Below are 128613 nucleotides of genomic sequence, written 5' to 3'. Positions count from 1 at the left end.
CCTCTTGTTTCAGTCAAAATTGAAAAACTACCCAAAACTTTTTCATATTGAAGAATTTGCTACCATACAACTATCTGGACACAAGAAAGACCATACCTTTCTCTTGTTTGACTATACTGGTCTTTATACATGCCTACTATATCATGGTTTTTAGACTGTACTTGACCCATCAATGCATATAAAATTTAAAATAAAATTCAAGAAAAAGCAAAATGAATACTCAAGTTAGTGTTTTTGGTAAGAATATTGATTACTTGTCACACCTAATCACAAAAACCCATGTCATGATGGATAGTTTTAGAAAAAATCTACTTTTTAAACAAATTTTTAACCCAAATATGGAAATTTCAATTAACCATGCAGTGCCGCAGACAGTAAAAGAAGTATAGACTCATGAAAAATGAACATTTTGTGAAAATCTTTTCACCAAAAGTTCATTTTATACATATTCTACCTAAATGTCAACAATTGAGCCATGAAAATAATAACCCTAAAGAAAAAACAGTACTTTTGTATATAGCTGTCTCTTCAACTTTGCTCTTATTTTCAATAAAACTGTGCAACTAAAAATTGCATCATAAGAAGAAGATTTCATTGAGAAAAAAATCTTTCTATGTTCCTTTCAATTAAAAATCATGTATATAATACCATCAAAATCTCAATTTGCCTCAAGCTGTTGTGCTTTATATCTATTAATACTTTTGAATCCATGGTGTCTAGTATGAAAATGCATAATTATTACATAATTTAAGTTTTTTCAGTGTAACTTGATACCCCATATTTTTTTTCTCTTAAAAAGTTCTTAAATCATGATTTTTTATCATTCTGGGCACACATAAGTCCACATGAGCTACTTTCTTGCAGTGAACATATGAAAAAATTACCCTATGCAGGTTGCAGTCTTGTAAATTTTTGACTGCTCCATAGGCTTACATGTTAAACTGCTGATCTTTGAAAATAAAAAAATAAAAAATGCTACATAGAAAAAAAATTTCATGTTCATATCATGTATGTACTAATGTGAAATTGTGATTTAATCGAAAAAAAAGGGGGTGTTGCCACGAAGAATAAAAAGTTAAGGAATCCTGAAGTCAAAACATTTTTTTTCTACTTTCTGTTTGCTATTTTTACTAGGCCGCACCACTTCCAGTAAACATGATATCCTTCCACTTTCCTGGATTGATATCCTCAAAAGATGCAAGATTTTTTTTGAAGTCTATATATATGTTTCAATTCAGCATAAACCTATAATCAAACAGAAAATATTGAGTTCAGAAAAAAATTCAGAAAAAAATGCACTATTTTGTTACCCTCCATGTTTTGACATGCACCGGAAATTGGAGTTGTAATACAAGACTGGTACCTATAACATTTATGAAATGTCTTAAAAAAATAATTCATTTACTTAGTTTCATTAAGTAGCCATATTTGAACATAAAAAATGCCATTATTAGAACTGTTTGCCTATATTAATAAAAATAACCCCACTATTAAAGCAGTACCCCTTTCTGAAAACAGGCAAAATTTGGAAATCAGTCATGTCTACTAAATGATCTGTAAATCTCATTCTAGTCTACCTTCATGAATGTTTTTCTATTATTTGGATACTGTGGAGCTAGAAGAGTGTTCTGATCTATTATTTCTATTTTTTCCCTCCTGTTTAAATGAACCACATTCAATAGTTTACCCCTCCCCCTTTTTTCAATGAAATATACACAAGTGGGCCTCTTGTTTCAGTCAAAATTGAAAAACTACCCAAAACTTTTTCATATTGAAGAATTTGCTACCATACAACTATCTGGACACAAGAAAGACCATACCTTTCTCTTGTTTGACTATACTGGTCTTTATACATGCCTACTATATCATGGTTTTTAGACTGTACTTGACCCATCAATGCATATAAAATTTAAAATAAAATTCAAGAAAAAGCAAAATGAATACTCAAGTTAGTGTTTTTGGTAAGAATATTGATTACTTGTCACACCTAATCACAAAAACCCATGTCATGATGGATAGTTTTAGAAAAAATCTACTTTTTAAACAAATTTTTAACCCAAATATGGAAATTTCAATTAACCATGCAGTGCCGCAGACAGTAAAAGAAGTATAGACTCATGAAAAATGAACATTTTGTGAAAATCTTTTCACCAAAAGTTCATTTTATACATATTCTACCTAAATGTCAACAATTGAGCCATGAAAATAATAACCCTAAAGAAAAAACAGTACTTTTGTATATAGCTGTCTCTTCAACTTTGCTCTTATTTTCAATAAAACTGTGCAACTAAAAATTGCATCATAAGAAGAAGATTTCATTGAGAAAAAAATCTTTCTATGTTCCTTTCAATTAAAAATCATGTATATAATACCATCAAAATCTCAATTTGCCTCAAGCTGTTGTGCTTTATATCTATTAATACTTTTGAATCCATGGTGTCTAGTATGAAAATGCATAATTATTACATAATTTAAGTTTTTTCAGTGTAACTTGATACCCCATATTTTTTTTCTCTTAAAAAGTTCTTAAATCATGATTTTTTATCATTCTGGGCACACATAAGTCCACATGAGCTACTTTCTTGCAGTGAACATATGAAAAAATTACCCTATGCAGGTTGCAGTCTTGTAAATTTTTGACTGCTCCATAGGCTTACATGTTAAACTGCTGATCTTTGAAAATAAAAAAATAAAAAATGCTACATAGAAAAAAAATTTCATGTTCATATCATGTATGTACTAATGTGAAATTGTGATTTAATCGAAAAAAAAGGGGGTGTTGCCACGAAGAATAAAAAGTTAAGGAATCCTGAAGTCAAAACATTTTTTTTCTACTTTCTGTTTGCTATTTTTACTAGGCCGCACCACTTCCAGTAAACATGATATCCTTCCACTTTCCTGGATTGATATCCTCAAAAGATGCAAGATTTTTTTTGAAGTCTATATATATGTTTCAATTCAGCATAAACCTATAATCAAACAGAAAATATTGAGTTCAGAAAAAAATTCAGAAAAAAATGCACTATTTTGTTACCCTCCATGTTTTGACATGCACCGGAAATTGGAGTTGTAATACAAGACTGGTACCTATAACATTTATGAAATGTCTTAAAAAAATAATTCATTTACTTAGTTTCATTAAGTAGCCATATTTGAACATAAAAAATGCCATTATTAGAACTGTTTGCCTATATTAATAAAAATAACCCCACTATTAAAGCAGTACCCCTTTCTGAAAACAGGCAAAATTTGGAAATCAGTCATGTCTACTAAATGATCTGTAAATCTCATTCTAGTCTACCTTCATGAATGTTTTTCTATTATTTGGATACTGTGGAGCTAGAAGAGTGTTCTGATCTATTATTTCTATTTTTTCCCTCCTGTTTAAATGAACCACATTCAATAGTTTACCCCTCCCCCTTTTTTCAATGAAATATACACAAGTGGGCCTCTTGTTTCAGTCAAAATTGAAAAACTACCCAAAACTTTTTCATATTGAAGAATTTGCTACCATACAACTATCTGGACACAAGAAAGACCATACCTTTCTCTTGTTTGACTATACTGGTCTTTATACATGCCTACTATATCATGGTTTTTAGACTGTACTTGACCCATCAATGCATATAAAATTTAAAATAAAATTCAAGAAAAAGCAAAATGAATACTCAAGTTAGTGTTTTTGGTAAGAATATTGATTACTTGTCACACCTAATCACAAAAACCCATGTCATGATGGATAGTTTTAGAAAAAATCTACTTTTTAAACAAATTTTTAACCCAAATATGGAAATTTCAATTAACCATGCAGTGCCGCAGACAGTAAAAGAAGTATAGACTCATGAAAAATGAACATTTTGTGAAAATCTTTTCACCAAAAGTTCATTTTATACATATTCTACCTAAATGTCAACAATTGAGCCATGAAAATAATAACCCTAAAGAAAAAACAGTACTTTTGTATATAGCTGTCTCTTCAACTTTGCTCTTATTTTCAATAAAACTGTGCAACTAAAAATTGCATCATAAGAAGAAGATTTCATTGAGAAAAAAATCTTTCTATGTTCCTTTCAATTAAAAATCATGTATATAATACCATCAAAATCTCAATTTGCCTCAAGCTGTTGTGCTTTATATCTATTAATACTTTTGAATCCATGGTGTCTAGTATGAAAATGCATAATTATTACATAATTTAAGTTTTTTCAGTGTAACTTGATACCCCATATTTTTTTTCTCTTAAAAAGTTCTTAAATCATGATTTTTTATCATTCTGGGCACACATAAGTCCACATGAGCTACTTTCTTGCAGTGAACATATGAAAAAATTACCCTATGCAGGTTGCAGTCTTGTAAATTTTTGACTGCTCCATAGGCTTACATGTTAAACTGCTGATCTTTGAAAATAAAAAAATAAAAAATGCTACATAGAAAAAAAATTTCATGTTCATATCATGTATGTACTAATGTGAAATTGTGATTTAATCGAAAAAAAAGGGGGTGTTGCCACGAAGAATAAAAAGTTAAGGAATCCTGAAGTCAAAACATTTTTTTTCTACTTTCTGTTTGCTATTTTTACTAGGCCGCACCACTTCCAGTAAACATGATATCCTTCCACTTTCCTGGATTGATATCCTCAAAAGATGCAAGATTTTTTTTGAAGTCTATATATATGTTTCAATTCAGCATAAACCTATAATCAAACAGAAAATATTGAGTTCAGAAAAAAATTCAGAAAAAAATGCACTATTTTGTTACCCTCCATGTTTTGACATGCACCGGAAATTGGAGTTGTAATACAAGACTGGTACCTATAACATTTATGAAATGTCTTAAAAAAATAATTCATTTACTTAGTTTCATTAAGTAGCCATATTTGAACATAAAAAATGCCATTATTAGAACTGTTTGCCTATATTAATAAAAATAACCCCACTATTAAAGCAGTACCCCTTTCTGAAAACAGGCAAAATTTGGAAATCAGTCATGTCTACTAAATGATCTGTAAATCTCATTCTAGTCTACCTTCATGAATGTTTTTCTATTATTTGGATACTGTGGAGCTAGAAGAGTGTTCTGATCTATTATTTCTATTTTTTCCCTCCTGTTTAAATGAACCACATTCAATAGTTTACCCCTCCCCCTTTTTTCAATGAAATATACACAAGTGGGCCTCTTGTTTCAGTCAAAATTGAAAAACTACCCAAAACTTTTTCATATTGAAGAATTTGCTACCATACAACTATCTGGACACAAGAAAGACCATACCTTTCTCTTGTTTGACTATACTGGTCTTTATACATGCCTACTATATCATGGTTTTTAGACTGTACTTGACCCATCAATGCATATAAAATTTAAAATAAAATTCAAGAAAAAGCAAAATGAATACTCAAGTTAGTGTTTTTGGTAAGAATATTGATTACTTGTCACACCTAATCACAAAAACCCATGTCATGATGGATAGTTTTAGAAAAAATCTACTTTTTAAACAAATTTTTAACCCAAATATGGAAATTTCAATTAACCATGCAGTGCCGCAGACAGTAAAAGAAGTATAGACTCATGAAAAATGAACATTTTGTGAAAATCTTTTCACCAAAAGTTCATTTTATACATATTCTACCTAAATGTCAACAATTGAGCCATGAAAATAATAACCCTAAAGAAAAAACAGTACTTTTGTATATAGCTGTCTCTTCAACTTTGCTCTTATTTTCAATAAAACTGTGCAACTAAAAATTGCATCATAAGAAGAAGATTTCATTGAGAAAAAAATCTTTCTATGTTCCTTTCAATTAAAAATCATGTATATAATACCATCAAAATCTCAATTTGCCTCAAGCTGTTGTGCTTTATATCTATTAATACTTTTGAATCCATGGTGTCTAGTATGAAAATGCATAATTATTACATAATTTAAGTTTTTTCAGTGTAACTTGATACCCCATATTTTTTTTCTCTTAAAAAGTTCTTAAATCATGATTTTTTATCATTCTGGGCACACATAAGTCCACATGAGCTACTTTCTTGCAGTGAACATATGAAAAAATTACCCTATGCAGGTTGCAGTCTTGTAAATTTTTGACTGCTCCATAGGCTTACATGTTAAACTGCTGATCTTTGAAAATAAAAAAATAAAAAATGCTACATAGAAAAAAAATTTCATGTTCATATCATGTATGTACTAATGTGAAATTGTGATTTAATCGAAAAAAAAGGGGGTGTTGCCACGAAGAATAAAAAGTTAAGGAATCCTGAAGTCAAAACATTTTTTTTCTACTTTCTGTTTGCTATTTTTACTAGGCCGCACCACTTCCAGTAAACATGATATCCTTCCACTTTCCTGGATTGATATCCTCAAAAGATGCAAGATTTTTTTTGAAGTCTATATATATGTTTCAATTCAGCATAAACCTATAATCAAACAGAAAATATTGAGTTCAGAAAAAAATTCAGAAAAAAATGCACTATTTTGTTACCCTCCATGTTTTGACATGCACCGGAAATTGGAGTTGTAATACAAGACTGGTACCTATAACATTTATGAAATGTCTTAAAAAAATAATTCATTTACTTAGTTTCATTAAGTAGCCATATTTGAACATAAAAAATGCCATTATTAGAACTGTTTGCCTATATTAATAAAAATAACCCCACTATTAAAGCAGTACCCCTTTCTGAAAACAGGCAAAATTTGGAAATCAGTCATGTCTACTAAATGATCTGTAAATCTCATTCTAGTCTACCTTCATGAATGTTTTTCTATTATTTGGATACTGTGGAGCTAGAAGAGTGTTCTGATCTATTATTTCTATTTTTTCCCTCCTGTTTAAATGAACCACATTCAATAGTTTACCCCTCCCCCTTTTTTCAATGAAATATACACAAGTGGGCCTCTTGTTTCAGTCAAAATTGAAAAACTACCCAAAACTTTTTCATATTGAAGAATTTGCTACCATACAACTATCTGGACACAAGAAAGACCATACCTTTCTCTTGTTTGACTATACTGGTCTTTATACATGCCTACTATATCATGGTTTTTAGACTGTACTTGACCCATCAATGCATATAAAATTTAAAATAAAATTCAAGAAAAAGCAAAATGAATACTCAAGTTAGTGTTTTTGGTAAGAATATTGATTACTTGTCACACCTAATCACAAAAACCCATGTCATGATGGATAGTTTTAGAAAAAATCTACTTTTTAAACAAATTTTTAACCCAAATATGGAAATTTCAATTAACCATGCAGTGCCGCAGACAGTAAAAGAAGTATAGACTCATGAAAAATGAACATTTTGTGAAAATCTTTTCACCAAAAGTTCATTTTATACATATTCTACCTAAATGTCAACAATTGAGCCATGAAAATAATAACCCTAAAGAAAAAACAGTACTTTTGTATATAGCTGTCTCTTCAACTTTGCTCTTATTTTCAATAAAACTGTGCAACTAAAAATTGCATCATAAGAAGAAGATTTCATTGAGAAAAAAATCTTTCTATGTTCCTTTCAATTAAAAATCATGTATATAATACCATCAAAATCTCAATTTGCCTCAAGCTGTTGTGCTTTATATCTATTAATACTTTTGAATCCATGGTGTCTAGTATGAAAATGCATAATTATTACATAATTTAAGTTTTTTCAGTGTAACTTGATACCCCATATTTTTTTTCTCTTAAAAAGTTCTTAAATCATGATTTTTTATCATTCTGGGCACACATAAGTCCACATGAGCTACTTTCTTGCAGTGAACATATGAAAAAATTACCCTATGCAGGTTGCAGTCTTGTAAATTTTTGACTGCTCCATAGGCTTACATGTTAAACTGCTGATCTTTGAAAATAAAAAAATAAAAAATGCTACATAGAAAAAAAATTTCATGTTCATATCATGTATGTACTAATGTGAAATTGTGATTTAATCGAAAAAAAAGGGGGTGTTGCCACGAAGAATAAAAAGTTAAGGAATCCTGAAGTCAAAACATTTTTTTTCTACTTTCTGTTTGCTATTTTTACTAGGCCGCACCACTTCCAGTAAACATGATATCCTTCCACTTTCCTGGATTGATATCCTCAAAAGATGCAAGATTTTTTTTGAAGTCTATATATATGTTTCAATTCAGCATAAACCTATAATCAAACAGAAAATATTGAGTTCAGAAAAAAATTCAGAAAAAAATGCACTATTTTGTTACCCTCCATGTTTTGACATGCACCGGAAATTGGAGTTGTAATACAAGACTGGTACCTATAACATTTATGAAATGTCTTAAAAAAATAATTCATTTACTTAGTTTCATTAAGTAGCCATATTTGAACATAAAAAATGCCATTATTAGAACTGTTTGCCTATATTAATAAAAATAACCCCACTATTAAAGCAGTACCCCTTTCTGAAAACAGGCAAAATTTGGAAATCAGTCATGTCTACTAAATGATCTGTAAATCTCATTCTAGTCTACCTTCATGAATGTTTTTCTATTATTTGGATACTGTGGAGCTAGAAGAGTGTTCTGATCTATTATTTCTATTTTTTCCCTCCTGTTTAAATGAACCACATTCAATAGTTTACCCCTCCCCCTTTTTTCAATGAAATATACACAAGTGGGCCTCTTGTTTCAGTCAAAATTGAAAAACTACCCAAAACTTTTTCATATTGAAGAATTTGCTACCATACAACTATCTGGACACAAGAAAGACCATACCTTTCTCTTGTTTGACTATACTGGTCTTTATACATGCCTACTATATCATGGTTTTTAGACTGTACTTGACCCATCAATGCATATAAAATTTAAAATAAAATTCAAGAAAAAGCAAAATGAATACTCAAGTTAGTGTTTTTGGTAAGAATATTGATTACTTGTCACACCTAATCACAAAAACCCATGTCATGATGGATAGTTTTAGAAAAAATCTACTTTTTAAACAAATTTTTAACCCAAATATGGAAATTTCAATTAACCATGCAGTGCCGCAGACAGTAAAAGAAGTATAGACTCATGAAAAATGAACATTTTGTGAAAATCTTTTCACCAAAAGTTCATTTTATACATATTCTACCTAAATGTCAACAATTGAGCCATGAAAATAATAACCCTAAAGAAAAAACAGTACTTTTGTATATAGCTGTCTCTTCAACTTTGCTCTTATTTTCAATAAAACTGTGCAACTAAAAATTGCATCATAAGAAGAAGATTTCATTGAGAAAAAAATCTTTCTATGTTCCTTTCAATTAAAAATCATGTATATAATACCATCAAAATCTCAATTTGCCTCAAGCTGTTGTGCTTTATATCTATTAATACTTTTGAATCCATGGTGTCTAGTATGAAAATGCATAATTATTACATAATTTAAGTTTTTTCAGTGTAACTTGATACCCCATATTTTTTTTCTCTTAAAAAGTTCTTAAATCATGATTTTTTATCATTCTGGGCACACATAAGTCCACATGAGCTACTTTCTTGCAGTGAACATATGAAAAAATTACCCTATGCAGGTTGCAGTCTTGTAAATTTTTGACTGCTCCATAGGCTTACATGTTAAACTGCTGATCTTTGAAAATAAAAAAATAAAAAATGCTACATAGAAAAAAAATTTCATGTTCATATCATGTATGTACTAATGTGAAATTGTGATTTAATCGAAAAAAAAGGGGGTGTTGCCACGAAGAATAAAAAGTTAAGGAATCCTGAAGTCAAAACATTTTTTTTCTACTTTCTGTTTGCTATTTTTACTAGGCCGCACCACTTCCAGTAAACATGATATCCTTCCACTTTCCTGGATTGATATCCTCAAAAGATGCAAGATTTTTTTTGAAGTCTATATATATGTTTCAATTCAGCATAAACCTATAATCAAACAGAAAATATTGAGTTCAGAAAAAAATTCAGAAAAAAATGCACTATTTTGTTACCCTCCATGTTTTGACATGCACCGGAAATTGGAGTTGTAATACAAGACTGGTACCAAAACGATGTTGTTAAAGGTGTTAACTCTGAACTGTTGGTTAGTACACATAATTATACATATGAAATGACTGCAATTACATATTTCAATAACAATAGTACGTATGACTGTTCATAAAATGGAGCAAATTAAAAAATATCGACCGATTTAAAAAAGGGGGAGGGGTAAATCTTGAAACATTTTAAAAGTACATGTTTGTACTACATAGTATACTCTGAGATTGTGTGGATGTATCACTACACAATAACGGATGATTGCCATTAAGGTTCATCATAAATATTTAACAAAAATGGTTGTGTTGGGTCTTTTTATAAAACCAAGGATTTGTATAGTGAAGAGAGCGAAAGTGGATCGTAAACCTTGGCTAGCGAAGATGAGTAATTTTAAAAGTATAAAAATCCTTGATAACACTTTAAAAATAATCCCTTTTTGCAGTACATGTCTTCACCTCCACATACTTCAGAAAACCACACAAATCAACATTTTCACAATGATTTTTACCCCCAAAATACAGATCTCAAGTTTGAAATTAAGTGGTGTCACTTTTACGTTTATGAGTTATGCCCCTTTATAAACATAAAGATAAAGATTTGAGTTTAACTGAATCTAATATCATGTTTGATCCAGAAATTTTCATAAGAGGTGGCCCACTGACTGCCATGACTGCCTAAGAATATGAAGAATAGGAATGCTCCAGTCACACTTCAGTGATTCCCTATATAATCAACCAAATATTTCCAACAAAAAGGGGGGGCTCAGGTCCCCCAGAATAACCCTCTTAATTTCCTCTGAATATTATGAAAACTTATACATGCCTACATCACAAAACTCAGATCAAGTTTGAATTGAGGTGGCAAAATATTATGAAACATCAACACAAAGCTTATAATCACAAGAAATGTCTTAACTTTACATGAATCTGTATGCTTATTTACAATCTGTGGCCCTTTGACACATTATTCATTTATTTACTCTATGATGGTCTATCTATTACAACTTTCAACATAATGTAAAAGTAAAATCACAAGAAGATTACATATTAAAACATTTTGATTTGTTGAAAAATGATATGTTGTAAAATGAGTCTGTTTTATGTTTCAGGGGAGTCCCATTACCAATTGCCAGTAAACTGAGAAATGAAAGAATGAATGCCATTGGGGATGAGTTGTCCAAAGGAGAATATGATATCATTTTATGTCAGGAGGTATTAAATTTTCCATCTTCTAGTCCTGAACATGCTGAAACTAAATATAAAACTTGTTTCTGTATGAATTTATAAAATTTTGAAAATTTTCACTAGTCCGAATAAATATTTACAAATCTGGGCCATCACTAGTAGATAATGGTGCAGACTGATAAATTTTAGAAAGTTTGTTTCTCGTCATGCTTTGAAATTCATTGCCATCGAATCTGCGAATCTTGGTTATTTTTTAAGCAAAGGAAATTTTGAAATTTTGAAATTTGAATTTCAATTCATACCTTTTTCTTCAATTTGTGTAAAATTTACATGAATTATTCATATGATACATCCTTTTCTTTTCCAGATCAATGATAGAAAAGCAAGGGGTCTCAATTTGGGATTTTGGGTACAATTGTGCAGCTATATATAGCTAGGATTTAAAAATTACCCCCATTTATATATATAATAATTGTAAAATCCCTACCTATACATATATTTCACAGTGAAATAATAACCCATTCATATATTTATCAGCTCAAATAGTACCTATCAAATAGTACCTTTATACATATATATATACAATTTTATTATATATTAAAAACACTTTTCTATTATAAAATATACTCTAACTTGAGTGACTAAAATGAAGATCATTGCACAACAAACTGCAAAATTATGACACATTGATATTTCACAATTGGTCAATTACTACCTATTGCTATATTTCATCGGTAAAATTGCACTCCATTGATTTATTTTATCAAATTTATAAAAGGACCCATTCCAGTGGCACATATGTATATATACCTTCATTTAGAAAGAGACAAAGAAATACATTGGATTTTTTTTATATTTCAGATTTGGGCCAAAGCAGATTATGAATTGTTGAAAACGAAGATATCTCAATCACTTAAATATTCTCATTATTTCTACAGGTTTGTTTAAACAATATTTAGTTATATTTAATGTAGAATAATTTGTTTTTTCATTTTCAGGACTATATATTTTGGTGGATTGAGGAATTTTTGTTTTCTTTAGATATTCAATTTTGAGGTTGTAAATGCATATAGACCTACAAAAAAAATTTACTACTTTATATTTGTGATAGACCTGTACTATGAAATCTTCAACAATTGGTATCCTACAACTTGTTGAAATGCACTAGAAATTAGCAATTAAGGGGAGATAACTCAGCAATTTGCTACCATTCTAACCAAAAGTTATCTACAGATTTCTTGAATTACCAGACAAGCGGAAATGAAAGACCTATCTCTGGATGTAATAAGCTAAAAAAAGTATGGTTAAGTCAGTGTTTTTTTCTGCCACGTTTTGAACTTTTTTTTACAAAGACTGGCACTTTTAAAGTAAAAATAATTATTTATTTATTTCAGTGGTGCAATAGGAAGTGGTTTATGTCTATTTTCCAAGCTACCTATCCTGGAATCCTTTTACCATAGTTTTACATTGAATGGTTATGCACATAAAATACATCATGGTGATTGGTTTGGTGGGAAAGGCCTTGGTATGTGCAGACTGAAGTATAATGATATCAGAATTAACCTCTTTTGTACGCATGTAAGTTCATTTTGTATTACTTTTTTATAGGCCATGTTCTAAATATTTTGAGAGAGAGCTTTAATGTTAAAATACTATAATCAACCAGAATTATTTTTTTAAGACCAATATAATAAAGCTTATTTTCTCAATTCACTCTGTTCAACCGAAAATAAATTATTTATATACTCTAGGCTCCTTATTTTCCAACGACAACCTAATACCAACTACGAAAAAATGATACGTATGTATCAATTATTTGCAGTGAAATTGTTTCTGTATTAATAAAGAAAACACCATTATAGAGACTGTCAGGTGCGGTGACCATCTTCATAATTTATTAAACAAATAAAACACAAGACAAATGTCCTCAAATAGTTTTCACCATTATGGTATCAGTTCATTCAAATAATACACAATGACATCAGTTCATTCAATTAACATACGATCTACAAAAGAAAAGCGCATAATTAAAATATGACCTCTACATATATATAAGGCATGAACTGTTATACTGAAGATTAATCTTCCTATACACAAATACACTACTCGTCAGATGGTCTCCACCCTTGTCGATAACTTTTCTCGTGCACGCACAACTTTAAATACTAACGGAACTTCTTACTCTATTGTTATTACAATTAGCCCGCTACCTGAACTGGAAAATTCATACGCCTGACGTAAATAAATATATTTATTTTCTCAATTCACTCTGTTCAACCGAAAATAAATTATTTATATACTCTAGGCTCCTTATTTTCCAACGACAACCTAATACCAACTACGAAAAAATAATACGTATGTATCAATTATTTGCAGTGAAATTGTTTCTGTATTAATAAAGAAAACACCATTATAGAGACTGTCAGGTGCGGTGACCATCTTCGAGTGTACAAAGAAAGCATGTCAGATGCCGAGTTTTCTAGAAACAGACAAACGTTTATCAAGATTATCAGCAATGTATCCATCTTTTGCGTTTTCGGTTTTCCAACGACCGTGCGCTTTAAAGAGTCTATCTGAAATTCCATTATTTGCGGCTGCAGAAGCACCGCCTGATCTAAAACTATGAAGGCCAAATAATTTGGCATCTAAACCAATGAAAGAAAGTGCTGCTTTAACAATTTCTCTTGCACGTGTATATGAAAGTTTTGCATTATTTTTTCTTAAAACAAATTTGTTATATTTCTTAACATAAACAATTGATCTGAAAATATACATATCAGAAGTCAAAACAATGTCACCTGCTTTTATGTAATCTAACAAAATTGCTACAGGACAAAATGGTGTATTGGTTTTAGCTACTGTGAAAGTACTTTAATTCGTGGGTATCAATTTTCGTGGTTTGAGCAATATTTACATGTTCGTGGGTTTTTAAATTCGTGGATTTTAGTTTAAAAAATTAAAAAAATTAAAGCCTTTAGACACGAAGTTTGCAAATAGTCTTGATTGAAGGAAATTGCAAAGTAAACATTGACCTGTGTAAATCGGAGTGACAACACTAATTAACCCAAGATAAAGTGATCAACAGATTAAAGTCCATCAAAGGTGTTAATTAGGTAATAAACATGTCACCTAAAGGAAACAGTAACATAAACAAATGTATCTTGAATTGTCAAATAATTCTTATCAAAATCAAGCCCAGCATGACATTATTATTTCACATGTGTATGAGAACTATGGGGATATAAAATGAACACTTTATCATACTAGCATATCAATACCGGAAATCTGACTTTCATCGGTCAAAAATATTTTTTATGAGAATTAAAAGATCAAAAGTTGTACAGTTTATGTTATTAAAGATAAAATGGGTATAATCTTGCATGCAGGTGTAGTTCTGTGACTGCTATTGAAGTATTCTCAGATTTGGCAATATTCAAAACATGCTCTTGATCATACATGTATCAGTAGTCAAACATAAATGGGGGATCTTTCCAAGTCTTGATTTGGACAATGGTTGCTTTATTTCGTTGGACACTTAAATTCGTGGATAAAGTCATCCACGAAAACCACGAAAATTGGTACCCCACGAATAAAAGTACTTTCACAGTATAACAACGCTTTTTCCTTTCCTGTAACAGTCTGTTTTGCTGCTAGAGATAAAAATTTCTAAATGTTCTGGTTTGAAAGTCAGATTATTGGCCTTAATTGAACAAAGTTCGCTATATCTCAAGAATCCTGCGTATGAAACCGTACAAATAGATAATAATCGCAAATCTCTAAGTGTCCTGGGATTACTAAATCTATTAAACAAAGTTTTTATAATAGTAGCATCTATTGGTTCTTTCTTCTGTACAGGCCTATTCAAAGTCCGTTTCGAAGATTCCACTATACTACGAACTAAATCAGATTCGCAAGGATCAACTAAATTTGCTAACTTGTGTGCCCACTTAATACTGTAGAAAGCCGCTTCAACTGAACTATAATGCTTTACTGTCTGCATTAGATGTTGTAAATAAAGGCTTACGTACAATTCACTTGCCGGTAGGATTGAATCTATTTCTGGATATTTGTGTGCCCATGCTAAAAATCTTTTAAAACCGTTAGCATACTTGGAAACGGTAGTCTTTGCTCTCGAATCAATTACCGTGGAACGTAAATGAAATAGAAGTCTTTTCAATTCTGAACTTTGTACACGGTCACTGTCATTCCAAAATCCGGATGAAAAAATTTTCTACAAACAAAACCTTCTTTTAACATTTTTTAAAAAGGAAAACATTGAATCAACTTAAATATATAAATATAATTACCTCTAATGGCCAGATGTGGCCCAGTGACCAACTATCACCCAGTGGTGAACACAAAAAAGGTCCAATGACCAAATACAATACTTCTCAGGTGTCCAGTGTAGGTCCGGTGACAAAGTACATCTGTACGAACATAGTCCGATGACCAAATAATACCATGTCCAGTGACGAACGTTTTCTACAAAAAAGTTTTTAAAAATTAGCATTTAGTTTTACTGCTAGAACTGTACCAGCAAATTTCCCGTTTGCAAATATTGAATTCAAGTTATGTCCAGGTACAAAAATTCTCTCGTTCTCATGAAATTCTAATACGTCTTCCACGTATTCCTTGTAACATAAATTCTCGTTAAACAGTAAAGGCCAAAATGGTGCCGAAGGCCATCTAGGGACAACCAAAGTGCCTTTCGCTCTGCACTTAACTAAATGGTTGATTGTCTTAGATGCTAGCGAAACTGGAGGTACTAACCAATTGTTTTCACAAGACCAATTACTTGTGAAAGCATCTACAGCTGATGTACCAGGGTTCCAATAAATCGAACTAAATCTTTTAGTTTTTGCGTTTTCAGTATTCGCAAATCTATCAAAACTGTGTGGGCCCCACATCAAATCCACATATCTAAAAAATTCAGGGGAAACACCCCAATCATCTACATCTACTATTCTACTTAATAAATCAGCTTTTTCGTTTTGCTCCCGAGGGACCCAAGGGATGTGTAAAGAAATTTTATGTAAAACACAAATATTAAAAATGTCTAAAGCTAAGTTCTGTAACTCGGGCACCTTACTGCCTTTCCGCACTATACTCACAGCATTCTGATTATCTGTGTGTACAGTAACCGTACTATTTCTAAGTACTTTATTAAAAGATTTTAAGCATACTTGTATCGCTTTTATCTCTCTCCATGTGGAGCTTCTAAATTTCTCATGATTTAACCACATCTTGTGAAAAACATAAGCTGTATCTGAGACAAAGCCACCAGCGCCTGTGCCACTCGCGTCCGTAAATACATGAAAATCTGAATAAATATTAAACAAATCAGAAGGTTTTAGCGATAAAATATTCTCTTGCCAAAATCTCAACTCTTCAATACAATCTGGGAAGGTAAAAATATTTACAAATTGATCCCAATGCTTACGTTGATTGATCACCGAGAAAATATTTCTAGTCATAATCTGTGTGACATTACCAATAGCAGGCTTCAATGAGATAATCTTACCGCAAAATCCGGCTAAATCTCTGATTTTAACTCGTGAACCTGTTTGTAATAAATTGCATAACTGAACAATATCACTCAATTTTTTGTCTGGAACTGAAAGTTTTCCCAATTTCAAATCCCAGTGAAAACCTAACCAGTCTAAATCTTGCGATGGGTTCCATTTGCACTTATCTTTGTTAGGTACAAATCCTGAATTAATTAGATCTGTTTTCACTTTTTGAGAATGTAAAGTACATATATCAGACGTTTCAGCTACACCGAACCCGTCGTCTAAATAAACAACTACTTTAATCCCGTCTTTCCGCCAATTCTTAACTAACGGTCTTATAACTTTAGTAAATATATAACCGCTTGTTTTCAGACCAAATGGAAGTACTGTAAAAACATAAAACTTGTTTTTCCATTGAAAACCTAAATATTGTCTGTGTGCATGGAAGACGTCTACGTGATGATAGCCCGACTTTAAATCAAAAATAAACCCAAAACTCTCAGACTTAATATATTGACTGACTGTTTTCAAATCTTCAAATTTAATTCTACTCAAAACTACATGTTCATTAACATGACGTATTAATCCAATATTAACCTTTCTTTACCTTTCGAACTGACAGATACCGTTAGCGGGTTTATTACATGTGGTCTAACGGTAACAACCTCAGCTGACCCTGAAATAACAAGATCTTCAATTGCCGAATCAACAAATTTTTCATGCATGAAAGCAGATTTATTATTTTGTAAAATTACACTATCTGGTTCATTTCTCATTGGGATTTTATACCCGTTTTCAATTACATCAAGAATAAAATTAGATGCTCCGATATTTTGCCAAAAAGTAAGAGATTTTTGTAATCTACCTTTTACATGAATATTTTTGAAACCCTCTTCATAATCAAAATAAGAGCTTAAACATGTTTAAATTATCATGTACCTGAAAAATGTCACTGTGTGGTCCATACTCTTTAAACGGCACCTCCTCTGTATCCAGATTTTTGTCCTTAGCTCGGCAATCTCTAGCCCAGTGCCCAAAGTTGGCACATGAATAGCACATGTCTCCGGCCTTGGCTTGTCTACTCGGGCCAGCTTGGCCCTGGCTGCCACGAAAGGGCTGTTGTGTAGAAATAGTAGGAATAAAGCTGCCGCCATTATGTGTACCTTGACTGGGTGCTCCTGCTGCTTCAGCGGGTCTTTTACGGCCTTGTTTTTTCTCTGTTTTTGTTGTCTTAATTTTCCTAACTGCTCTAGTTTCCGCCGCTCTAATACGTTGTTCATCCTCAGAGTTACTGGCAACGTTATCTGATAAATACTCTTGCACTGTGTTCCAGCCACCCTCCGACTTATCGGCTCTCCGGATCAGCTTGTTACGCTTTTTAAGTACTTTACTGGACTCTTCAAGAAGCTTTGTAGCTCTAGCGGGCCTCTTACTGTCAATGTATTCTACGGCTCTGTCAATACTGTCTATAATGTCAGAATTTAACTCAAACTGTATTTGGTTCCCTTTAAAACGGAACGTGGTCTCGACTTTCTTCACCTTCTTAGCAAGGCTGTGGGTTTTGTCGTCCAAGTTTCTCTCAATCCCTGCCAACTTGGTGTTCATGTAGGTCGTGAACAATGAAAACAAATCGGCATTACTAACGTCTTCGTCGGAATTTTTATCTGGTTCAAGGGACTCCTTACTTGGTATGGATACTTCAGTGTCGGACATTACAAATCTTCCTATACACAAATACACTACTCGTCAGATGGTCTCCACCCTTGTCGATAACTTTTCTCGTGCACGCACGACTTTAAATACTAACGGAACTTCTTACTCTATTGTTATTACAATTAGCCCGCTACCTGAACTGGAAAATTCATACGCCTGACGTAAATAAATATATATATTTTAACACAAAATATTGTATAAAGCAGAAACAGTATACAAATAGATGTGTTAAACAGTTTTATCATATATACTTAGCATTGATATGATAGCTTTTGCATATGTGTAATGAGCGGTAGAACACAAGCCATAACTTCCCACCCGGGGTGATAACCCATATCAGGTGCATTGTGTGCACAAAACCCATAATAGTGCCTCTCGTGCAAGGTACTTCCAGTGTTTCTGGTATTGGTTGTTGACTTTTCCATTGTGATGTCAGATATTTTTTATGGCGAATTTACGGGAACTTTTGTGGGGATAGTATAGTTCTTGCTAACAAATGCCATTGACAATTATGAATAGTTTTATAGTACAACAAACACGGCGTAATAATGATTATAAAACTCTTCCAAATTTTCAATGTTTTAAAATGCCCCTATAGGAAATAATGCCATACATATATATATGGAGGTAGTGATGCTGTTGTTGGACAATTATAGTATATTTGATTCATGACTTAACTTCTTTATAAAGTTTTTGACTGTTTTATTTACTGCATTTGTTTATTTGCCTTACATTAAACTATTGTCGGAAGTATATGATAAAGACTCGGTTTCAGGCTGATATGGGGGTCTCAGGATGATACCCAGGCTGATATGGAAAAGGCCACATGTATTAATCTCTATGTAATAAGTACTAATTGAAGAAGTTATGATATTTCAGCTGCATGCAGAATATGATTGTGATGATGATGAGTATGCTGCCCACAGAGTGTCGCAGGCATTTGAGATGAGTCAATTCATCAAGTTAACATCTAGCCCAGATAACTGTGATCTAGTCATAGTAGGTGGAGACTTCAATGTCAAACCAGAATCTCTGGGATTTCAGATTATACAAAATAATGGACAGCTCTTGGATAGCTGGATAACAAAGGTAGTTTAAATCTGTTAGTTTTCAAATACATTGTTAAACATTATCACATGTTATTTTAAGAAGACCAAATAAATAGGTTTATGAAGTGTTTGCGACTTTTGTTGCAAAAACGAGACATAGTGATCCTTTATTCCATCGGTGGTGGCATCCACAAATATTCACTCAGTGGTTAAAGTTTTTGAAATTTTATTAACTTTCTTAAACTATCCTGGATTTTGACCAAACTTAGACAGAAGCTTGTTCATGATCAAAGATAGTATCCAGAAGTAAATTTTGTGAGAGAAAAATCTCTTTCAACTGCATTTTACTTATAAATGGACTTACCTTTTCTGTCAGTTTACATTACATTCACTCTGTGTTTAAAGTTTTTAAAATTTTATTATCTTTCTTCAACTACCTTTGATTTGAACCAAACTTGTTTATATTCAAAAGTGTGTATCTAGAAGGAATTTAGGTAACCATTTATTTCCTGTTTTTTAGTATACTACTTAGTAGTTTCTCTTCCAGTTAAAATTACATACATAATTTTTACCAAACTTGTGTGACAATATGATAGGCTAAAAATATATATATAAATATATATAAAATATATTTATATTTATATTGATGATTATATATTATTAAAATGTTTATTAAATTGAATAAAATAAATACAGGGGAATATCTATTAAGAAAATCATGACCTTGTAAAAAGGTTGTTCAATTGACCGCTACTGCATATGAAATATTTACATGCAGATCATGAGGTGACATGTAACAATTAGTAAAACACTGGACATGCGTGTATTCTTTGACCATTAATTTCCAGGTTGGCCAAAACATGTCAATTAGAGTCAACTTAATAGATATTCATCCCTGTATCTTTTAATTTAAGACTATAATGGTCAAATTAATAGAAACCTTGATACTGTTTATATTCTGTATATATACTTGTGTATTTTACTGTATAGAGGAGACCGTCCGTTATGGACACTGGTCCAGACGGGCTTGAATAAACTACTATTCAAAAATAACCATGTGTTGTGTTACATGTGGTTATTTTTGGTGCCGTGACCAGGATATTAAGGTAAAGTGACTCTTTATTTGATACTCTTTACTTAATTTCTCAAAATGGCTAGACAAGAATTTAATGCAGGATCTGTTTTTCAAAATTTAGAAACACAAGTTCAAAGTTTCACTCAAAAGGTATTTAAAAAAGGCATTAATTCGATTGAAAGCTTTGATGGTTCAAAATCAGACAAATTAGGAATAGGTGTATCAGATGTGAGCACAATTGTTCATGATCAAGATGCTGATTAACTCATTAAAAAAATGTTTATTAGATAATGGGGTTTTTTTAAGCGAAAATGTAGATATTTTGTACTTTTCTTATAAATCAATGGTGAAGGTTTTATTTTTTTATTGATATTTTTTTTATGTAATCATTATGACAAGGGTGAAGGTACTTATGATAGGTATTTGATTGTTTTAGTCAATATAAAAGACTGGCAACTTTGTAGGTATTTGATAGTATAAGTCAATATATAAGTTTTGCGTACATATTGTAATGATATAATGTGAAGTTTTTATATGCTGTTTTTTAAAAGACAGAATAGATATTTAAATAAGAAAAAAAACAAAAAAAACACTTGAATATTAATATTTAAGAATTAAATAACAATAGGTAAATTTTTTTTAAAGATGTTGGTTATATTTTAAAGTATTTAAATGCACGAATAATGATAATATCAAAACATTTAATATATCTTGATTTTGAATATAATAATTTAATTTTTGATTCATAATTTGATCTGTTTTCTGAAGAGACAATCAGTAATTCTAAAATATACGCGCCTATATACATTGGTATAAGAAAGTTTCATAAGAACACTTTTGGCGACGGATTTAAGGGTATTTCTGCCATGTTATAATCATATGGTTGTTCAAATATGGTTGACGCAGTTTGGTAAGTGCGTAAGCACATTTGTTTAGAGAAACAAAATATTCTATGGTATTTAGAATCCAAACCTTTATTTTCGCACAGTTATTGTGGTATTTTTAAAGAACAACGGACCTATCTTCAGAAAACAGCGCTTAAATGATAAAAATTGATACACTAATAATTGTTAATTCCACTCTTAGTGAAATGTAGGGTTTTATAAGTTTTAAAAGTATTTAGCATAGATGAGACAAAGGATTATTTATAGAGAACATAAATATATAGTGAGGGTTAAAAATGAAAATGTTTTCATAAGAAACAATTTAGGATTTAAAATATGGAAATAAGTATCATATGATTAATCGTTATAAACAATGACGCGATACATCTTCCGCAAATATTTTAATGTGATGCTGATTGAATAAAAAGAAAATTAGCAGACCAAGAAAAAATTAGAAACATAAAGGAACATAAGGTCATCTATAAATTCCAGTTTAAGGTATATGACAAATGATAATAGTTCTGATAGACATAATTTAGAAAGTAGTCAAAATATATATGTTGATGAAATTATAACACCAAAGAAATGTTAAGTCTAAAAGAAAGACGAAGTAATTTTAGGTTTTCTCTCAAAACTTTCTAGTTATCTTAATAAAATGAACGACTAACATGTCGTAGACGTAGGCTTCGTGATGATTGTTTTTAAATAAATATATGTGTATATAAAATAATTTTGTTTTGATTAATCATTCTAATTCTCGCTTCAGATTGAAAAATTTTGATTGTTTAGAAATCCTATAAATATCAGTAATCTCTGAATCACAGCTTTGTTTATGAAAAAGGAAGGAAAGTGTTGGTTGAATGTCAAACCTTTATTAAACAATTTTTCAGTACTAATACTAGAGAAAAGTTTATCTTATTAGTTTATTGTTTTTGTATTTGAGTTTAATTTTTTTATTCTTATTTTAAATAGATAACATATCGATACTTTATTTTTTCAAAACTGAAGCAGTTAGAACTTGAGAACGACTTTGAACTATCAAATTAAGTAAATGCATTAATTCATTAATTTATTTTTGTTGCTATATTTATAGGTATTTGTTATCAAAATATTCTTAAGTTTAATAATAGGTGTTTAGCCAAGAGAATTTAGTAATAGAGAGATTCAAATAGTCACACGATACCTTGGTGGCAATCAAATGGTGTCAACTGATGTTGAGGGCGATGGTACTGCCTACAGAGATGTTGAAATAGCTTCTGCACCATTACTAGAACCAGCCACTAAGAACCATTATCCTGTAGTGGATATTGGCTTTGATCATTGGACACAACGCAGACGTTTAGATGTACATAAAACTATACGATCACATAACTATATTGGTAGAGGGAATTGTTCTACAGCATCACAGGTAGATTTGCCTGTAATGTTTCAGCCGGTGATAACTGAGCAACCTAGTCAGGGACTCTGAATTAACAGAGTAGGTAAGCTAGGTCAGTTAGGAGTAAATCAACAACGGATGGTGGATCACATGAAGGACGGATGGTGGATCACATGAAGGACGGATGGTGGATCACATGAAGGACGGATGGTGGATCACATGAAGTACGGATGGTGGATATCACATGAAGGACGGACGGTGGATCACATGAAGGACGGATCGTGGATCACATGAAGGACGGATGGTGGATCACATGAAGTACGGATGGTGGATCACATGAAGGACGGATGGTGGATCACATGCACGTCGAAGTTATAAACGACGGATGGTGGATTACATGCAGGATGGAGTTTCAACAATGGATGGTGGATCACATGCACGTCGAAGTTATAAACGACGGATGGTGGATCACATGCAAGTCGGAATGATTGCAGAACTTCTAAATGACGGGAATTGGTGTCGCAGATAAACAAATGGATTGTTGGAGTTGACAACGACGATCAGAGGAGCAGTTCACTGGAGTCGGGGTTATGAAGACGGTCAGCAGTTGATGGTTGCGCCTTTTTCTAAGAATAAGAAGTTCCAATAGTTGATGTTACGAACTTAGTTATTCACACAAGAATTGTATGAACTATACATTGCTGAACATTTAGATGTTGTTGAACTTTTGAAATGATTTTATTTATGAATATTTTTGTTGTTTTTAATAATTTGCAAGCATTCATATTGTCACCGATTTTAAATAAAATATAAATTATATTTCTTAAGAAAGGGAGGAATGTGACAATATGATAGGCTAAAAATATATATATAAATATATATAAAATATATTTATATTTATATTGATGATTATATATTATTAAAATGTTTATTAAATTGAATAAAATAAATACAGGGGAATATCTATTAAGAAAATCATGACCTTGTAAAAAGGTTGTTCAATTGACCGCTACTGCATATGAAATATTTACATGCAGATCATGAGGTGACATGTAACAATTAGTAAAACACTGGACATGCGTGTATTCTTTGACCATTAATTTCCAGGTTGGCCAAAACATGTCAATTAGAGTCAACTTAATAGATATTCATCCCTGTATCTTTTAATTTAAGACTATAATGGTCAAATTAATAGAAACCTTGATACTGTTAATATTCTGTATATATACTTGTGTATTTTACTGTATAGAGGAGACCGTCCGTTATGGACACTGGTCCAGACGGGCTTGAATAAACTACTATTCAAAAATAACCATGTGTTGTGTTACACTTGGACAGAAACTTCTGACAATAAAAAGATAGTAATCTAGAGTTAAAAAATTTAATATCTTTTTCCATTTTTGTTTAGCTTACAACTTACAGCAACATTAGGCAAGACAATTGGTTCTGTGGAACCCTTACACATTTTTAATTTGAACTTTCTCACTTTTGTTATAATAATGTTTTGATCTGATTTTTATAAATACTTATTTAGCACCAAAAAAGTATTTAACAGTTTCAGGTACAAAACTTTTCAAATTTCCAGTTCTTTATCTCTACGAGACAAATTTTTCACCACAAAAAAAATATGTACACCAGCATTCAATTATATACTGGGGTATATGCCTCAGTCTCAGCAAACTTCAAAATGAGGTACTTAAACCAAATCTCAATTTTCAAACAAGCAACAGACTAAAAGAGATGAAATCAGTGTTTTTTGTCTTGTGCATTTCATTGATATGAACACATATTGGGGACCTAGATACATACTGGTCTACAGATGAGGTTTTTCACATAACTTTTTTCATGAAAATTATGTCAAAAGACACTCACTCAGGTGAATGGCAATTCCCAAAATTTTACATTTGAATGACAATAATTAGTGTTCTCAAAAAGCCCATTAAGCACCATAGACCTTCTGTGCTATAATTTCATAAGATTAGAACTAAGACATGGGAATGTGTTGTTTGATTCTGATCAATGGAATCCTGATGGTTGGATTATTGGATATTATTCACTTGATTTTTTTTTCAGAAATCCACAAAAAGTCCAGGAATTGGAAACACATGTGATCTACCATCTAACCCCTTTACTGGCAAGAAAGCACTAAAATTTGACCCAGAAGGAAAGAGAATCGATTATGTTTTGTATAGGTGCAATAAAGGTAACTCAGTTTTAACAATTTTTTGAGATGAACAAGAGTGTGCAACCTGCCAAAAAGGGGCCCAAATTAGCATTTTTCTAGTTCCCAAACAATAACTTGTGTTTAAGTAGATGGATCTCTCTGAAATTATACCATTTTACCAAGTTTCTATACCACAAAGGGATGGTTAGGATTGGCTTTGGGTGTTGTGGCTCAAACTGATTAGGAATTAGGGGGGAAAAGGGGGGAAAACAAGGGTTTCCTGGTTAATGGACAATTACTTAAGACAAATTAAAAGCAGTGTAAGGGAGGTTATCCAAACATAATGTTGTTGTTTTTTTGTTGTTTTTTAGATGTATAGTTTATTTTCAAATGTAATTGTCCACAATGGTTAAACAGGTAGTAGCTACAATTTTCATTAAAATTATATTTTTAATCTACATGCCAAATTTTGTGCAAAAAGATGAATAAGTATGATTAAGACATTAACTGGTTACTTTCCATTTAGCATTAAGAAGCTGTTTAACTTTAAACATGTGAATTTATATTTTATCTATAGATAATAATTCGATGTAAAGCCAACCCTTATTCATTTTTTTTTTAACAACATAATAATATTTATTCATCTAATCTTGCTTAATATAATGTTTTGATTACCTACCTTACACTGCTTTTAAATCATGTATAAAGAAATGGTGTATAGTCTTGATGATTAGCTATCAATTATATGAATTTATTTTTAGAAGTTACTATTAAATGCTGATTAAGGAATAATGATTTCAGCCATGATGTCATTTTCTATTTTAAGACTTTTATGATGTATTTAAATGGGTCATTATGGTTTCAAACTCTAGTGGAAATTTGAATTAAGATAATGACTATATCTTGAGGGAAAGATAATTTTTTTAGGGGGGGGGGGCAATTTTATCTCATTTCAGATCTTTAAATAAAAAAAAAATGGTCCAAAGGAAAGAATAAATGTCTAAAGAGAAATCAAAATTTTTAGTAAATGTCTTCAATTTTGACCCCTTTTATCTCTTAAATTAGTCACATTTACATGAAAGTTTATTTTTTTGTGACATATATATTTAAATTCACATGGTGAAAATAACTTTTACACACATTTTGGTAAAAAAAATCACTCTGGGATTTAAACTATCATCTCCCCTTATTGACCTTTAGCAAATTTATCCATCATTTAGTCTACCAAATTCAGTTATTGAATGTTAGTCAGTCTTAATATCACTCCCTTTCCACTATCTTTAGTTCATCTATCAGTCTGTCATTGCTTACAGAATTACTCATTTTGATTTATTTTGAGATCAAATTTAATTTGAAAATTGGATTTTATAATAACTTTGGGTGGAATGTATATATGAGCAACAATAAGCTCAAGGCTCATTTTAGTCTGAACTTACAAATTATACGTATATTATATAACATTTGGCTTAGAGAGTAGCTGTTTTGATATTACGTGTTATTATCTTAATTGTCATGTCTGTACAAGTTAATGTTAATAACTGGATACTTCCTGTTTCTGGAGTTAAATTACAGAAGTACACTTGGTTTACATTTAATTATGTTTGTAGGAGATTTGTATAATCTGTCAAACGAACGAACTGGGTGTAATTTGAGGAAATGATTATTTGTACTGAAAATAAATATTATTTTAAATAAAAGTTGCATTGTCAGCTTAAATTTAGGAATTGAATCTTTATCTTGCCTGAGACAAAATTTAGTCCAGACAAAGCGATCCTGTATTCTTTTTTCTGTCTCATCTACTTTTATAAACATATTTTGTGGGTTGTTATTTCAGACATCAATAGCTTTGTCAGATCATTATAAAATTAGTAAAACTTGAACAAAAGCTTCTTCATGATTATGAAATGATATATTGAGAAAAATTTTGGAATATTTTTTGTTGTTGTTGCCTTATTCTATTGATAGGTGGACATTGGAGTCTGAAAGTTTTAATCCTGAACTCCCTTAAAAAAAAACTCAATCCTGATATGTCCAGAAAAGGGTTCTTCAGTACCCTTTAAAATAATTTAAATATTATGGCAGGCAATGCATGTAAATGTAATAACTCTTGTCTAAATTTAAAGTCCTGTCTGTCTGTCAGTCTGTCGGTCAGTTTGTCAGTGCTGCTCTTATCATTGCAACTCCTTTGAAATCACACCACAGAATTTCATGAAAGATTGTAGATAGTAAGGATGTATGTAGATGTGTATAGAGAGGAAATTATTACTGCGGATTCATTATTATTTGTTCGATACCAATTTTCTTGGATTCCATGGATTCAGGTAAACCATAAAATTAAATGTTCAACGGAAGACAATTTGTATATAAATTTCTACAAAACTACAAAATTAAATATCCATGTGACAAAAATGTAGTTTTCATTAATCCATGAAAATCTTGTACCAACGAAAATAAATGAATCCTCAATATTTGAACATAGATTATGGCCTATACTGCTTCAACAGTTTGTTATTGCAACTCCTCTCGGCTCTGAAACTGCAAAACAGTACTTTATAAAACTTTGAAGTTTATGAGGACAACATATGTAGATGTGCATATCCACAAGAATTTTTTATCAGTTCATTTTATTAGAGGAGTTATATATGGATCTGTTATTTTAGGAATCTGGTGAGATTTTGCTTGCCAAGTGACAATGTGGTGGTGTGGGATATGTGAGCAGCTTGCTCACAAAGGTTCTTTTATAGTAAATCTGTGAAAACTTGTTTTAAAGGTTGATCTGTTTTTGTAGGTACTTCTGTTACAGTAGAAGAATGCAATGTTACTATGGGAACGATACCAGACAGGAAGTATCCTTATACTGATCATGAAGGGGTAGCTGCAATATTTAATGTTGAAAAGACTGAAAGCTGTAAGTTTGTAGTACTTAAGGATGTACACAGGTCAGGTTTATGAATGTTTGTCAGATGTTATGGCTCCTTGGGTTTTCCTACAATACAGGGGTAAAATATTTTGCTCCATATCACCCATTTTTCTTTTCTTCAAGAATTCATTAGCATGTAAAACATCATTTCCCAAAATTTAAGTAGATTTAAGATTTCTTTTCTTTCGGTATGAGACCTGAATTATTAAATGCAAAAAATAAGGTAAAATTAAAGTCTGAGTCAGCCATTTCCTGCCATTTTAAAAAAAAATATATGAAAAAGGAGCTGCATAATCTATCAATTTTAATTTTTGGCTTATTTTGTTCCTTTACTAATGCTTTTTTAAATGAAATAGTATAAATCTATTTAAATCATAGATTTTTATACGACCGCAAATTTTGAAAAAATTTTCGTCATATATTGCTATCACGTTGGCGTCGTCGTCTGCGTCGTCGTCGTCGTCCGAATACTTTTAGTTTTCGCACTCTAACTTTAGTAAAAGTGAATAGAAATCTATGAAATTTTAACACAAGGTTTATGACCATAAAAGGAAGGCTGGTATTGATTTTGGGAGTTTTGGTCCCAACATTTTAGGAATTAGGGGCCAAAAAGGGCCCAAATAAGCATTTTCTTGGTTTTCGCACTATAACTTTAGTTTAAGTTAATAGAAATCTATGAAATTTTGACACAAGATTTATGACCACAAAAGAAAGGTTGGGATTGATTTTGGGAGTTTGGGTTTCAACAGTTTAGGAATTAGAGGCCAAAAAAGGGCCCAAATAAGCATTATTCTTGGTTTTCGCACAATAACTTTAGTTAAAGTAAATAGAAATCAATGAAATTTAAACACAATGTTTATGACCACAAAAGGAAGGTTGGTATTGATTTTGGGAGTTTCGGTCCCAACAGTTTAGGAATTAGGGGCCAAAAAGGGACCCAAATAAGCATTTTTCTTGGTTTTCGCACCATAGCGTTAGTATAAGTAAATAGAAATCTATGAAATTTAAACACAAGGTTTATGACTATAAAAGGAAGGTTGGTATTGATTTTGGGAGTTTTGGTCCCAACAGTTAAGGAAAAAGGGGCCCAAAGGGTCCAAAATTAAACTTTGTTTGATTTCATCAAAATTGAATAATTGGGGTTATTTAATATGCCGAATCTAACTGTGTATGTAGATTCTTAATTTTTGGTTCCGTTTTCAAATTGGTCTACATTAAGGTCCAAAGGGTCCAAAATTAAACTTAGTTTGATTTTAACAAAAATTGAAACCTTGGGGTTCTTTGATATGCTGAATCTAAAAATGTACTTAGATTTTTGATTATTGGCCCAGTTTTCAAGTTGGCCCAAATCGAGGTCCAAAATTAAACATTGTTTGATTTCATCAAAAATTGAATAATTGGGGTTCTTTGATATGCCAAATCTAACTGTGTATGTAGATTCTTAATTTTTGGTCCAGTTTTAAAATTGGTCTAAATTAAAGTGCAAAGGGTCCAAAATTAAACTAAGTTTGATTTTAACAAAAATTAAATTCTTGGGCCTCTTTGGTATGCTGAATCTAAACATGTACTTAGATTTTTGATTATGGGCCCAGTTTTCAAGTTGGTCCAAATCAGGATCTAAAATTATTATATTAAGTATTGTGCAATAGCAAGTCTTTTCAATTGCACAGTATTGTGCAATGGCAAGAAATATCTAATTTCACAATATTGTGAAATAGCAATTTTTTTTTAAATTAAGAGTTATCTTTCTTTGTCCAGTATAGTAAGCAAGAAATATCTGCAAGATTTTTTTTTAATTGGAGTTATCTTTCTTTGTCCAGAATCAACTTAAATCTTTGTTATATACAATATACAATGTATATTCACTTTTTACTACCAACTGATAAATTTAAATAATCTTTACCATTCAGTGATAACAAGCAGTTTTTTTACATCTTAATATTTTATGATGTATTTAAATGAGTAGTAATTGTTGCAAACTCCATTAGAATATTTTAATTGAAATTAGTTTTGGAATAAGGGAAAGGGGGATGTGATTAAAAAAATGGGTTCAATTTTTCTCATTTGAAATTTCATAAATAAAAAGAAAATTTCTTCAAACATTTTTTTGAGAGGATTAATATTCAACAGCATAGTGAATTGCTGTAAGAGAGAACAAAAATTTTAAGTTCATTTGAATACATTCATTCTGTGTCAGAAACCTATGCTGTGTCAACTATTTAATCACAATCCAAATTTAGAGCAGAATCCAGCTTGAATGTTGTGTCCATACTTGCCCCAACCGTTCAGGGTTCAACCTCTGCGGTCGTATAAAGCTACGCCCTGCGGAGCATCTGGTTTTAATTTCACCCACAAACTTCCTTAAAGCCAAAAAATGCCAAAAGTTATTGAAATAAAATTTTATCATGTCACTGTATTGATAATTACTACTAATTCTTACAAGCTCAAATATTTCCTAAATATACTCATCAAAGATACCAGGAATGAAATTTCATATTTACGCCAGACGCGCGTTTCGTCTACAAAAGACTCATCAGTGACGCTCGAATAGAAAAATGTTAAAATGTCCAAATAAAGTCAGAAGTTGAAGAGCATTGAGGATAAAAAAAAAGATTGTTAAACTGACTTGAATCACAATCCTCAGACATTTTTGATGCGAAAATAGTCAACATGTCTTGCTTTTTTGAACATTTGATGCAGGGAGCCAAAAATATAACTGACATTTTTCTGCCTATTTCATGTGTTTATGTCCTCTGATTTGACATTTCTATGCCAATACCATGACTCATGAGAAAAAGTATTGATGAGGACAACCTGAATCAGTGTTGGAACTTTGAATAAATGATGCAGAGTGTAAAGCTATGAGACAGAAACCCAGGACATCTAAAGGACAACAGTCTACAACAATACATGTGCCTAGGGGGCTCTGTCATAAAACTTTACTCAATACCTGAAGTACTCAAAACACCAAATCCAGTATTTTGATAGGTTGAATTCTGAGTCTGAATTTTTATGACCGCCAGGCTATATGTACACACAAAAATGTTCTTACATAGATATAAGATGTGGTATTAGTGCTAATTAGACAACTCTCCATCCAAGTCACAATTTGTAAAAGTAAACTATTATATGTCAAGGTAAAGCCTTCAACACAGAGCCTTGGCTCATACTGAACAGCAATCTATAGTCTATAAAAGTCTATATGTATTATAGACAGTATTTTACATAATAATATACTTCGCCTTTAAAAATTTTGAATAAATTAATGAAAAAATAAAATATATGTCATCTTTCCTATTTTTCAGCTAACGGTACAGAAGCAATCAGGGCAAATACAATTGAGGGAAACGTAAACACATGTCTTACTGCAATAGAAAAAGGACTGAAGAAAGCATCTAGTGATTGTACTTTCTATACTATCCTGGCTGTCATGTCAGTCTTTCTGTTATACATCATATCATCCGTAGAAGTCCCATACGGTCTAGGACTAGTAAGAGGTTTTGTACTTGTTATACTTACCTTGACTTTTGGGTATGCTATATGGAGCCGTCTGATTCTAAATAAAATGGAGGAAAATGGACTTATAAATTCTCAGAAAGATATGGAAAATTATTTATTGCTTCTACAAACTGAGTTGAAAACATCTTAATACATTAAATTCATTTTCTCTTTACTTTATCTGCTTCTGAGGTATTTATTTTTTGTATGCCTTTTATCCTAATGTGCAAATGTATGTCTTTCATTTATAACTTTTTATCTCTTTATGATCAGGTAGTTAGGGACCAAATCTAGGGGAAATATTTTAATATGCAAATGTAAAAGAAAATTTATTATTCAGATTAATAATTTGTTGAAATAATTGTATATTTATGTGATAAACTATTTCATATGATCACTATTGTTGTCCATTTGCCCTCCTGGAATCTTTGCTGAAAAAATAGAAATTATGGTGCCTGTGTGGTCTTGTAAATACTCTCACATGTACAGTTCTTGTCAGATTTTATAAAAATTTTCTCAAAATTCATATCAACAACATCTGGGATAAGTTAGAAAATCAGTGCTGGTCAATTATTTTCATAGGAGCTGTCCTTTAGAAATAAAATTCATCTGAAAAGGAGGTTATGGACAACAGACATATGGAAAACTTCAGAACCTAAGGCAGATGTACCAAGATATGAACTTTTTGCATTATCAAGGGTTATTTTTTTTTTTTAAATATAAAGCTTTTTTATAAGAAATAAAGTATGCACATTTTATTGCAGAAACTACTTTTAGATTAATACCTACCTTTGTTTTGTCCTTGTGGTTGCAGGCAGTCAAATATTTCGAATTGTATCTGGCAGTTACTGTTCTTTACTTACTTAGTAATAAAATTTCCATAATTGGACCTCCTTACAGGATCTATTTCATGTTGTAATTTAGATGTACAAGACAGGTTGAGTGCTCCCTTATTTTCCCTTACTTTATGTAGACTCTAATTGCTGTCCCTTTTCCTATAAAATTCTCCCTTCTAATACTGCCATTTTTGCTTATCTCAATAGTTTCATTTGGTCTATAGGTTTAGAACAAAATCAAGGTTTAGTAAGCTATAATTACCTATATATTTATGTCATTTAAACTCTTTAAATGAAATCAGTCTCATAAGCAATCATACAACCTGATCTTATTTGTATACACTTATTCGATTCTGGGAAGAAAATGAAATGTTGATTTCCTCTTGATATCAATTCAACTGTGGGTGCTAGGTTAGTTTAAAATTTTCTACTTGGAGAAAGTGTTCTGATTAAGTTTGTATGCAGTACAAATCAAAGCGCGAAAGCGCTGTAAAGGCAGTTAATTACAGGTTGTGTGTATTTCTAGTCCAGTTATATCATTATCTTCCATAGAACAGAGGTGGTTTGTAGAATTTAAGATTTAGAGTTCTTTTGTACCTAGTTCACCTATATCTAGTCTACTGTTTACAGTATATTTTCTGTGCCTCCCATGAAATGCATTTTTAGCCATGGCCTTGTCAGTTTGCTTTAAATTTATGAGTTTGACTGTCCCTTTGGTGTCTTTCGTCCCTCTTCTTTAGACATATAAGAACTTTTCCTTTTCAATATAAATAGACTATTTTTAATTATTGATTGTATACACATATTCTATGACTCCCATAAAAAATAGTTCACAAAGATTGACTAGTCTCTGTACTGTGTGTATAGCAAGGACATCAAGTAACATAATGGTAAATGTATATAGTAACATGTCAACTTTTTTGATGACCATACCTGTCAACTGTCAGTATTTGCAGAGTATTTCCCCCATCGAGCTCGAGGCTCCCAAATGGAAATTTTGTAAGAGCAATTTTGTCGACTATTTTAAAGAAAACAATTAATTCAACAATGGCTATGAGCTTGTTAATGCACGAAGAAGCCAAAAACCACATTAGAATATATTTGAAGGGAATCCATGACAAATCGCCCCACTTTTTTACTAAATCGCCCCACTTTAAAAACAAGAGTGCACACACTGAAATGTCTCGCCTTCTTTACTAATCATTGATATTATGTTGATAGTCCTAAATAATAAAGCGTTATTACAACTGTCACATAATCTTAACATAAACCAAGAAAACTAAACATTGACCTTTGAACCATGAAAATGAGGTCAAGGTCAGATAAACCATGCCAGGTAGGCATGTACAGCTTACAATTCTTCCATACAACAAATAAAATTGACTTATTGCTTATAGTTTAAGAGAAACAGACCAAAACACAAAAGCTTAACACTGAGCAATGAACCGTAAAAAATGAGATCAAGGTCAAATAAAACCTGTGCGACTGACATGTAGATCATGAAATATTTCCATACACCAAATATAGTTGACCTATTGCATATAGTATTAGAAAAAAAGGCCAAAACTCAAAAACTTAACTTTAACCACGAAAATGAGGTCAAGGTCATATGACACCTACCAGGTAGACCTATACACCTTACAACCATGCCATACACAAAATATAGAAGACCTATTGCAAACAGTATACGAAAAACAGACCAAACACACAAAACTTAACTATAACCACTAAACCATGAAAATGAGGTCAAGGTCAGATGACACCTGCCAGTTGGACATGTACACCTTACAGTGCTTCCATACACCAAATATACTAGACCTATTGCTTATAGTATCTCAGATATGGACTTGATCACCAAAACTTAACCTTGTTCGCTGATCCATGAAATGAGGTCGAGGTCAAGTGAAAACTGTCTGACGGGCAAGAGGACCTTGCAAGGTACACACATACCAAATATAGTTATCCAATTACTTACATGTATAATAAGAGAGAATTTAACATTACACAAAATTTTAACTTTTTTTTCAAGTAGTCACTGAACAATGAAAATGAGGTCAAGGACATTGGACTGACGGAATCTTCGTAACATGAGGCAACCATATACAAAGTATGAAGCATCCAGGTCTCCCACCTTCTAAAATATAAAGCTTTTAAGAACTGAGCTAACATAGCCGCCGCCGTATCACTATCCCTATGTCGAGCTTTCTGCAACAAAAGTCGCAGGCTCGACAAAAAAACTGCCCCAACCTGGATTACCAAATCACCCCACTTGTGAACTGTGTTAAATCCCGTTAATATTACTCCTGCCAACTGGTCCCATCTAATGGAAATGGGTGAAATCTAGATAAATATATTATTAACCAGGATGAATTTAGTAATGCCAACTCGCCCCACTTATGGAAAAAGATGTTATTCCATTGAATATAAGTTAAATTCCTGATATTGCATTTTGATACATTTAACTGGTTTCTTTTCAATTGTTATGCAAATAACTAAGCTTCAAAACTTACAGTTATTCTTCAACAATCAGTTTTTTTTTAGAATTATAATCTCAGTATATATCAATAATAGTAATTAAATTAATTTTCGGTTTGTTTGTATTCTGTGTAGATTAGTTTTCATTAAAGAGGTACAAGTTTTTATTTTTAATTGTATATATATTAATCTAAATATTATCGTTTTTTTATAAGTAGGGCGAGTTGGCAGGAGTAATATTAAACATGATTTAACCAATTTCACATGTGGGGCGATTTGATAAATCAGTTTGTGGCGTTTTTTTAAAAAGTGGGGCGATTAGCCAGTGGGGCAACTTGTCCTGCTTCCATTTGAAGGCCCCCTTGAAGGTTTTGTATGACTATATGGACCATCTTTCACGTAAAACCCCCATGTGCATTTTGAAAAATTGGCAGATATGTTTCTAACTCCAGGCAAAATCTACCGGTATGAATGAAAAAGAAGTTTTCAATTAAGGCTCTGTGGCCATAACAGCTGTCTCATTAGCATTTTAACCACTTCCCATATTTGCAATTAAAACAATAGAAGAAAATTATTCAACGCAAAAACAAAACTTGCATATGAAATTCTCTTTAAGGTATGAGTTTTTCTCATTGTTTGAGATTGAACAGTAGTACCTGTAACTGCTTATACCTATTTCTTATTAACTTTTGCTTGATAAACTCACTAAATATCAAATACATTGTACCACATCTCCTTATTTTTATAAGCATTCCAATAACATGAACAATTGTAATTCAATTCTATATACCAAAGCAAAATGAACTGCACCACTTTCATTCACCAGTATGCATCTTTTGGCAAAATACAAGTTCTTAAATTACACAATATATATTTATTGATAAAAAAATAAAATTTAGTATACAACTCTTTAACAGGTATAAAACCAGATGCTCCGCAGGGCGTAGCTTTATAAGACCGCAGAGGTTGAACCCTGAACGGTTGGGGCAAGTATGGACATAACATTCAAGCTGGATTCAGCTCTAAATTTGGATTGTGATTAAATAGTTGACACAGCATAGGTTTCTGACACAGAATGAATGTATTCTAATGAAATTAAAATTTTTGTTTTCTCTTAGAGCAATTCACTATGCTGTTGAATATTATTCCTCTCAAAAAAATGTTTGAAGAAATTTTCTTTTTATTTATGAAATTTCAAATGAGAAAATTGAACCCAATTTTTTTAATCACATCCCCCTTTCCCTTATTCCAAAACTAATCTCAATTAAAATTTCTAATGGAGTTTGCAACAATTACTACTCATTTAAATACATCATAAAATATTAAGATGTAAAAAAACTGCTTGTTATCACTGAATGGTAAAGATTATTTTAATTTATCAGTTGGTAGTAAAAAGTGAATATACATTGTATATTGTATATATAACAAAGATTTAAGTTGATTCTGGACAAAGAAAGATAACTCCAAATAAAAAAAAATCTTACAATTAGATATTTCTTGCTTACTATTCTGGACAAAGAAAGATAACTCTAATTAAAAACAAAATTGCTATTTCACAATATTTTGCAATAAGATATTTCTTGCCATTGCGCAATACTGTGCAATTGAAAAGACTTGCTATTGCACAAAACTTAATATGATAATTTTAGATCCTGATTTGGACCAACTTGAAAACTGGGCCCATAATCAAAAATCTAAGTACATGTTTGGATTCAGCATATCAAAGAACCCCAAGATTTCAATTTTTGTTAAAATCAAACTAAGTTTAATTTTGGACCCTTTGGAATTTAATGTAGACCAATTTGAAAACAAGACCAAAAATGAGGAATCTACATACACAGTTAGATTTGGCATATCAAATTAATTCAATTTTTGATGAAATCAAACAAAGTTTAATTTTGGACCCCGATTTGGACCAACTTGAAAACTGGGCTGATAATCAAGAATCTAAGTTCATTTTTAGATTCAGCATATCAAAGAACCCAACCGATTAATTTTTTGTCAAAATCAAACGAAGTTTAATTTTGGACCCTTTGGACCTTAATGTAGACCAATTTGAAAACGGGACCAAAAGTTAAAAATCTACATTCACAGTTAGATTCGGCATATCAAAGAACCCCAATTATTCAATTTTGATGAAATCAAACAAAGTTTAATTTTGGACCCTTTGGGCCCCTTATTCCTAAACTGTTGGGACCAAAACTCCCAAAATCATTACCAACCTTCCTTATATGGTCATAAACCTTGTGTTTAAATTTCATAGATTTCTATTTACTTATACTAAAGTTATGGTGCGAAAACCAAGAAAAATGCTTATTTGGGTCCCTTTTTGGCCCCTAATTCCTAAACTGTTGGGACCTAAACTCCCAAAATCAATACCAACCTTCCTTTAGTGGTCATAAACATTATGTTTAAATTTCATTATTTTCTATTTACTTAAACTAAAGTTATTGTGCGAAAACCAAGAATAATGCTTATTTGGGCCCTTTTTTGGCCCCTAATTCCTACACTGTTGAAACCAAAACTCCCAAAATCAATCCCAACCTTTCTTTTGTTGTCATAAACCTTGTGTCAAAATTTCATAGATTTCTATTAACTTAAACTAAAGTTATAGTGCGAAAACCAAGAAAATGCTTATTTGGGCCCTTTTTGGCCCCTAATTCCTAAAATGTTGGGACCAAAACTCCCAAAATCAATACCAACCTTCCTTTTGTGGTCATAAACCTTGTTAAAAAATTTTATAGATTTATATTCAATTTTACTAAAGTTAGAGTGCGAAAACTAAAAGTATTCGGAAGACGTCGACGACGACGCAGACGACGACGCCAACATGATAGCAATATACGACGAAATTTTTTTCAAAATTTGCGGTCGTATAAAAAGCACAGCTGTGTCATAAATCTGTGCTGAAAACATAGACATTGATGGTATTTGAGTAATTCCATATGTGAAGCTCAACATTAGCTCGTCAGTTGGTGGTGGACAGTTATAGTTTCTTTCTGCAGGCTAGGATGAATGACTTTTCAGGAAAACAAATTTCACAAATCAAAACTTTCCTCTAGATTTCTCCTACAATATTTATCCAGTTTAGTTCTTTTGTTTTAATTGGACACCGTCCTGATTTTTTATTTTGCAAACCATTCAGTCCCTTGCTTGCAAATGGTGCATGAAAATAGGATGGGTATGGCAGTAGACAAGTCTCTTTAAAGTGGGTTTGTGCCCTGAAAAAAAGTTTTATAACTTAAGTTTTTTGAAACTTGTGCAACACACATACCCAAATAACTATAACATAGAAGAGAGCATCATTCGTGTCAATGTTTTGTTCCTGTTTACACAGTCATTGATATTTTTTCAAAAAGCCTGAGGCATAACTCATGAATTCCTGTCATTACATCCTAAATTAACATAATTACTGCTAGAATAATTATCAGTATGATATACGTACACTATCATTGTACAGCCCAAGTCTTCAGTATATATAATTGTTGCATTCATTCACTCCTGTGTTCAGTCGTTCAAAAATATTTAAACATCAACAAATGAATTTTAATAAGGCAGCAACCATTTGATTTTCTGGGGGGGGGGGGGGGGGGCTATGGTTTTTTTTGGAAAAAAAAGTTTGTTTCCAGGTTTTGGTGAAAAAAATAATTTGTTTTGGACCCTGAGAAAAAAATTTTTTTTGTTTCATCCTCAGCTGCCACTACATGTAATGCTATAATTGAAAGAAATAAATTGTTTTGGGTTTGTCGCTAAAAAAATAGATTGTTCTTCGCCGAAGGCGAAAAAAAACCCATAGCACGTGGATATGTTTACATATTTAGACTTGACCCAGTATGACCCGTACCTTGTAGGTCACCGCCGTCGTTTAAACACTAGACTACAGTCGTGTAAGACAATAAAAAGCTTAAGCCTGTACTATTTGTGTGAAGTAAATGTGTTTGTTCTGTACATTTAAATTGTTTTACCTGATAGCAAGGACGTATATCTATCCGTTTCCTTCTCAATTCACTTTGTCAAATTCTTCGAGCTTCTTCAAAACATACGTATTACTGCGCCCGGAAGTGAGAAAAATATGAGAAATCCTCGTAAAATAATGCTATTTTCAATTTTGTGGAATCCATTTTGTTATATTTATTATACAAAGATAAAAAAAGTTACGATTAATTATGAAATTGCATATCATTATACGGAACGTTTATGGACTATTTTCCATAGCTGTAAATCGGTCATTTTGGCGGGAAATCATGTACACATACACACGTAGATTGGCTGGTACCCGATCGTAATGTTACACATCACATATATCAAATAGCTAATACCCGGAACGTAGTACCGGGAACCAGGATAATACGTAGACAACATACATAACTAGAACCGAAATTGAAAACGCTTTACGGTTTCTCGTTCATAAACCGAATTCCGCTTTGAATTATAGAAGATGCAATATTAATCATGATCAGTCGACTTTTCATTGTTATATCAACGTCTGAACTAATTAAAGAATCTTTAGATGTCAGATAACACTCGAAATTGACCCGACCTCTTTCCACACGGAATACACATAATGATAGTTTGTAGTCAGGTTGACTGTTTATAATGCAAAATACACACTAATAACAAGTTCTATAAAACGAACAATACACACTGATCGTTTCTTTAGTCCCCAATGTAAATGAAAGAAACAAAAACCATATTATACCATAAAAAGAAGAGGAGAAATTCGAACATTTCCGGATCTATTTCTGGCCAAAAGACCCCCTGCATAGATTGCGTATGAAAAGATGAACCTCATGACTTAAAAGTCATGCCTTAAAGCACTGCCTTTAAAAAAAGTAGACTTCATTTTAAATACTTTATTTAGCACTCTACCACATGCATATAACAACCAGTGATAATAAAATATTATGTGTATACAGAAAACTATATATATATATAAGACAGCAGTGACTAGAAAATGTTCATGAAAAGTTCTTAAAATAAGTCGATATAAATTTTCTATTCCTATGACAATTTGATCTTCTGTCTTTCTCATGTGTGTATGAATTGGAAAAAAAATTACCCAATTTATGAAGTTGGATGTGGGGCGGTAAAAATAGTGGAGGGAATATTAATTTACACCCTGTGTCACCTCCTAAATAAAAGCATATGAACAGAAATATTAATTATCTGTCTCTGACAGTACAATGTATTGAAATCTGGAAAAGACAAAAATCCAGCACTTTTAGCATTTCATGTATGTTATATATATAAAAAGGAAGAAAATAATTAATTATATAAAATTTGTCGCTAACGAAAATAATTAACTAAACAAAAAATACTTGAGATATTAAAGGGAAAATTCACGATTTTTTACTTATGGTTTAAATATGTTCATTATGACATAATATATATATTCACAAAGTTTTATCGCTATATGTGCAGTAATAAAGGAGAAATTCAATATTTAATGAAAAAATATTAACTACTTCCTGTAGGTCGTGACGTTTTCTCCTGGTTTTTGCATGCCGGGATTTAAAATACAATCATTAAAAGTCTTGGTTTTTAATCATATTTTAACGTAATCGTAAGCGCGCTGATGACTTATGCTTTATCTAAATAACCATCCGATAATAAGAAGATAAAACGCACAGGCGTTCAATTGTACATATTCATGAGATAAATTTTCGATGTTAAACCTATATATTCGAATTATTTTTGTAGACAACACAAAAAGTTATAAATTTATTTTTAATTAATATATTTTCGGACTGATAAGGTGAACAAAGTAAAGTACAATAATCTGAAAAGACAATATGTTGGTGTACTCTTATTGACCTTTTACTATCTCTGCTATGACTTGGTTGATACGATGTGTGTATTCACGGTTCTGTGGCAATGCTCGTAGATGGCTTGTTGAAAGGTAAATTGTTATTTGCACTTCGGTATTTAACCACGCCTCTCGGGCACACCTTGCCAGGTGTGACTGTCTATTCGGATCAGTGAATTATAAGACACTGATAATTATAATTCAATACACATATTTAAAATATATATTCAAGTTGGTGACAAATAAAAATTGATCGCCGTGGAATTATTTAATTATGTTTGGTGCTATTATTTATTTGAATTCAAATAAGTTAATTTACTAAGAAATACACAATTTTCGGTTAAAGACGGGAAACTTAAATCATATGTCCGATTGAAATGATTTACACCTTTTGTCCTTGATTGATGTCTAATAAAAAGGAGAACTTAGAAATTATAAATAGCTTTACCAAAGTATTTTTATTTGTCTTTATTAGGCAAATAAATGAATGAGAACACTTAGATTTAGACTTTTTAAAAGCCACGTATAAATTAATAACTGGAACTCACTGAAGATAACTCTACCGAAGCGGAATATAATATGAACGAATAAAGAAAAAATATTTTTCTACTTGAGAAGTTTTAAAAAATTGACAGCAAATTTGAGGTCTTCTTGGAATGGAATCGAAAAATTACGAATAGATATTCTTTATCAAGTGTGAAAAACGTCAACCAAATTTAATCATAATCGGGGACGTCCTTATAAAAATAGTCATCTTTACATAGTGTGCAAATACAATGTGTATTGTACTTTGACACTTACATAAAGTTACTACCTGTTGAATGCGTGGGTAAATTCAAGTTAATTAAAAGATTAACATTTTGTATCTTTTGATCTTTACTCGGTGAATTTAAGCCGTCACGGTTAATGTCATCTTTCCCTATTTTTGAATGTAATTATAAGTCTGTTCAACTGGCAAGAATACCCCTAAAGCGGACAAATATCTGACAAGCAGTTTATTCTTTAAATTTGCTGTCATTGAATATCAAGAAAGAAAATAAATCCCGAAAATGATTTGAAACTTTAATACTCAATAGCTTTCCTAGAAAATATTCACATCTCTCGGGGATTATTAGTGTACGTCCAGTTGCATATGTCGGAACAATTGTGGTGATGACAAATTTCTTTCTTTATTCGAGAACAATCTAATTGATATATAAATCTGTGATTTTACTATGTTCATAACTTCGATGAACCAAAGCAAGTTATAGATCGACCTGTATTTAAATCAAATTGGTCCTCTTCTTCTTCTTTTGGTATACAATAGTCTATCGAATTGGATGATTACATACTGTTGGTATACGTGGACTAGTCTATTTACAAAACTTTTACCCCAATTTGCACAAAATGTATGTTTCTTTCTTATTTTCAATGTATACATGTATATATTTTAAATTGCGCTGTAGTTCCGTAACTTTCTATCCGGGCGTATAAACGAATCGTCGACAAGTGCGCACATTTTTTTAATCAACATTTCTGGAAAGATCCAACTATGTCCTTTACTATTGACAACGAGTAAATATTACATTTTCCCAGAGACATATAATACAATTATATGTCTCTGATTTTCCCAAATTAACCCTTGGAAAAAATACGTATATATTTTTTTTTTTTTTTTTTTTGTATAATTTTTTTTTTTATAAATAATATTCTTTACACCAAAAATTTTATTTATAAACAAGCGTATGAGTTAAGTAATGACTAGTATATTATATCACTTTCGGACACGCAAGACAGAGATGTATATTATACATGCACCTGATAGTTCAAAATGGAAAGTTATAAGTTATCGGCCGTGTACACTGATCAACACCTACAGAAGTGAAACGATGCATGAACTTGCAAGCCCGACAGGAAATCGCTTGAATACCTGGACGTGTCACCTTACACCCCTCACAATACCTTTGGGAGTAATACCTTAAGCCATACGGGTGATCAGTGGAGCGAAGATCCTAATTTATTTGAATAAAGTATATTACTTTAAAGAATTATGAACGAATTAGATTTTCGAAAACAATTTTCACGGAACACTTATTTATGATTTGAACTTTGACTTTTTAACTAATTCCAATATTAACAGTTTAAAAATAACAGACTATATGGTTATTAAAAAAATAAGAACATTTTCCGTATCAAGTTAGTTAGTCAGATAAAACAACCGTACGATTGACAAGATATCGACACGTAATTAAGACTACATCGGTTACTGTAGTTTTGTTTCTTTGTGGTTTATAGACATATCGTGATTTTTTTTGGACAAGATAACAAAATGGCGGAAGGCAGAGAACTGATACTCAAAATTTAAAATCGATGGTGATCTCTTATCTAGCGGAATAAAACTTTAATATTTATAAATTTGAGCATTTTTATACAGAATGGACATAATATCAATTTTTGATTTTTTGGCGAAGTTTCCCTTTAATAATATTATTTCATTATATCACTCAAGTAGCACTAGTTATCTCTAATTACCAAAAAAAGTAAATACATATTACACAAAAAATAATTGAGATTTCTCTAATATTATTATACAGTGTCCGAGTATTGTAAACAAAACAAAAACCTCTCAAAACAAGTATATAGTTAACAATATAACATTGTATATGGATATAACAAATTACCACGCAGCTATTCACAAATATACACTATAAGTTTTTGTTTTATTCTTTCATCATAATAAAATATTTCAATGCTTAGCTAACAGTTCTCAGAACAGTAATACTTTTCACACCAAATTAAAGCTGCCTTTGATTAAGAGATTTGTAAGGCCTAAATGCAGAAGCCATTTAATTATTAAACAAATATAAATTTAACTTGCCAGTACTAGTATTTGCTTGAATTTAAAAATGAGTAAAAAACAAAATTGACACTATTGTTTTTAAAGTCATATGAAACGAGTGACTGGTGAAAAATAATGTTTATCCAATTCTTGATTTATGCATGTATATATCATAAACTAAGTCTTCTGTGCATGATTTAATCATTTTTTACACAAAAAGATTTTACAATCGTCTTTTGTTTTCTTTCTGTTTGTTATGAATTAAAAATATGGCTGCTCATTAATTGTCTTGTTTTGGAGCCTAGTTTACCAATTGTCAGCTTATAGTAAACAATCAACAAAGAAGCATGGATATTATGCATGTGTATAACATGTACAATCAGATTATAGTTTATGACAGATCCATGCATTTTGCAATCACCAGATTTTTATGAGAAGGGTCACCATGGTCACCCTTAGGTCACTTTGAATACGAAAAATATGTCCTTGAAGCAAGCAATTAAAAAAAGTAAGCTTCTTCTAAATGTGGACAAATAAAAAAAAATCTTCAGAAAAAGTATATGTATAAAGTTAAATAATGACAACTATCCACTTTGTTATAAAAAAACATATGCAAATTCATTTTTAATTTGAGGTTTCATATGACTTTAAGCATTTAAGATACAAAACATTAAGCAAAAACATGTTTTCTCAAATAACCCTCTTCTTGTCTATTTTTAAAACGATGCATTTTGAACCTCAATTCAGAAGTCATCACTCTTATAAGGTAAATTTTCTTTTGTCACAAAGAAAATCATTATATACAGGTTTGATTGTACATGGTCATATCAATTTACTTCAGATTCTAGGGATTATTTAGGAGAACAAAGTTAGGCGATTATTTATGAAGAGGTAGTTACAGTATTATGACATGGGTATCTCATGTGTAGCGGCATAACGACCATAGACTTGGTGAAACAGTTGTCTTTCTATGTCAATAAGTAGAGAGCTAGCACCAAGTCTAAACAGATGGCCATTCAACCATTCATCACCTAGCTCTTCCTTCATCAAGATCAACCATGTGCAGGAATCTTTAGCGCTCCTTATTCCACCAGCCGGTTTAAATCCAACCTGTAAATATATTCAACAATTTGACTATATTTAAGCATTTCTCAACACAATTGTATGAGGTGCAAGAAGTCTGTATTTGCTTACTTCATGTACTTGGCTTTTTTGGATTATTCTGATTTAATTACAGAAAAAGGCTCACAGGAATGTTTATGAGGTATTATAATTCTTAAATTGAATAGATAAAACCATTCAGATACAGACTCATCATCATACGTACAGCCTGAGAGGCTTTGAAGATCTGTCCCATTTTTTGTGCCTGTCCAAAGTCAGGAGCCTCTGGCCTTTGTTAGTCTTATATATTTTTTTAATTTTAGCTCATTTATATGTTTTTGAGTTTAGTGTGATGTCCATTTTCATTGAACTAGTACACAATTTTATATAGGGGCCAGGTGAGGACCACCTCTGGGTGCATGAAAAAGCCCATTGGTGGCTTGGACTGTTGTCTGCTCTTTGGTCGAGGTTGTTGTCTCTTTTAAATATTTACCATTTCCATTCTCAATTTTATTGATATTTATTATTGCTGCCCTCTAGAAATATAAATTGCTTGGGTGAACAGCCTTCATATCTCCCTCAGACAAGGGAAATAAGTGAATAAATTTTACCTTATATCCAGTCTTCTGATAAAATTCTCTGATAGCCCTGACCATTACTAATGCCACTGGGAAGATAGCATTCACTCCTTCTTTACCAGTAGATGTCTTGATAAAATCAGCACCTAATCATATAAAATAATAATTAAATAAATATACCCTTCATATTTTCATTTATACAAACAAACAATATATATTGCAATGTATACAACAATTTTTTTCAAGATCAAATTTATATAGCATTTAGGAGAAAGGCCTAATAAGATTACAAAAACATTCACGGTCATCAGTACTATCATCATCAAATTGATAAAAAAGTATGCCCATGATTTACCTGTAAAGGTATCTAATAAATTGCAAGACAGATACTTTAATCTTTATATCTATATCTTTTTATATATAAAAAAGAAGATGTGGTATGATTGCCAATGAGACAACTATCCACAAAAGACCAAAATGACACAAACATTAACAACTATAGGTCACCGTACGGCCTTCAACAATGAGCAAAGCCCATAATAACTTTTTCCTCTAAAGTCCTGTAAAATGAGTGACTGGTAAACAATAATGTTAATCAAATTTTTGAACCAATGCATGTATATATCATATACTGAATCTTCTGGCACAATTTGATCCTATTTTGCATCCATTTCGTATAATTGTCAAAACAATATTTTACTTTGTTTTGATGTGAAAATAAGAGAATCTTTACATGAAATCTTCTCAATTGTTATCCCACAAATAATAATGGTGTCTCATGAATGCTAACCTGCCATCATGCATACGAGACTGGCTTTGTAAACATTGACCATGTTACCCAGTTCCCCTGTTGCTAAGATTGTCTTTAAGTGAGCCTCTCCACAGGCTTCTCTCATTGCTTTTACTTCTTCATACACTCCTACAAATAATTTAATAAACGTTTAATAAAACAAGAATTGTAATGTTGGTTCAAGAAAACAATTTCTGGTACTTGCTGACAATGAGAAATATAGATGTCATCTGATGAAAATTATCAATAAATGATATGGACTATCATTATTTTATTATCTAAAACAATAATTTCATACTTAATAGTTTACATACTTAAATTAGTCTTGTTTTTTTATGACATAATCATTTTGTACAATGCACATAATTTAGTCAATTTGTGTTTCATTACAAAATTTAATTTGATTTATTGGTATCAACTAGCCACTTGTAGGACCCTTTTCTCTGTAGGGATCATTTGGGAAGTCAGCTTATCAACTAGATTAGTTTCTTTATCTAACATTTCAAAATAAGGATTCCACTTATGATATACAGTAGACTCCGGCCAATCGGATACCCAAAATGTCAGCTAAAAATATCCTATTGTCCGATATATTCAATTAGCCGATGAACGTATATTCCTCCAAGTTTTTTTTCAAACTTGACAGACACAACCCTAAGATACCAATAGCTATTATAGCTGCTTTATTAATGGAAATTTGTAACTAATCTCAATGTTTTTTTCAGGTACAAGTTTGGATAATTCGTTTGATTGAGTAATAGATCGATCAGTTGATTATAATGTATTTTGTTTATCTGTCAATCTGTTGATTTTTAATTATGTGTTGATTATCTGAATAAAATATGTACCTCTTAAATAATGAGACTTGTTGTTTTTGCGTGATTTGTTACATTTGTGTGTTAAAACAGGTAAAAGCTAAAAATAACTATGAATTCTCGGAAGTAGGCCACAGGTAAATCTATTAATAGCTTAAGAAGTTGATCGAACTCGGATATAATTTTCTAGTTTTTTATTTATGAAACACATTTCCAATTTCAAGTAATACAACTACTTTTATGATTATAAAATTGGACACCAAGATGAGTAAAATTAATTTACTTTTCTATCTTATTTGTCGTGGTTCAAAATAAAAGGCTGAATATTATGCAAATTAGGAAAATGGCGTACGTGTGTACAAGTTACATAAATCTATTTCACCTGGGATATGCTATTGACAAACGATTCCTTATTTTTACACAGGACTTTTATATATATTTTAATAAATTGTTGAGAAAGAGGTACTTTTCATTCATAGTTAATAAATATTGATGAACATCACGCACAGTTTATTATTTCTGTCGTGTCGTTTTTTGTGAAGTAAATGCTAACGATCACATTTGGATAAACACATAACAAACACATCTTAGGCAAAATATAATATCAGATTCATAGAATAAACAAGACAACAAGAATAAACATGTTTTAATTGACTGTAAAAGATCGTTTTATTAATAAAATGAAACATTTCTGTACTGAAGTTTTCTTAAACTTCGTAATGGCGCAACTTCCGGCTCCATTTCCTGTCAAAAAAAATATGAAATTATTTCAAAATATTCGATTGTACATGGTTTTCACACATTTTTCATGAATATTCCTATCCAATATAACGGATATTCGATTATCCGATGTATTTTGACTGAAATGTATAGGAAATGGTTCGGTGTTTTGACATAATATTACAATAGCCGATATATTCGTTTAACCGATATCCGATTAGGTGGAGTCTACTGTAATGCTAAAAAATGCTGAGATTAGATGTTTCTTTCCCTTACCTCTCCAATTTCCAGTCAAAGCATATTCCCTGTTTATAACAATATCTATTTCTCTAGCACCATCAGCAACTGCCATTCGGATCTCCTCTAGTCTGGTCTTTAATGGCGTCTGTCCTGTAGGGAATCCCGTTGCCACTGTAAAAGCAAACAAAGTTTTTATTAAAAATATACTATTTCAAACAGGTGTTATAAAATCAAATTGTATGATATTTTCACAAACTTTAAAGTTCTACAATAAACCAGTGCATACTGGTGTAACTGTCACTCCTATATGATATATATATAACAGTAATAATTTATTTTTATATAGAACTTTTGATTGATCCCAGAAAAGGGGAGCTAATTATCCCTGGTCATTTATATGTACTTATTGTCTGAACAGATATTTGTTGGCCGTTTACGATCAAAGCTAAAATATGAGGGCCTTAAAAGCCCTAGCAAGCATATTCCATTGAGTTTACAAAACTCAAGAAAATAAAATAACATTCCATTCCCAAGATTTATTTTTATAAAGCTTACCAGAAGCAACAGGTATATGAGAAGCATTGGCTGCCTTTAAAGCTTTAACAGCATCAGCTACTCTGCTAGGGTAAACACAAACTGCTCCTACAGTAATACCTATAAAAAATATACAATGTCAATACTAGATTCTGGAGTTACCACAGGGTAAATTTGCTACTCTGCTAGGGTAAACACAAACTGCTCCTACAGTAATACCTATAAAAATATACAATGTGAATACTAGATCTTGGAGTAACTACAGGGTAAAAATCTGCTACTCTGCTAGGGTAAACACAAACTGCTCCTTCAGTAATACCTATAAAAATATACAATGTGAATACTAGATTCTGGAGTAACTACAGGGTAAAAATCTGCTACTCTGCTAGGGTAAACACAAACTGCTCCTACAGTAATACCTATAAAAATATACAATGTGAATACTAGATTCTGGAGTAACTACAGGGTAAAAATCTGCTACTCTGCTAGGGTAAACACAAACTGCTCCTACAGTAATACCTATAAAAATATACAAAGTCAATACTAGATACTGGAGTAACTACAGGGTAAATATTTGCAAAATAGAAATACAAAAAAGAGAATTTTACGAGATCAAATAACAGCTAAATTTTGTAATCATGAAGAAAACACATTAACAAAAATTTGTTATGAATAGAAGTCACTGATTTGCCTGACTGACGGTTTAATATTCTTATTGTTCCTCTACAGCATGTTTCCCCATAATGTATTAAGTCCATTTGAAAAAAAAAGAACACAAACATTTTTACTGTAAATAATTTGAATGTCGAATTTTGCAATAGAAAATAAGGTCGACATCTTAAGTTGTCTCATTGGCGATCTCACTACATCTCTTTAATATAATTTCATACGCAGCAAAAGTAAAACATACAACAAAATAAACTGCAAAGTAAGGATAATTAGACTATTCAATTCTAATTAAAATTTGATGCTTGGATCTGTCAGCAAATGACAGTTTTCATTGAACATGTTGAAGGAGATTACAAACTTTTGGGATGTAGGATATTGGGGGTAAAAAGGGGGGATATGGAATACGAGACCAAAAAGGGGGATCTGATGAAAAAAGGGGAAAATTACAAATCAAAGTGTGACTTGGAAAGTGAGCACCCCTTTGTCTGTTTGTCACCCCTTTTATAAACAAACCTGCATCTTCCATCTGTAGTCCTTTGATCAAGTCATCTCGCACAGGATTTGCAGCTTTGAAACAAAGTCTGGACACGTTACTCGCTGTGTCATCACCTGACAAAGTTGTTAAATCTATACATGTCACTGCTCTTAGTAACCAGGCTGACTAAAACAAAAATATAAAAAAGCAAATGCAAAATAGGCAAAATTTTGAAATTCATATCCTTAGCTAGCTTTTCCACAATTTAAACAGATATGACAATCAATGTTGATCTGTGTGAAACACAAAATATTTTGAATCAAAATCAAATTTGAAATGCACAATGATATAATGTACAACATGATGTAAGAAAGATTCTGTAAACTGTTTCATCAAAATCTAATCACTGTTAAAGGAGTGGCTGAGACTACCTCCTTTTATCTCTTGTTTGCAGACAATGTTGTCAGTGTTTTGTCTCTTCAATTTTTTTATTGATAACTTTTTTTATGTGGAAAAAGTACTCATGGTACGTGTGAAGAGAGAAAATTAAAAGATTTCTATTTAAGGTGGGAGATTTGACATCTTTGTCATATTAGTAGTCTTCAAATAAAGATTTAAAACAAGAGTGCACACGCTGAAATGTCTTGCCTTCTTTTTTAATCATTGATATTTTGTTGATAGTTCTAAGTATAAAGCTTTATTACAACTGTCACATAAACTTAACATTAACCAAGATAACTAAGAGATAACTAAACAAAGACCAATGAACCATGAAAATGAGGTCAAGGTCAGATAAACCATGCCAGGCAGACATGTATAGCTAACAATGCTTCCATACAACAAATATAGTTGACCTATTACTTACAGTTTAAGAAAAATAGACCAAAACACAAAAACTTAACACTGAGCAATGATCCGTGAATATGAGGTCAAGGTCAAATAAAACCTGCGTGACTGACTGATAGATCATAAAATATTTCCATACACCAAATATAATTGACCTATGGCATAAACTCAAAAACTTAACTTTGACCACTGAACCATGAAAATAAGGTCAAGGTCAGATGACATTTGTCCACTAGACATGTACACCTTACATCATTCCATACAACAAATATATTAGACCTATTGCATAAAGTATGAGTAAAACAAACAAAAACACAAAAACTTATCTATAACCACTGAACCATGAAAATGAGGTCAAGGTGAGATGACACCTGCCAGTTTGACATGTACACCTTACAGTCCTTCCATACACCAAATATCCTAGCCCTATTGCTTATAGTATGTGTGATATGGACTTGACAACCATAACTTAACCTTGTTCACTGATCCATGAAATAAGGTTGAGGTCAAGTGAAAACTGTCTGACGGGCATGAGGACCTTGCAAGGTACACACATACCAAATCTTATCTATATATACAAAGTATGAAGCATCCAGGTCATCCACCTTCTGAAATATAAAACTTCTCAGAAGTTAGCTAATGCCGCCTTAGCCGCCGCCGGATCACTACATGTATATCTATGTCGAGCTTTCTGCAACAAAAGTTGCAGGCTCGACAAAAACCACAAATATTTTTTTTGGGGGTTAATCTTTGCAGTCACTCTTTTTTTAGGCATGTAATGTATATTTGGAGCCCTTACCACCTGAAGAGATGACAGATGATTATGATTTTTTATCTTGATATTGTTTATACCTGCCACTGTTTTTTCACACATCTTCTTGTGCCAAGTGTTTCTGCTCTTCTCTTTACAGCTGGCAAATTAACATAAACATGCTCCAACCAACTAGCATCTATAAGTATATAAATTTCAACAGAAGTTTATTATCAAGCATTCTCTGATATACATATTTTTTTGGTTACAAAATTGACTCTTTTTTTTAAATTCTTTCACAAAGAAGATATGTATCTGTACATGCTGTAGTACATGTATCCTTCATATAATTTTTCACAATAGATGATGGAGAGACCAGTTGTAGTCAATTAATATATGTTGAAGCCTTTAACCCTCTTGTTGACGGAGGGACACATGTGTCCACACCGACTGTGCCACATGGACAAATATGTCCATGTTTAAATTTTTGAAAGCTTCTCATCATTGCTCAGTACCTCTTTTATTTTGTTTTGTCTTTCGAAAAAAAGATCGAGGATAAAAAAAAAGTGTAATGTTGTCTAGCAAAGGCATCCAAATGTAAGTCATTGCTGTATGACTTCATATTACATATATTGAATGACGTCATTTTGGGGGATTTCACGTCACAAATGGTGAACGGTCATATTTTCTGGCCCACCAAATGCTAGTTCAAGATTAGCCTGATGTCCTGGCCAAACAGCCGTTGGACGTCAGAGTAATCTCGGACTAACCAAATGCAACCTTGAAATTGAAACACAACTGGCAGCAAGCAGCAGAGTTATAAAGGATTTTGAACATTGGGACAGAGACAGTATACATGTTATCGCTTATCACAGCTGACCCGGCAGCTTGAACTTTTGATGCATACAACAATCACTTTTCCATTGTGGCGTCAGATATTTTGCATTATGACGTCAAAATTTTATGGGAACCTGTGTGATATCCAGTAATGGCGGACAAATAGCAATAAGATGTATAGGCAAGGTCATGAAGGTGGTTAGTCCAAATAATTATGACGTGTGGCAAGGCTATTTTATTTTTTATTTAGGACGCCTTCCTTAATGTTACCCTCTCGTCTAGACCAATCAGAAATCGATAATTCAAAAAAGAACAATGAATTGAAGGCGTCCCAGAAAAAGAAAAAAAATAGCCTTGCCAAACGTCATAATTATTTGGACTAGAAGGTGGTCAACTGTTTGATAGTTTTTATTAAGATATAATAACTCCTATTGTCCATTTTCATTATTTCATATTGGAAAATACATGCCTAACTGGTTAATACAGGACTATTTGGGTGACAGAATCTATTAGGAGGAACTTATAGTTCCGTACATAAACAAATGAACACGCTGTGTAAATGTAACAGCTCGGACAAGTATGACCTACGAACATGCAATTAGGTCAACTGTTTTCTGGGACAAAACAGTGTAAATAGTGAATGACATTTCGTTTAGCATCGCAGAAAATATAGGTTACGGTATTAAGGTCATATCATTAAGGCAAATGACCATTAATAAATATCATGTTAATGTTTTACACGTAAACAATCGTACCAAACTCAATCCCTGGATTTCTGTCCGACATATTTTCTTTCTTCAGTGTGTTTGAGACGCTTTAGACAATATCCCCTTTACTTTAAAACACTTAGAGGATAGAATATTTTTTTCGGCTTTGCAGTGTTCATTTTTCATCAATTTTGGACAACCTTTAAAAGACAAGTTTATTTTGAAGTTTAAGATGAAAAAAAAAAAATATCTGTCGAAACACATTTCTCTGCCGAAAATATGTCTCGAATATGATTTGTTTTCCTACTTACAGTAAAGTGTTGACTCAAATGTCATAAAATATAACATATAATATATATCATATATGAATCATGGTACTAGCCAAGGCTAGTCTTATCATACATCTATATATACACACTACATTGATCATGGCATATTATTTAATTTCCTTGCGCAAGTAGCAGGAAATGAACGCTTTCTACTGATTCCCCGAAATATTGCGACGTTTTGTACGAATTACATCCCTTTATATTTATTAACTGATTAAAAAAAAATAATTAAAGAAATATATAATATATTACATGTATGTGAGACAATATCTGAAAAAGTCGATTTTCCATGTCCCCAACTTCACCAGCAATTATTTTTTTATTCAACCATCTTTTTTGAAAATTTCAAGTTTCAGTATAAACTAAATTATATAATGCACCAACCTCTGACAATTAAACACTCATTCTTATATTTCTTCCAATAAAATATTGTAATTTAAGTGTTCAACCCCCCCCCCCCCCCCCCTAAAATCATGTTGTCCCCTGTGTTTTTTGGAAAACTAAATCATTCAAATAATATCCAAATTTATTAAACAGGCGTCCGATTCTCACATATATGATAAATTATATGATAAACTTGTCCTTAATTTTTCTTTTTATATTATAACTATAGCATGTAATAAAATTTTGCAAATTTTAAGACAAAAAAAATTTGTCCCAAGAGGTGATTTCCCTCCTGTTACCACTGAGTTTTTTTACCTGTGGAAAAGTTTACAAGACCAATAGTTATTTTCCCGTTATGTATTGTGAAGAGCATCATTTCCTGAATGCATTAATTTAGTACAAAAAAATAGTTGAAAAGGCGGCCAGGTTTGAACATTCAAGCCCATCCAAGGTAAGAATTTATAGAAAAATACTTATTGGTGTTCCATCCTGTTAAAGCCTTTTCTTCCTCTTTCTGAGAATATTTTTAAGTGTGCACCACAATATTGAGTGTGTTTTTATATCATCTTTTTAAAAGTTATAGGACACAGGAAATACACTTACATTTAATGTGATAAAAAGGACAAATACTATCGTATAATTCCTTTCTGTTACGTTCTGTCATGTTACCTGATCAAAAGTAACAGCATAACCATCATTAGTAACAGGAAGGATATTCAAGACATTTTCACTGAAGAATCGAAGAGTTAATCTACTATATGCCAACCACTTCATTTAATATAAGTTATCACCACCATATCAAATAAATTTCAAAATAATATACAGTATATTGAATTACAAAATAGGTTTTTTGCTTTTGATAACAGCAGAGAACATTGTGCAATTTAAGTATAGTAGATAGTAACAGAAAGGAATTTATTTTATAATTTTTCATTACCTAGGCAGATTTTTCATCTTGCAAATACAGTTTCAAAGACTTAATGACATTGTTTGCTGTTATCTTCCAAGTGTGACCAATCTAAAATGATGTATTTTTCTTAAACTTTAAAATAAAGCAGAAAAATCCTTTCTGTTACCAACTCTGTCCTGTTACTCAAGATTCTTTCATGTTACCGACATACCGAACCATATTTAAGTATATTTCTAAACCTTTTGTATTGCAAATGTTAAAATCAATAATTGGCATTTGATAAACTATTGCAGGATATACTAGTAAACTACAAATAATGTCTTAAACTTATTCCTTATTCCCATTAGAAACTTTTTAAAATTGATTCCCTTTGGTAACAGGAAAGAACTGGATTTTTTTGTACCATTTTTAAAATTGCCATTGTTTCCTTATTAAACAATTGTTTGAATTACAGACAACAGTTCCTAGATCCCAAATGCGTGTTCTTCAATTTGTGCTATTGAAATACCGGGTTTAAAGATTTTTTTTGTTTTTTTTTCTTATTGCCAAAAAATCGATTCAGATATTGTCTCATGTACATTCCCAAAATTTACAAAAAGTACTGCATTAGCGACTGGCGAACTGAATTAGCAAGATCATTGAACAAAGTAATGACACTTAAATTTTGGTGATTATTGTTATTCTCAGATCTGCAGTGACATCACAACATGTAACTGACCAATCAATGATAATCATTTGTGACCTGGTAAAGGTTTTATTCAAAGTGGAAATTTGAAATTACACATGAAAATTCATAGTAGTAAAAAATGTTACATATATGTATGTGATGTGTGTGATGAAAGTGTTAGGCAGTTATTAAACGATTTTTATGGTATGCCTAATGTTCATTGAAGTATATTTGAATAGTTATGTCAATTAAAATTACAGCAAAAGGGAGATAATTCATATTTTCTTTCATGAAGAAATTGTTTAGCATGGGAGACAACTCTTTTCAAAAACTAATATTGCTTAGATGTAGGTTTTGTGTGGCATATTTCAGCGCAATAGGAACCAAAATATTACAAAAATAATAAGATATCTGCAGATATTCACACCATATCCACATTAGTCTATCTGATGGGGGACAACAATATAAAGCATTTATATAAAATCATAATAGATATCTTTAAAGAAATTAAAAAGTTGACAACTAAAATGACACAGACAGAGTAGTTCTTATCTACTTTTCAAATGTGTCTTTTATAAAGATTGAATTATCTTAAAAGACAACAGCTGATGAGGTTCCTAACATTGGACAGACAAATGAAGATGTGGCCAAAAGAACTGATTTATAAAGATCTATGTTTTTGCTGTGTTAATTAACGTTCTTACCGGTATATGGATTTTATTTCAATTTGATTATTTGCATTAGTTATACGTGGCAGACAGAACAAGAAACATCATCTTCAAACCTAGTAATGACACGCATCACTTTACAGTTTATTCATTAAAAATTTTGTTGAAACTTGATACTAGTATCATGGTTTTACTTAAGTTTGCATACTGTGGATTCATTAATATTCATTGAAGACCAATTTTGTGGAAATTTAAATTGTCATCAAAAACAAAATTTTCTACAGAAAAGTATGCAGACTTTGCCAAAATCATGAAATCAAATATCCATGAACATTCAAATTTTCATCGATCAATGAAAATTATTACTCACGAAAATAAATGAATCCACAATACATGTATACAATCTTTTGAGAAATATACACTTTTGTTTAATATTCAAATTTGTGGTTCATATTTATCCATGAAATCCATGAAAATTTGTCTTTAAAGAATAATAATGAATCAAAAGTACATGTACATGAGGATTTTATTTATATAAATAAGAATAATAACTGAAGATGTGGTATGAATCCTAAAGAGGCAGCTCTCCATCCAAGTCACAATGTGTAAAAAGTGAAAAATTATAAGTACAGTGTCTCAACACAGAGCCTTGGATCACACCGAACAGCAAGCTATAAAGAGCCCCAAAATCTATATAAGTTCTGTTTATAGTAGAGAGATGATGTAGAGCTAAACATGATGAGGTCATCCAAAGCTGAATTATCTGTTATCTAGTTAACGGTTAAACTCGTATCATGATATATATGAATGCAATCATTTTAATAAATATATTTTGAACATGTATGTATTGTCGATGAATTCAAGATATTCTTATGAAATGCAAAAATTCATCAAAAAATCTGTGATTTGGTCTGGTATTCATTGATATATGTATGGTCTTAATTAATAAGCTTGATATAACTGTGAATATATAAGTTTTTGCACTTATCTGTAGAATATGAAGAAAATAGGAATTACACGTTCATGTCCTGAAATAGAGTATCTTTAATTTTTCTTTTTTTTAAATTAGATTTTTGCCATTGTTTAAAGATAGCTGTGGAACTGCATAGGTCCTTATGATGTCAGCAAATAGTCAAAAAGTATCATAAGGACCTATATGAGACAAGAAGACAAGACAAGAAAAAGTTTAGATTTTAGTTTTATTAATTCAAATTTCAGTATTTGTTTTTTTAGGTACATGAATGAGTACAATACTGGTATAAGTGCATGAGACAAACCCAAAGAGATTCAACCTTGAAAAAATACTTTGATCCAGATCTATGAAAAAATTAAAAGCATAAATAAAACAAGCATTGTATTTGTAAATGAAACACATATTTCAAATGTATAAAAATTGAAAAAAATAAAAGACTGACAAAATACTTATTACAAAATGAAATATTAAATAATACATTATTAAACATGTTTTAAAACATGTAAACAGTTTGTTAAATATATAACTTGTCTCACCGGGATAACAAATAACAAGAGTGCACACACTGAAATGGTTATAATATTGTGAAAAACACGCCAAAAAATAGTAAAATAAAAGTATTGCCTGCATGCAATATGATTTGACTCATTTTGTTTACTTTTCATCAATATCATGATTTTATTATTAGTCAGTAATGTATAAAAAATCTGAATGCGTGTGACAATTTCCTATGCCAATATTGTGTTCACATATTTTGTTGATTATAGTTGAATAAAAAATGAAAATAATGGCTGTGTTTACTTCACTTTTAGGGGAGACAATTCAAACAATAATACAGGCTTAACATTACCAATTTTTTTTTTACCTGTACAAGTTAAAAAATTGTTTTCTTGGTAAGGGAAACAACTCTTACTCATTTTTTTTACTTGTATAAATAATAAATATTCATGTAAACACATTAATTTAAATTTACTTGTAGAAGTAAAAAAAAATACACTTGTATAAGTAGTACCCCTGACTGAATGTCTCACCTTCTTTACTGATCATTGATATTATGTTGATAGTCCTACATATAAGCTTCACTACAAGTAACCCATCATCCTAACATGAACCAAGAGAATGGGGCAAAGGTTACATTACACATAGGTATCAATATTAAACACCTTACTGTAGGTTGTTGAAGCTTGGGTTAATAAACAGGCAGTTTAGGAAGTCAAATCAAGCTATGACTTAATTTCTGATCTAGATAATCGGATTCAGTAGGAGGTCCACCTCTGTGCCCCCAAATGATCCACCACTGCCTTACAATCAATCTATGTACTTAATATAGTTTACCTATTGCTTATAGTATCAAAGAAACATTATAACCAATGAAAATTTGATGTTGACCAATGAACCATGAAAATGAGGTCCAGGTCAGATGACACCTGCCAGTTGAACATGCACACCTAACAATCATTCTATACACAAAACATAATTAACTTATTGCTTATGGTTAAGGAAATCAACCAAAACACTAAACTAAACACAAAGCAATAAACCCTGAAAATGAGGTCAAGGTCATATTAAACCTGTCAGACTGACATGTTCATCGTAAATTACTTCTATAGGCCAAATATAGTTGACTTATTGCATATAATATTAGAAAAAGGAACCAAAAAAAATAAATTAACTATAAATGCTGAAACATAAAAACGAGGTCAAGGTCAGATGACACCTGCCAATTGGACAAGATCTCCTTACAATTATTCCATACACCACATATAACAGACATATTGCTCATAGTATCTGCTTGTCTATAACAACAAAACTAAACATTGTTCACTGATGCATGTAATGAGGCTGAGTTCAGATGAAAACTGTTTGACAAAAATGAGGACCTAAAGCTTGCAAGATATGCACAAACCAAATAGAGTTATTCTATTACTCATATTAAGAGAGATATAAACATTACAAAAACTTTTTGTTCAAGTAGTCACTGAACCATGAAAATAAGGTCAAGGACATTGGACATATAAGGCATCTTTATACAAAATAGTTCATGTTGCGGCTGACAACACTATCTCTATGTCAAGAAGTTGCAGGCTGGACAAAAAAATTGTTGGATAAAAGAAAAACAAATAAATGCTTTACAAATAAGTATTGCATTGCTATTTCAATAATATATAATATATATATGTATACTAATGAATTCATAACAAAAATATGGCACTTTTGTAATATGGAACACAAAAGAATATGTAGGACTCGGAACCGAGATGATACTTCGAACCGCGATGGTCACGCTGAAATGCGATGGTTAACACCCTGAAGTGCGATGGTGACATTGTGACGTTGTTGGTATCTACGCTGAAGTGCGATGGTGGTTTCACTGTAGAGCGATGGTCTCCCTGTAACATTGAGTCAAAAGCAAAATATACATAAAATGTTAAAATCAAAGCATACTATTATGATTTAAAAACTGTATCTCCTAGTCTCACGTTTGGAAGATCTTGTAAATTCTGTTCAAGTCAAAACAAAGACTTTAAATTTTGAATTTTTTTTTTTAATGTAATTTTAAATTTGCCAATTTTCCGTTTAGCATGCAGGTGTGTTCAAGGGCGAAACATTTTTTTTTATTAAGGTTGAATGTCTATACGATAACACTTAGCAGGGTTTATTTCAGTTTATCAAATGTTATGGCAAAGTTTAGAAATTGATCACAACAATTATTCCAATTTATAACTTTAGGAAGTACATGTGTGGAGAAGTCAGGTTAATTTCGGCTTACAGACAATTAACACTCTGAATAAACACTATATTTATTTATTTTGTAACATGTAAATTGCTTTCAACTGTTATGGACTTGAATTGTTCTTTTCTTATTTTCCCCTTTCATTTCCTCTGTGAGCAGTCATCTACAAAACCCTATCTTCTTGCTTGCAAATCAATATTGTATATGTTGGAAAACGTCACAATATTGGAACGTCGTACAAAACCATCACACTTTAGCAAAAGGACCATCGCACTTCAGCGTGACCATCGCACTTCAGTGTCCCCATCGCACCTCCAAGTCCTACATTTATACAGTAGATATTTGCCATCATTAGACACCATATTTTAAACATACCCATATAAGATGAGCAGTACAATGAATGGAACAGTATAAAGTCATGACAAGAAAATTGTATTGATTTTGGTGTGGTTAGTTGAAACTTCAGTATTTTGCTTTGTATTCAAGTGGCAGAGGAATGAAAACAATACTATTCTAAGGGAGATAATTCCAAAGAATTGAAAAAATCTAAAGAAAACATAGCTTTCCTAATGAAAATATCAAAAGCATGAAAAAGAAACAAGCATTGCATTTGTAAATGAAATACATATGAAATATGTATATAAATACATTGCACATATAAACAGAAAATTAATACTGAAAAAATATCAATTTCAAATTAAAAAAAATATTGTAAATATTTTGTAAATGCATGTAATTAAAATTTAAAATATATTTGTTTTTAAAACAATTTGTAAACTATATAAAAAACATTTTTCTACTAAAATTGTTTCACTACGAACAAATAAAAATTGTAAGCTATAACAAATTTTAAAATGCTTAACACATCACCAATGACATTATATAATATGTATATTATTGTATCAATAAATTCCTAACAAAAATAAAGTTTTGCCTGCATATTCTATAACGTCTAATTGAAAAATCAAATTATCTTCAAGCTACAACCTGTGCAAAATTCCCATATTTTGTTAAGGAAATACAATAATATGCATGAACAAATTAAAAAAAAATATTATAGAGTAAACTCAACAAAATAAACATACAGTGTATCAAAATAGAAAAACTTACTGTGAAAATTGTATGCAGATCTTCATTCATATTTTGAGTCATTTAAATTAATACATTTCTATGACAGAATTTGCTAATTACCGAAAATCTGGACAAACCATTTACAGTCCAGTGTAAAGGAAACCCATACTAGGTCATACTACTTTCAAAGTAGCATTGTATATTTTAAACACAATAAAAAATTGCAAAAGGCACTCTCAAAAATTATTTAATTCTCAACATTGTCCATCAAGACTTTGTTTCAAGATAAAATGAAAAAAAAACATTGCGGAGTCATGCATATAATAGAACTGCTACCATGTGTTCTTAAACAAGTGAAAAGCTCAGTTGATTAAATATTGTACTTGACAGAGTTAAGCGCTGGACACCACATAAGTTGCACATGTTTATATGTATCATATGGAAAAAAAAATAATCCAAGCATTTAGCACCTATTGGAAATTAACTGTTATTTTACTTTTACACCTTATACTCTCTTGTAGAGGAACTTAAGAAAAACCATAAAGAATTACAACTAAAGCCTAATGAAAAGCAATTTTTAATCTTTTTTTCATTTTAATGGAAAGCTGTTCCTTCCTTCGTTGCTATATTCATTTTGACTGAAAATTCCTGCTCCTAACTACCTCCTTCCCCTTTTCATTTAATTATAATGGGACAGCCCTGCTCCTTTTTTCCCATAACTTTAATTGAGTAGCCCTCCTTCCTACTTTCAAACATTAATTTGAACCAAAAAGCAATAACTAGGTTATATCACTAAAGACAGTGTATGCAGTTTATTTTTTTACATCTCGGCTTGTTTTTTGACCGGACACTTCTTCCGACCTTGAAAGTTGTAGCTGACGCTTTCTTCCAATTGTCATGGTAACCTTTTGTTGTTCAGTGTCTTCAGATTGTCTGGATGTATCTATGAAATAGTAGATATCAAAGATTTTAATATACAATTTTCATATGCTCATAAATTACGTCATTTTAGTGAATAATAAGATCACCCTTGAATAAGTTGGTATTATGATGCAAATTTTACAAAAGCTAATTTAGTCAATTTATAAAATCAAGGGCATATATTCTGCAATTTGTTACCACTGTTTTGAAATATGAGATATTAAATTATTCACAATTAAGAATCATGAATAATAGCAATACTAAATAACAAATTTTATATGAGATATAATTTTTAAAAAACCCTGATCGTCATTCAAATGACATTTTGGGAGGTTATTAACGAGATTAATCTGTGGATACAAATTTCAAAATGTATAATAACTATTTCTCAAATATGACATGTATAACAGCAAATTTAATCCATTTATTATAATTGTTAGTGTTAAAACATGTGATCACAAATTAAATAGTCATACAAGATAAGATAAGATTTACAAAATTGTGTGATAACTAACTTCATTTACAGCATGACTTGTATACTTGTAATAACTTAAATTATGAATCCATGAAAGAAGCTATGCAATTTCTTATATATTCTAATCCTTTATCATAATTTTTTATCTTCTTGATTTTTTATTCAAACGATATTTTTTGGAGATCCTTTAAATGCTTTATGGACTTCTGTATTTTCATAGCTTTAGAAACACACAAAAATATCCATACCAGAGTTATACCCATAAAAGAGACTCCAAACATATTAGTACATTTGTCTTGCAATCATTTCTTTCCGTAAGTTTTCTTGTTTGACATTTTAAAGCTATTGGATCTATTAAAGCTTACTTTTATACAGTTAGGGGTTTCAACCGTTTGCCCATTATTGATGGCTTAATGCAGTGAGCTAAAGCTTTATATATCTAATTCACTTAGTCTCTAAAAAAAAGTTGTCTCATTTGCAATCACACCAAATCTTCTTTTTTTCATAATTCAAATGTCAATCATAATCATTCATCTTTTTTTCCTTTTTAATTGAGCCTCCTCATGGGGTTTTTCGATTATGTGATTACTTAGTTGTTTTATAATGATTATTTGAATAGTCAATACTAGACCAAATATTTGATGATTATTTGATAATCTAGGACTTATACATGTAGGACTGTATTATCTTGTAAATTTATATAACTTATAAGATTATGTGGTTGTGTTGGCAAAACATTTGTGATTATGTGATTACTTGCATACCCCTATGAGGGCCTCTTAAATAAATGAACCATTGAGTTACCTTCTTTTTCCTCCTCTTGTACAGATGGATATTTTTGTTTCATGTCTTCCAATAATTTTCTTTTATCTTCTTTATCTTTAGTATCTACAATTTTTAAATATTCCAGTACTGGCATTTCTAGATCAAAACTCTTATCTTGTGAGGTTGATCTAGTAGATTTCAAAACAGCCCTGCCCTTTTCAGATGTTTCTTTCTCAACACTGTCAAGGAATGCCTGCATTGAAGGATCTCTTGATCTTTTTCTTTTGAAACGTTCCCTCTTTTCCTTAGAGCTCATGTCTTGAGAAGAAGTTGAAGAGATACTGCTTCTTTCTGTTGACTTTTGTTTAATTTCTGATAAATAGTTTTTCCCACTTTCTTCTTTAGTTTCATCTTTTTCATCAAAAACTTCATCTTCCTCAATTGTCAAATCTGTTTTTGCAGATTTCGAAGAATTTTGATCAATATCTTCTTGAATTTCCATTAAACTTTCAAAACCTTTACCTTCAATGACCTTTGCTTCTGTTTCCATAGCAACATCCTCTTCTTCTGATGTTGAAAAATCATCAGGATTTTCCATTCTTTCAAATAATTTATCAAAATCCATCACCTCATCATCTTTTAACTTATAATCTTCAAATACAACTTCTTTGAACTCAACCATTTCATAATTCTCATCCTCAGAGACACTGTCACTATCATCTGCTCTCACAGGTGTGAAGGTCATGTTGCCTGGTCCAGCCATCATTATTTCTGCTTTGACATCCTCTATTGGAACATATTCACTGTGTTTTATAGTCTCCCTTTCACTTCTTGCTTTTTGTCTATCTTCTTCAAATTTACCCTTTTCAAAATCCTGAAATTAGATAACAGCATAATCTTAATTATATAATCATTCTGAGGTATTAAGGGACAACCATTGAATTCTGAGGGGTGGTGGTGGTGGTGGTGGGGGTTGATGTCTGGCAAATTTGATGAGGTCAGAATATTCATTTCTATCTTAAAGGCTGCCAGATTAATTCTATATTTTCAATCAGACCTGGGCAAGAATATTTATGTTTCAACTACTAAAAAAAGTGCCAACATCAAAATCAACTGGTCCTCCCCTAAAGTATTTTGAAATTTATAAATTAACATTTTGGTAGAATACACATATTGAACTTTCAAGAAAAAGAGCATTTCTATTTATATATATCAATATAATAGCATTGATAATGGGGTGATCCAGTGAGTTCTCTAGGAAAGAGTGGTGTAAGTGTTGAAAGTGGAAAAATAATTAAAATTGCAAAGAACATTATTTTGAATGGTACTATTGACATGTAATCAGCCATAGTTAGTAAGAAATGATAAGTTCTCCTTACATTGTAAAACTTGATGGCTGGTTCGATTTTCTGTGTCTCTCTGGCCTGCTGTAAAGCCCAGAGATGTTCAGCTTTTATTTCCTCATATTCTTGTCTATGTATATGTATTGGATGTAGACCACCACATTTTGTCATATCTCTGGTAATCTCATAAAACATTATTCCTTCCCAAAGATGGTTGATAGCATTACCTATTTCAAAATAAAAGTTTTATTTTTAAAATATTTCATGGAATGAATCAACATCTTTATTGTGTTTATATGAATTTATTACAAAGGAGCTATTAGCCTTTTAATATGTAATATAGTGTAGTTGTGGTTTTGAAGTCCATCAAACTGCATCCTAAAATATATAAAAACAAGAATGTGTCCACAGTACATGAATACCCCAATCACACTATAATTTTCTACGTGAAGTTTGGGTCAAAACTCCTTTATTAAAGATTAAAAAACTTGTTGCACTTCAGCTTCATCAAAAACTACCCTGACCAAAATTGTTTTAACCTGAAGCAGGACAGACGGACAAACAAACTAATGTACAGACCAGAAAACATAATGCACATAAATTTGGGCATAAAAAAGACATCCAGGCATACAGTTTTTATCAGTAAACAAATTCCACCAAATATGTCATACTCTCAGCTGCTCTGCATTGTGTAAAAAGTAAATTTATAGATTTATCAAAGGTTATCAAAGATTTGAAATCTAATTCCCAACGAAAATTAAGCTATAAATACAAAAAAAAAACTGTTTTAAACCAGTTCCTAAAATTGAGAAAAAGAAAAATGAAAGAAACTGTATGTTTTTCCTACACCTTCACAATTTGTTTTCATCTGACATTATCGACGTCTTGACAACGCCTATTGTTGTATGACGTAGGAGAGTGAAATAACCACATTTATTTCACATGTGAAATTATCAGTTTTTATCTAACTGGGAAATCAATGTAATTTATTGCAATGTAATAAAAAGATGTAAGCAACTATATGTTGACAAGGGTATGGACAAAACCCATAACATACAACTATAAATACAACCATACCTTTTTGTTTTTTGTCATACTCCTGTCGTGCCTTGTGTAAGAGGATTTTGCCCACAAGATGTGGTGTATGTGTACATTTATAGTGAGGAGGCTGCAGGATTTTCCTTCTGATATTATCTGCTTCTTTGATATCTTTTACAGCATCACTTAATGCACCAGAAACTTTCAACAATCCAAGCTCGTCGTAGGATTCAGCTCGTTTCACTAATTTATCAGCATAGTTATCATACTTGTGTAGATTCATTTGCGTGTCCAGCGCCATAGCTTTTGTGTAATATCTAACTGATTTTTCAAAATTTTCTTTCGCCTCTTTTGTATTTTTCAATTTCTTTTCTTTTAGTCCTATTACAAACCACAATCGACCAATGCTTGCAATAAATGAAGGGATGTCCAAATTATAAAAATTTTCAACTTTTTCTTCAGCTTTCTTAAAGGCAGCATATAGATTTTCCCTGGCTTCTTCAATTGCGGGTGGATCAAGCATAAGATATGCTTGACCAATTTTTTCATAAATATTTGTAATATGATACATGTACCGATGACGCACAAATTTGTGTTCATTGAACAATTTCTGGGCCATTGTAAAATCTTGAACTGCATTTTTTAGCTGCCTTCTACGTATGTTAAACTTTCCTTTCAGGAGGAAATAAATCCCAAAAACAGGGGCCAAAGCAGTACCTTTGGCTGTTACAACATTGCAGGAGGTTTCTATTTCTTGAAGATACTTTGATACAAGTTCATTTCTGTCAACGTCAAAGAAAAAACTGGCTTTTTCAATTTTCCAGAACAAATATTCTAGTTTGCAATTCCTTTGCTTACTGCTTTCTAACATTTTTTCAATCCTGTTTATTCTAGAAAAAAGGAATGATGATCAAATAGTAATTATGCTTTATAATACAATAATTTGTTTCAGACAATTTTGAACTGTTTTAAAGGTTAATGCATATTCAATGAGAAGTTACTAAAAATACTTTTTAAATTTATAACAATATTTTATATCTTTGATTCATTGGAAATTACAATAAGAAAAACACTTAAAACTTAATTACTGTGGATTCATTTATTTTCATGGGTATCAATTTTCACGGATTTGATTTCATGGTTTTGCCAATATCTGTATATCAAGCCTATTGAAAATATGCTATTCGATGAACATTTGAATTCGTGGTTCACCTGTACCCATGAAACCCACAAACATTGGTATCCAATAAATAATTATGAAACCTCAGTATTCTTAAAGGTTGGTTGAATTCTGTTAAGCTCTTTCCAAGAACTTAAGAATAAACAAATAGTGGTATAGAAGATGATGCTAAGCAAAGGAAAGATTCTTATGTGTTGCTTTATCTACTGTCAGGCAACAACAAACTAAAAATGCTCTGAATATTTATTTACATACCTATGAAAATCTCCAAGCAAGAGGTTTCCAACTAAAACCATTTGGGTACAAAGTAAAATTCTGTCCTTCAGATCTATGGTTGTCTCTGTATCTAGAACATGATCACCTTTAAACAGACTAATGAAGTGCTTTTTATTTTCTTCAATCATCCTCCAAGCTTTCATACAATTTGTATCCATTTTTTCACCTATTTTCTGCACAGCTTTTTCAAAATGTCTGACAAATCCTTGCCATGCCATTTTTACTTCTTCTTGAAAACATCCATCCTTGATTATTTCTTTTAGGAACATGTAAACAAGTGGATGCAAAGAATATCTCAATTCATGAGTCAAAAAAATGTCAGTTGTAGCTGAACTTGGTTTATTTTTCATCATGTAATCTTCCGGTTCTGTTATTTCTACAAAATGCCGGGTTTTTAGTGCTAACAGGTCCATTTTAGGTCGCATAGTCATGTTAAGTTCCCCAAACACAGCGCTGGCAGCATTAACATCAAACTTAGCTGTCTGGAATACTGTGAGTCTTGCCAATTTCTTCTGGTATTCAACATCAAGCGAACTGAAAGTTTGAGCTAGACAATTGTTAACTTGCAAAGCATGGGAGAGGCCACCCTTTTCTGCAGCTATTTTCAAGTTATATCTTATAACTTGAGGTTCAAGGAGTCCACCATTAACTGCACTACAGGTAGCCCTGATAGCCAATGGACAATATCCACAATATCGTATAATATCTCCAGTTATCTTTCTATCAGTTTTGTACTGAAAAATATGAAATACTTCTTTTTGTATAAAATATTTAATTCAAATTCCTACCAGTTTTTTTTTTGTTTTTTTTTATAGATTTGCAATGATGATATTGTTGCATCAAAAAGGATAACATTAGACAATATCCAGTTCGTTTTTATTTTATGTAAAGCATATTCCATGTATTTTATTTATCAGAATTTGATGCAATTTCTTTTAAAATCTTTATATTTATGTAAAAAGAAATCCCCAAAAAGTGAGAAAAAAAATGTCTGTCTTTAGTAGGACTTCTTCCAAGACCTTTGTGCTATATTTAACTTCATGAAAATTTGACAAGAAATGAAAGTGTGAAAGTACTTTAATACAATATAATGTTCAATATAAATTATATTTTAAAGAGAAATCAGTGCTGATTTTCAAACTCACCCAAGACATAACTGATATAAAACTTTGAAAGAAATTTCATAACAATCCTACAAAAAATGTAGGTGTGAAAGTGCACAATTTTTTTGGTACATTCATAGATCTGGTAAAAATAATTGATCAATACTGATTCTTGACCTTGTCCCAGACTTTGCTTATATAGACCTTTTATCAAATTTCATAAAATTCCTACAAGATATATTTATGCTTGAGAGCGCTAATAAATAATTCAATTTTCCATATTATTTTAATTTCAAAGGGGCATAACTCCTTTAAAAAGTGTTGTTTAGAACTGATTTTCTAACTTGTCTGAGAAAGTTAATTGTTCATGTGATAGCACTTACAAGGCCAAAATGGCAATCACATAGTCTTTGTATGTCTTTCTATCAGTTTTGTACTGAAAAATATCTTTTTGTATAAAATATTTAATTCAAATTCCTACCAGGTTTATTATTTTTTTATAGATTTGTAATAATGATATTGTTACATACACAAGAGGCTGTAAAGAGCCTGTGTCGCTCACCCTGGTTTATGTGAATATTAACCCTTACCATGCGGTACCCGTCTTTTGACGGGCGGACCCTAATAACCGTTATATGGCTCCACTGGCGTTCCATACTTTTAGAAGTCCACTTTATGATACTTATTTTAAAAGTTATGCATGTTCCGTCAACCTGAGGCTATCCATATTCACGTTTCTCTTGTATAAGTAGCATTTTGAGCACAAATACGGATTGGAAAATTGAAATTGGCTAAAACTCGGTTTTCTGGAGCGGTAGGCTTCAAATCTGTATCTTACACAAGAAGTTCAGAGGCATAAAACTGGCAAAGATAGTGCAAACCCACAGCCATATAACTACTGATCATTATTATTATTGCAATACGCATTGGAAACAACTACTTCCCGTTTTGGGTCCATTCGAAGTCAAAAATCGGCAAAAATCGTGAAATTCAGTATTTTGGGTCCAAATGACCTTCTGTAGACTGATGAATCAAGATCAGATTCACTCCGACCTAACAACTGTTGGGGTCAATTTGTTCACTAGGGTCCACTCTACACGCAGGCTACAGCTGGATACCTTAACCAGCAACCCTGGGTCTTCTGGGTCAAGAGAAGGGGTGAAAGATCGGAAAAATTGACGCTTTTTGCACCTGTTGACCCACTTTGGGGCAAATTCCAGCCAAAAAAAATCCGCCTCCTCACCCCGACCACCCCACCCCGTGATCACCTATATTAGATTCAAAGAAATCAATATGCTACAGCAACAGGGCTAAGCTCATTGCATATAATTTGCATATTTTTGCAAATAAACGAAAATTAGACATTTTCTAAAAACAATTCCGCATGGTAAGGGTTAAGGACCTTGGTAAAAGAAACCATTTTTTTTTCAGTTTTAGCTCAAATTGGGATTTTTTTACTTCTTATTATGGGTCAGAACGGGTCAGTAAGGCCTCCAGATACATAGGATTAGTATAAAAACGCTTAAAAATTATTTTTTTTTTTTTAAAGTTTGTTAACCCTTACCATGGGGTACCCGTCTTTTGACGGGCAGACCCTAATAACCGTTATATGGCTCCACTGGCGTTCCATACTTTTAGAAGTCCACTTTATGATACTTATTTTAAAAGTTTTGCATGTTCCGTCAACCTGAGGCTATCCATATTCACGTTTCTCGTGTATAAGTAGCATTTTGAGCACAAATACGGATTGGAAAATTGAAATTGGCTAAAACTCGGTTTTCTGGAGGGGTAGGCTTCAAATCTGTATCTTACACAAGAAGTTCAGAGGCATAAAACTGGCAAAGATAGTGTAAACCCACAGCCATATAACTACTGATCATTATTATTATTGAAATACGCATTGGAAACAACTACTTCCGGTTTTGGGTCCATTTGAAGTCAAAAATCGGCAAAAATCGTGAAATTCGGTATTTTGGGTCCAAATGACCTTCTGTAGACTGATGAATCAAGATCAGATTCACTCCGACCTAACAACTGTTGGGGTCAATTTGTTCACTAGGGTCCACTCTACACGCAGGCTACAGCTGGATACCTTAACCAGCAACCCTGGGTCTTCTGGGTCAAGAGAAGGGGTGAAAGATCGGAAAAATTGACGCTTTTTGCACCTGTTGACCCACTTTGAGGCAAATTCCAGCCAAAAAAATTCCACCTCCTCACCCGACCACCCCACCCCGTGATCACCTATATTAGATTTAAAGAAATCTATATGCTACAGCAACAGGGCTAAGCTCATTTGCATATAATTTGCATATTTTTGCAAATAAACGAAAATTATACATTTTCTAAAAACAATTCCGCATGGTAAGGGTTAAACAAAGGAGGCAGATGGATTCATGACAAATTGTGTTTTGGTGATGATGATGTGTTTGTACATCTTACTTTACTGAACATTCTTGCTGCTTACAATTATCTCTATCTATAATGAACTTGGCCTAGTAGTTTCAGTGGAAAATGTTAGTAAAATTTACAAATTTTATGAAAATTGTTAAAAATTTACTATAAAGGACAATAACTCCTTAGGGGGTCAATTGACCATTTCAATCATGTTGACTCATTTGTAAATCTTACTTTGCTGAACATAATTGCTGTTTTGACTGAAATTTCCTTATATTGTTTAAATGTCAATGGTAAACTTAAGGTGGTGTATCTTCCTCAAAATAAATAATTACCTGTTTGTCAACACATTTTTCATAAAGTTCTGTTGCCTCTTTAACATTGAGAGGCTTCAGTTCTATTTCTAGTACTAACTCATCCATTCTTTTCTGTGATTTACCGATTTTTCGCATTTTATCTATAAACTGTTTATCATCAATTGCAATTAACTTCTGTCTGGATGTAATTAATATTCTGATCTGAAAATATAACAAGTATATATTACTAGTCTCATTATATAAAGAATGCCATTTTAATAGCACTAATTTAAACTTGGATTTTAAAATGTTTTATATGAATACAAACAGGATTTTTCTCAATACTGAAAAAATCACAATAATAAATGCACGCAATAATTTCTGAATTGACAGTTTTTCAGAGCTTGACATATAATGAATAGACACAAGTCTATTGTTGAAGACTGTATCTCAATCTCTAGATCTACATTTTGTAAATGCTATAGTACATATATTATGGATTCAATCATTAAGCTTTTTACAAGTTACAGTTGACCAATATTACATCAATATTAACAGCAACAACAAAACTGTAAAACAACATTCCTCCCTTCTTTTAAAACTCGAAAAGGGAGACATTATTGTTCAAACAAACAAATGTTTCACCTTTTTTATGCAACAAAATCTAACTAGAAGCTCTAAAGAGCCTGTGTCGCTCACCTTGGTTTTTGTGAATATTAAACATAGGACGCAGATGGATTCATGACAAATTGTGTTTTGGTGATGGTGATGTGTTTGTTCATCTTACTTTACTGAACATTCTAGCTGCTTACAATTATCTCTATCTATAATTAACTTGGCCCAGTAGTTTCAGAGAAATTTTTTGTAAAAGATTACTAAGATTTACGAAAAAATGGTTAAAACTTGACTATAAAGGGCAATGACTCTCAAAGGGGTCAACTGACAATTTCGGTCATGTTGACTTATTTATAGATCTTACTTTGCCAACATTTATTGTATTTAAAAGTCTATCTCTATATATAATAATATACAAGATAATAATTGAAAACAGCAAAATTTTTTTTACTTGATAAACAATTTTACTTCATGTCAGATTTGCTTTAAATGCTTTGGATTTTGAGTTATAAGGTAAAAACTGAATTCTACCCCTATGTTCTATTTTTAACTGTGGCAGCCATCTTGGTTAGTTGACCGGGTCACGCCACACATTTTTAAACCCCAAAGATGATTGTGGCCAAGTTTGGTTTAATTTGGCCCAGTTGTTTCAGAGGAGAAGATTTTTGTAAAGGATTACTAAGATTTACGAAAAATGGTTAAAAATTGACTATAAAGGGCAATAACTCCTAAAGGGGTAATTTGACCATTTCAGTCATGTTGACTTATTTGTAAATCTTACTTTGCTGAACATTATTGCTGTTTACAGTTTAACTTTATCTATAATAATATTCAAGATAATAACCAAAAACAGCAAAATTTCCTTAAAATTACCAATTTAGGGGCAGCAACCCAACAACAGGTTGTCTGATTCATCTGAAAATTAAAGGGAAGATAGATCTTGACCTGATAAACATTTTTATACCATGTCAGATTTCCTCAAAATGCTTTGGTTTTTGAGTTATAAGCCAAAAACTACATTTTACCCCTATGTTCTATTTTTAGCCGTGGCGGCTATCTTAGTTGGTTGGGGAGGTCATCAGACACACTTTTGAAACTAGATACCCCAATGATGATTATGGCTAAGTTTGGATTAATTTGGCCCAGCAGTTTCAGAGGAGAAGATTTTTGTAAAAGTTAACGACGTCGGACGCCAGACGCCAAGTGATGAGAAACGCTCACTTGGCCCTTTCATGCCAGGTGAGCTAAAAAGCAATTTCATCAAAAGTGTTAATATATATATAAATGCATACAGAAGTGGTTATTGCATTACAATTCAGATTCACTGAAGCATGAAAAAGAAGTTTAATATTCTACGTAAACTATCCATATGAACATCTCTTCAATTTTTTGAACTAGTTTACATTATTGCTATTTTACAAAATTTTCTTTTGATCTTACTGACCGACAATTTCCTTTTTCAGCACAGTAGAGTGATATGAAAAGTTATGGCAACAAACTAAGAGCATTGTCAATGAAATTTAAAATGTTGTGATAGGTAAAATAGCAATCAACAGATTATCATTGGTCATCTCAATATAGATTTTACCTGTTAAACAATTACGGGGAAAGGGCACTTAATATTCATTTTTGCATTTTCAATGTTAAACAACATTCTGTAGGTAAAACATGTGAAAAAAATATAAATACAAGTGGTTTTGCTCATTGTTGAAAGCCATAAATATGATAAAGAAATCTATAGTTGGTAAATTCTCTGTCATTTTGTCTCTGATGGTATGTGGTCTCATTAGCAATTGTAACCCCCCTTTCCTCCCCCTCATCATACTTTTATTTTATGTACCTTTTCCAGAAAAAAATATTAACTTACTGATGTGTCATCTAACATCTGTAGAAAGTCATTGAAAAATTTCAACACTGGTGAAATCTGCTGTCTGTTATATCAAATGAAATATATATATATATAAAAAAGTAAGTACTGATATATCTTTATACTTTCACAGAGTAATATAGAGTACATGAAGTAATTTTGTTCAATGCATTTTAACTTAATATTTTATTTTGTCAGTGTTGAAAGACCTTCAAACATCTTGGTTTGTGCAAATACTTGTGACCCATGCACGATTATAGGCAACATTGCTAAAAAAAAATATGATTGCTTCAAGAGTATACATTGTTCAGCATGATAATGCTATTTTTCAACAGGATGATATTTTTAGTTAGAGCTCATGATGCATGTAGTTGATCAACTGTATGTTGTCTTTGTTACAGGTACATAATTTCCATGGTTCTAATCATCTTTATAAAAAATTTGTAAGGGTTCTGCGGAACCCAGTGTCTCGCCTACTTTTGCTGAAAATCACTGGCTCAGCAAAAATGAGGGGAAAAAAATAAAAATATTCTTCTTGATACTATCTTTTGATTGTATTTAGAAGCTTCTGTCCAAGTTTGGTAAAAATCCAGGATAGTTTATGTATGAATCTAATAAATGTTTAAAAACTTTAACTGCACACTGTATGTAATGTTAACTGGAAGAAAAACTAAGTCCCTTTATAAGTAAAATACAGATACACAGGTACAAAATATTAACAAAATATCCTTCTAAATACTTGCTTTTGATCATAAACAAGCTTATATTTAAGTTTGGTACAAATTAAAAGTAGTATAAGAAAGCTATTATTTTTTTTTAAAATTTAACCACAGAGTGAATGTGTTGTTTCTTGACAAAAATCTAAGTCCATTTAATAGTAAAATACGGGAAAAACGGATTTATTTTTTTACAAAATTTACTTCTGTATATTATCATAAACAAGCTTCTGTCCATGTTTGGTACACACCCAAGATAGTTCAAGAAAATTATTAAAATTTTAAAAACTTTAACCACAGAGTGAATGTAATGTTTCCCGCAGAAAAAACTAAGTCCATTTATAAGTAAAATACGGAAAAAATGGAATTTAATTTTACAAAATTAACTTCTGGATACTATTTTGTGATCATAAACAAGCTTCTGTCCACGTTTGAAAGTAATCCAGTTTAGTTTAAGAAAGTTATTAAAATTTCAAAAACTTTAACCACAGAGTGAATATTTGTGGACGCCGCCTTCGCCGCCGATGACACCGAAGACGGAATGTAGGATTGCTTAGTCTCGCTTTTTCGACAAAAGTCGAAGGCTCGACAATGATTGTGCTTACATGTGACCAACTGTTTCTCGCTAGTCATTTTCATAAAATGTTCAGTGTCCTCCAAATAAAATTAGAAGATACATCTACATAATGTTTCCAGTATGATGTGATTTAAAATTAGTATTTGTACTACCCTACCCATGTATATAAATGCATATTCACATAAAGTACCAAAAAGGTCTTAAGATAATAATAAATAGCTACATGGGTTCTACTCGCTGTTGAAGGCTATACAATTGACCTAAAGGTGTTTATTTCTGTGTCATTTGTTCTCTTTTCATTTTGCTTTTGGAGAGTTGTCTCATTGCACGTTAATTGGAAATCGTACCATATCTTATTTTTATATAACAGAAAGAAATGAAATTACCTTCCTTTTCTGTTTTGAAGAAGACCATCTATATTATCAAATAACAATACTGTCCCTTTAAAAGAAAATAAAAGTAATTTTTTATGAGGGATTGACCATTTGATATTCTGTTTTAATAAGCCATGTTAGTTTTTTATATATGTATTCACATTACCATTAATTTTCAATAAGTGTTAGAAATGTATGTATACCAAGTAATATTCAACAAGGAATAATTTAAATCTTGAATAATTTCAAATTCTGGAAAATTGAAAAGTATGATGATAATTAACCCAACTATTAAGTTTTAGCCATGCACTCAGATAGCTAACAGGGTTAGTTAGTTACGTATCATTCAGTAATCATGGTTATTTATAGATTATCGTTGGTTATCTCAACGAGATTGATTTTCTCACTTGAGCTGGGATCGGTGAAAGCGAGAAATGCAATCGAGTTGAGATGACCAATGATAATCTGTTTATCGTTATTTTACCTATGACGACGTCAATTTCATGTCAATTTCATTAGCAACGGCCACGTGGCTCTTTAGTTTCTAGCAGTAATTTTCCATCTCAAGCGAGTAGCATGATATGAAAAATTATCACAAAAAAATATCAATGGAAAAATCCACAAAATAGCGATAATTTAAATTATTACAGATTCAATAAATTGATATTTGTTTTTAGATAATGCTGCATGAATATCATATTATAAGACACTGCTGCAAAAATACTTTATTTAATTTTCATGTATAACTATATCAAACATTTTGTTAGTTAGGCCATTTATTTTCCAGCTTGCTGCTGAGGAAAAGTTAATCCATTTTGCCTGTTGCACAATGTTGCAATGTCTTCTCATTTATTTTCAAGATTTCCTACATTCATGACATTATTGAAATAGTTTGTCTAACCATTTAGGAAACTGTTTCCCCCAAATTAATCTATGTAAGGACAAGAAATAATGCTATAGTTTTTGAGGAAAAGGGTCAAAGTTTATACAAACAAATGCAAACAAACTGATTGTTAGCTAGTCAAGTTCTGGTTTCAGAACACTAAAGGCTTAAATATGGACTGAAAAGTGGCTTTTTAAGCTAAAACGAGTATTTCATTGCACAGACAATGACAGACAAAAATAAATAAAATCTAATTTATGTTGCAATCAATATTAAATGATTACGATCACAATGTATTTTCCACCAAAATTGTCATTGTGCATTACAATTAATAATCAAATACATATAATATTTATATTGAGAATTAAGATGTTCTTCCATCAAGGGATACTACTTTACAATGGCACTCACTTCTTTTTATGTCAGGAATGATATTCCATAGTTTCTTGATCATTTCTGGTATATCTGTAGAACTAAATGTCTCATGCAGTTCTGTTAGTGTTAAACTCAGTAAATCCAATAAAGTATCCCTCTCTCTGTAAAAATACAACATAAAAATCCATAATAACTCAAAATATGTCATTTTATAACCATAATTCTTATTAGACTTATGCCACAAAAACATATGTCAGTATAAGATATAGATATAAAAAGATGTGATGTGAGTGCCAATGAGACAACTCTTTCATACTTAATAAGTAACAATTTGTAAAAGTAATCCATTATAGGTCAAAGTACAGTCTTCAACACAAAGCCTTGGCAAGATATATTAGTTTTTCTTATGTTACTGCTTCTAGGAGATTATTTCACTGTGCTTATCCAGTGACCTTTGGGGTATCACATTAGCAAAGACCAAAACAGTTTACCAAATTGCAGTCAGATTTCTACTCCAACTAACTGATCAACTGGTAAAATATTTTAGCAGATTGCTCAAGTGAAATGTTGTTAGTATGAAGTGAGTGCTGTAAATACAAAGTTATACTTACCATCCACATCCAGTCAGTTACAGTGCTTATCCAGTGACCTTTGGGGTATCACATTAGCAATGACCAAAACAGTTTACCAAATTGCAGTTAGATTTCTACTCCAACTAACTGATCAACTGGTAAAATATTTTAGCAGATTGCTCAGGTGAAAATTGTTAGTAAAAAGTGAGTGCTGTAAAATAAAAAGTTATACTTACCATCCCAATCCAGTTAGTTGAAACCTTTGTCAATCATTTCTAACAAAAATAATAGCTTACTATAGTATGAGTCACTGAATAAAAAGGTATAATTTTGACATGGAAACTTCTATCATAAATAAATATTATAAATGAATAGGTCAAAACATTGTTTTGTAGGTGTATATTTTATAGCTTTGTCTTCTAAGATGAAGTTATTGTGCAATTGTGATTCGAATAACATTTTCTATACAAATTACTGATCTGCTGGCATTAAAGGGAAATAATTTATATTGAGTTCAAATGTACACTAAAAATTTAATCAATGATACATACCAGGCTTATGATTTTGCCTACAAAAGATTCATCAATACGACTAGAATAAAAAAAAAATGAAATGCCAAATTAGTATGAAGTTGAAATCATAGAAATAATGTTACAAACAAATTAAATGGGGAAATTTGATATTTGTCAGACAGAACAAAATTTTGCTGATTATCAGTCATGTAAATTATTTCCCTTTATTGCCAGCAGATCAGTAATTTGTATAGAAAATGTTATTCGAATCACAATTGCACAATAACTTTGTCTTAGAAGACAAAGCTATAAAATATACACCTACAAAACAATGTTTTGACCTATTCATTTATAACATTTATTTATGATAGAAGTTTCCATGTCAAAATTATACCTTTTTATTCAGTGACTCATACTATAGTAAGCTATTATTTTTGTTAGAAATGATTGACAAAGGGTTCAACTAACTGGATTGGGATGGTAAGTATTACTTTTTATATTACAGCACTCACTTTTTACTAACAATTTTCACCTGAGCAATCTGCTAAAATATTTTACCAGTTGATCAGTTAGTTGGAGTAGAAATCTATCTGCAATTTGGTAAACTGTTTTGGTCATTGCTAATGTGATGCCCCAAAGGTCACTTTTTTTTTTTTTTTTTTTTTTTTTTTTTTTTTTCCAAAGGTCACTGGACATGTATTTTTTTTTTTTTTTTTTTTTTTTTTTTTTTCGAAAGGTCACTGGACATGCACAGTAATACCTTTGTCAATCATTTTTAACACAAATAATAACTTACTATAGTATGAGTCACTGAATAAAATGGTCTAATTTTAACATGGAAACTTCTATCATAAATAAATATTATAAATGAATAGTTCAAAACATTGTTTTGTGGGTGTATATTTTATAGCTTTGTCTTCTAAGATGAAGTTATTGTGCAATTGTGATTCGAATAACATTTTGTATACAAATTAATGATCTGCTGGCAATAAAGGGAAATAATTTACATTACAAATAATCAGCAAAATTTTGTTCTGTCTGACAAATATCAAATTTTCCCATTTATTTTGTTTGTAACATTATTTCTGTTATTTTTTAACTTTTATCCTCTGTTCTAAAACGAACAATGAAAATTATTTAATGATGAAAGACGATTAACAGCTGTTTTGCAAAATGTTGAATTGTTCAAAGTATAAAGGATTGTCTACCAAGGAGCACAAGATAACTTATAAGCAGTATTTTGCAAAACCTTTCTAATTTGTGTTCTACATGCCCTTCAACTTCATACTAATTTTGCATTTCATTTTTTTTATGAATCTTTTGTAGGCAAAATCATAAGCCTCGTATCATTGATTAAATTTTATGTGTACATTTGAACTCAATATAAATTATTTCCCTTTAATGACAGCAGATCAGTAATTTGTATAGAAAATGTTATTCGAATTACAATTGCACAACAACTTCATCTTAGAAGACAAAGCTATAAAATATACACCTACAAAACAATGTTTTGAACTATTCATTTATAATACTTATTTATGATAGAAGTTTCCATGTCAAAATAAGACCATTTTATTCAGTGACTCATACTATAGTAAGATATTATTTGTGTTAGAAAGGATTGACAAAGGTATCAACTGACTGGATGTGGATGGTAAGTATAACTTTTTATTTTACAGCACTCACTTCATACTAACAACATTTCACTTGAGCAATCTGCTAAAATATTTTACCAGTTGATCAGTTAGATGGAGTAGAAATCTGACTGCAATTTGGTAAACTCACTGTGTAGATACTATTCTGTACGCTTTCCGGAAGTCGCGATTTTCGAAGCGAGAACTTTTTGGATCACATTTTAAATTTGTCGGATATACTATATTAAACGGTAAGATGTTCATCTGTACATTGCTTAATGATTAATTCAGCTGACATCGATATTCACAAATGGTTTATAATTAAATTTAGCACATTCATTATTCGTATCTTTGCCTTAATCAAGAGATTTTCAAGTGCATCACTAAGGAAAATCAGTCGGTGAACCTAAAAACAATCTGTTTGCACCCTTACTGTACAAATTAACGTAAAATCCAGACTTAATTTACTAAATAAAGTATATTCTAAGTGGTGGTAAAAGTTTCAGCCAGATCTTTGAAGCCAGAAATAAGAAAATTACACTTGTTCGAATTTCGCACTGTACGATCAGTCTCGCTTGTATATTTTGAAACTGTATGATCAGTCTTTATTTCACTGTATTCTAGTAGTGATTTCAAAGTTATTTACGATACATTCGGAGATGGCATTTTTCTAAATAACACAAATATATTTTAATAAATTCACACCCTGTAAACTTTTCAAACATGATAGGGTGTACTCGACTTGCTATTAAGTATAAGGATGTTTGAATGTGGCTGAAATAAGAAGGTTTGTTTGTTTATATAAGTTTCAGAAATGTCCTCCGTTATACTTAAAATTGTACAAACACACAGATTTAATTGTTATATAAAAATGCATGTATTTACAAACATTCGAGGCCGTACTGTAGCCTATAATTGATCACAGTTCCTTCACTTTGTTTTGGATGTAGATCTGTCTCATTCACACTCTATTGTACACCACTTTGTAAAGCGATGGTTTATAGGTTAATAGTGATAATGAAGTCCGTCTTTCCGTTCGTCCGTTGGACCGGTACAACATGTTTCGCCGGTTTTGCAAGCGCATCTCCTCATAAACCACTTAATATACATTGGGGTTTCCAGACATTTTTAAATGGAGAGGGGGTCCAATCCAGGGGAAAAGAGGATTATAAATATATGTTCCCATACAAATGCATTGCAAGTTAAAAAAGAGTTTCAAACCGCCGGATCCCAATTTTCTTGAATCCTTCACTGGTATAACTGTTTTCTCGGATTCCGTATTATAAATTATAATATAAAAAAGAAGATGCGGTATGATTGCCAATGAGACAACCGTCTACAAGAGATCAAAATGACACAGACATTAACAAATATAGGTCACCGTATGGCCTTCAACAATAAGCAAAGCCAATACCACAAAGTCAGCTATAAAAGCCCCCGAAATGACAATGTAAAACAATTCAAACGAGAAAATTAACGGCCTTATTTATATAAAAAAAAGGAATGTTTTTCGAATTTTATTAAAAATCTTTTATGGGGTTTCTTTATATAAGATATGGACTTGAACATTGTATTATATGGGGGCACCCATCAGGTATTTCCAACCGTGACCCTCAAAACCAATTGTTAAACTTTTCTAAAATTGCTCCATTTTTAATCAATTAATGTATTATGGAGCTTCTATTTCGAATTTTTGGTAAAAATATTTTTGATGTTTCTATACACTATATCTTAAATACGGACTTTGTCATAACCTTATATTGGGCGTACCTATTTTATATCCACAACTTCCTTCAGACAAGTGTCATAACTTAATGAATCTTTTTCAGATTCCTTATCATTTAATTCAATTGTGTACCTCTTATTTGGTTTTTCGAAAAAATCATCAGTTTTTTATTTCCATGATAAGGACTTTTCCACTACCTTATTGGGTGGTACCCGTTTACTATACGCAAATTTCAAAAACTTACCATATACTAGTATTAATAAAACTTCCTCATATTCGTTATTAAATGATGCCCCTGTGCACCTATAATTTAGTTTTTCTGGTGGTTTATTTTATTCCAAAACATGGACTATAGAAGTGGCGGGGTATAATTTCGTTAATTCTTTCCTCAATACCTAAAGTTTTTAAACAAAGTTTTCTCTATCTATTTTTTGTCATTTTAAAAGAGACAGGCTTGATGCATGTTATCACCAATCGGTCAACGGCAGACGGTGTAAATAGTCTTTAAAAATGTAATAGTTAAACAGATAACTGCAACGACACACTGTACAAAGTCCACAAGCGAATCATATATTGCTGTTTAGGCATTTGAATATAAGTAAGACTGATGACACGTATACACCTTCAAATTGCCGTTGTTTTTCAGTCAATGTCGTTAAAAACTTCCATTTGTTGTTGTTTTTTTCTTCAAAATCACGACTGGTCATACAGACAAAAAATCTGAAATCGCTACTAGAATACAGTCAGTTTTAGACTGATCGTACAGTAATTTATTTTGGGATCCTCAAGGAAAGCATATTTTTTATTTGAAATACGAACATTCTACTTAAATACGATAGGAATATTGAAACAGTATATATTTAACTGTAAACTGATGCAAATATTTGCAATAAAAGATAATTTGCTTTGTACTACGAGAGCAAAATTGTCAATCGATTTCACTTTTTCTATGAAGTTGTTTTGATGCACACGTATATTTTATATTCTACTGCATGTTTTTGTTACAGTTACTCATATTTATGATGCTATACATACATTTTAGATGTGCAAAGCACTTTATAGATATAGGAGTAAACAAATGATGAGAAAAAGCACCAAAACAAAACCGTTCTGTTAGCCAGTTTGAAATCCTCGCTTCGAAAATCGCGACTTCCGGATAGCGTACAGAATAGTATCTACACTGTGGAAACTGTTTTGGTCTTTGCAAATGTGATACCCCAAAGGTCACTGGATGAGCACTGTTATTCAATTTCTATGTATTTTTTTGTATCCCCTACGTGACCTATCTTACCTTAAATATTGAAGATGTGCATGATGTATAGTAGTCGTTTTGTAATCCTGGATAATTTCATACGTGTCAACATGGTCAACAGTTAACTTAATTTGCGACCATCAAATCACCAATTGATGCTGTTTGAGCTTAAAGTACAATACAGCTATCTCCTAAATCATGTAAATAGTAGATATCAAAATGTTGCCATGGTTAAACTCTATTCTAAATCCTATGTTGGCCTACCTTAAATCAATTCTGATGATCTTCCATCTTTGGTTTGACTTATAAAGACGGTAGCAGACCTCATTAGCTAAACTTGTTTTACCCATTCCTCCTAGGCCACATATACAAACTCCTGTTGGAAAGATTAAAATACAAAAAGTAAATATTAATTGAATTTCATTGCTTCAACTAGCAAAAATGGTTGGTGATCGTTTGAATTTTCAAAAACTTTAAAAGAATTAAGAAATAATTCCTTCATGTTATGCTCTATGCTCATTTTAACATGGGTAGGCATTATATTTGTCTATATTTTACACTGAGCGTTAGTGAGGTGTAAAATGTGGTCAAATATAATGCCTACCCATGTTAAAATGAGCATAGAGCATGACATGAAGGAATTATTTCGATTCTAATATGACAAATACAATGTATTTGTAGGTCAAAGCGTACGAAAATACCGTGAGAATGTTTGCCTTTTCCCGTTTCATACCCGAGGAGTCTGTATATAATATTTCATGTTTTGATAAGTTTAAAAACTAAGAGCAGGGTAAATATATGCTGTTTGATAAAAATATACAATAAATGTTTATGTTAGCTGTTTAAATGTATATATTTAAAAGGATAACAATGGAAATAACGTTAATATAAACAGTAAGTCTGTGCGCATGTGTCAAACATATTTTTTGTGCTCATAAGAACACGGCTTTGTTATCAAAACGTAATACTAGGACGTCAAATTAGAATGCAAAATAGACCATGGAGTATGGACTTATTGTTGTGAATCTGGTAAAATGAATAAACATATGAATAAAAAAGTTTTTAATTTTGTAAATAGAATTTAAATGTAGATTTCCTGAAAATATTTACTATAGTTGTTTGTAGTTTTAGCTTATTTTGTTTTTCTAATTTGCTTGGCAATAATTTTTTATACATATCAGTTTGGTTAGTTTAGTTGTACAATGTATCTGTTAGGGCCTTTTTTGTTAATTTTTAGGAATTTGTGGAGAGGGAAAGGGATAACTTACTTAATATTATTAATTCCTATGTTTTAACTAATTTGATTCCTACAGGGATAGTCACATGTTAAACTACATTTTCGAAGGTAGATAGAAAACGGTGGATTGCAAAAAGTATATTGCACAGCAAAAAGCATATTGCATGGTTATTTTTAGAATATCTATAAACCAATAAACTTTGTGACGTCATATAATGAATTCAATGATATTGTTAAAAAATCTATGATTGATTACTTGAGGAAAAAAATCTTTAAATAGATAAGATAAAAAAAAAAAAAAATAACACCTAATATGTTGGTAATGTCTAGGAGACAATATGATAATTATAAAATTTCAACGGAATCAAATTACTTTTTTGATATAAATATGGTCAGAAATTAATTATTTAACAATTATAGCCTAGTTATGAAGTCAAAACAGGATACATTGACCCAAAGAAGAGTATCATTCACGGGGGGGGGGGGGGGGGGGGGGGGGTAACTTCCTATTATTCAGTGTACGGGGATGTGCCAAAAATATGGGTCATAATAATTTTGCGAGATTTTATATTAAAATGACCCTCCTTTTTAATGACATCCTATATTAAAATGCATTTACGTTTGATAACTGTATATTGATTTGGGGTATGATATACACACCAATATAACAATTCATGTGTATATATAACGATAATATATATATGTGCACCAAATGATATCAATTCATATATAAAAACTTAAGGGTAGCTGGTATATTTATGAATTATGAGTGATGATGAGTTAGAGCTTATATAAGCATGGGTCATATTTTAAATATTGTATATAAGTATATGTCATTCTTTCTGAAATATTTATATAACTATAGGCACTGAACTTCAGTGAATGTTATATTAAAATGGGTACATATTTTGAGACAAAAATGGCACACCCCACCAAAAAAATATCTAAGTTACCCCCTCGTGATATCATTGTGTCAACCTCATACAAAGGCTATAATTGTAAAATATCAATATGTAATCTCAAATGAAATTATAACTGTGGATAATTTATTTTCCTGTGTACCAATTTATGTCATGTATGTACATGTAGACAAAAAAACATTTTATGTTCATGGATATTTGATTGTACTTAAGACTTTGGCAAATTCTGCATACATGTACATTAGCCATTAAAAAAACGTATTTTGATGAACATCTATACATGCTATATTCATGGTTCCCATTTACCCAGGAAATCCTAGAAAATAAGTATTCCATGAATAATAATGAATCCGCAGTAAGTAAAATGTAGGAATTGTATAAAATTTCGCCATTTATGTAATTTACCTCTTACAGAATCAAAGTCACCAGATATAACTCCCTCAATCTTTTTAATGTCATCAATTCTCCCGACAAAGTTCTTATCGATATCTACTCCTTTCGTTCTCAGTACTTCTCTATGTTTGAGGAGTCTTTCTTTGTACAGGCTCAACTGATCAGAAACTCTATTGGTTCCCATGACTGTATGGTAGTTTAAAGTATCTGTCACATTGATGAGATAGTCCACCAAATCTAATTTGTCATAAACTTTGTTGTTTTCTATGCTTCTAAAATATTCCATAGCAGTGGTTATATTGGCCATATTATTGGGTCCAAGTTCAGACCTTGAAATTTGTAGAAGGTCTTGGAATGTTGTGGGATCCCCATCAAGGTCATTAGCAAGGTCATTCAATATGGCATCTAATGGGTCAATTAGGGTTGGATCATCAAACCCTACAGCTGGATGTTCCATGGTTAATGTCTTTCAAAGCCTGAAAAACAACAGTCAACATGTTAAATTTGGCAAAATAATATGAGATTCTGATTAGCATGATTAGGCCATGCAAGATTGTTGGTTTTCTCTAACCCTGCTGGGCCTTTTTTTTTCACCCTACAGATCAATTCAAAACAGAAGAAAAAGAAAGTGCTAGAGACTCTTTAGGACAATGCTCAAGATTTTAAATTTGTCTGATAATTTGTTAAACAAATGTGGATTATCATGATTCAAGTTTATAAAATAGCTCATACATGTCATATATTATAATATGGACCAAGAAACAATGTCATAATGTATAACATTTTTTTCCTTCAAAAATTTCCTATCAGTATAAATCTGGTAATCATGGTATTAAATTCATGAAAAAAATTCTCTCAGTCTGTATATTCAAACTGCATGTAATTATATCCCAGGTTAGTTTGATATCCCGGGCCTATCCGTAAATTAAATAAGGCCTTTACTGCCTGCACTTTTCAAATTTATTGTGTTAGGAATCCATCAATTTTAAATGGCCTTCATCATGTTCATATATATATATATACATGTTATCATGGTAATGGCAGGTAGTAATATCATTTTTTTTGGTATTTTTGTTATATATATAGAATATGCATTGGAACCTGTTGTGACAGTGCAGTATTTAATTACTTTTAAGAAAAATTCTACCGGCACTTCATTGACCGAGCATGTGAGAAAGCATTTAAGTCATAAAATGATAACCAGTCTCCGAAATTTGAACAATTTCTCCAATATTGGTGTTTTCTGTCAGTCTGTGGTTTCAAAGACAAATTAAGAAGTACAAAACACTACATTTATCATGTATATAAAACGCCCATATGTCATAAGACTATTATTTCTGACTTTGTAACATTGGTTTCAGAGGAGCTGCATGAGCACTGCTCAATGAAAGTTGGTCTCTTCATTTAACCCTCTTGCTGACAGAGGGACACATGTGTCCACAATGAATGTGCTGGAGGGACATGTTTTAATAAAAGCGTTCCTTTCAGAACTACAAAAATGGAAAATCAAATTGTCTAAAATTTAATTTCAAGAGTTATTTTGAATACCTCTATTATAGGCCTGTTTGTAAACAAAAAGTGCAATCTTAAATACTCTTTAAAATGATGTTATTTTCATAATTTGTGTACCATTTCGTAAAAGTCCCCTACGAAACTGCTTCTAAACACACATATTTTTGTAATTTTAAATGTTTCCTATAGACATTTCAGTTTGTTTACTGTATATTCTAGAATAATCTCATTTTTTTCTGAATTGGAGAAACAATTTTTATCGATAAAGATTAGACAGCACTTCACATATGCAGGTACAACTCATGATACCTAGTGGACATTTTACAAAATACAGTATCACTCTGGTACATTTGATCATGTTGATGTGCTCAATTTTTCTTACCAACAATTTAGTTGCTGTCATGAAAGCATCACTTCTTTTGTAAGACCCTAATGTTTATATCTCTTGCAAACAAAAATTACATTGATTTTGTAAAACTGTTTATTAGCAAATTTTAATGACTTCGTTTCGTAGTGGACATTTTGTCAGGGACACACCTTCTGAAATTAAAAATCCTATGTTAAAAGCTATTTATTAAAATCTGTTGGCTCTAAACATACTTTGGAATTATTAAAGAACTTATATTAAGTAAAAATAATATTTATTTCTACATTTTTTAAAGCTATTTTAGAGTATGAATGTAGAACAGGCGGTCTAGGGACATGCCATTTTGGTTGTTTTGGACCATTCAGCATTGTTCAGGAATCAATATCATGAATATCTTATCAATCCCTCTAAAAAATAAACATTTCTTTACTTAAAAATGATAAATCTAATTCAATGTACTGACTGCACAAAAAATTACTTGCAAAGATCAAACTCATTGTTTTTAAAATGGCTGGGACAAGAGAGTACGTTTTATTGAAAAAAAACCATATGCAAGCTTCTCATCAGTGCTGTATCTTTTTGAAATGAAACTCCAAAGACTAAAGATTAAATATGGTTATATGTTTCATCAATGGGTCCCAAATGTAATGGTCATTATGGCATGACATCCTATATCTATATGTCATTGTTGGACATCTAATATCACAGACTGAGACCTAGATCTGTCATATTTTCTGGCATACGAAATGCAACTTTGAAAAACAACTGTCAGCAAGGTGTTCTGCTGCTGCATGGAGAATATCAGACTTACCTGCTGCTTATAATCATGCTCCCTATAGCTGTGTGATCTGCACATTGAGTCATAATGATATCTACTGTAGATCTACTGTAGTCTGTAGACTGTAGTATCTACTACTAAATCAGCACACGCATTCGCATCTATGTTTGATAAACATTCATTGATGAACATCAACATTGCAATTCAAATATGCACGACCTGGTAACTAACAGTGATGTTACTCTTAATCTAAAGCCTTTATATTATCGTGTCACCATGGCTTGTGTTGTGTCTGTATTCTATTTTCACTTTCGATATTTGAATGAAGACACCGGAAGTCAAGAATCTTACTTACGAAACCTCTTACGTAGTGGACATAAAAAGTCTCCGTAAATTAATTATTTTCGTATAGGAAAATTATCGAAAATGTATCGTGAACAGTCCTGATACGATAATCATATCGTAACGTCATCATGACGTCATTTTATAGGAAAGAGGCACCAGAAATGTATATCACAGTTGAATATGGTGGTAAGTCAAATATTTCTTTTTGAAAGTCAGGTCTACACCAGCCATTTAAAAAGGGGGGTTCCAACTACAAAGTCCTTCAAATGCATTGGTCGTAAAAAAAAAACCGGGGTGGGGGTTCAACTTCCGGATTTCTTTTTTGTCGAATTTCGGGACCTTGGGATTTCGTGTTTTTAACCCTTAGAGTGCCACGGTTTTTTGGGGTGTACTACCGTTGAGTGCCAAGAGAAAGGCCTTTGATTTCAAATTTCAACGGAAAACGTCACAAAGGAAGCGTAACAATGCATAACGTCATGCTTTCCGTATGGACGCAACTCTGTTTCGACGGTCGACGTCAAAGTTGTCAGTTAGATTTGTGTATGATAATAAACGAAAATGGTCAATCTAACGGATGTTTAAGAAATATGCAAAGTTGATATACCTATAAGGACAGAAAATATATATAAAAAAGGATGCAAGAAATATTATAGTTCGTGGGCGTGGGAAAGAGCTAATTTAATAATTTTCACAAAGAAGTACATAAATGTATCAATATTGAGCTACGTCGGATAGAAATCGATCTTATGCAAATGTATATCAATACATCTGTTAATCTACAGAGGGTCTGTAAGTGTTTGAAAACTGAGTTGTTATAAAAACCCTACTAACAGTCCAAAATTCATCTTCTTTTTCGTATTTGAATGTTCCAAAATCAAACAAAGTCTTAAATTGAGTCTTATACACATGCACATATATTCACGCACTTGCATTCCGTCGATTTTTATCAGATGCAGTTCTTTCAAACTATCTTTTATGTCAATACATTTTCCGTTTTACATAAAATTCACAGGAGTACACGAATTATTTGTGTTAACTGTTTGAATCTTTTTACATGTACATGTTATATATAGAGAAACTTTTAAATTAAGAATTTGATGCACAATGCAATCACGACGTTACTATGCCATTACCCTATTGAACAGAATATAGAACTCCGCAAATTTACAGATCTTACATTGTTTGGCTGATATTCAGACGAATTATATATACAGAATGTGTTTTCAGCCAATGATCCGATAAAATTTGTCGTAGTGTTGTCACTGGTTCAGACGTACTTATTTATTGTGCAGTACATGTTACTGTATATATATCGTTACCCGTAATTTTATAAAATTAAAAGAGTAACACATTATTTAAGAACGATAAAAGTGACGCGCACATGCATATCAGCAAATAAAATAATTATACTTTGCATGTTAAAAGCAGGTGTTTGGTATAAAACAAAAAACATTGGATCACCGATAAGAAGCCGCGGTTTGAACAGGTTTGGTTTTATAAAAAAAAAAAATATGATTTTAACTGCACATTCCAAAAGGTCAGAATATCATATTTGCTTTAGCTGTGGGGTTAACTTTTCTTAGTGACAGGCATGTTGAAACCCTTTCACGACCAATGGCTATTCAAGTGTGTATAATAAAATACAAAACTTTGAAGAGTTGTCACCATGCAGTTGCGAATATTAGAACTCGGGCACTGATTTTTTTTGATAACGAAATATACGTTTTGATCGAGGACAATATCATTCATGATTTTTCTTTTTCCTCTTGTTTATATTTACGTCTTACTTACTTATATACAATTTTGGAATCTAAAATGTAAAAGTGCAACAACACTTATCTTCACACTTTAGACAAAACAAACAATGATTTTTATTATTTTTTATTCAGGAAAAAAATTATTGTTATAAAATATCTTATTTTCTTCTCCCGGGCCCTATATTTTCTTCCCCGGGCACTATTTATTTTCTCCGGGTTGTTTCGGACGCCTTTTAGGAGGACCGGTTTTGTGTTACCCTTTATATCTTCCACACTTAATTTTTGTTCTCATGTCATCCACAAGCAGGTGCTGATCCGTACGCTGGCGACCGTGGCAGAATGCGGCCATGAAAGAAAAAAGTATATGTTGTAGTCCCTCAAGATACTATGTTGTTCCCACAAGATGGTTATCTCGTTCCCTCAAGATACTATGTCGTTCCCACAAGACAATATCTCGTTCCCTCAAGATGCTATGTCGTTCCTACAAGATACTATGTTGTTCCCACAAGATAGTCATCTCGTTGGTACAAGATAGTTATCTCGTTCCCTCAAGATGATATGTCGTTCCCTCATGATATTATGTCGTTCCCTCAAGATACTATGTCGTTCCCTCAAAATGTTATGTTGTTCCCTCAAGATGCTCTGTCGTTCCCTCAAGATACTATGTTGTTGATCATATTAATATAATTTTATTGCTATGTTGAGGGAACGAGATATCTATCTTGAGGGTACAACATAGCATCTTGAAGGAACGACATATCATCTTGAAGGGAAAACAGAGTATCTTGAGGGAACGACATAATATCTTAAGAACGACATCATATCTTGAGGGAACGACATATCATCTTTAGGGAACGCGATAACTATCTTGTGGGAACGACATAATATCTTGAGGGAAAGAGATAACTGTCTTGAGGGAACAACATAACATCTTGAGGGAACGACATAGCATCATGAGGGAACGAGATAAATATCTTGTGGGAACGACATTGTAACTTGAGAGAACGAGAAAACTATCTTGTGGGAACGACATAGCATCTTCAGGGAACGACATAGTATCTTGAGGGAACAACATATTTTTTTTCTTTCATGGCCACATTCTGCCACCGTATATTTGTACGGTGGCAGAATGCGGCCATGAAAGAAAAAAAAAATATGTCGTTCCCTCAAGGTACTATGTCGTTCCCTCAAGATGCTATGTCGTTCCCACAAGATAGCTATCTTGTTCCCTCAAGATACTATGTCGTTCCCACAAGAAAGTTATCTCGTTACCTCAACATAGCAATTTCAATAAAAAGATGATATGTTGTTCCCTCAAGATACTATGTCGTTCCCACAAGATAGCTATCTCGTTCCCTCAAGATGATATGTCGTTTCCTCAAGATATCATGTCGTTCCCTCAAGATATTATGTCGTTCCCTCAAGATACTATGTTTTCCTCTCAAGATGATATGTCGTTTCCTCAAGATATCATGTCGTTCCCTCAAGATATTATGTCGTTCCCTCAAGATACTATGTTTTCCTCTCAAGATGATATGTCGTTCCCTCAAGATGCTATGTTGTTCCCTCAAGATAGTTATCTCGTTCCCTCAACATAGCAATATCAATGCAATTTTAAAACTCTGTTGAGGGAACCACAAAGTATCTTGAGGGAACGACATAACATCTTGAGGGAACAACATAATATCTTGAGGGAACGACATATCATCTTGAGGGAACAACATAACATCTTGAGGGAACGACATATTATCTTGAGGGAACGAGATAACTATCTTGAGGGAACGAGATAACTATCTTGAGGGAACGAGATAACTATCTTGAGGGAACGAGATAACTATCTTGTGGGAACGACATAGTATCTTGTGGGAACGACATAGCATCTTTATTGAACGACATTGTATCTTGAGTGAACGACATTGTATCTTGAGTGAACGACATATTATCTTGAGGGAACGAGATAACTATCTTGAGGAAACGAGATAATCATCTTGTGGGAACGACATAGTATCTGGAGGGAACGAGATAACTATCTTGTGGGAACGACATAGTATCTTGAGGGAACGAGATAATTATCTTGTGGGAACGACATAGTATCTGGAGGGAACGACATAGCATCTTGAGGGAACGAGATAGCTATATTGTGGGAACGACATAGCATCTTGAGGGAACGACATAAAAAAATTCTTTCATGGCCGCATTCTGCCACCGTATATTTGACATATGATTATACAAAGGGGACAACAAAAAATATTACTTATATATCTCACGCTACGCAGTTTCTGCTAAGAAACAAAAATGTTTGACTATCAAATTGGATGTAATATTTGTGTAGTAGGGATCAAGCCATACAATTTATGGGCGGCAGTGTTTGTTGACCCCTTTTTTCATTTTTGTATCGTTTTTTTCTGTCTTATGGATGTACAGTATTAATCTTTTGCTACTGGTTTCAAATATTAAACACATTTAAAATATATATTTTGAAGGCACATTATGTTGGATTTTACTTTTGTTTAGAAAGAAAAAGAATTGTTTGAGGAATATTTGCAGATAATTGAGTCATCTAATGTTTTTATTTTTCTCCAGAAACATGAACCCTGTAAACGTTATCAGAACATGTTTGTGCTTCGTAATTTTGTGTGCTAGTTTGTCCTTTTATACGTTTGTTTTATTTAGCTAATGACACTTTTAATATAAATTCAAATTCATTCAGTTAACATATAGTACATGGAAACAGAAACACCGACATACACAACAGAAGATAATTTGAATAGTTGATACAGGGCAATTAAATATAAAGATTTCAAACATGTTTATACCAAGCTATCAGGTGCTCTCGCTTGCTCACGTTGAATAAACTGAGAAATTCTTTATAGAATTTTTTTTTATGACTCCAAAGAAGGAAAATCTTCTTTTTTCGTTAGATTATTTCTTTTAGTACGGATAAAGTAGTTTTGATGATGAACATAATTAACATTTGTAAAAATCCAGTTTTATCTGGCTTTCTAATTGTTCCCCGTTGGGTAACTTTAAACTCTGGTTCTTCATCTTCTTCTGACAGGCAAAACCCGAATCCACGGCGTTGACGTAGGCCATTTTCCAAATCAAGCACTCTGGCACTATGACGTTATGCTTATTCTTACGTAACGTCAAAATTCCGTTGGCCTTTGGGCCTCAGCGTGGCACTCAACGGTAGTGTTTTTGAATAGGCCGGATAGGCCCTATGGCAGAGAAAAGGTTAAGCCCGCGTGGGTTTCGGGATCGGGACCCCTCCTTCAGTCCCCCCCCCTCTTGAATTGATTATGGAAATTTTCAATGTTCAAATAATCATGTGGTATATGCACTTAAACCGTGTTTTCCTCCTTTATTAAAAATATTTCAATGGATAAATGTCACCGTCGAAAATTATGACATGCCTGGCAATGACGTCAATACAGAATGCAGACATTTTTTAGTAGGTGATTGAGTTCGGTGGTCCATCTTGTATCTATGCCATAATTGCTTTCGTCAGTGCAGGTTTGATGATAAGTCGATCATTTGGTTTTGTCAAGATTTATTGACTTTGTTTTGAAGAAAAAATAGTGAGTTTAACCGGGTTGTATAGCTAGCCAAACCTTCAACTTATATGGCATTTGTTGATAACGTTGTTTCCCCCCGCCCCATGTTAATGTGCTTGTCCAAGTATTAGGAGCCTGCTATAGTCAATGGTTCATGATGGTTATGTATAAATTATTTGTGTTTTTCGTTGTATTCGGTCATTATTTTACTCGTTTTAATTGTTGAATATTTTGGTTTGTCATGTAGTTTTTTTTTTTACAGTAAACTATACGATTAGGGGTTTCTTAACTGCCGAATCGCGTATAGTATCTATTGATGCTTACATAGACGTGATCTGGATTCCAATGGATAACTTTCTCATTTGAAATCATATTTTATCTCCTTATTTGTACAAATAGAGAGAGCCGTGGTGTAGTGGTTAGTGCATCGGACTACTAACACAAAGGTTCCTGGTTCGATTCCCGTTTGGGATGAAAATTTCAGGAACTCAATTTTCGGCTCTCCCTTGACACCATTTGCGAGTATGGTCTTGAGGAAACGATGATAGTCCGTCGGACGGGGACGATAAATGGCTGGCCCGTGTTAAGAGAGAGCCATATCTCTTGCACGTTTAAGACACCCTTGTAGATTTCGAAAAAGAGTAGGCTAATGCCGCTACAAGGCAGCACTCGCATCCGCAAAGTGGAAAGGGATTTATATAAGTTGTAAAACTTGTTTCCCAATCCACTATAAATAAATATGTTTAAACTATTTGTACAAATACCTATATATATGTATCTGGCTTGTACTAAAGTCTATATGAATCTAGGTTGGAAAAAAATTCTGAAAAAAGTAACAGTTTAATGTTTTGTAGACTGAGACCAGCATTGTGTAATAGTGGTCTCAGGTACAGCAAACCGATTATCAGATACCTAATTGGAAAACTGGATTGAAAAACACTGAGTCTGTTGGTGTCATTTATAATATCTTTTTTGTAGATAACCAAAGTCTTATCGTTAATCCTGATTGTCCAACGAAGATCTTTACAGAATATATTCATAAGAAGTGTAATCTTCCAAAAGACAGTAAGTGCAATTCATTATGTCTAGTATGTTGATTTCATTCGCAGTATATTTCTATAAAATGGGAAAATGGCAACGATCAATTGATAAACTTGCATCAACATTAAGTTTAAAAGCTTTGAATCCCCCCCCCCCCCCCCCTTGTCTATTGGTTAGGGACCACATGTTGACCTCTAGATATGTAGTTTGATTTTTCATCCATGTGTGTAATGTGTTGTGTGTGTCTTTGGTTGCAGGAGTTGATTCAAGCCCTTACACCCGGTGTTCTTTCAAGAATACCATTAATTGTGCAAGATTAAGTGATATCAAAACTTGCTCAGTATTATTATTTCTCTACTTTATCTTATATAAAACTGGATATCGCATGGAATATTTTAAACTTGATCATCTTTGTTTCCTACCCTATGATCTTGAAAAATAATACATCTACATGGGCGCATGACATTTGCGCCGATTTTATATTTTTTCCTAATTGGAATTACAGGTAAGTTACAGGTAAGTTCATACTTTTACATTGGCTGAGTAGAGAGTATTAAGACAAATCAAGTGATATTGCAATTGGTAAATGGCTATCCCATTGTTTCGGGTTAAATGAAATCGGTGACTGCTTCACGTTTGACATTGTCTGACGCTCCGCTCCTTCGGCACATTCGGCATAACGATCAACCAATTCGTGATGACGTCCATAAAATTAACGAAGGGATGAATTCAACTTCACCATTTGGAACTCTTGGTTTAATAGCTTCCTTGTGAGAAAATGCGGTCTCTAGAAATGCCCCCCACCAGACAGATTGCCTTCGTTATCGACAATTTCGCCAAATACATGTATAGAAGAGACGTAATCATAAGAAAGGAATATATTAGATGTGTTGCCTATACATACTCGACAAGAACAGATTTATGATTTGAATGTATTCCGTTTTTATGGATTTGAATGCTGTACATATATTTTTAATTTGTCATTTTAGTATAAACAAAGTGTTTTTATCTCAGGTTTTTACTTCTTGATTTTAAGCAGGAGACAACAGTTATATACATGTTATGATTGACAAAGTGTTTCATAACATATGTACAACTGGCTAACGGAATAGGTCTTTAATGATAAATGAAAATAACATTACTGGGGTGGAGAGTTGTCTCATTGGCACTCATACCACATCTTCTTACATCATTTCACCTGTAATTTACCTGTAAAAAAATCGGCGCAAATGCAAAACGCCGATGTACATATAACAGCACACCTTCTAGTCCTTAGTGGCATAGTATACGCCCTAATGCACTTAGGACTCCTTAGCTTAGGGCATACGATACAGTTATGATCCCGTATTTACAGTTTGATGAAAATTTCCACATAGGCTATTTTTTGCCTATTAAATCAAATATGTAAAAATAAATATAACTTCATGTGCTACTTTTGAGTTAAATGAGGTCGATATTTGGTATATTTGCTCGAAATTCGGATTTGTGGCCGAATTTTCCCTTTCGAAAGAAAGACATAACTTTTGTGTTTCAAAAGATAAACACAAACTGTTTTTTTGTTAAATAACTTGTAATTTCTGTATTTTATAAGTATCCTAAAAAGATATGCATTTTTTTTTTAGAAATAACTCATATTTATCAAATGGTCATGAATTGAGAAAAAAAAAAACGTAATTTTTTGCTGTATATCTATCAATGAAAAAAAAATGCACTATTTACAGTTTTATAAAATTTGGTCCACATAATCTCCCTGCAAAATGAAACAAAATATCGTTTAAAAAAATTGGGGTCCATGCACTCGTTTTCAAAATAAATCAGTTTGAATGATAAAAATCAGTCAAAAATGCATCTTTTCCCTATATGTCATAGTTTGACGTCGCGAAAATAACATTTTACGTTAGCAACTTCATTGCCTCCCCTGTAACTGTATCGTATGCCCTTAAATACGAATTGCCATTCTTATTGGAAGGAGGTATCAATTTGTCACTTGTATTGTCATGTTATACTTTCTGGTATGTTTGTTTTGATATTTAGTAGGATATAAATCCTTTTAATTGAATGTTGCACTAAACAAATCTTTAGTTCTTATCAAGATTAAAAAAAGACAGATTAGAATAGCAATGCCGTTTCTAAGATTCTTGGTAGTTTTATGGTGTGTGCTCGACTCGACTGTGCATGGATATTGTAGGTTCAACCCTAACTTGATAAACTTAAGATGTTGAAAGTAGTATTTGTTGCTTCTCTGCTAACATAAGTAAGAATTGAGATAAATGCTTGGAATAAGAGTAATGTGCCTAGTTATAGTATTATGTCTTTCTGCGGACTGTTAAACATCCAGCTCAGCATATTGTTTTAGTTCTAATTGCAAATTAAAACAGATGTAATATTCGTATCGCTTTTAAAACATTGTCTCGTTCACAGTATGCATTTGGTTTATCGCTGGACGCTAAAAAGTCAACATCATCATCATTGCCATTCCCATCGAATTAATTCTGTGTCTATCTTTTCAGCAATGATAGACTTGACAGACGAAAGTGCCACACAGTTTGACTTGTTCGCCAAAGATCCATTCGAGAGTGCCTTTCTGTTGTTTCAAGTGAGACACACGTATCTGGTTTGCACTGTTGAATGTAAGTTATGAATAACAAGAGCCGAGGCAAATATTGAAAATTACTATGATCATCTTATAAACTTTTCATTGCATTTTGAGCTTTATATATTTCCTCCCTTTATACCCCAGTTCTTAAGCCCGTATAATGCATAATTAACATTTATTAGGTTTAGGCAAGGATTTGTCTTACTATACGCCAAATCCTTGGTTGAGGTTAATTACAAAGTTACAGTGACTTGACTGTTAGTGTTGCTCTCCACCAATTGTAACTTATTCAGAATTCTGAGCAAATTGCAATTTGTTTTATGAAATCAAATTGTTCAACTGGTCAGAAATTTGAACCAACTGCTGTAGAAAACCACAGTCAAGTCAAGAAAGTGCAAGGTGATAATATAAAACATACGTACAATCCTATAAGACTTTAACTCCACTTTATTGATGTTGTGACAAAATCAGTCTATCAGTTTGTATAGATATATTATAGTCATTTCCATGCTGAAGGGGAACTGTTTATTTTGAATTGCTATAAAATTGTCCAAACTAAGCTTTCATGTAGTTTTTTCTTTCTAAAAGTATTCTATATTTATAAGAATCAGACATTATGTGAATTAAAACATTTCGTATTCAGTAAAATATGTATAAAATTGAAATATATGTTTGTAGGAAGTTTCCATGGGGGGGAGATAATCATTTTTTCTTTCAAAAGTCTTTATTCAAAAGAATAATATTTTAGGTTATCTCTCCATGGAAACTTATCAATAGCATATTGTTATTTCACACATATTTTACTGAATATATGATGTTTTATTTAAATGGTATCTAGTTCTTATGAATATAGAATACTTTTAGAAAGAAAAACTATACCAAAGCTTAGTTTGGACATTTTTATAGCAATTCAAAGTAACAATTTCACCTTAAGCATGGTAATTACTATAATATATCTATACAAACTGATAAACTAATTTTGTATCAATCCATTCATTCATTCAGTCACGTCTCAGTCATTACAGCTGAAAGGACGTGCTGGGCCAGCTACGTCCGAGATAATCTACCAGTACTCCATCATCGAGGTTAGCGGGCTGCCAAGCTGACCAAACTGGCCCTGGAAGCAGCCGTTGTGAAGAAGTAAAATCTAAAATAGTCAACAAACCAAAAACAACTCACCAAAACCAAGATGGCGGCCTCCATATTGCGACCTCCACTACTTGTTCCTGTCCCACGGCAACAAAATATGATAAAGCTCACCAAACGTCTTCGGGCACCGATCCGACCGTGCGAGGGCTGAAAAGCCAGTCAAGGTCGTTAAACACTTCCATATATATATTTTGTATCAACATTAATAAGGTAAATTTGAAGTCTTATAGGATTGTAAGTAAAGAAAAAAAAAAGTCTTATAGGATAGTAAGTATGTTTTATTTTATGACCTTGTACTTTCACATATTGACTGAATAGCTTGTTCAATATTCTGACCAGTTGAACAATTTGGTTTAATAAAACAATTTGTAATTTGGTCAAAATTTTGAATGAATGCAATTGGTGGATAGCAACACTAACAGTCAACTCACTGTAATATATTATGTATATGTAACTTTTGTGAACTGTTGGTGATTTTGTGCGTATACTGATCTGTGTTATATTTTGTATTTTTTTCGTGACCCATGTTTGTGTACTTTGTGATACAGTTATCATTAACCGAACTATAAGGGTTATATCCTATATTCTATTAAGCTTGAGTCCTTTGGTTTTCTTGCTCCGAATATAATTTTAGTCATATTGTATAATCATCTTAACATTAACCTGACTGGAACCTTTTTGGCAAAACGATAATAAGGAATCTTCAAATGCATAATCTAATGTGTGCATGTTTTTTTTATATGATATATCAGTAATATACGTACATAATTTCTGTTACACATCATTTTGTTTTTTAAAGTATATGACGACAAATCTTTAAAGAAAATAACACCGATTTTAAACGACTGGGAGAAGAAGTATCCATCTTTAGAACGTAAGTATGGGTAAAAGAAATAAACACAACTTTAGCCGTAGTTTATTTACGTTTTGTCATACGATAGGCTTTTTCAAGTATAGTTTGCGATACAGTATATTTGTTCTCAGTGTTGAAGGTTTTACGGTGGCATATAGTTGTTCACATCCACATTTGGTCTGTGGTAGACAATTGTCTCGTTGATATTCATACTACTACTATAACCACCTTATTTTATATCTCAAACAAATTAAAAAAGAACTATTGAAAGATCAGGATATAATCTCGAATCTTATGTTTGACATAAACCATTCCTCATCAATAAACCAACTCTACATGCCGTCTTTGCGTTTCTAAATTAATAGACTAATTCTGAATAAATTCAACGGGAATTACAAAATTTTGTAGTTGACATTTTGTTAAAAATGCGTTGTAGTTTTTGTCTGCATAACTCCATCAACAATTTATCTTAGCTAGACTTTTTTTTTGGCTATATATTTATGCACACACTGAATTATACACCTTTGTCTACTTTGATTTAATTGTGTATATGACCACGGTCTCATTCAATGTTTCTCAACTTTATTTTAGGAAAACTGAGACACCGAGACAAAAAAGCAAAGCAAGCAGAGGAGGGTATTTATCAGTATAACATTTTTTCGTGCACACTTTTACAATTATTCCGCTGTAATTGTAAACTACTGTATTCGAGTAACTCGTTAACAAAGTTGAAATTGTAGAAGAAATAAATATACCTCTTGAATATATTCATAATTGTCAAATTGAACAATGAATTCTGTGTTGAAGACATGTTACCTTCATCATGCAGGTTCAATAACATGAACAATCCTACACACATTTTTAATACTTTTAATACCATGATACATACACTTACTTAAACGAAAAAGTGTCCCATAAATAATCACAACATAGCCACATGATTGACCATTATAATTAAAGATTTTTTTTTCCGATCTTTTCCTTTTTTATCAGCATTTTTGTTCAATATTTGAATAAGTAGTGGATTTTAAATAAATTTTTTTCGGAAACATTTTTTTCTAATAACTTTATAGTACAGAAGTGAGATGATAAACTACATGATAAGCTACATAACTAATTAAAACATAAACAGAAAAGTCAAAACTGAAGTAGTTGGAACCTATGTTACTTGTTATGTCATTGTACAGAAGTGAGAAACTAATTGTATAAAAAAAGAAGATGTGGTATGATTGCAAATGAGACAACTATCCACAAAAGACCAAAATGACACAGACATTAACAACTATAGTATAGGTCACCGTACTGGACTACTTTAAAACAATGTTGTTTGGGTATGGGAGATTTATTTGAATATCTACACAGTTACATGTATAACTTGATCTTATTTTTAGAACAAGTAAGACTTGGTAGTGGAGGAAGAAGACAAAGTACGATACGACCTATTTCTTCTAAGAAGTCAGCAGTTAGTGGAAAGAAAAGCGTTAATGCTGGCAAGAAGAAGAAGGAAAAGAAATAGGAACATAAGTTATTCTGACTAGAAGAAGTAAAATGAATGTCATTTGTTATTTATATTATATTGCTTTGTTTAAATAATACTGCTGTTATCTGGATATTAATATACTAGTCAACAAAAGAAACGATACAAGACTTTTTTTAAATTTAAAGATAGAGTTTTCCGTTCATTGAACCAATTTTGAAGGAAGTAATACTTAATCATTATGGAAATATAAATCCGTTAAAAATTTTTTTTTTTTGCTTTTGTGACGTTTTTTCGCAATTATTTTTTTTTTACAAAATTTACATAAAACGACAATTTTAAAAACAAAAGTTCCGACAAATGATGTCAACCTCTCATTTAAAGGTAAAGACAGTGTTTGCCATCAATTTTTTTTTTAAATCATTCAGTTTCTTCGTTTATTTGTTAAGCAAAGTTTGGTCCTACGAGAAATCGTTAAAATGAATACATTATCAACTGATTTACCATAATGATAGACAGTATGTGTAAAAGAGGGACGAAAGACACCAAAGGGACAGTCAAACTCGTAAATCTAAAACAAACTGACAACGCCATGGCTAAAAATGAAAAAGACAAACAGAAAAACAATAGTACACATGACACAACATAGAAAACTAAAGAATAAACAACACGAACCCCACCAAAAACTAGGGGTGATCTCAGGTGCTCCGGATAAAGTGATATTCAAAAAGCGGTAGCAATTTTAAAACTAACCCGAAAGGTTCCAAATTTACTGTATGTTGTTTTCATATCTAAAGCAGATTTCAAAAAGCACTTTCCCCCCCAAATATTTGAAAAAATCAATATTTCAACCATTCAGTTACATCATGAACATAACTTGATTATCATATTGAAAATTTTTAAACAAATTTGAAGTAATTTAGTGCTTAGAAAATTATGTGTCGTTTTTTTCAACTTTCCGCAAAACTAATTTGCACACTTTGATCATTTACACGGAATTTAGATACTTCCCGACCAGTTTTCATTTCATTTTCACATGTGCATACATTGCAAATGAAAGCTTTTTAAAATAGTGTATCTCATTTTGCTTTATATTAAATACTTTTTGATAAATTTTATTTCAAAGTCGTGTATCGTTTCTTTTGTTGACTAGTATATGTTTAACGGGAAGCAAATACGATTAAAGAGTTGATTTTTCATTTCCTATTGTTATTAAGTCAATTTTAAATGGTAACGTTCCCTTGTCGTCACCTTTATATGGTATCTGTATATTTCAACTTGTTCCACTCGCTCGTGTATGTTATGTTCAACGTATTTGATTTTAACGAAATAAATCTATCTCCATGAAAAATCATAATATCCGCGTTTTCGAGATCACAAATAGTAAAATCATATACCTAATTTTACATCGGTACACGGACATCATTCGTATAAATAAATCACATGCATACATCTGAAACTTTCAGTTATTTCGCATTTCAATCTTATATGGTAATTTTTATACAAAGCTCAAAATGTCTGCACTACCCTCTCAAGCAAGTAAACCCTTATTACCATACTGTTGTCAGGTTATTACAAATGCATGGTATATTTTTGAATTACTATTGATACCCTGATAGGGTCTTTGCATGGATATTTAACCCTTACGGGAGAGAATTTGTTTGATTTTCATATGATGAAATCATATTCTTACAGTCAGTTTAATTGAGGCCCAGAGCTGTCATGCCAGTAAGTGTTAGTAGTTCTTTGTTAATGTATGTATCATTATCATTAAGCGTAGTTTCTTTTATTACTCATTCTGACATCGAACTGGGGACTTGTTTTGAATTTAGTTTTTTTCTGTGCGTATTGCTGTATGTTTGGGTTGATGTACAGGGGGAGGGTTGAGATATCAAAAACTATTATTAATAGCGCCGAATGTTTGTGACTGTCCAAAGTAGGAAGCCCCTGGCTTTTGTTAGCCTTATATCTTTTTTTATTATTTTTTATTATTATTATAAATCCCTTTATGTTTCGGAGTTCAGTATGACGTCCATTTTCACTGAACTTAATCACTTTATTGAAGGGCCAGCTGAACTCCTCCGTGTGAAGGATTTTCTAGTTGTGTTAAAGACCTATTGGATGTGCTGTTTTTCTGCTTTTTCTTCGGATTGTTGTCTTTTTGACACATTCCCTTTTCCCATTTTCAATTTTATTGCATAGGTTGATTTTTATCCTCATAGTTTTTATTCTATTGCGCACAAATTAAGAATCATTGCATATTAAAATACAAATTATTTTAGTATCTCAATCTAAGAAGATGCACTTCTATTTTACATCTTTTTCAAGTTATTAACAATTATTTTCATTTTAATTATTCTGACATGGACAGACAGATGAACTTTCAAAAGGAAGGTCTACTGTATACCTTAGTGAACCTTAGTGAAGTTTGACATAATAGTAGTCAAATATACCAGGATTATAATTTAATACGCCAAACGCGCGTTTCGTCTACATAAGACTCATCAGTGACGCTCTGATAAAAAAGTTATAAAGCCAAACAAGTACAAAGTTGAAGAGCATTGAGGACCCAAAATTCCAAAAAGTTGTACCAAATTCGTCTGAAGTAATCTATTCCTGCGATAAGAAAATCCTTAGTTTTTCGAAAATTCAAAAACATAAAAGAGTCATTGGAAATCTTTTTTTATAACAACAGTAAAATATAATAAACATGTTTGTTCAATTATTGGCTTGCATTTTAAAAATTCTATTAATTTGAATACTTATAATAGCCATCTAACCTTCTTTTTAAAAAATCGTTTTATATGTGCAATACATGTTTAGCTATTAATATAAAAAGTGAGAGAAAATAAAACTATGTGTGTAAGTATACATACATATGTACAAACACCATATTATATCAAATATTAATATAATGGTGAGTAAGCAATTGCATCTTGTTGCAGAAAAAAAAACTGATGGTCAAGTAAATTATTTTTTCTATCTATTGTTCAAAACTAATTACTGATAATTGTAAACAAAATTATCGACAGATATCAGATTATGATCGTAAAAGTTAACACATATTGCTTGCATTTGCTTATATACAGATTTTGTATGCAAGGAGGATATATTAATATTACTTCCTAGCAAAAACCCAGTAAACAGAAATACCCTTTAAAACTGTTATGACAAATAGAAAAGTTTTATTACAGTCCGGGTCACAAATAAGTTTGGTACATTACATAATCATTCGACACAACAGTTTACAAGAGATCAGTATAATAATATGCATACTTATATTATACACTACATAGTGAAATAGATATCATTGTCATGATTGTGCATATCAAAATAACAAATAATTCAATAGTGCATAGCTTCGATTTAAATGTGTAAAAAGATTTTAAATTTCACATACCAGTATCGCTATCGATTATAAAATCTTATCTGTATGATCATTACAGTAAAACGATTTTCAAACCAAAAAGGAAAACTTGAAAGCGTTGGAAAAAGTATCTAATTCCTCTATGCCATCTTTAAATATTGCAATAAACGCTCGATCGTGAGTGTTTTAGCTGAATGCTGGAAAGAAACATTTTATAGTTTGATCCATGTTATTTTTTAGTGGGCTCTCTCTTGAAACCTGAATTAACTAAAACATTGAATTATCATCCCTCAAATCGTAGTTCTTTATGAGCAATAGCAAACAGAAGACGATCATGATGTAAATGATTTTTATACTGAAATGACGTATATAAATGATGTTTCGAGACAACAGTAGTGCCTACTTATTGTATATTTATATATAAGCAAATGAAAAATACAGATCTGTTGATGCCCAGATAGTTATTTTTAAATTAGTGTTTGAATCAAACTGGTGTTTTTTTGCAAGCTGATAATTGTTTTACGTACTTGAAAATTTCATAGCAATATACTTAGTATTTACACAGGAGTATGACAGTTGTTGTCCATTAGTTTGATGTGTTTGAGCTTGTGATTTTGCCATTTGATTAGGGACTTTCCATTTCGCATTTTTCTCGGAGTTCAGTATTTTTGTGATTTTACTTATTTAACCGCTTCTGTCGTTGAAATTTAAATGTTGATATTTCATTAAGCTATATTATCCATACTGTTTTATAATTCTAGATGTTGCTATCTATACAGACTACACATGCAGTTTTATAAATACATATTTTTAAATATGCTATAAAATAACCCTCATGTATGCTCAAACCTTTTTGCAGAATACACCATGCAGCTACGAAATCGAATATTTTAATTGCATTTTTTACATAGTTAAAAGGAAAACAAATATAGCTTACAATCATATCGATTAAGAAACATGATCATACAGTCTTGTTTGTGATCTTCTTTTTTTCTTTTTCTGTCTTTTGTCAGTTAATTCATAATCATCAATGTATGGAGTAACTTTAGGTACATTTGGTTTCCTCCTTTGTCTTTTTACAATGAAGTAAGAGTCCTCCTTAGTATATGGAATACCTTTAGGTGGATTGGGTTTCCTCCTCTGGCTTCTCTCAGTGAAGTAATAGTCCTCCTTAGTATATGGAATACCTTTAGGTGGATTGGGTTTCCTCCTCTGCCTTTTTTCAGATAAATCAGAGTCGTCTTCAGTATATAGAGTACCTTTTGGTGGAGTGGGTTTCCTGTTCGGTATTTTTTTAGTGAAGTCATAGTCCTCCTTAGTATATGGAGTAACTTTCGGTGGATTGGGTTCATATTTGATATCTTTCATTACGATTACCTCTACATCATTATTTTTAGTTGTTATTGGTGGAAGGATATTATTTGGTCTTATAAATCCCATATGTTTTGTGTCTGACACCCTTTTTTCAAGTGGCTTTACTGGTCCGAGATCAGCAGTACCCGTCTTTGATGATGTGAGCAAACAGTACACAATCATGTACAAAAATTCTAATAATTCAAGACATGCATCAATGCTAACGATGATGAATACCACTAGGCTTTCATTATAAAACTTCCATAAATATCCGGCGAATCCGGCTAAAATAACTGTAATAGGAAATCCAACTGCTTTGTAAAGAAATGTAACTCTATTCCCCAATATAGAGTCGTATTTTGCTTTGTTATTCTTAATGTTTTCTACATCTGGAGTCTGGTTAATCTTCTGTTCTGATATTCCATGTAATCTGTACAAATATGCTACCACAGTTACTACATATATAAAGTTTGAAGTTAGACACGTGTAAAATAATCCTTCCGCTGTTTTATCTATAAGAACTGACTTTGAATTTTGGATATATAGAAATAGAAATTCCAAGCAACTATCCAGTGCACTAAGCGAAGAACGAATACAGGCAATGTGCATATTTGGTCTTTCTCCAAACCAGTTGCGGAAGTTATGTGTTATTGTCAAAATAACTGATAAAATATCAAATTTATAAAGCGATGCCTTCGCCATACCTCTGTACAAACAGTTTACAGTTTTGATTTTAAATCGGAAATTGGTATAAAGTCAGCAGTTGTTACTTTGTTGGATGTACTAAAGTTGATTTATTAAAAGTTTAAATTTCTTTCACGTGTTTAAATTGAGGATTTATTTCACAGAAATATAACAACGGTTTTTTGAAATGTAATTTATCTCTAGTTTTTTAAAAGCAAGTTTTAAACAGGCGCAAACTCACTGATTTCAAACATATCATATTGCACTTTCCCTAAGGAAGCATTGTATGACCTTACTATATCTGCAACGTTAGAAGTGTATTGAATACGGAAATCATGAAAAGGATATGCAAACTGATCTTATCGAGGAATGTATAGAATTTGTGTCAGACATTGGGGTAATCACATTTCAAAGTAGTCAATAACATTTCTATTATATAAAAATATAATTATTTCATGCAATTGTCTTGTTATAGGTCACGAAACATTTTAAATTGAAATTAAACATGTATCAATAAAAAATCAAGACAAGCAACCACAAAATGTGTTTTAATCATCTGAAAATATAAACACAAAATTTTAAGGAGTACAACAAATATATGTGATCTTATTTCTACTAACATTCAGTTAATCAAATTTGACCAAACAATGTCCTGATATCTTTTTGGAACAAGATAATGCTTTAATGGTAATTTTTAGAAAACTTCATCTCAGTTATGATTAGGTTTGTTTGTACGTACCAGACAAAAACCCTCGTTAATTCTTTAAAACATTTATATATATAGTTTCATAAATGAAACACTCGTTCACAACGAAAGAGACGATAAAAAGTTACCTATTGTTAATTTTCTTGTTTTGGACCGTGATATTCATTTGGACCCTCCTTAAGAGGTGTATTTTTCACAACTTGTTTGTCAAGTCCACAGTTGTAGTGGCGTTTTAGATTTCAATGAACATAATCTACGTATAGTGCCATTTTGCTTAGATTCTTCTATTGACTATTCTAACATCGTAGATTCTTCTTTCAGTTTTACTGTGTATCTTTGACATATGTTCCGTTTCCATTCTATTTTCAATATAAACCTGACTTATCATTTAGTCAGGAATTTCATAACCATAAATTGATTCAGACTTTTGTTAAATTCTTCCTCATATAGAACTCTAATTAAAAATGAAATATCGTATCTCAACATTTGCGATGATTATAAAAAAAAAAAGAAGATGTGGTACGATTGTCAGTGACAGTGATTGATGTAAAACAATTCAAACGTGAAAACTATCGGCCTAATTTAGGTACAAAAATTGAACGAAAAACAAATATTTAACACACAAACAAACGAAAACCAATGCATTACAGGCTCCTGAAGTAGGACAGACACATACATACATAATTTGCGATTCTGTTGTGTATAGATCCCGATGATTTAGATACGAGTCATTTTAAATATTTTTTCCACTTGAATACTATTCATAAAGGTTTTAATTAAACACCGGAATAATTTCGTTAAATTTTGTTTTTGTCGGTTCTAACCATTGCTTTTTGTTTGTTGCAAAATGAAAACAACGAAATATATATTGCTTTACATTTATAGTAAGGGGAAATTGTTAACCTATATTCTGTCGATTCTGTTTATTTAATTAGGCGTTTACAAAAGTCAAATAAATGACACTCGAGGAAAAAAGGTTTTGCTAAAAAGGTTGGAAAGAACATCTTAAATATTCTTTTTTGACCTTTTGGATTATAGCTCTTCATCTTTTATAAATACTTTGGATTTCAAATATTTTGGCCACGAGCATCACTGAAGAGACATGTATTGTCGAAATGCGCATCTGGTGCAACAAAATTGGTACCGTTGATTTTATTAACCATTTCGAAAATGTTTTTTTTTTCTGTTACAAAAATGATTGTTTATGAACCCAGTGCTTGTAAATAAACTCATCATAAATACTATGACAGGATTAAAAAAAGGCAAACTTTATCTGAGGGAGCTTGTAATAATTTCATTAAACAAAAGTGAGAAGTGAGATAACTTTTTATATACATGTACATCATCAATACACAGTTTCGTTTGGGTCATAAGACTCATAACACTTCTAACGTTTTTATTCATTTACAAACTTTCAAATGTCGACAGAGTTTGGAAGTTCCTGAACAATAAATCTAGAAAACCACTTTAAGTGTTGGGAATTTTCAAAAACATAATTATTTACTAGTACTGTGTCGATACCACTGCCGGTGGACAATTTGTCCCTGGTGTTATCATCAAGTAAGTAGTCAGTTGCGATGCCACTCCTGGTGGAAGTTTCGTCCCTGAAGGTATTACAAGCCTAGTAGTCACCGATTTGATGTGCACCTCGGTGTTGACATAATCATCAATTATGAAAAAAGTCCGAATTATTCAAAATACTAAGGATTTTCTTATCCCAGGTATAGATTACCTTAGCCTTATTTCGGCACAACTTTTAGGAATTTTGGTTTCTCAATGCTCTTGAACTTTATACTTGTTTGGCCGTTTTCATTTTTGATCGGAGCTTCACTGACGAGTCTTATATAGACAAGACGCGCATCTGACTTATTAAATTATAAGCCAGGAGTGAAATGATTCTTTATATACTATTCTAAAAAAAAAACCAGTTGTTAAAAATCGAGTTAATAAGGTTTGAATGTTTTTCTTCACTCAGGTCATTAGTTATCGGCAAGACAAGTGCTAGTTGTGGCAAAATGAAAAAAGAAAGAGAATAAGACGGTATTTTAATGTTGGCTAGCAAAAGCTGAAAAAAGGAAAAGGTAAAGTTTTAACCCGGACAAGAAGAAGGGAGATAAAGAATAGAAGTGTTGATATCGCCAAGAAGGAAATAAAAGTGAAATGTTAGACCTTTAAAAGGAACAAGAAAAGAACAAGCCACTGTTTGTATTTAGTGAATATGAATTTGTTTTTGAAAGTTGCATTGGAATTTTTCTTGATTAATCGCTGGAACCGGTCTTTTTAAGTCGATCATTAATCATAAAATAGAAATAAAAATGAATGTAAATAGCTATATTTATTTCAGTCAATCTTCCCACACTAGAATAAATAAAGGCAACAGTAGTATACCGTTGTTCAAAACTCATAAATCAATGGACAAAAAACAAAATAGGGGTAACAAACTAAAACCGAGGGAAACGCATTAAATATAAGAGGAGAACAACGACACAACACCGAAACGCAACAGCACACAGAAACGGACCAAGCAACAGACAAAACACCACGAGAATAACAAATATAACATCAAAACCAAATATATGAATTTGGGATAGACAAGTACCGTGCCACGTCTTATCTCAAAAATAAGAGAAAACACAAACGACTCAACGTTAAAATGCAACACACACACAGAAACGAACAATATTATAACAATGGCCATCTTCCTGACTTGGTACAGGACACTTTTAAAGGGGAATAAAAGTGGTAGGTTGAACCTGGTTTTATGGCATGCCAAACCTCGCACTTTAATGGCACAGTTAAATATAACATTGAAATGAAAACAAAATATTACAGGACTACAATACAAATAAAAAGGAAAACATATTATACAAAGAAAAGCATGATTAATAGATAACAAAAAGCATCAGGTTTAAAATTCAATACGCCAAAAACGCGGCTAGTCCACACGAGACTCACCAGTGACGCCCAGATATAAAAGATCGAAAGTGAATAAGGTTATAAAAAGTAAAATTACAAAAATACTGAACTTAGAGGAAAATCAGTTCGGAAAGTCCATAATAACATGGCAAAATCAAATTTTCATTACAAAGCAATAGTTTATAGTAATCTATAGACATCATCAGTATCTTGTTGTGTAATTAGGTTCTAAATTGCAAAAAGTGAAACGAATATATTCCCATCCTGAAAATCAGTTGATAGCCATTACTCCAGTTTTTCGTTCTATCCATTCTAAGTAGGATGATACTCTCGTATAAATCAAGGGCATAGTTCCGCCACAACCAGTTTGATGAGTCGAAAAAATACCGCACAAAACAGGAATGGTTTCATTCATTAGGCAAGTTAAAGCTGAACCTACATCTCCCTACAAATGCAAAAGTTTATATATATATGTTATATTATTTTTTGAAAATGTTGCAAACGTTTATGAATAATATAGCTTTGACTAAATATACAATTTCCATTGTATCAAAAAAAGAAAAAAAGAATATATGCAAGTTCTAACAATTTTAGATTCAACAACGTTAATTTTGGTTGTGAATTACGGTTTTAAATTGTATTTGGATATAATAGAACCAAAATTATCTTCCGAAGCACCTGCATTCACATGATTTAATCCGTAGATATTGGTTGGGGTAATGCTACGCAGGCTTTTGTTTTCTACGTTGTGTTTTTGTACTATTGTGTGTCAGCTGGTACTTTTCTTTTTTAAGCCATGACTTTGTCAGTATAGTTTTTGCTTATAAGTTTGAATTTCTGGTATCATTCTAAACTTTTCAGTGTATTTTTAATTTAACCAATATCATACACTGAGTTCTTTACTTTATCTATTTGATGACACTGATAGGTGATTAAAACGATAACAATATGTTAAACGGCAAACTTTCTTTATCACAAACGTCATCAAATAGCCTGTCCCTTTGTTTTCAAAACGTAAGCTTCATCGGATTAGTTGAAAAAATTAACATTTGTTATACTTGTTTTGAAAAAAGGGAGACAATTTAAGACACAACAATTGCGGAATATGGTAGAGGTCAATTCGGGATATTTACATCTTGAAGTTGATACTGAATCTGACTTTAATAATTAAATATTTAAAAGATTGACGAAAGATACCAGAGTAACACTCAAACTTATTGATCGAAATTAGACTGACAATGCCATGGCTTAATTAGAAAAATAAAACCACGAAAAACAGACAAATAATAGTACACATAACACAACATAGACAACTAAAGACTAAGCAACACGAACCACACCAAAAACTGGGGGTGATCTACGTTTTGGACATAACTGAGTGAAAAGTCTTAAAGAAAATTACAGTATACATTCCCAATTGAGACTTCTAATAGATGCAAACAAAAGTACATGTACACTTTCCATTTGTTTACACATGCGGGCAAACTTAATAGATTTTTTCTCTCAATAAAACAGACTCTTGGAGTAAAATTTAGAAAGCCTTTATTACATAATTTAATGATTCTTTGTTTTGTAAATCATAACAGACAAAAACAATAAAACAGTACTCACTGCGCACGCAGTCTTTTTATCTTTGTCGTCCAGAAGACAAATTTGGGAATCGGCAATAGAAAAAATTTCTTTCAAAATGCTTTTGCAGTCTTCGTTGGAAATCACTGGGACTGATGCCACTTGAAGAGTATCAGCTAATTGACCTATAATATACGTTGACTCTTATTGTTTTATCACTCAACATCATATTAAATCCTGTATTTTTATATTTGACCATAGATCAATTTAGTATGATAGAGAGATGTTGAATACACATCCATGACACGTATATATTTAAACAAGTTTAACTGCTTCCAATAGACCACTTTCGAGTTCATCCGTCACCGGAAAAAAATTGCCAATTATACGCGCCTTTACGATGCCATTTACCAGATAGAGGGGGTCACCTGTATCCCTGCACTATTAACGTTCATCAAGCGTCTTAGTGATCGTCATTGTGCAGGATAAACTAGAAAGAATTGTTGTTTTGTAGGTACTTAAGGACAATTTCCCAATGATAGCAGTGCTGATTGTCAATTTTGAGAATTCAATTTGCCGAATAATTCGTACAAAATAGAATTATAGATTTCCAAACACTTGATCAACATTGGAATGGAAGTGACGATGCCCCTAAACGCACAAATGACGTTCACCAAAACCAGAGTTTTTGACGGAAATGCATCGAACTCGAAAGTTGTATATTGCTTTTGAGCAATATTTGATGTCGCCATGCACATGGAGTACGAATGGGATTTGTAAAGATATGAATAATGGATAAAAACGGAATAGAGAAAACCGAAAACAATAATAAATTAGGAAACGCGAAAGTTCACCTTCTGAAAATAATACACCTACCTTTCGAATTTGTGAAACCCCAGCATATGATATTACACGCATCAAAATCAATATTGTTCTGTATGTTCGAAAGTGCTACAACATTGCTTCTTTGTGTAATTGTTATAGGAGCCTTCAGTTGAATTAGTGCTTTGTCATTTTCAGTAAAAACATGTCCTTCTTTGGATCAAAACTCTTATCAAACTGTGGATGCTAAAATATAGACAATAATAAATACAACCAATATATTTATTTCCAATTGTCATTGTAGATTTTGTGACTATTTAGTCTTTTGTTCGGAAAGGATTGATAGTAGTTTGAGGTAGATGTATGTTCTATTTGTAATTTATTGGGTATTCTGCGTGATTGGTATTAAAACTAATCGTAGCAGTCATATACGCAAATTTTCACATCTTTGCCTTTTGAAATAATGTGTCCATGTCTTAGTTTACACAATAAACAAAACAGATAAATATCCGGAAACCTTTAAAAATAAATTAAAAAATATTTGTGATCTTAGAGGAAGTTTTAAATTGTGTGATTATATATCAGAGTTTTGAAATTAGGAAAACAGAGTCTCACACTTATAAAACGTTGAATTTTTCCTATCGGTTTGTCTGTGTTGGACTGCTTAGTAAATCCGTAGACAATCCGTCGATTTCCAAGACTGAAATGGATAGGATCAATGTAGAAAATTACATATTACATGATTTAAAAACAAGGATCTATTTAATTGTGACGATGTGTACTTCTCAAACCGACTTATAATTCCTTTGTAGTAGTTTTCTTTTTTCGTTTTATTATTTACATCAGTATTCGTTAAGGACATTACTAAAATTTAAAATGACATTCTAAACAACATGCCATAGTTTACCTTACAAGTAAATAAACTGATTATACCAAGATCAATAGCAACGACTTATCATAACAAAATCTAATTGTGAACTACATTACACTGTACCACGTTTTAAATAGTCATTTAAAGAAGTAAACTCACAAAAATACTGCACTCCAAGGAAAATTTAAATAGAGAGGTCCTTAATCAAATGGCAAAATCAATAGCTTAAACACACCAAATTAATGGATAACAACTGTCATATTCATTACTTCGTATAGACATTTTCTTATGCAAAAACTGATAGAATGAACCTGGTTTTTATCTAGGTAAACCTCTCACTTGTATGACAGTCGCATCAAATTCTAAACACATCTTTCCGAAATATTGAGGTTATTCTGGTTAAGACCAACTAAAACCGAGAGTAGACAACTTGCTCGATTTGAATAAAATTTTCAAAAGAGTCAACATCAAGGATAATTTACAGACTGATTATAATCACGGATCAAAGCATCCACCATATTTAGAATTGATCCAGTCAAACATTGGTCAATCAAATGTAACATAATATACATTACTGTCCATCAAAGCAAAATGCTGCTGTAACCAGCCATCTCTCGGAAATGAAAACAGCTCCAGATGTAATCCTCCACGAACTATTTTTCCCTGATCGCTGTTGTAACATAGCCTGCCATGGATACATCTCTATTGTTGTGTCATCTCCACCGATAATCTGGGTTACATAGCTCCACTGGAAATCTAAATGGATGTTCAATTTATTAGGTATGAAAAACTAGTCTATTCTAACATAAATTCCGGATAAGCAAGATATTAAGGTAGTTATAAAAAATGTTAAAAAAGGTATTGAGAATTTGACTCCAAGGTCACTTTAAAATAGAAGAAACATCACCTAAAACACCAATTCTCGATTATATCAAACAACAGAACAAATAAGAATAAAAATAAAAGTACAGCATAGTAATGAAACTATTGAGAAAATTAAATTGCAAAGCCCCAATGCAAATTTACAAAAGGAGTAGGTTCAGTAAGACCCCTTTGTGACCCCAAAGTATAGCAGTTTTACAAAATTGTTAAAATGTAAATTTTTAGCTAGTTATTTGAAAGAAGAATACTTCTGTTACATACATATTGGCTGTGTTTGCCAATGCAACGCATAATTAGCAGGTACTATCACCATTAAGTCATGCTAAATTACTGAAATCTTCATAACTTTAGCATTTGAGCTAAGTTTCCGTCATAAATTGATGTGACCACATTTGTGTCATTCTTAATAATTAAATGTTAGTTGTATTTGATGATAATACATAACATATATAAAGGTTGAGGATGACCACGAATGCCGCCACTTTCATTTTTGACACAAACCATCTGAAAAGTGACATATTATGACATATTTAATAGATTTATAACATTTAAGGTTGAATATGAGCGTGTTTAAAAATTAAATCAGTTCAAATCTTTCACACAAAAAATGGACAAGAACTGTCATATTCCTGACTTGGAAGCCTGGTCTGTTGTTTCTTTAATTTCTAGTTCTGGGGGATATATTAATGGAACCCAATAAGAAAAGTTCGGATTGTTTATGGAGAGAATATCATCAATATATCTGAAAGTGAAATTAAAAAATCTGACTTCTTTGATCAGCTTGATTTTGACAAGTGTCTAGAGGAGCTCCGATTCATATGAAAAAAAAGAACAGATCGTCAAGAAGAGGCGCACAGTTTGTTTCCATAGGAATGCCTACAATTTGTTATAAAGTCTAACTCCAAACTCAACAAATATGTTGTCGATAAGAAACTCCAGCATACTAACCACTTATTCTTCTATGTAACATGTTTTACCTTTTTGTTTGTCACTAGTAACGAAATATGCTTTATGAAATTCCAAAGTATTAAATAAGTTATAGAAGTAAATAGGTTGGGGAATATACACAAGTACGCACTCGGCTTGCCAAGATTAGCATTGATTGACTGTATACAAGATAAATAAATGCAGGGGAACATATATGCTACAAAGCAACTAAAATAAAAACAAGGATTTTAATAAATTGCTGATACAATGAAATAGAAACTGTGAATATACAGTCCAGGCGATTATTGTAAAGAGTAATATTACTTAAACCTATAATATAACATAATAAAGTAATATTACAGCTTTATGTAATATAACGTCTATATTACAAAAAGACGTAATAATCAATATTACGAAAAGATGTAATATAGTTTTGCTAAATTACGAATATAAGTAATTTAAGTTATGACTACCATTTTAGTAAAATTCGACATCATTGTTACTGACCTCAAGTAGCTTTTCTAATACAGAAATGATCAACTTTCAGTTTAGCATTTGCAAAAAAATATTCATTTTACCGCATCAAAGGTTTAAATACAAAATAAACGCTTTTCCGACATGTCATTCTCTTAAAGTCGTCGTTTTTGACATAATGCATTTCAACACAGTCTTCAAAGTAATTTCTGTAGGAAGAAATATATTGTAGCTTTTCAGAAAGGTATCATGTGCAAGGATTTTGATAATAGTATAGCGTCGAAAAATGTTTAAAGAAACCCGTGTATCAAAATAAAACAATATTTCAGCGGAGATAACTCTTGGTTACTTAGAATGTGGTATAAGATGGATTTTGGTTGTTTCCCTTAAAATTATTAAACTACAACAATTTTACTGAAATATACTATGTCGTGGCAGGGATCTTTTTATTTTACGTAACTTTTGGATGAGTTTATGAAGTTTAATATATATATTGATATATTTATGATATTTGAAAATGTTTAAACTTCAATAAATCGAACTTGATTTCATATAAATGAATTAACTCCGCACATAATGGTGGGTGGGTAAGGTATTATAGTGTCTCAGTTTTACTTCGGATTTCTTCCAATTTATTGATTTGGAACATCTTAGTTGGAATGATTTCAGTATTTTGATATAAAAAAACTCCTATGTAACCACGAGGCATATCACATTGCATTAAAGGACACGACATCATTTTAGTTAAGCTTGAGATAGTCATTTTAAGATGCATTTTTTTTTATATAATCAAATATGTAAATTACATTTTAATTCTTCTTCAATAGATCTCTTGTCATAGGGTGAAACTTGCACATTTATTTCTTATAATAGATCGGCATTTAATTGCCCATATTAATTTACTATGGTCAAGCGTTTTTAGTATTTGTAGATTTATTGTTTTTATGATCTTTAGCAGCCTGTCTGATTGACCTTTAAATTTGATGTATGATTCCGCTGTGTTTTAGCTGTAGTCATTTCTAATTAGAAGCCGTATATTATACATTAATGTTTCTGTTTGTTTATATTCTGTCCCTAAACGTCTGTCACCTGGAAATGAATGACGATTTAATGTCGGAGAAATTCATATAAGTAGCAAAGTCCTTAGCACATAATAAAAGTGGATGAATATTGAGATTCGGGAGGATTGAAGATAGTTAGTGATAGAGAATGGACGTGTCTCTATATTAACAATGTAATGTAATGGAAGTGTTCATATATATATATATGTGAACTTGTGCATATTAAATATGTATATATGAACATTACTTTTTAAAGCTAATGCCTTAGAATAGCTCTGTGACACTAGTTATAATGACAGATCTGCCATCATCAGGGGTCCAACCATACCTATTATTTGTTTATAAATGTTTTCATCAAATTAAAATACATTGTTTTCTAAAATGATTCTCAACAAATTTATAAATACACTTGATTGGCGAAGAACGTCTTTAATGTTAAAAAATAGTTCAAAATACAGTTATAAATTATTCATCAGCTCAAGCTCAAATCAATTAAGTCCTACAATTATTGACTTTTAAATTTTATTTGTCGAAACTGTCATAGGCTCGTTCAACAGCAATCAATAGAACTTCTTGATGTAGATTAGTAAGCATCTGTGTGATATCATACGAAACCAAACGAAACCAAAAGGCTATATGCCATAGGTATTATTTCTCGAAGATATCAATGAACGATGTAGCCTACACGTATCTTTTAAATGTGAAGACTGATATGAATTAGACAAAAGTAATACTATCATATTACCCCTTTCTTATAATTTCAATTTGAAAATAAGTTCGATTGTTTATTAATTTGTTATGGTCACTTGTGTTTCTAATTTGCCGTATTTCTTTACCTTAGATAAATCGTCTAAATACATGCTGTGAGTGACAGATATTTATGTGCAGAAACAGATAAGAATTTGTTTCTTTAAAATATATTTCAAGGTCAAGAATGCCATATGTTGTAAATCTTTTACCTTTAATTACATTATCATCTAAGAACGACATTTGATCGTCTCTATATGTACCATCATGGCATGATAGAATATTTTGTCTTTATATTGAAATGCAGAAATAACTAGATGCATTATTTCGAACATAAATATGTCACAGATTTCAGGTGACGGAACTGCACCAATTGCCGCACCCATTGTTTGTTTATAATTTTTCCATCAATTTCAAATACATTTATTTAATTTATTTTCTAAAATGAATTTCAATAAATATAGAAATACATTAACTCGTGGAACATTGACTTTATTTGAACTGTCACAGCACAAAATAAAGTTTCTTGAGTACGAGATAAGTAAACATCTGTTGCCATGGGTTTAATTTTCCCAATGATATTGATGGAAACGATGTAGTATCTTAAGTATATATATCAAGAGTCTATCTAAAAAATGAGGTTACATGTTTTATGGCCTTCCAAATACCGTGACGATCCCTAACATCATTTATTGTTGAAATCGGGATCTGGTGTACACAATGATATTGACACCTTATGCTTGTTGCATAACATCGTGGCCACAAGTTAATTATTTTCTGTTTATAATTAAATTTATATTGAGATCCATTTTGTTACATCTTGTGATCAATTTTATTTGGCAATAGCAGGGTTAAAGAACATCAGTTGTTCGACCTGTTAGTCAAATGCGTTTTGTTTAAACATACTTTTTCACTTTCTGGTCTTTTGGAAAATTTGTTTTACATACACACGTATAAAAATGGCGGTTTTTATCCAACGCAATCATAGGTTTGAACGTAGTTTTCAATTTAGACTCGTTTATATATATATATATATAAATATACAACTCGTCTAAACAGGAACCCAACAATGTTAGCAAATTTTTGGTTCTTCCCTCGCCGGGATCCGAACCCATGCTACTGTGATATCGTATAACACCTACTCGCTTGCACTGCAGCCGTCCCGCTAGACCACACGACCACCTGGGCTCTACTAGTGTCTCAAAATAGCAACAATCAACATTCAATCTATCTAGGTGTGGATCAGTTTCAACTGTCACAACCTTTGGAAATCTAGAGTTGTGCCATTTCACATCGTAAATACCTATTTTTATTTTTGGCATATTTCTTTAGTCTTTGCGGTGTGTTTGGAAATTTTAAAATTGTTCTAGCGTTCGCTTAAATTGTATAAATCAAGATTTTGATAGAGTCTCAATTTGAATTGACATGATTCATTTGTCATCGTGCAATTACCGAAGAAGGATATCTGTTATCCGAAATATCTATTTTTTGTATATTTTATAGTTATTTAATGGTGATGTTATACTTTAAAATATACAAATATTAAATAACTATAAAATATACAAATATTAGATATTTCGGATAACAGATATCCTTCTTCGGTAATTGCACAATGACAAATGAATCATGTCAATTCAAATTGAGACTCTATCAAAATCTTGATTTATACAATTTAAGCGAACGCTAGAACAATTTTAAAATGGTATTGAAACTTTACTTTCTAATTTTTCAAAAAAATTTAGATTGCAACATATTGCCTTCCATGTCTCGTCGGACGGAATTGATCCTGACGGCAGATATTGTTTCACATTTTTGTTTTTTTCTTCTAGCAGAAAATCCAAATCTTGTCCTTTTGAGCTGTCTCCACTCACCGTAAAAGATATGTTGTTATCCCAAATAGTTTTCACTACATTTGGCATTGTATTGTACTGAACGGTGTCAAAAAGTTCAATGCTCTGGTAATGTGGGTGATGTCGACCGTAGAACAATTCTTTTAAGTGAAATTTTGCACTAGCGACTATCTTGGCATTATTGCGCCTCATTCCCATACGTAAATTTATCAATGCCTGCGAAAATCTGCATACTTGTAAATGTAAATATTGATGTCTAGGAATATGAGACAATACTGTTTTATAAAAAGATATAAAGTTAGCTGCTGAGGAATCTCCTTGGTTTTTTTCTATATGCTTAATAAATGGTATAACCATTTCGCGCATAGCAGAAGTGTGAAATGTAAGAAGAAGTTGCCATGCTACATGATGATCCTTACAGGTTTTAGCAAAGTTCTTCGCATTTGGGCTGTTGAATCCCATGAGCTCGCACATCTTTTCAAGATATGGTATCCAGTTCAACTCAAAAAAGGCCTTGACAGCATTCATTTCAAAATGACCCCCGCCTATTCTAAGATAAAGCCAGTCGAATTCCTTTTGATACGCACTTGGTAAATCGGAATGTTGGCGTTTGTGGTGTTGCGTGTACTCTTCTTTTGATGTAAAAGAGGCTTTATCTGAACACGCCTTGTTATTAATGCAATGTGTACAGATAACAGCTTCATTCAATATCTTCTGGAAGAGACTATGTGGTCTTCCGTCACAGCAGACGAAAGTCCAGTCTCTATCATTATCTTTACCGTATCGCTTAATGCCAGCTTGCATTCCAATGTGTCTTAGTATCATTGCGACAGACTCACTGCTATTGGGGTTCTGAAATGTAGGCATTCCCATGCTTACTGCAGTAGGCCCTTTATGGTTGGTGGATACATATGAAAATCTTGAATAATTTGCTGTGTTTTCTTTTCTCTCTGTGGAATTAGAATTTAGCTCTTCTGTCAACACAGGCTTTTCTTTTTTCTTAGGCTTTGCTGTTGTTTGCGAATTGCTATTTTTTCTTGCTTCCTTTATACCTTTTTTTCCCTTGCATCCTTCACATATTAATTTTTTCCTGGCATTTTCGCTCCCACATAAAGTGCAAATGAGGATATCCTTTTTCCTACTTTCATGGAAATCCTGTTTGTCAATTTCATCCTCAAAATCGTCTGTTGATGATCGCGATGTCATACGATCTGTAATAACTGCATCAATGGCAGTCTGAATGTAGTGTTGAAGATGTTCCAAGTGAATCGATTCGAGTTCTTGGTAGTAATCAGAATCGTTGTCTTGGATGTTGCTTACAATTTTTTTAAATTCTTTTTTTTCAACCTCAGCTACTCGCTGCTTTTCTTGAAGATCGAAACGTTCTGCGTGCTTAATTTTGTCTTCAAAATGATTTATTGAGAAATAATTTTTCGGTTTTAGATTATCTAAATATTGGATATCTAAATTATCAGCTGAACTTTTCATTATAACATGTACTTGAGTGGTTATGATAGATGACCTAGAGCGATTTTCCGCACTTATACCTCTCTTGTAGCCTATAATTTGTTCATTATCGAAACCGAACATTAACGGTCTTTGTGGACATGGCTGGACTTCGTTTCCTGCATTCGATATCCATTTCTGTAATGTTTTATAGCATCCACTGGGCGATGATTTTGCGATTAAGTCAATAACAGACCGGCTGCTCGTTCTTGCATATATATTCAGAGACAAAAGAAAGGAAAGTGGTGCTACCAATTTCTGCGATATTAAACCATAAACGTGTTCTACAGCACGACATAGCGTTATTTTCTGTGGTTCGGTCGATCTGTTAGGATCGAACAGTGTGATTCCTTTTAGGAAGTTAAGCAATACATTGTTTCGCTTTGAAAGCCATTCATCTGGATTGAAATCTATTATTTTGGTCTTTTCCAGGGAATCTTGAGACATAAGTTCAGCGTCTGCTTTTAGAAGTTTTGCTTGTTTTGATCCGAGGTTTATTGCTAAAGACGCAATCTCATTTTGTGTTAAAAGAGGGAGAAGTTGTTCTAAGAAAGATGACCGTCCGGTTTTCGACATTTTTTTGAATATGTCGAGCATATTTTTAGTGTTAATTGTTCTTGGAAATTCTAATGAGTTCCCTGAAGAAGTATTTGATTCCGTCAAACCCTCTGGACTTGATTCTCTTTCCCGGTGTTCATTACTAGGCAGAATCACCCTCTTTCTTTTGTCTTCTTCCGGCTGTAAATTGTTTATTTTTCGTTTTTTCCCTCTTTTGATATTACAAATTTTGCAGTCATCATTATGAGGTTTAAAACATACAGGATTTACCCGAGTTTTAAATTCATTCAAGCGGCCTTCTGATTTTAATTTCCTGTATTTCAAAAGTAACATTTCATGAGAACGACATAAAGCCGTGGGATGAATTTCCTTCTGATCTTCTTTGATGTCTACATCAAATACTTCCTTTATTTCAGGTGTGAAAGCGCATTTGTCAAAAGTTGGTCTGTGTAGGTCACGTGTTCCGCATATTCTGCAAATGGTTTTCAACAATATGATGTGTTTCTCCACTTCAATTCTGGAATAAGATCCAGTGGCGTTATGATATAGTTCAACATTATTCTTCATGTTTTATTTTATTATTATTGTATATTCTATCGTTTGTCTTGCGTTATCATTATACTAAAATTGAGAATGGAAAAGGGGAATGTGTCAAAGAGACAACAACCCGACCAAATAAAAAAACAACAGCAGAAGGTCACCAACAGGTCTTCAATGTAGCGAGAAATTCCCGCACCCGGAAGCGTCCTTCAGCTGGCCCCTAAACAATTAACTGACATGCAAGCTCCAGACTTCAATTAAACTGACTGAAAGATTATGATTTCATCATATGAACATCAGGCACAATCCTTCCCGTTAGGGGTTTAGTATCATACCATCATAACATATATGAGAAGAACATAACTCGTGTCATGCCAACAACTGTTTTTAGAATAAATGTGTTTAGTTCCGACGCAAAGACCTTATCAGTGACTCAATATTAACGCCAAAATATGCAATCTTTAATGGCTTGACAACAGTATCGTAATTATATCCCTTCTTAATAAGTCTATTCATAAGTCTATGCATGTCACAAATGCGTTTCCGTAAGAAAGTCCCTGTTCTAGATATTCTATTTTATATTTCGTTGTCACGATTGGATTTTTAAGATTTGATATGATGATTTAAAGTTTTATAGTTTGTGATTAAGGATTTATAGTACTTCATCTCAATCTGTTTTAAGTGAATAGTTTAAATTTTTTCTCAATTATTAAATAGTTAACATGGTAAAGTGGAGCTGTCAATCTGTCATCTCATGCTGATTAAGAGTGCATTTCTGTCTAACCTAAATTTTGTAAACGTCATATTTGTGTTACGTTTATACGATATGATATGATAGGCACTAGGGCGAATATTTCATTGCATTGTTTGTCTTTTTGCAGATTATTCCGATGTTCTCTTATAATCTTACTGAAATTCAAGGTTGAAGTTAGAAACAAAGGTAGCGTTTGTACAAACAAACGATGAAAGACAAACTGTAGTAGATGTTAAGCGGGTGCATAGTTTGTCAAACTTGATCAACAAATAATCAAAACATGTGCGCGCTTAGCCGTTTGCATCGTTTGTGTTAGAAAGAAATGCACTCTAAGTAACGGATATTATAATTCGTCAAACCGATAATGCCGAAGTCAAGGATAGAATGAAGTCAATTGTGTTTTTTACATCTTTATAAGTAGTATTTCAACTTTCATTTAATATATAAAGTTTGATATGTATTTTCCGTTAAAAATAGGAAATTAAAAGTGTTATTCTTTTTTAAACTGTTTTTATAAAAATGGCAGATTGTACTATAAAAACCTGTTTATTGAAGCCGTCTCAGGATTATGGCAATTCATAAGCCCTCTAAAGACACATCATCGTCCTTTTATATTTATATATTTTATGCGATACTTAAACTTGTCTCAATAAATATTTTTTCCTTGGAAATGTTCTATGGTGTAGCCCTATTAGTTGTAATATTTGATGCATTTTTATATGTTTATATAGTTCATTTTTGTTGCTATCTACCTATGCTCGAACTCTAAAAATAGACTACTGTTGCAACTAGGACACAAAAAAACTATAACCACCTTTATGAAGTGTATGTATGCCATGTTGGATTAACCTTCTGATGACTTATATATAATAAATCATGTCACTACAACGGCACGTGAATTTGTAATAAATTTTCCAAATGCATGAACAGATAACATACGTCGGTCTAACAGTGTTAATTTAACAGACAATTATACTCTTTGAAAATTTATTTAATTTGTTTGTGTTTTGACTTAATTCCAGTAACTATTCTTTTCACAGATAACAATAATTACACCATTTTAATAATCAGCATGTTATCAGCGCATTTCTTCTTCATAGATTGATTACAGTTTTCGATTAAAGATATATATTTATATAATAAGTGCTATTTTATGACTCTATTTTGAAAACATATTCTTCAATTCTTTCAAGATGGGGTTTATTCAAATAATGTATATATAAATAAGGGCCCAGTTTCACGAAGCTGTCTTAGGATTAAGACATGTCTTAGGATGGTCTTACGACATATCTTAGTCCTAAGTGGGTTTCACAAAGTGGTCCTAAATTAGGACATCTCTTAAAGTTGGTCATAAAGTTAGGACAACGCGAGAGGTGTCTTATGATGGTCTTAGGATAGTTATACGTTTATTTATACAAATTACAATTATTTTTTATATTAATTTTGAAAAAAAATATCTTATTAACATCTAATTGTCTATTCTCCTGTTCCTGCTTTTAACGCAATTTTTCTAGATTGACGGATTATCATGATTTGTCAACAATGTAAATTCGATGTATAATTGATATCAAGATTGCACGATTTTATCCCTTAACCTTTTATAAGCAATAAAGTCGAAATTGAATTCAACTCACTTGTACCAAAATAATTATCATTTTATATTCTTGTTTTCTTAATTTTTCATTAAAAATTTCATATTTATATTGATGTATTATAATTGTTTGAAGATAATTTATAAATAAATGACTTTTACTTTTTTTATTTTGCAAATTATGTCATTTATATTGATCAATACGTTTAGAATAATGTATGGTAAGACATACTACATTTACATGATTTTTTTCCGTAAATCATATTTATATTTGAAAATTTAAAGAACTTGAGACAGGTTTATGATGTCTTAGCTAAGATCATCCTAAGACAGCTTCGAGACGAGGTCTGAGATATGTCCTAGGATAGTCATAAGAGGATCATAAGACATGTCCTAAGATATGTCTTATGACATGTCTTAGGATAGCTTCGTGAAACCGGCCCAAGATGTTTTTAATAAATCAAATTTGCTCTCATTTTGCCAAATAATAATTATTTCCGTAACATGGATGTCAACAGATAAACATATGAAAGATTATTTTTACATGTTTTGATAGATTGATCATGTTGATAATGCGTTTGGACTTCGAATTCAAAACTCCATAAAAGCTGTAGTATCATATTTCTTCAGTCTTTGTGAGATGCAGGGTTTAACAGTTTAAACTATTTTCAGTACAAAATCAGGAAATCAGCACTCAGGCCACATCAAATTCATTTTGAAGATTAATTTTTTTTCTCAAAATAGCGGTATCAAAATGGGGATTTTATACATCTTGAGTTATCTATTTATTTATTTGAATATATACTTTTGTTTACTATTATCAAGTTCATTTCACTTTAAAGGTTTTCAGGTATAAAAAAAAATATCATAAGATCTGTGTCAGGAACTTAAAAACTTACCTTTGACGATCCAATTCTTGTCTTTCCATTGCCATGATCTTCTTCACTTGCAACTTTGAGTTTTGTTTCGTCTTTCACAATTTTAACACTTGCGGGAATAACTTATAATGAAACACTTTATGGAATATAGGAATGAACATGGAATGAAATAATTTCGCAAAGAATATATTTTTCCGGTCTTTATATATACTGGTCAATAAAGGGGAGGGTCTTCTTAGAATTCAAAGGACTTTATCAAACATAAGTTTTTATTGGTCCAAAGCATCATCTTTTTTATTTATTCATGTATTTTAGTGGGATCTAAGTGGAATTCAATAAAATTTAGGAATTTTGATTCTTTGTTGAACCATCATTGGGCATCGTTTGCTCTAAATTATAAATAAAAACGCCTACGAATGAAATAATCCCGAAAATGTTGATTTATGTCAAGTAAAGGAATGTACTTCCGTTGACCACGTACGATGGTTATGGCTCGCGTTATTAGAACTAAATGTTATTGCTTCGTCATCAAATTACTCCAAAAAAATGTCTTCCCTCTTTACAGTGTCTTCAAATTATTATCATACAAAAACTTTCTCTGTTAAAGGAGCACTAGCTACGATATATAAAAAAATAAAGTATGATTTTTTTTAGATTAATCATGAATTAAATTGGAATAATGAAATAATAATTTGCTTTTAGCAATTAATTTGCTTTAATTTTGTTGAAATAAGCGATTATACACAATTTTTGACTGATTCACTTGCAAGTGAATACGTCATCATCATTCTAACAGGTATTCGTGTGAACTTCAATTTAACCCTAGCTAGAGACTGACAACGCATGCATTGTACGTGAACTGGTTATTTAAAGAAAAAAAATGTCAACAATGAAAGTGAAACTACGGTAAATCATTTGATTACTAATTCGATCCACATAAATCATTCTTATACGGTTAAAAACAATGAGAAACTTATATTTTTAATCTATAAATTCAAATCAAACAGACCTATAAAAATCCAATTGCACGTGCTGGTTTAACCTATTCATATCTTTATTTGTGTTTACATCGCTTATATGGTCATCTGAGGTCAAATCGATAGTTAATTAGATGGCATCTGGATTTAAATACACACGAAACGAACCTACATATCATCTACCCCATGCTCTGTAAACTGTTTATTTTAAACGTTTGATAGATTGGATAAATGTTTTACATTATAATTAATCAAATATGAGAATTTGAGTCAAATTGGTGACCATGAATTTGACAGCTAGTGCCCCTTTAAACCTTCATGTATTTACAGCGGAAGTTCATTTTTTATGCAGAAAATGAAAATTTATCCGGAAATTTTCATGTATGCAATGCATCTCCTCAGAATCCACTGTCTGTTCACCGTGGTCTGTTAGATCTTTGTTACATTCCAATAAATAAGCGCCTGGTATATATTGAATACAGTTATAAACCGGAGTTAGATTACTTAGGTGTGCCAGTAAAGAAAGATTTTTTTGACGATTTCCTGCTTTATGACTCTTCAAAAACTATATATATGTTTTGAGTTTTAGGGAAACTGACAATTGGCGAACTTATGATGAAAGGCCCTCTGAATTTGAAAATATTTTTTTAAGGTTTATCCTACCTCTTTGGCTGTCCCGATCGAGCCAATTTTACATCGTTTCACAGACACAATTTTCAAACATTAAAATGAAAATGCAAACATTATAAATCAAAGCTTTATAATTGTCAAATTTAAAGTATTATAATGTACCACTGTTTGTTCACCTCGAAAGTTTTATTCGGTTATGTTTCAGTTTGTCAAATGATGAGGTGATTTTTCTGTGCCCAAACGAATCCCATCTCTTAATAAGCACTTCTATACATTCAATATTGTCAACATTGTCAGAGTCACTTCTATGTACGTGTAGCATAACCAGATCATCCAATCTCCTTATGCCGGCGCGCACCAAACGTATAGAGAAAATTGACAAATTCAGTACACATTCGTTGCACGCCAGAGAACCCTAAGCAATCGATAAACGCTCGTTGCATAAGTTTGAAGTATGTCGAAAAACAAAGGTATGCGCTTTATGAACGCTACAACTCGAGGAAATTTGTATGCAGCTTAAAAAATTTCATCCAGCTCAAACGTGTGTCTACCGTATACATGTACGCTACACGCACGTATTTACAAACGATACAAGCGTGTTTAACGCGCTACAGATAAGTTTGAGACAAGTTAATGGCACGTTGTTTACGCTTCAAGATTGTTCGACCTTAATTAAAACGTATGCGGTGTGTTTGTGTAACACACACCCCATAAAAGAACGTCCAATATACAAGCAGGATGCGTCTAAAATACGGTCAAGAAACTTTTTTCCTTCGTAGCGTGCATTCCATCTACGTTAGACAAGCGCCAAGCATATGCCAACATAGTTTCTTGAACGCCAGATAAACGCTTAGGTACGCTTCTCGTACGCCCAATACACACTGAAATTCAAAGCTTGTTGTGGTCACGTTACAGATATGATTGAAAGGTTGAATGCATCCAAAATTACTAAAGTATTGACAGCGTTTATGATTTTTTTTAACACGCCTGGCGTACGTCGGAGCTTCACGCTGATGTGTGACGCCGGTATGATAATATAGACGTCATTTTTGTCCATCTGTGAACTTCTAGGGTACAAGATATCATTTATACTAGTATATAGTGTCTCATTCGCAATTCCGGTAAGTTACAAAATTAATGTGGTAGCAACTAATATCCTTAAAGCATTGACTCAAATTTTACGTGTGCAAAGGAGTTGGGTATATCGTTCAGAGATATTTTCTAGACCTAAATATAAAAAAAAAAACACTGTCATCATCATTAATAATCTTGCTGGGTAAAATCAATAGAGCTATTAAAATAATGCATGAGTTTTACCATTTTATTTTATATTTGCAGGTTTCAGGTTTACTTTTTTTCTTTCTGTCAGCCCGCAAAAGAAGGGAACTGCCAACATGTCTCCATGTAATTTACTGCCCTGAGCGCAAGAAAGATAAGTTGCATACAGTATTTTTGACAAGAGTAAAGATAATAAATTTCTCCCTAGTGTTTGCACCAATGTTTCAGTAGGGAAAAATAAGATTCGTAAGGGTTCCGCGAAACTCAGTGTCTTGCCTTCTTTTGCTGTTAGTCGAAAGTGACCGCAATGTTTCCTGGCAAAAAACTAAAACCTTTTGTAAGCAAAACAAATACGGGACAGGATTTGTTTTACCAAATTTACTGCGGGATACTATCTAATGATCTTAGAAAAGCTAAATTTGGAAGAAATCCAGGATGTTTAAGAACGTTATTTAAATTTCAAAAACTTTAACCACAGAGTGAATATGTGTGGACTCCGCCACCAACGACGATGACAGCATGTAAGATCGCTATGTCTCGCTTTTTCGACAAAAGGAAAGGCTGGACAATAACTCTGATATATATATATATTATATATCACATTTTTGAGTGTAGGTCACAACGTAAAAACTAATAACAACACAACAATTTGTTTAATGCTTTAAAGGATATTTATAAGAATCTCGAAATTAAAAGCTTTTTATTTCTGTAGCAATTCTTTCTATAAAACGTTTTCACTTTTTTGCAGGCCTCGGTGACTGCAAAATAGACAATTGTTCGTTGGACTTTTATTTTGGGAGCGAGATTTTTTTTTTTTATCTTTTGTTGAAGTGAATACTGAAGCCATTGATTTAAAGGAAGGAATATGTGTTTTGTCATTCTTCAAAATCTAATATCAGGCGAGCCGCAACCATTTTGAAAATTCACAGTCAAAGATCACATTTACACATGTTACTTATCATTTTCGAAGTTTAAATTACTGTGAATAGTGCGGCGAGCGATGTATGATATATACTTTAATCATGACAATGTTCATTTTAGTTAAAAGGAATGGCGTGTCTATTCGTCAGGGTAGCCGGTCGAATAGTTGAAAATCTATATTTGTCCGGCCTTCCATTTGCGGATGCGAAAATCTTAAATATCTATAAAAGTGTCATGTGGCGTGGAAAGTGCATGTCATGGATGATGTGTTGGATAACAAACGCGCATATACAATGGACGTTTTGAGAAATAAAGATCGAGATTTACAAAGAAAACTAGAGAGAATGTGATTACTTTAAACCATTTTTTTTTTATTTATTAGCTAAAGTGACCCCGGAATAATAGCGTATATATGTACTAGTATACATATTTTTAAGGGGCCAGCGGAAGGACGCATTTGGGTACGGGAGTTAATCGCTACATTGAAGACTCATTTTATATAGTATACACGAAAATTTAGAGGAATAAAGCCTGTAATCAAACTAAAAATGGAGGCAAAACGCATTTGGATAATGACTAACTCAAATATGCTTGCATGCATTATTTCTAAATTCTACTACAACGGAGATCTATTAACATGTACTGATATATCTGGACTCGGAATATTATACATGTAACAGGGTTGGGGTAACCCCTTTTTTTATTCGATTTAACTTAATCAACATTGGTTTTATATTTTTCTATCGTAAATTCATTTTTACTTTTGGGGAAGGTTACACGTGCCTATCGTTCTCTCTTATTTTCTATAAGTAAAAAATCCCCGAACATTTAAGTAAAAAATCGTGTCTGAACATTATTTGACGACCTGATTTGAACATAACTTCAATAAAACAATAAATTCAAAATCTTCTTTCGGGATCAAAGATGTATATTGGCTATTGTCTATAGTGGTCACACTCTTTACCTTACATGAAATTCACAGGTAGAACAAATAAAAAGATGAGAGTCTTGTTTGCCCTTGCCCTTAGTGGAGCGGCGGATAGGACAATTTTAGAAATTTAAATTACCTAAATACCTCATGGGATTTTAAAAGCTCATTGGAAAGCTGAAATCCTGTACTTTTTGAAAATATGTGTCGTCAATATCAAATCTGGTACAATAATATCGAAAATCAAGGTCAAAGGTCATCACTTGAAAAAATCCTACTTTCATCTAGAGAAACAATACCATTGATATTTTTCAAAATTAATAATCTATTCAATAAATTATACGAGTAGTATTATGTAGAAAAACGTTAGTTCATACAAAATCTTTTTCATATTTGCACATGACGTCAGAACAACGTTTTATTTAACTTTTTTAAAGGTAGTCCATGGTACATACAAATTTTAATGCCTAATGGAAAACCGGAACATATTAAGTTCTGTAAAACATTGATAATTGACATCGACAAATAGCATTTCTTGAATACTTTAATAGTTGAAAAGTTTTCAAAGAGTATCTGAAATGCATAGCTAATAAATCAAACCAAATATGCAGCCATGAAAAAATTCGTTTCAGTTTTCAAGGATTCGACGTGTCACTGAGTTTTCTTAAAATGAATTCAAACTATCTCAATACAAGATACCTTTTTATTTAATATAGTTAATGGAGTTTGATATATTACTCAATTAGTGCAAGCGTGTTGTAGAACAAATTCCTAAAATTGAGGCATGACCGTTATGGTATCTATGATGAGTTTATTTTCATACCAAATGAAACGTCGAAAACATTATAGCAAATTAAAATAAAGT

At 31.8% G+C, this 128613-nt stretch overlaps 5 protein-coding genes across 5 annotated transcripts; 2 read left to right on the top strand and 3 right to left on the bottom strand.

Moving 5' to 3' along the window:
* The first annotated feature begins 9986 nt into the window (after positions 1–9986).
* Positions 9987–31745, top strand: LOC134687389 (putative neutral sphingomyelinase). The gene is made up of 8 exons (XM_063547647.1): positions 9987–10022; positions 11085–11187; positions 12022–12098; positions 12555–12738; positions 19263–19472; positions 24843–24972; positions 27722–27841; positions 31159–31745. Exons 1-8 carry the CDS (start codon positions 9991–9993, stop codon positions 31500–31502), a joined length of 1200 nt encoding a protein of 399 aa, XP_063403717.1. The 5' UTR covers positions 9987–9990; the 3' UTR covers positions 31503–31745.
* Positions 31746–43999: 12254 nt separating this feature from the next.
* Positions 44000–52505, bottom strand: LOC134687388 (deoxyribose-phosphate aldolase-like). Its single transcript, XM_063547646.1, has 8 exons — positions 52398–52505; positions 50907–51004; positions 49247–49394; positions 48086–48184; positions 47567–47701; positions 45756–45884; positions 44999–45111; positions 44000–44396 (listed from the first exon to the last, which is right to left on the bottom strand). The coding sequence occupies exons 1-8, from the start codon at positions 52426–52428 to the stop codon at positions 44190–44192; spliced, it is 960 nt and encodes a 319-aa protein (XP_063403716.1). The 5' UTR covers positions 52429–52505; the 3' UTR covers positions 44000–44189.
* Positions 52506–60679: 8174 nt separating this feature from the next.
* On the bottom strand, positions 60680–83999 carry LOC134687387 (uncharacterized). Its single transcript, XM_063547645.1, has 11 exons — positions 83542–83999; positions 81244–81355; positions 75320–75444; positions 74038–74092; positions 72359–72422; positions 69916–70098; positions 66063–66817; positions 64667–65517; positions 63626–63816; positions 62286–63120; positions 60680–61028 (listed from the first exon to the last, which is right to left on the bottom strand). Exons 1-11 carry the CDS (start codon positions 83984–83986, stop codon positions 60898–60900), a joined length of 3747 nt encoding a protein of 1248 aa, XP_063403715.1. The 5' UTR covers positions 83987–83999; the 3' UTR covers positions 60680–60897.
* Positions 84000–86634: 2635 nt separating this feature from the next.
* Positions 86635–99043, top strand: LOC134686261 (uncharacterized protein CXorf65 homolog). Its single transcript, XM_063545931.1, has 6 exons — positions 86635–86717; positions 92821–92907; positions 95394–95513; positions 97428–97502; positions 98073–98117; positions 98873–99043. The coding sequence occupies exons 1-6, from the start codon at positions 86660–86662 to the stop codon at positions 98995–98997; spliced, it is 510 nt and encodes a 169-aa protein (XP_063402001.1). The 5' UTR covers positions 86635–86659; the 3' UTR covers positions 98998–99043.
* An 11509-nt stretch (positions 99044–110552) lies between these two features.
* On the bottom strand, positions 110553–120154 carry LOC134687918 (uncharacterized). Its single transcript, XM_063548376.1, has 4 exons — positions 117055–120154; positions 111822–112002; positions 110991–111075; positions 110553–110621 (listed from the first exon to the last, which is right to left on the bottom strand). The coding sequence occupies exons 1-4, from the start codon at positions 119816–119818 to the stop codon at positions 110553–110555; spliced, it is 3099 nt and encodes a 1032-aa protein (XP_063404446.1). The 5' UTR covers positions 119819–120154.
* Between the last annotated feature and the right edge of the window lie 8459 nt (positions 120155–128613).

The sequence above is a fragment of the Mytilus trossulus genome, chromosome 10 (assembly GCF_036588685.1).
Source record: "Mytilus trossulus isolate FHL-02 chromosome 10, PNRI_Mtr1.1.1.hap1, whole genome shotgun sequence".
In the NCBI taxonomy this organism is placed as follows: Eukaryota; Metazoa; Mollusca; class Bivalvia; order Mytilida; family Mytilidae; genus Mytilus; species Mytilus trossulus.
This window is presented reverse-complemented; position numbering and strand designations above follow the sequence as displayed.

What these genes read in the sequence shown, in the direction of transcription:
- LOC134687389 (XM_063547647.1), top strand. Translation starts at nt 9,991, where the DNA reads ATGTTGTTAAAGGTGTTAACTCTGAACTGTTG. An exon ending in GTGTTAACTCTGAACTGTTG is followed by an intron (nt 10,023 to 11,084) that starts GTTAGTACACAT and finishes TTTATGTTTCAG; the next exon opens with GGGAGTCCCATTACCAATTG. An exon ending in TTTGTATAGGTGCAATAAAG is followed by an intron (nt 24,973 to 27,721) that starts GTAACTCAGTTT and finishes CTGTTTTTGTAG; the next exon opens with GTACTTCTGTTACAGTAGAA.
- LOC134687388 (XM_063547646.1), bottom strand. Translation starts at nt 52,428, where the DNA reads ATGTCGGACAGAAATCCAGGGATTGAGTTTG. An exon ending in AAATCCAGGGATTGAGTTTG is followed by an intron (nt 51,005 to 52,397) that starts GTACGATTGTTT and finishes ATATACTTATAG; the next exon opens with ATGCTAGTTGGTTGGAGCAT. An exon ending in TCTCGTATGCATGATGGCAG is followed by an intron (nt 45,112 to 45,755) that starts GTTAGCATTCAT and finishes TTATATGATTAG; the next exon opens with GTGCTGATTTTATCAAGACA.
- LOC134687387 (XM_063547645.1), bottom strand. Translation starts at nt 83,986, where the DNA reads ATGGAACATCCAGCTGTAGGGTTTGATGATCCAACCCTAATTGACCCA. An exon ending in CTTCAAAACAGAAAAGGAAG is followed by an intron (nt 72,423 to 74,037) that starts GTAATTTCATTT and finishes TTGATATAACAG; the next exon opens with ACAGCAGATTTCACCAGTGT. An exon ending in CAGCCATCAAGTTTTACAAT is followed by an intron (nt 63,121 to 63,625) that starts GTAAGGAGAACT and finishes ATCTAATTTCAG; the next exon opens with GATTTTGAAAAGGGTAAATT.
- LOC134686261 (XM_063545931.1), top strand. Translation starts at nt 86,660, where the DNA reads ATGACGTCATTTTATAGGAAAGAGGCACCAGAAATGTATATCACAGTT. An exon ending in GTGTAATCTTCCAAAAGACA is followed by an intron (nt 92,908 to 95,393) that starts GTAAGTGCAATT and finishes CTATCTTTTCAG; the next exon opens with CAATGATAGACTTGACAGAC. An exon ending in TCTGGTTTGCACTGTTGAAT is followed by an intron (nt 95,514 to 97,427) that starts GTAAGTTATGAA and finishes TGTTTTTTAAAG; the next exon opens with TATATGACGACAAATCTTTA.
- LOC134687918 (XM_063548376.1), bottom strand. Translation starts at nt 119,818, where the DNA reads ATGAAGAATAATGTTGAACTATATCATAACGCCACTGGATCTTATTCC. An exon ending in TTTTTTTGAAAAATTAGAAA is followed by an intron (nt 112,003 to 117,054) that starts GTAAAGTTTCAA and finishes ACATCCATTTAG; the next exon opens with ATTTCCAGTGGAGCTATGTA. An exon ending in AAATTCAACGTTTTATAAGT is followed by an intron (nt 110,622 to 110,990) that starts GTGAGACTCTGT and finishes TCTATATTTTAG; the next exon opens with CATCCACAGTTTGATAAGAG.